This window comes from Typha angustifolia, chromosome 6 (genome assembly GCF_048772165.1).
Source record: "Typha angustifolia cultivar Huaian chromosome 6, ASM4877216v1, whole genome shotgun sequence".
Taxonomy (NCBI): domain Eukaryota; kingdom Viridiplantae; phylum Streptophyta; class Magnoliopsida; order Poales; family Typhaceae; genus Typha; species Typha angustifolia.
This window is the reverse complement of record NC_133244.1, coordinates 5,657,266-5,790,026: the sequence shown is the minus strand read 5'-3', so window position 1 is coordinate 5,790,026 and position 132,761 is coordinate 5,657,266. Positions and strand designations below refer to the sequence as shown.

Genomic DNA, 132,761 nt, shown 5'->3' with positions numbered 1-132,761 from the left:
TACCAAAAGTGCCCGTCATAATTTACTAATATCTGTCGTGGGTCATCCCTAATTTTTCACTGGGTCTCCATGGGTCTCTCTTTAGAGCAAGGGAGTGAGTTAGGGAAGAAAGATTGGGGGAGAAAACTTTCTCTTCAAGAGTGCTAGATAAATTTTAAGATTAGAAGAGAAAGAGAGATTGGGAAAGGAAGATCAGAAGAGAGATCGAGGAAATGAGGTTTTGGATGAAAATGATAAGATTTTCAGATGAGAGATTAGATAAATATGTGGTGTCGAGTTTACTGACGGGTATGGATATGAATATCCAAGAGAATGCTAGTTTATTTGAGCATTGTAGGTTAGTTTAACGTGAAGTCCAATCGGCCTCCGTGAAGATAGTTAACGATAGGGGATTTAATAGATAGTAAATATAAAAAGCAAGAGTCAATTTAAGCATGCATAAAAAGAAGGGATCCAAATAAAATTTTCCCTAACTAATAACATATTAGTGGGAATTATTATTATTATTTTCCCAATAGCAGTAGTTTGTTAAAATCCCAATAAATAGACAACCAAGTAGGGATAAATTATATACAATAATAAGTTAGAGAGAGAGAGACAGAGAGAGAGAGAGAGACAGAGGGGGTCTATCTGAGATCGAGAGGACATTAATATTCAATTGAGAGTTGGTATATCGATTTAGGAGATCCACAAACTACTCTAGTGATAAGAGATCTAAACATGTAGACCAAGAGAAAGGACTTGTATGTAAAAAAAATATTACACTAAAAACCCCCCCAAATTTTAAAGAATATTAAGTGAGTCAAATAAAGGGTATTTTAAGGATGTTGGATCCAACAATCAAGGTTTAAAAGGCAAACTTGCCATACAATAATAGGAAATCGGACACAACTACTCCCTGAGATCCATATGCGTCACTGAGATTTCTAATAGATCTCTGACTTGTTGACCCCTTCAATTAATTATTGCTGGTGGGAGAGAGAGAGAGAGAGAGAGAGAGAGAGGTCCAATGAGATGTTTAATCAAATCAAACATGTTTTACATCATGATTTAGAATATCATTGATGATTAGGATCGTGTTGAATATTAGATCGGCGGACCACAGAGAAAATTCAAGCCCATAATATTCTTCTGTCATAATGAGCTGATAAGATTCGACCGTTGAGCTAAGTGACAATCTCATAGAAACACAGGATAACATAATTGTATCCTAACTTATTATATACATTACGTGAAGAATGTTTTGTTATAACTAAGAGAAATTTTTTAATGATATTTTATAATTAAGACAAGGAATAGTGACACACGGAGTAATTTTAACCCTAGATTTTTGCAGAGAAGTTAATATTAATACGCCCTAATAGAATATTCCTATTTGACACTTTTGTTTGATAGAGTTTAATTATAGAAGAACTCCTCAAAAAAAGGATGCCAATCACAAAATTGTAAAGCTACAGGGTGTTATTTGAAAATTTCCTTTTACCAATATACATTTACTCTTTTGCCCTTTGGATTCTTGGCCGCACGTGTTTATTCCGGAAATGAGAGGCTTATCATCTATCGACGTACACGGAAAGCCGAAACTTTAAAAATAGTAATATATGCTATTGTTTTACGTACAACACCCTATATTTGTCCTTATTACAAACAAACCCTTATCCATTCAAGTTGCAAAGTCCCAACGATTCATTTGTGGGGATATTAATTAAGGCTATATTAATGGGATTAATCATATCTAAACCCTTCATATTCACCTATAAATGTTCAATATATAAATGATCTCTCTCGATTTTAGAAAAATAATCCTATATTTATAACAAGAAAAGGCTTTTTGTGCAATAAGTTTATAGTGCAGGGGGCGAAAAGAAAAATGTACAAGACTTAAATTGTATCAGAGATCCAGAATGCATTAATGGCTTACAACAAACAACGAGGAAGAGAGAGAGAGAGAGAGTAATAATAAAAACTAACAACGAGGAAGAGAGAGAATAATACGATTAAATTAATTAATTTTCTTTTATAAATCACACTTTATATTTTATCTATTTTATTTTATAATTAAAATCAAGCCAAGGCTATAAAGCTTAAACCAAATTTAAATCAAAATTGAATTGAATAAACTTTATTGCAAGCATTAAACATTTAAATATTAATTATTTTTTAGATTTTAATTTAGTAACTCTAAATTGTATATATATTTGTTTGAAATAGCCTACCTATAATTTGGCTCGATGTAAAATTTAAATTCAAACCTAAATTAATAAATTAAGAGCCAAGCTTGATTGAGTCTTATCAATCGAGCTCAAGCTGACATGCTTGACTTGACTTAAAGTAAGCTCTAAAACCTACTAGAATACACACAATACATATATAGGGAGGAATCTAAGAAGGTAATATTAGAGAAAAGAAGAGGAAAGATTTCTTTATTGAATCTCTAACACTATGATAACCACATACTAGAATATAAATATTATTCATCAAAATTATATCTTATATTATTCACTAACTTAATTTACTAATTTATTTTTATTATATATATCTCATCAACATACTTCGTATTAAAATAAAAAAGTATTTTTTTGAAATATAAGTTAACACAAGAATAGTTATTCTTAAAATAAAAAATATATATCTATACTAAAATAAACGATGCCTAATATCGCGCTGCTTAGTTCCCTTAGTATGTGAAACAAAAATTAATTAGTAACCCTATTGGCATCTACTTAAATATTCTTAGCCTCCCAAGTAAAAAGTGACCAAGTGGTCAATAAATTCAAACATTTATTTTGTAATACAAAATCCAAATAATTCAAAAGCTACCCATTTTAAGGTAAATTTAAGAAAATATATTTCATTTACAGGAAAAGAAGAAGAAGAGAAGATAAAACCCTAATTGTGAAGAGTTGAGTCTTGATATTGTTACATTAATGGGTAAGTGACCAAATTCATGCCATATGTTTGTCTCTTAGTAAGTTAAGTCAAAAGTTCAATGAAGGATGGTGGAAACTTAAAGTTTGGCCAACTTATTCACCAATTAACTAAACTTAGTTATCATAGTTTTAACAACCAAGTAAGACTAACTTTGTTAGAGTTGGTAGTATAGTTATGAGAACCAGATCGGACATTAACTTGGTTAGCGGTTGGGTCACTGGGTTATTAGTTCAACCAGTGGTTTACCTAGTCGAATTGCTAGTTTTTTTAAAAAAATTTTAAAAAATATATAAATAGATCTAAATAATGTTAAAAATAAATAAAAATAGTATAATTATATGTATATCCCTCAAAATAAATGTTATTTATATAGATATCCTCGGGGTTATTTTTATTTAATATATAAAGATAATAATACTATTAACTAAGAGAAATATTTGAAAACAAGAATAAGGATATGTTTATCTTTTTATATTTAAATTATTTAAATTTTAATGGTAGTTGATTCAAAGTAATATTCACGCACAAGGTAAGAATTTTAAAAGGTGTACGTAAAAAAATATGTATTTTGAGAGATATACATGTAATAAAACTTTACATATACATATAAGCAAATAAGGGAATTTTCAAGAGTATATGTGCAAATTTTTTTTTTAAAAAATAACATATATGTTATAAACTAAATATTATTAAAATTTTAAGACTAATATACCATTAGGATATAGAATAGAATAATTATATATTAAGAATAAATTATATAATTTTGCAAAAATAGTTGACCCAGCCGATTCGCAACAAACCAGCTGATTGCACAGTTCACCGATTCAACCTCTGGATCAGTCGATTTTTATCGGGTTGATTGCTTATTCGGTTTAATACAAAACCAAATCGGTTTGGTGGTAAGTTCATCGATTATCAAGGAGTTCGCTGGGTCAACTCTAAACCTAAAAAATTATTATAGAGAAAATTATTTAGTAGTTTGGTGGCTTAACTTAATAACTCGATTGATGGCTCAATAGTGCGATAATTTAAAAGAACATCTTAGGTGTTTAGAATGATGTTTCAGTGGTGTTTAGTTTTAAATAACAGTCTGGCAAAGCACATGATCTAAAAATCATGCAATTTAATATGTTGATTAAAGTTTGGTGGAGCCTTGCATCTTTTATATAAGCCCGTAAATCAAATCCGCAAATTGAACACACTAAGAGTAATTAAGCCCGCAAATCCAATTTGCAAAATTAGAACATGTCTTGCGATTAAACCCGTAAACACGAAATTATTCTCTCTCCATTTTACTTGCAGAGAGAGATAGAGAGAGGAGAGAGAAGAGAGGACAATGATGATGAGATTAGACATTATTTGATAAGTCTTCGTACGAAATTCTTCTTCTTATTTGTAGACTTCACATTCTAAGCTAGCAAATAATCCGACTAAGCCCCCAAATATATAACATATAAGTCTACAAATGTTAGAGTAGTGACTCATCACGATTTTTTAATTTTTTAAAATAAACATTATGTAATATTTATTACACAATCGTTGGATGTGTACATTTAATTTATAATAGCAATTTTCTTCCATACACCTACAATTTTATTTTTAAGCTCGTAAAACAATATTTGCTGATTTAGTCAACCTTAATCTCGCAAATTTATTTTAAGCCTACAAAACAATGGTTTTACACACTTTTTAACAACCAACGGGTTACTTTTATTTTATATAATGTTTATTAAACCTATATTAAAAGATATTTTTAGTAAAAATATTTTAAAAATAATTATATTTCATATGGTCAAATTATTTACAATATTTTTCTGTAATTTTTATTTCATTTCTAGGGTTCTCATTACACGAGAACGTAATATTTTATTTTGAGAAAGAAGAGATAAGACAAAAGAGATAAAGAGATAAGATTGACAAGACATTCTACCTACGCAAATCACGTCCGGTATAAAATTAGAATCAAATTAAAAAAATAATAAAATTTATTTATTATTATTTAATTATTTATTGAGGACTAAACTTGATTAAGAAAAATAAAATTATTCTTTTGTCTTCTTGAATTCAAAACTCAGCCTTTTTGAATGGAAAAAGAAGAAGAAAATACACCCTAAGAGGTCATTCTAGAGACAAGGAGGTTGTCGTTTTAGGCATAAGATAAGATGGGTAACATTCTACCCATCAATCATAGTACTTTTCAATCCTTAGCAAGTTTGGAGTTAGTGATGGCAACTCTTTCTGTCTCTTAAAAAAATATCTAAAATGTTGGAGAGTAGCAGTTGTTGACTTGTTCTTAATGTTGCCATCTTTGACTGTGATTCTCTTGGAAGCATGCAACTTAATACAAAGAAATATAGCATCAAAAGTAGATTAGTTTCAAACTTATTTACTTGAGTTGGTGAATATTTGATCAAAGTAAGTAAAATGTGACAATCTAAATAGTGGTTGCAATCAAGGTGAGATGCCGACAAGCCGAGCGATTCTTGATACTCATATACGGCGATCTTTTTTGCATGAACCGCTAATTTGTCTAGCGTAGGATGTGAAGCCCTAAATATTTTCCGAAGTCTACTCTATAAATTACTAACTCTATTAGCGATTTATATGGACATATTTAATTCGCATCTGATGTTACTCACACAGTAAATAAATTTACTAAATTTCAAACCATGATTTATTAGTTCTTTCTCGGAGTCCGACAGGAATGGACTTTTATGGATAGTTGCTTTCAAATTATTATTATTTGATGTTCAATTCCACTTTTGCATGAGAATAATTAGTCCATTCTAAGCTTAGAAAAAGTGGAAAAATAAAACGTAGGCCTTTGTTTTGTTTCCACAATGGATGGTCATCTAAGTTGATGATCTGGAAGTAAAGTTTTGATCACTATCAACCATTTATTGTTTAATTCCAAGATTAATAGTCGATCAAATTTCAGATAACAAAAATATGATAAACATATGTTTATTTTTTTTATCGTATCTTATTATTTATAATTTTAAAATGACATAGTAAACTTAAAAGTAATTATAAAAATAATAGAACTTAAACTTGTCCGAAGAGAACTAACATTCTTTCTTTGATCAACTGTTTTTGAGTATTAATAATAATATATGCCGTCATTGTTGGTGTGGCAATTCAAAAGAAAGACACCCAGAATTCTCAAACGTCTATTTTGCTGCTCTCCCCCCTTAGCATCATCTCTTTCACCATGGCGTCACTTGTGACGATTTTGGCATCCAAGACTTGGGGAAATGATGATAGATTATTGATTGTAGTGTGTGGTCAAACTACTTAACTTATTAATAAGAAGGTTCGAAACTTTTTTATTTATTTTGTTTGTAAATTGATCCCTCACTTCTTTTTCAATCATTAAGAGTGTTGTTGTTGTTGTTTGCTGGTCGATTCTCCCATAATTAATTAGAAGATAAGGCATGATCATTAGGTTCGATCCGTCCAAACTCGCTCGATTTTAATTGGGCTAAGTCTCGGCCCAAGCTCGATTTAGGCTCGGCCTGACCCGAGCCCAAGATGATAGTAAGTGTCGTGGGCTAAGCTCTTGTCGGATCCAGTATTCTCGTTTATGGCCCGACTCATAAGGCCATAATGCATACCTATTTCTATAGTTTTTTAAGTCATATATTAGATATTTAGTAAATTATATATCAATATATAAATATGTTCTCATGAAAGATAACTAAAATATCTTTATATAAGCTTGTTAAACTTAGTTCAATAAGATATAATATTTTTTATATTTAACCTATTATGTTAGACCCATTATATTCAACCCAAACCCTATATCTAATGGGTTAGTGGGCAGTAAGAGACTAGAATATTCTAGCTCGGCTCAATCTGGCTCGGCCCACTTGATGATCACGTCCAAAGATAAGAAAAAGAAAAAGAATGGATTTAGTTAGGGGTGTAAATGATCCTAGCCTGACTCAGTCGGCTCTAACTCGGACTAGACTCGAAATTAATTTCGAGCCTTTTTTTTTGTCTTTTTAAACTCGGCTCGAGCAATCGAGTGAGTTTGAATTGAGTCTCTTTTTTTAAGCAGAACTCAAGCGAATCTAAACTTAAAACTATACTATTTCCAAGCCAAACCTATTGAGCCTATCTTTGAATTAAAGATCCAGTGGTTGCAAATATTTATGTCTCTTATGGGACAGTTTGAAAAATGGATTGCAATGTATTCTTGGATTCATATTTAGTTATTATAGTCATCAAAATGTGACTGTTTCCTTAATATAACTATCAAATCTTTTGATTTTTTATTTTCAGAGAAGTGTGGACTTTTACCCCCTTCCCCTTGTTGGAATATTTCTAAGAAATTAGATAGATTATACCAATGTAGATGCACTTTATAATTGCCCAAGATGAAAAGGTGTTGAAAAATCAAAATAACTAGGCTAGGATATATATATAACTTTCACATCAAATTATTTTAGAGATGCATAGCTAGGAAATATAATGTCTACCACAATTGGTACTTCTTGTTTTTGCCAAAGGTATATATATATATATATATATATCTTATCCACTCTACAATATATGGCAAGACAAATGCCTACCAACTATTAATGCACAGAAACTATTTATTTCTCACATGGTTAGTAGCAAAGAGATGGCAAAAACTTGATCCGATGATCCGAGACAGCAATCCATTTTTTAAATGAGTTTGAGTTTAGTCTAATCAAATTCGGATCGTAAACAAGTCAACCTATCTAACCCAATTATTAAATGGTTCATATTTATGCCTATTACCCTATGATTAATCCACTTATGATACAACTAGCCACCCGGTTTATGACCTTATTATTGTTTATAACACGATAACTTATTTATGATCTGATTAGTTCGTTATAATGCAAAAGAAGTTTAATGAGGGTTATTTAAGTATTTTATTTTGTTTTGTTTTGCTTTCAAAGTAACAAAGTATTCTCTATCTATTTTATTAATGGTTGTTAGTGTAAAACTAACTATTAGTATTTTTGAGTCATTTTAAGTAAAATATAGGAATCACACGATAAATATTTGGAATGTGAATGATAATATGATTGATAAATTTCCCCAAAAGATATTTATGTTAAGATATATCGGGTTGAGTTAGGCCAGTGGCCTATGCTCGACTCTGATTATACTTAGCTCGGTCGAATAAGTACAAAGATGGGAAGTATAATAAGTGAAAATCAATCGGATACGGAGTGGATAATACTCAACTCCTATCCGGATCTATACTTTTAGTCCGAATACGGATTCAAATACGGATGATATTGGACGAATAACAAAATTTAAAACCATATCCTAACTAAACGGAAACGAATAATTTTTAAATAGATGATCAAATCTTAAACAGATGTTTATCAAATTTTAATATTTTATTTAGACATAATTAATAAAAAAATATTAAAAGTTTCACAAAAAATAAATTTTTTGTATGTCAAATACATATAAAATTAGAAAAATAATAATCTCTACAAATAATATATAACACATCATTAGTAACAATATCAATATTCACTATTTAAATAAACAAATTAAAAATTAAAAATTAATAAAAAAATATATGAGTAAATGGATATCCGATAATCTTTTCCGAATCCGAAAATTATAACAGACCCATATCAATTCTATAAAGTATCCAAATCGGATCCGAAAACGGGTCGGAGTTAATCCAATCACCGTTAGAGGCGGTTCGATGGCTTCATAAAACTCCTATTATACCCTTCTACAACGTTTGGAAGGGTAAGGAAATAAGAGCTTCTAGGGCTTCATCTCTTCTGCCGTGGTTTAGAGCGAGAGCGAGCGAGAGAGAGAGAGGGATATATCGATTACGATGGCGGCGGCGCCGGCGAAGATCCTGTGGGGTGAGCTGGAAGAGGACGATGGTGGCGACTTGGACTTCCTCCTGCCGCCACGTGTTGTGATCGGGCCGGACGAGAACGGGGTGAAGAAGACGATCGAGTACCGCTTCGACGAGGATGGGAACAAGGTCAAGGTCACGACCACCACCCGCGTCCGCAAGCTCGCGCGGGCACGGCTTTCCAAGCGAGCCATGGAGCGCCGCTCCTGGCCCAAGTTCGGGGACGCCGTGCACGAGGACGTCGGGGCTCGGCTCACCATGGTCTCCACTGAGGAGATCCTACTTGAGCGGCCGCGTGCCCCAGGTGATATACTCGATCCCCTTCTTGTTAGTGTTTGAATTCGATTTGATCTGTTATTATTAGTTGGATTTCGGTATACATTTGTCTTCTTTCAAACTGGAATGATGTTTAATGTCTAGATTTCATCTGTTTGATATCTGTTGAACTTGACTTTAATTAAAGATCTAAAAGGTATAAATTTGCATAGAAAATTCTGCAAGCAGCTTTTAAGGCTAGAAGATGGAATTGATCAATTTTAGAATAAGTCTTGTCACTTGGAATCACCTATTGCTGTAGTGCTTTTGATAGTTGAGTATAAATGGAAGGGGTGGTCTTGACATCCCTTATAGAGTGCAATTTCTTTTATTCTCTACAGATCTATTCACAATAATGTTAGATCATAGTGTTGGATTTGCGTAGATCAATCATGGGTTGATCGGGAATTTGTGACCTTTCTGATAGAGTATGACTTGATTTTTTTTACCTATTCTATGTTTTGAAAAAGGAATGTGGAGAGATTATAGATGCTGCATCATAGTATGCAAGATTGTTTAAAATCAATTATGGAATTGTTCCTACATTTATCTTTTACTCTCTATCCTTGATCTGTGATTGCTTCAAAATTGTTTCAGAGGCCTTCTGCCGTCCTTAACTTCATTACTGCAAAAATTGCCACTTTGACCTCAGCCTTTAGTATACTTTTTATTTATATCCTAGCCTATTGGCTGATCCTATAAAATTGCCTTTTCAATGAAACGGTGGCCTCTGAATGTATCTCAGCTTTATGCAGGTGATTGTGCTTTATATGGGAGATGCAATAAAGTCTTCACTATTGTTTATCTTGCAATTGCTGGACTCTAGCAAGATTTCTTTTCTTCGTCAAGTAATTTGACTTTTATTATATATTGGTATTGGCATGCAGGGTCCAAAATACTTTTAGAGTAGATAGAGCATATTACAGTGCTTTGCATAAATCGATGCTCAGTAAGCTTTGAATGTTGTAAAGTTGCTCAAAGAAAAAGCTACATGGAGATTAGTAAGGCTAAACTCAAACTTATGATGATTTCTATCGCGAGTTGGTTACACATAAAGATGTTGTGTGGACTTGCAGAGGTTATGAAACAAGACCTTGGATCAGAAACTTAGTGCACAGAAATGGAGGTTGTAAATATTCAAATGCAAGAAAAGGGGTAAATAAAGTTGCATATGAAGCGAGTATAACTGAAAGTTGGTTTGCCATTATTCTAGGTAGATCACCTTAGATTTATGTTCTTGCCATGACAAATAATGGAAAGTGTAGTCAGAAGAAAAGAAATAAGAGAGTGTATTGATTCTTTTAAAATAAAAGCTAACAGTAAGATTTTGAGATTTTTTTCCTTTGAATAGAAGATTTCTCTGACTGTTCTGATAGAATATCAGTTAATTTTTGTTGCTACAGTGTTAAGAGTTTGATTATGTTTGCATCCATGAGGAACAAGCTTATCAGGAATGTGTCAAGTGAGGTTGGTTGAGCAAAAAAATTTCCCTAACCACTTGATAGTAGATCACAAACTTGGGATAATCTTTATGCGAGAACTGTGCAGAAAAAAAAAAATAAATCTTAATAATGTATAATAAATCAAACTGCGGAACCTGCTTTTTGGAGGTATAATCTACTGACAAGTAATTTAATGGTGCCAAAAGCAAACTACAGATGATCTCTATTAAAAGTTGAGGATTTTAACAGTGCTTTGTACAAAATAGGCTTATCAGCTACCAAGGGACAGTCAATATGATTGCCTTGAGATTGTTGTATGATACATCCATAGGCAGAGCTAGATTTTATCTCAAATCAAGATTCATAAAGCAACCTTGAATAGTTGTAACTGAAAGGGTCTGTTTTTGTTTGTTTTTATCTTTGTTCTGTATATTTTTCCAATCCTGAAACAAATCTATCATAATTCCTAATACTAGTTTTTAAAACTGAATGTAGGGAGCAAAGCAGAAGAAACAGGTATGGCAGGGGATGCCTTGGCTGCTGCTGGCAAGGCAGGTGCCGTTCTCATGGTATGCAGGACCTGTGGTAAGAAGGGTGACCACTGGACGTCAAAATGTCCCTACAAGGATCTCGCTCCGCAGACCGACAGTTTCGTTGACAGGCCCCCTGCAGCAGAAACGGGAGCTGCGGCAGCTGGTGCTACTAAGGGAACTTATGTGCCTCCAGGCATGAGAGCAGGTGGAGAGAGGACTGGAACTGAGATGAGGCGCAGGAATGATGAGAACTCGGTCCGTGTCACCAATCTTTCCGAGGACACTCGTGAGCCTGACCTCCTTGAGCTCTTCCGCACCTTTGGCCCTGTGAGCCGTGTCTATGTTGCTGTTGATCAGAAGACTGGAAACAGTAGGGGCTTTGGTTTTGTCAATTTTGTTCACAAGGAGGATGCAGAGAAGGCTATCAACAAGCTCAATGGATATGGATATGACAATCTCATCCTCAGAGTGGAGTGGGCTACTCCAAGGCCGAACTGAAGTCAGTCAGGGCTTGAACAAATGCTCAACAGAGTTTCTAAGAAGTGCCTTTTCTACTGCCCCTTATTTCCTTGATTTTGATTAGACTTGTTATAAGATGCACTGTGTATTGCTTTTCAGAACAATTTTGTTGTTAGTTTTACTATTATTATGCTGGCTTCTATTGTTATCTATGATCCCCCCCCCCCCCCACTACAAAAAAAAAGCCCTAATTTTGCTTCTATTCTAGAAATCCGATATCTCATGGCTATTCATTGTTTTCTGGTATAGTTTCTGTTTGTGTTAGTCTCGCAATAAGTTTTTCCAGCATGTATATGGTGTTCTATTTCTGAAGTACTTTGTTCATAACGATTAGCTTTATGATCTATCCACTAACAGATGCTTGTACTCCTTTATTATACGGTCTGTTTTTCTTCGAAGATCTTCACATCTAGTAAGACATCATAACGCAAACTCTGAAGGTTGTTGATCTTAATTTAGTGCATCAGGTAGTAAACTAAGTAGCCCACAACCAAGTAACAACAAATTCATCTTCAGGATAATAGAATTTACATCTAATCTGGTGTCCGCCTATTGATCCAACACCTATCAATCTTAAATTATTCAAGAACAAATATAATCTCAAGAAAGAACCGGCTCTGTAACGCGTGCTGAAGCGGACCTTTTGGATGTAAAATAATTCCACCAAGAAACATCCTCTTCTGCATATTTCCAGCCACAACCTTAGCAGCTTCCTCACTAGCCTCAAAAATGAACTATTTATCACAGGGCTGGTAACCATTGGTACTGGAATTTATGAGATGTAAAACGTGTAGCTCTCAATATTGTTTTTAATCCTAGAAGGAGATAAAGCTCGTAATCTATGTAGTTTTAATGTGTAGCTCTCTTGCATGCTATCACTGTTGATGCAGTTCCAAATGAACTATACAAAATTAGGAATGTGGATTCAGTGAGGTCCAAGATTTTTTTATCATCATCTATGTCGTCAGGCTCTTTAGTACTTCTGCAAATGATCCCTAGGTTTTCTAATTATGAAGGGAGAAAAAGAATGGAATTTTATTCAAAGATAGAGGTACTCGTAGAAATCTACTTCTAAACTCGTATTCGGCTTGAAAATTTGTTCGAGAATAACTCACTAGCTTAATAAGTAAGTCGAGCTAAGATTTGAGCTCAAATCACTCGTACGCAAGACTTGGCTTGCTCTTGTTTGACTATATATATGATAAATTAGATCGACATTAAATGATTAAATCTTTAGTTCCACAAGTTTATTAATTAAACCACAACCTGTTGAGCTGAACAAGCTCAACGTAGCTTGCCAAGCCAAATGAGCTGAGAACAAGATGGCTTCAACTCTTTTCAGGCCTAAGATTTCAGCTCCATTGTTCAACTGCCGAACACGAGCAGGATACAACTTGTTAACACCACTAAACAAGAGGAAATGCATGTCAGAGGGAGGTTTTCCACAAGAAAATAATATAAGAGAATCCAAAAGGAAAAGAAAACATATCAGGGTAACTTCCAAGATTCGTTCATAGACGAAAGTTAATAGAAACTTTCGACAACATTATCGAATAGAATTTCCTGCAACCTAATAATATATAATGGCAGTGTTTTTACAAACTACTCAAAAATAATAGTCAAAAAAATCTAGAACAAACATCATGTGCCATGGTTTAATAAAACTTATCATCTTAAGAAATAAGATACAGACTAGCCAACCGTACAGTGATCTAGCAAACCCAAAAATGATGTGTGTTGCACATCAGAAACCCATTTCAACAAAATTCAAAGGACAACACACCACAACACTTCTGGAAGAGGGGGAAAAGGCCTAAAAGACAAATTTTCTCAAGAACTGCATCTCATTAGTGATTTCTATGACCCTAATAAACACTCCTGTCGATGAAACACAAACTTCAAATACACCACCTCCATCAGGTAAAAACACCAGAAGCAGCAGATAAGTCTTATTCTGGAATCATCTGTTCATTGTCTGCATCTCCCTCTTCTTCTATCTTAGGCTTTGGTGTTTGGCCAGCCCCAGGAGCCTGCTTCTTCTTGATGCCACTGACAATATCATCAATCCTCAGAAGCATGCCGGCAGCCTCAATAGCTGTCTTAAATGTTTGTGCCTTCACATTGTAAGAATCCCAGATCTGAAGCAAGAAGACAGATTTAGATGGACAGACATGGATGCGCGCGTGCATGCGCGCGCGTGTGTGTGTGTGTGTGAGAGAGAGAGAGAGAGAGAGAGAGAGATGATACCTGTCGCTCTTTCATATCCACAATCTTACCAGTGCTCCCATCAATTCCAACCCATGCATTTTCACCATTAGCATGCTAAGAACACCAACAGAACCATTAAGAGAGGATTACAATGGATTACGCAAGAACTTGAGAAAAAATTATGTATATTGAGCACAACTGGCAGCTTTGTTAACACTAATGTGGAAGGACAATTAAAAACGTGAAATTAGTCAATGAGTTTATCGAAACTTCAAAAGAGAGATGTTCAGCACTATATCCTACCTTCCCTTGGAGCTGAGTCATTGTTCTAATAACGTTCAGACCACAATTTTGAGCCAAAGTTCGTGGAATAGCTTCAAAAGCTACAGCAGCAGCTTCATATGGCCACTGCAAAAAAATCAAACAGAAAAGCAGATAATGTTGAGGACCAAAGCAGCATTGGCGTTCTGTGAATCAAACAGCAAAAGATGCTTGAAACAACTCAACTCTGTATATGCATACAAAACAAGTGCATGTAACTATTGAAGAAACAAACTTCTCACCTTTTACCTGAAAAAAAACAAACTTATTACCTTTTCAATGCCTTCAATGGAAGAACTCTTCTGTTTCAATGTTGCAGAAACTGTTAACTCAGTGGCTCCGCCCCCCGGAAGAAGCTTCGGGTTCTTTAGTATGTTACGTGCAACAGACATGGCATCCTGTAAAGGCAAGTTAGTATAGACAGCTTTATTGCAAAATAACAGATAATTTTGCAGCAGATTAGTGTACCTGCAAGTTTCTTTCCACCTCATTCAAGATATCCTTACTTGCTCCTCTCAAAAGAACAGTGCATGCTTTTGGATCTTTGCAGTCAACAATATAAGCAAAAAATTCATCGCCAAATTTCTTGATCTCAAAGAGTCCAGCTCCTGTTCCAACATCAGATTCTTGCAGTTCTTCTGGCCTATTGACAACTACTGCTCCACAAGCCTTAGCAATCCTGTTATTGTCAGTCTTCCTCAATCTCCTAATAGCACTAACTCCAGCCTTGCTAAAATAATGGCATGCAAGATCACTGAGCCCTTTTTCTGTTATAACCAAGTCAGGCTTGAATTTTAGTATCTGCATACAGAGATTTTGTATATATTCCTCCTCCAGCTTCAGCAGAACTTCCCTGCAAACAGGGCACAGATATGTTTGCTTAATCTACATAACTCCACAGACTAACTGGGACAACAGACAGTTTCACGGATTAAGATGCTCATACCACTATGCAGGTGACAGTTCAGAACTTCAGATATCAAAATTAAAGATGGATATACATAGTTCAGGTGACTAAGCCCTGACATCAAAACTATGCCTATATCTATGAAAGAGAACCAACTCATTGATAGAGTAGAAATACCTTATTAACATTTGCAAGGCAAGTACACAACAAGAGCGCTAGATTGTTCATGTAAAAGATTTGCAAAATAAAATTTATGAAGTTCTTACCAATCTTCCTCCCTCACCAACTCAGCATTAGTTTGATTTTCTCCTTTCTTATACTCAAGGGGACAGTCAAGGAGAATGATGCGTGGATTCAGTATCTTTCTCCTCATCTTTCCAGGGGCGACAACGTCCTTATTAATCATGACTCCTTTTAGAACTTTTGAGTCCTCCAATTGGCCACCAGGAATCTTCTCAACTTTAATATACTTCTTGATGTCAACTTCATGTACCCCTTGCCTGTCAACACCCACTATTGTGGTGGCATCAATGGCAAGATCCTGGAAACAGTAAAACAGGGATTGTTAGATAGTAACATCAGAAAACCAGAGTAAAGCATGCTTTTACATCAAAAGATATAAAGAATTAAATGGGATGACTTCAAGGCATAGCCAAGCAATTTCTTCACTTGTAAGATGCATCAACATGACAGTACTGTTACTGAAATAGCAGGAACATCAGATTTTACAGAATCTTATTTTAATTTCAAACATCTGAAAAATGTATATAGCATCATCATTATTGCAGAATAAAAGCTGACTGGGATGCAAAAGGAGCAAGAAAATTCTACTCGTATTGGTCATATCCACCTTTCATTGGAGATACAATCATCAAATGATCTAAAATTACTAAACCAGAGAATATAGCCAACTGTGGGATAATTGACCAAGCATAAATTGTGTAATTTTGTTAGTTGGGCAAGAACAAGTATTTTAAATAATTGTATGTACATCTTCATTGTGTATATGAGTCTACGTAGAGTTAAAATACATTAATCTGTAAACAACATTTGCCAGCACAAATAAGTGATGCATATTCATATTTCACTTTTCAATGAAATTTGTGAAAATTCTTCGATTCCCTTCATTTTTTGTTCCTTTTCATATAGAATTCTTTTGTTTCATTGTTTCATGACTAATCTAAACCAAGTGTCCAAATCTATAGCCAGCGGACCAAAAGACAAGGACCATTTAGTGCGTAGGTAGGCGTCTAGAAGTCCACACCAAATCCATCAATTGGATAACATCTACAATTAATTGAAAGATGTCTTACATAGGAAAGTTTTGCATAAAACAATACTCTCTAGAACTTTCCCTTGTCTTCCTACTTTTCTACCTTTTCATTGTTGCTGTTCACTTTCAAACATAATACTGAATCATCTATACCAAGTTACTAGGAAACCAAATTCAGTCTGCAGAGCACATATAACTTGTGCCACAGTTCAAGTGTCGCCTGGATCTTATAATGTTGACCAGCACACATTTTGCACCCCAAGTAGAGAACCACGACATTGCTGTAATTTAAAAGCGCGCGCAGGGAGTGAGGGGGGAAGTGCGGCATGGCAACAAAAGATGGCAGAGAATGACATGAAGGGACAGAGGAGAATGGAGATGGCAGCTAATGTCGGAGTGTAGGGCTGGATAGGTCGAATTGGGGAAGCAATATCTCGGGACAGACAGAGATGATAGCATTCATCTCCCTCCCCAATCTAGAGTGTTCTCCTCCACCACAAGCCGCCTCTTTTCCTTCCATCATTCCCGCTACCTCTCAAGACTGGAGATGGCAGCTGCCATTGGAGTCTAGGGTTGGATAGGTTGAAGTAGGGAAGAAATGTCTCAGGACAGACAGAATGGAGATGATAGCATCATCTACTTCCCCAGTCTAGAGTGCTCTCTTCTCCACCACAAGCCACCTCTTTTCCTTCTTTCACTCCCCCTAGCTCTCTATTCCTCATATCCCTTCACCACCCACCGATAGGGTTGTAATCAAGTTGAGCTATGTTTAAGCTTGGTTTGCAATTAATTTTGAGCCTAGTATACAAGCCGCAAAAGAACTATACAATTTTCTTGATGCTCGGAGGTTTTAACTTGAACTCAATCAAAAAAGGCAAAAGAAGCAAAAGAAAAGCAGATTAACAACATAAGCAGTGGCATACAAAGATGCATGAACAGCCAAAACAAGGAAAAGGAAGGAATGAAGCAGAAAAAATCAAGAGCAGCAGCAAAAGAAAGACTTCTCAGAGTAGAAAAGATAACAGGAAAACAGGGAAGTAAGAGGAGTGGGAGGAGACAAAAGGAGTCCACATCAATTTTGCCCCAACTGTTTCTCTTCTGGTCCTGTACTTAATATAATCATCTTGGATTAGAAAGGGAGCTATGAAGAAGAGCTGCATATGCATTCTCTGTATCCTATTTGTGCAGAGTGCACCTTACCTAGATGTGCTCTATTACATAAAGTTACATTGTACCTTGAGAAAGATGAGATGCATGGGTGCATCTTGATGTGCCTTGGACACACTACAAGCTTGCTATTTATCATGCATATGTAATGACTATAGAGGGAAAAATATAAATCACCATTTTAGCACCATTCTCTAGTAAAATGATCCTGGCCATTGTAAGTTGTCATATAGCTAATTACTTCTATGAGAAGTATCATTACTACATTTATTATAAGGCATATTCAATGTTTCAATTTCTATTCATGAACTTTCTTCACACTAACAATTTAATCTGCCAACTGGAAATGTTCATAAAAGAGAGATGTAGGAAAACCAATTGGAGTCTAAGTTATCAAATGGCAAAGAAAATCAAGGGTTTAGCTTTGGTTTCAGAGAAGGACCAGATGGAAATGGACCTGAAAATGAATAAGGCAAAATAGTAAAGAAGAAGAAAGATCGTATTATATTTGTAAGAAAATTAATATTAATAATAATGCAAAGTTCATTCGAAGTGACACAAAGATCAAAAGGAAGGGGAATCATTTCTTTTGTTGGGTCTACTCAGACGAGTTGTTCTTGATTTAAAACAGAGCAGACTGCAAGCCAAACACTCCAGAAAGGGCTTATTTTATGTTGGCTTCTGATATGGCGAGAAAGGCAATGAGCATGTTTTACATTTATAGGGTTAAGATACTGCAACGTGTAAGTCATGAAACTTAGGGATGCTTTCAGATCTGAAAGTGAATGATAGGGTAGTTTATGGGCACAAAATAGAATAAATTGTAATCTAAGGACAAAAATTCCAGGATAAAGAAAACACCAACCAGAAATTACATAAAGAAATAAAATGAGAACTATGAAAAAATTTCCTCTAAAAGCCTACAAAGATGCGTCACTAAAGAGAAAACATTCCGAGAGAGATCTTTTCCAACAAAATCTCAGTTCATAAGAAACATTCTCAAGAAGAAATTTGGATTCATAATTCCAAAGATGATATACTCACAGCAATCAGGTCACCAAATTGTCCAGTAAATTTTGTACCTATACAACTTTTGACCAAGCTCAGCATTGTGGAACCTGCAAAATAAAATTAATAATAAAATGATAAATTTGATTAAAAAGTTACGAGCCCAGTAAACAAAACTGAATTTGAGGTTCATTCTACACATCACAAAATAAAGAATGCAAGATCTGAATAAACATAAAAAATGAGAACATTTTAAATAAGCATGAATTGGGATATAAGAGAGTTGTCTTAGAGATTTAAAATCTCTAGATCTAGGACTTACGATCATTCACATCAATTGGCATTGCAATCTTGTCAAGAACAGCAATAGCATCCTCAAGAGCTTTATTATATGCTGAGAAGGCATAATAAACATTCTTAAAATGGATAAAATAATGCATTAGAGCACAGAAAGAGACTGCTCCTTTCAGTGGGTAAACAGAAATTACCTCGACAGATTACTGTAGGATGGTAGTTCTTGTCAATGAATGCTTCCGCAACATGAAGCATCTCACCAGCTTCAAGAAAATTCATACCAAAAAAAAATTCAAAATTATGTCTATTAAAATCTACTCTAACATTCAGTTTTCACCAGATGGTGAGCGAACATTTAAAGAAGAGTAGCCGAAGAAGAAAGAAAATATAAATTAACTACATATTCTGAACTCAGAACCATAAAGAAATAAGGGAACATCTAAATTTAAAGATATATATAACATTTTGCACAGTCCCACAAATTAGTAACCCCAACCATGATCTATATTGATCAATGATCATAAACAATTAAACATCTGCTGCGCATATATAATGGCTGGTTTAAAAGAGAACATACATAAAGCACAGTGTTGCACTAAAATAATGTGTCTAACAATTTATAGTATATACATTAATACAAAAACCATTAAGTTATTAGTACAATGCTTCATCGCAACAAGATATGTGTCGGAAAAAATTACATACCAAGAACGATAACAGAAGTTGTGCCATCCCCGACCTCTTCATCCTGTGTGCGGCTGAGTTCAATCATAGACTGAAAGATCACATGCAAAAGTAAGGTGTCAACACAAGAAGATTCAGAAAAGTTTACTACAACACTGGTGCAAGATTTCAATGGTAGAGAATTTCATATTGCTAGTTAAAGCAAGCAGCACTTAACCTCACATCCATGACAAGAATCAAATAATGCAAAACTCTACACATAACATACCTTAGCAGCAGGATGAGCAAGATCCAACTCACGTAGTATAGCATTTCCATCATTAGTGACAACAATACCTGTTGGACCAACAAAATTATTTGAGGCAAACAAGGGCAGAGTAAGAAAAATTAATGTGAAACAAAACATAGTCCAGTAATATTATATTAATTGTACATTCTCTTTCCATCTATCCTTTAGATACTGAAAACAAAAGCAGAAACATGTGCCAAGTCAGCCAAATTAAATGTCCACATTATAGATGAATATGTATGAAAGTTGGAAAGCTTCTGCTGTCTAATAGGCAACCCACACTTTCCCCCAAATAATTCACTCCACTTGAGTAATTCATATCAGTTATGATCTGCTACTGATTGCATGGTATGTTTTCTATTCATGTTACCGTGATCAGTCATTTCTCTCATATTCTGAGTTTCTAAAAGAGAGGAAAGTAGGGGGTTCTCGAGGGGACGACCAAAATCCAGAAGTAAGAATATTGGACCAAGATGTAGCTCCCTTAGAAAAAGGCAAAGCAGCAAACTATTGCATACATCATTGGCACGACAAGAAAAAACAAATGGTGGATAGGAGATGGAGCACTCTTGCAGCTTGTTTGCCGAGGTAATAGTATAAAATGCAATTGAAACATTTCTAATAGTGTCTCAGGATATTAATTTAAAGCACCATTAACTCATGAAGAAAGCAATATAAGCAAATGCAAGATTGAAGCTAATTTTTCAATGCCATTACTATGGTTGTACAACACTATAACGACACCAAATTATACAAATATAAGGACAATGAGAGGTCTAATATGCACCTCCTGCAGCATCCAGCAGCATCTTCAACATAGATCGAGGACCCAAAGTAGTACGTATGATGTCAGCCACTGCCTGTAACCAATACGTACGATAAGCAAGGTTAATTACAAATGCCATCTTGCAACGACAAAAGCCATTCAAGGTGTCTAAAGCTCAAATTCATGAAAACAAGATTTACCGATGAATATATTCAGTTTAAAATGCATTAGCATCAAAGGGTATGAAGATAAAGCTAAGAAATTTTGAGTGAAGAGGAGAACAATCTGGGTGCATATGCATTCAATATTCCACAGTACTTAAATTGGTAAGTATACAAAGTGCAAGTTGGAAATCAAAGAAATAAAAAATCTTGAAGCGGAATATTGTAAACAGACAATTCTCTCTATACAAGGACTCTCTCTGTATGTTTAGCAATAGCTTTGTTTAGAAAAATTGTAAATACTTGGATCCAATGTCCCATGCAGGTAAGCCCATGTGTGGTGGAGTCACAGCCATATGTGTCCGCCCATGCAGGCCACTTTAAAAAGAGTGCGACTTTTAGTGTAGGTTAGAAGTTTCAGAGACCTTTTATCCAGATTTCTCCGATGATGATCAGTCTAGAGGGAGACTTTGAGTAGCACTCTATGTAGAGATAAGCACTAAGTCTGATCTAACAATTATATTGTTTTGATCTATTTTAATCTTCTATCTTGCTGTTTTGCAAGGTAGCATGTGACCTGCAATATTCATAAATGGATCAAATTTGACGTACAAATTTCTGCATCCCTTCAACATGATTCTGGCCTATATTTTAAGGAACCCCTGCCCTCATTCATTGCATACACATAAAAAGAAGACAATGAAAAATATTATTGTGTTTAATTTGTACACTATAGCCTTTTTTTTATTTGTCCTCTATATACTGTCTTTTCTTCCCTTCAAAACCTTGCATTTTTACATGACGGTTAAAACTTAAAAGACAGCATAACTTCAACCGCAGATGAGAATCTACAAAGAGAAAATTTTGTTTAAAGCTTAAATCATAGTTATATCTGCTGTTATCAGCAAAAGGTCTCCCCACTGATTGAAAAAACAAGATCCCATAAATGCTATATCAGATGAAAAAAGGGGCGCGGCGCAAACCTTAGCAGCTTGGATGTTGGCATGATGCACCTTACTGCCAGATTCTCGCTTCAAAGAATCCTCTGCTCAAGAGAAACAGCAAAGACATTAGAGCAAGCCATTGATACTCGACGAATCTTTAATGAACTTGGATGAGACAAAACAACCACAGATGCTTCTAGCGACAGATCCCATGTGATCTTTCTACTCCGGAGACTCAAAAAGTATTAGGTATTTGTAAAGCCCCCCCGATCGGGAGACGAAACCATATAGCAATCGTTGCAAAGCAAAATACGTCGAGATTTAGAGACAAAACCCTAGTCTCCGGAGATGGCGAGCGTCCCAATGCCTCACCGCCGAACCGGGACTACGGAAACCCTAGCTAGATCTAATGCATGAGTTGCTAAGGAGAGGAAGGCCAGAGGATCTTACTGAGAACGAGGACTGGGGACTGCATCGTTGCGGCCGGCTCTAGAAAGAGAGAGAGAGAGAGAGGAGAGGAGAGGCGCCGCAATGGAGTTTCTCACGGTTCGTTTGCAGGGGTTTTGCGAAACGAGACTTCTCGAGAGTTGTATATGGCACGTGATTCGCACGAGGATGGGTATAGGGGATTACAGGTGGCAATTTGTTTTTCTTTTTTTAATTTTTTTAAAATTTTTGAGAGTTTTTTAATTAATATAAAATAAAAAGAGAGAGAGAGAAATAAAAAATTAGGTCTAGTAGAAATAGTAATATTCATATTTGTTTTTCTAAGCTTATCTAACCTTAAATCAATATGTTTAGTTAAACGGGTCCAACTGTGGCAATTCATTTATAACTTAATTACATTATTAATGATATGATTAATTAACCCAAGTAAACCATTTAAATCTAACTCATTCTAACTTAATTACATTTTTTTAACCCCCTCTAATAATTCATCATTCCTAAATCAAAATTGAAAGAGTTAATTAGACAAATAAAAATATTATTGCCATATTAAAATATTTCATAAAATTCTTTTACCCTCAAATATCTCTTGCCCAAGCCATTACTTGAGACAAAAATGAGTCGATACAAAGAAAACTTTAATTCGCCATGTAATTATCAACTCCCTCTGCTAATTAAGACTAAAACTTAATTACTGAACTATAATTTTAGTTTTGATTTTGGTATTTTGAACTAGTCTAAGAACGGTAAACTAAACTAATTTATAATCATTTTTTATATAATATATATATATATATATTAATTTGAAGAAAAATAAATAATATACAAAATTAATTGACTAAAATGTCTTTTGACTTTAATGACAAAAGTGGTAGATTTAAATCATGCAAATAGTAGAATTGGAATCAATTTAAATTTATATTATAGTTTTTTTATTTGTTGAAGAATAACTTGGTTAATGATAAAAAGAAGATAAAAAATTGTTTGTTATGAGTTGATATTATTGGATTAAATGCAATGGCAATTTGTTACGAATCGACCTAATTCGATCCGTAACGATTCTGGACTCGATAAAGCACTTAACTTCCAAGAGATTCTGCGAACAATCTAACAATAAGATCCTTCTGGATTTTGAATATGTTGTTGCTCTTGAAGAGAGCTTTCTAACGGATCCAAGATCACAAGATTTGACGGTTAGATTTCAAGATATCTACCAAATAGTGGTCGAATGTTAATTAGATCCTAGCTTGATAGCCCTCCAATGGCTAGATGGATGCTAGGTTTAGTTCTTGGTGTGGAGGGGGAGAAGTTGTTGTGGAATAAAGTGGTTAGAAACTAATTCCAATATCATCATAAGACTCAATTAGGATTTCCTCCATATTTATATAAAAGCTCACCCTAAGAACTCTTTACTAGGTTAAACAACTCCAAACAACCATAACAATTCTTAACAAAAACCCACACTTTCACCACGGTTCGAATGCGAAATTTTCGTTCTTTGCTGATGCAAACGTTGTGCAAGCGTTCGAACGGTTCAATTTCGTTCGAACGCGCCATTTGCGTTCTCTGTTTGTGCAAGCGTTCGAATGCAGTCCTTGCATTCGAACGCGCCCTGGCAAAAATAATTTTATTGCTTCTAACAAACTCAACTAGATAAATAGACTCATTCCAATGAATCCAATATTACGCGTGGAGCCAACATGGATCGAATCGTATTACAATTTAACGTTGGATTAGATATTATTGGTACACAATTATATCATAGATCTTCTGAGCAATACTCTATTTATGCAAAAACCCTCTTCCTATTTTTCATAACAGTCCTCTCAATTTCTAATATTTCTCATCCGAGATAAGTTTAATAAAAAAAATATTATTTTACTCTTGTATTCTTTTCCTCTTTCTTTTATTCAAAATAAAGATAAATAATCCGTAGAGGATTTATAATTCATCACCTGAAAGTCCTGTGATATTCTTTTAATAGAAAATTTTGATGGATAATTAACAAAATAAGTATATGTTTCATGAAATATAACAATTAGTGCTATTTAAAAATATATTGATTTTTTACGAGTGAGACTGATTTGATACTATTTTGTCAAGATTCATTTTCAATATTCAATAATGATCCCAAAATCAAATCATTAAACATCAATAAACATCCAGGGAATGATTTGCAAATTAATTCTACTGTATAACAACATTAGCAAACATGGATCAACAAACATATTACTTGGAGATATAATTTATGTACTACAACCATATGTTAATTAAAAACATATATATATTTTTAAATTTTATCATTCTAAGAACCTCAAAACTAATTATAAGTTGGATAAAAAACTAATCCCGTGACACAAATGCAATTTAGATTTACGAAGCCATTCAGTTTAAGCTCCTAGTTATTACATTGCTGAGTCATTGCTTTGAGCTAAACGCTGTCAAACTATCGCTCTGAGATAAGCCAAATAGAAAATGCGCATTGCATACAAAACGAATGCATTACACAAACAAAATACACCTTGCTTTGCATAAATAGTATACACTTCTTACAAAAAAAATAATAATAATACAAATTAGACGTAAAATATGTGCATTGCTTATATAAACAAACAAAATTCATACACATATTGCACACTTATTTTACTTATGCTTGCTCCGTAAATATCAATTCCTAATAATTAAACACCAATTTATAGCGGAATGAACAATATGCTAACTTGAAAACCTAAACTACAACCAACTTTTATTTTTAAAGGAGCTAATCCTCGATGCTATATAAATTAGAACAACTGAGACAACTTTCTAAGAAATAAATTACAATAAGCTTAAATAACGTACATATAACGCATCGATAGAAGAATTCATCAAATATCAATCTCAACATCAACGGAGAAATTGAACTTACGACCTTTCTCATAAGAAGCTGATAGGATCCAACCACCGAACCACAAAACTAGCACGGTATCCTGCAACCGACCAACTTGAGAAAACCCTAACCCTAGCTAGATATTTTTCAGTAGCTTTTACAAAAATAGGAAAGAACAAAATAAGATATCATCTTAACCAAACCCTTATCTGACCTCACCCATACCTTTCACGAGGCCAATCGTGTGGTTCTCCTTTAATCTCCATTTTACCCCTCCCCTCTCTCTCTAATCCCCCCATTCCATTCCCCCTCCTTATCTCCAGTCTTCCGGATAGGACTATATTACTAGTAGCCTAACTCAATCGGAATAAAGATAACCCAAACTCTCTTCTCTTCTCTTCTCTTCTCCTCTCCTCTCTCCTTATCCGCATCATCCCCCGCCTCGTTTCTCTTCTCGAGGCCGGCAAGGGACGAGGAGTTCCTATTCCTATTCCCCGTTCCAAACTCCCGCGAAGAACGCTTCTTTTGACGCTCCATGCCGACCGACCAAGCCACCGGCAGCGAGGAGAAGGAGGTGCTGGAGGTCGTGGCTGCCGAGGGCGGAGATGGCCCTGGGAGCTCGAAAGGGGATTTGGGTCAAGAACCAATTGTGGAAAAGAGCTCGAAAGATGGGGTTTTGGGGGCTGAGGAGAATGGAGCGATAGAGAATTCGGTTCCGGGGAAAGATAGTGAGGAGAGCCCTGTTAAGGGCGAAGTTGTTGTTGATGGAGATATGGAGAAGGCGGATGGTGGAGAGGGGGTTGAGACCTCGAAAGGGGTTTTGGGTGAGAACCCGATCCCTGAGGAGAGCTCTAGAGATGGAATTTTGGGGGTGGAGGAGAACGGAGCTGTTGAGAATTCGGTTAAGGAATACGATGTCGAGGAGAAGCCAGTTGGCGATGATGCTGTCGATTCTTCGAGTCCCGTGGTTGGAGCTGGTAATGGGAAATCTAACGGGGTTTTGGTCGAAGAACCAATTCGAGAAGGGAGCTCTAAAGAAGGGGACTTGGGGATTCAGGAGAATGGTGCCGTGGGGGATTCAGTTCCTGGAGGTGGCGCTGAGGAGAAGCCAGTAAAGGATGAGGTTTTTGTTGATGCGGCTGAACATATCAATTCTTTGGACTCCCAGGTCGGAGCCGCGGATGTGGTCGAGAAAGAAGACGACATCCTTGACGCTGGAGATGAGAAAGATGAGAAGTTGGTTAGTGGATTGGAACGAGAAGCAACCCCTGCTAGTGAGAAAGTAGTGGGCTCCAATTTTGTCGAGGCTGAACCAGCTGTTGGCGCTGATGCTGCTGAGAAAGAGGAAGATGGTGCCACTGGTGACGCCAATTCAGACGAAAAAGATGAAGAGCCGGAGATTTTTAAGCCTGTGGATGCTGGAGCTGATGTCGCTGAAGAGGTGAAGACTGATTCGGAGTCAAACCTCGTATCTGTAAGTACTCTTTCTTTTGAAACTGTAGAAATAAATGTGTCTTCTGAATCAAATGTTAGTAATAGTGAGGTCTATGCTATTTGGGGATCTAATACTGATGCAAATTCCATTTAAAAGATTGGTAGTGTAAATGGTGTTGCGCCTACTGCTGATGCTGGGAAGTCTGAAAAAGATGAGGCTTTGGAGGAAAGTTCTGAATTTGTGGGTCGGGAAATGGCTGAGGGTTCTCCAGACAATCTTGGTTCTTTGAATTTGGGAGAGGATGCTGATGGAAGTATTGTCCAAAAGGAGGAACTTGAGGGTGAGGTAGAAAGAAAAGAATCGAACAATGATGCAGGTGATGGTGAGGTGGACTCAACCCGAGAGGAGGTATCTTTACCTCCCCAGGGTGAGGAGCCCACGAAAGTTGAGACAAAAAGTGAGCCTGTGGAAGACTTAGCTGTGTCGGGAGGTGGAGGTGGCCAAGAAAAAACTGCAGATAGCTCATCAGGCACTTCCTTTGTCGAACAGGAAGAACAACATGGTGTTGATGTCTCTCTTGAGGGTTATGATGATGAAGACACCGGTGATACTGATGCAGATGAAGATGATGAAGATTTAATTTCTGACAGACCAGCAAGAGTCGCAATTTTGGAGAGCTCTGAAGCTGCAAAACAGATCATGAAAGAATTGGAGGAAGGCTCTTCCAGTGCAAGCACTCGCTCAGGTTTGGATAGCTCAAGGGATTACTCACAAATAGATGGGCAAATTGTGATGGATTCAGATGAAGAGTTGGATGACAATGAGGATGGTGATGAGAAGGAAGTGTTCGACTCTGCTGCATTGGCTGCGCTACTAAAAGCAGCAACCGGGTCGTCATCTGATGGGGGTATTACTCTTACTTCTCAAGATGGTTCTAGGATTTTCTCCGTCAACCGTCCAGCTGGTCTTGGTTCTTCAGGCCCATCTCTAAGGCCCGCTCCTCACCGGCCCGTGCAGCCAAACCTCTTTGCTCCTTCTGAATTGGCAGTACTGTCTGATTCTGCAAATGACATGACTGATGAAGAGAAGAAGTTGCATGAGAAGGTTGAACAGATAAGAGTGAAGTTCCTGCGCCTTGTCTACAGGTTGGGGCATTCTCCTGAAGACACTGTGGCAGCACAAGTACTTTACCGTTTGAGTCTTGCTGAAGGCATCCGACGGGGAAGGCAAATGAATCGAGCTTTCAGTCTTGAGAATGCTAGGAAGAAGGCCGTGCAGCTTGAATCAGAGGGGAAAGAGGATTTGAACTTCGCCTGTAACATATTGGTGCTGGGGAAGACTGGAGTTGGCAAGAGCGCTACAATAAATTCTGTCTTTGGTGAGGAGAAATCACAAACCAATGCTTTCGAACCAGCCACGGCTTCTGTAAGAGAGATTGTTGGGAATGTAGATGGTGTTAAGATCCGTATTATTGACACTCCAGGCCTTAGGGCGTCTGTGATGGACCAAGCATCAAATAGGAGGATCCTATCGACTGTGAAGAAGTATACCAAGAGATGTCCTCCTGATATTGTTCTGTATGTGGATCGCATGGATACCCAGACTCGCGATCTTAATGATTTGCCTCTGTTGAGAACCATTACCAGTACTTTGGGTTCGTCCATATGGTTCAATGCAATTGTTGCTCTGACACATGCTGCTTCTGCTCCTCCAGATGGACCAAATGGTTCTCCTCTCAGTTATGAGGTTTTTGTAGCGCAAAGGTCTCATGTTGTTCAGCAGGCTATTCGACAAGCTGCTGGCGATATGCGCCTGATGAATCCAGTGGCTCTCGTTGAGAATCATCCTTCTTGTAGAAGGAACAGAGAAGGTCAAAGAGTGCTTCCCAATGGCCTAAGTTGGAGACATCAGATGCTGCTCTTATGCTACTCTTCAAAGATACTATCTGAAGCCAATTCTCTCTTAAAGCTTCAAGATCCTGCTCCTGGAAAGCTATTTGGATTCCGTTTCCGTTCTCCGCCACTTCCCTTCTTGCTGTCTTCTCTTTTGCAGTCGAGAGCACACCCTAAACTTTCTACTGATCAGGGTGGTGAGAATGGAGATTCTGATATTGACCTTGATGACTTTTCTGATGCTGATCAAGAGGAAGAAGAAGATGAATATGATCAACTTCCACCTTTTAAGCCCCTGAAGAAATCTCAGATTGCCAAGCTAACGAAGGAGCAAAAGAGGGCCTATCTTGATGAATATGATTACCGAGTCAAGCTTCTTCAGAAGAAACAATGGAAAGAAGAACTTAAAAGACTAAGGGAGATGAAGAAGAGGGGGAAGACTAACCAAGATGCTTTTGGATATGGTGATATGGCTGAAGAGTATGATCAGGACAACGCTCCTGCAGCTGTACCAGTTCCCTTGCCTGATATGGTATTGCCTCCTTCATTTGACTGCGATGCTCCCACTTATCGATATCGTTTTCTGGAACCAACTTCTCAACTTCTGGCTCGGCCTGTTCTGGATACACATGGATGGGATCATGACTGTGGTTATGACGGTGTCAGCCTTGAAGAGAGCCTTGCAGTGGCTGGTCAATTTCCTGCTGCTGTAACAGTTCAAGTCACCAAGGATAAGAAGGAATTCAGCATACATTTGGAATCGTCAGTTTCAGCTAAGCATGGTGAAAATGGTTCCTCACTTGCTGGTTTTGACATCCAAACTGTTGGGAAGCAGCTTGCTTACATACTCCGAGGTGAGACCAAATTCAAGAACTTGAAGAAGAATAGGACTACAGGAGGTGTCTCTGTAACCTTCTTGGGGGACATCATGGCAACTGGAATGAAGCTTGAGGACCAAGTAAATGTTGGTAAAAGGATGACACTGGTAGCAAGCACTGGTGCTATTCGAGCTCAAGGAGATACTGCATATGGAGCCAACTTGGAGGCGCGCTTGAAGGACAAGGATTTTCCGATTGGCCAAGCGCTTTCAACATTAGGGTTGTCTTTGATGAGTTGGCGTGGGGATCTTGCTCTGGGAGCAAATCTGCAGTCTCAATTCTCCATTGGAAGGAGTTCAAAAATGGCGGTTCGTGTTGGGCTGAATAACAAGCTCAGTGGACAGATAACTGTTAGGACAAGCACCTCAGAACAGATCCAACTGGCGTTATTGGGTATCCTTCCAATTGCTATCTCGATGTTCAAAAGTGTGCTTCCTAGTGGTGAGTCTTTTGCTTATTAGTTATTCTTGAAGAGCAGAAAATTCTGAGTTTCCTAAAGGTTGAGTGTTGCCCATTAGTGGTATTTCAGATTATATAGAGGGAATAGAATCTCTGAATTTTAGTTTGAACTTCTGTATTTCCTGCAGTTAGTTTCGTATAATTTTCTGATCAAGAGAGTTGTGAAAGTGAGTCAGAACCATAGCGGCAGTATTTGTATTAGATTTGGTTCAGATTCTATGTAGTTGCTATGCTATCTCTTTCAAATAAAACTAATGCCTTCTATTCTATTATGTTTTCTGACTGCTGATGGCAGTGGTTTGTGATTGTTATTCTATCAGAATAGTATTACCTTCAAAGTGATAATTTCTCTTTGATATAAGTGATCATACAATTATAGTAGTTGGATTTCTTTAGTTCGGCGAGAAACAATCTTGAAAAGTCACTTGTTAGCTTTGATCAACTGTTAAGAATATTAGTTTATGGGCTCATATAGATTTTCAATAACATAAATTACATATTGACAGAATATAAATTTTTTTTTCATCCCTGCAATGCATGATGTCCTATCAACAGTGAAGTTATTCTCCAACATCAGATAGCTGAGTCTCTTGGTTCAGACTATTCCAACATATGGTTGGTTCAAACATAACAAATGCTAATCACAACTCAAGGAACAATTATATTCTGTCATTTCTTCTGTAGAATAATCATTTTGATACTTCTTGAAGGATACTAAGAATTATAAAATCCATTCGGTTGCCATTATTAAAGTACATTGTCCTACATTGAGAACTATATTCCTTAGTTACCCCAAGAATCTCTCTTATCTAGACTACCAAGAGCTATCTCCTTGGTCACACTTTTTACTTCTTTTACCATTCCCCTTGTTACTTATTTGTTGATTCTGTCCCCGGTTCTTCTTATGTTCTTGTAAAGGCATGCTGTCTATGTTGGAATAAAAGTTCCTCAATGTTAGCTTCACATCTCTGAACAAAATGATCCCAGGTTTCTTCTTTCATCCAACTGAAGAATCATGGGTTTGATCAAATTCACTTAATAGTTTGTTTGATCTCTGATAGGAACAGAAGGTAGGCTCCTCATATGTATGGACACTTTAGAACCTATTAAAGCTCATCTATTTCTTTTGAGCCTTAAACTGCTTCTAAAAACAGTTGGGCTGTTCACTTTGTTGGATAATTCTTATATCAGTTTAGCTATGCTCATTTTTTAAACTTACATAAGAATATATAAAAATACCAATATAATGTATTATGGTGTTTAGTTATAAACTAGTATAGTGGTATAATTAATGTAGAGATATTTTGACAAATAAGAGTGTAGAGAGAAGAGCAAAATGAAAGAGGAAAAAGAGATTAAAATTATAATTGATTGAAGTGATATATGCTTAAGGATAAATATAGTAATTAAGAAATATAAAACTATTAGATGAAAGAGGAGAGGAGAGAGAAGCATATATTAGTAAATTAGTATTCAGATAAGTGATTGTTTGCTTATTATTCTGGTATAAAAAGATGAATACGAGAATAACTTTTTTTTCTTATTCTACAAGTGAACTAGCCCGTTAGGATTACAACAACAAGAACAAGAACAAGAACAATAACAATAACGACAGTGATGCCAAAGGCCACAATTCGGATTCGGTTTAATCTCCTCTATATGCTGCTGTGCATGATTTACTCGTCAAATTCTTTTTACTTATCTAGATCTAAATGCCAGGAGAACCATGAATACCATCTGGCATGATGTATTAATCTACAAAAGGGCAGTTGTTTAGAGAATATTTATGTCCAAAACTCACCAAACTTGAAAGGGGAAAGGATGAACCTTGAAGTATGGAACTTTGACATAAATTATTATTTCTCAGCTGCAGTAAATGTAGTTTTCATGTCAGAAAACATGTAATCATATATGACTTTGGAATTGTATGTAATTAATTATTTTTCTGATTTCAAGCTCTGTGCTCTGGAAATCAACCAAATATATCATTTTGATTTTATTATCGTTTATATCCTATTTTATGAAAATTTATCATTTTAATCCTGCATTTTAGGTTTAATTATAAAAAATATATCCTAAAGCTAGTTTTTTTTTTAATTTATTTTTAATACTGAAGTTTTTCATATACGTTAATTAATTTAATTGTAGGCGTAGTCTAACCAAAATTTCCTCCCTGCTAAGTCAAACAAAAAGGGGCACTCCAGTTATTTTTTTTATCAGGGGTAATCTAGGTGTTTAAATTTTTAATTTTGAAGTTAATATAATAATTTTCTTTTCGTTAGGTACTGTTAAAATTAACTCACTATGTTTTTTGAGGATCAAACACATAATACAGAGATCGAATGATAAATATTAATAAGATAAAACATAAAGAAAATTTTGTCTACCTTGCTTTATATATAATTATGATTTATACGTTATATTTTTATTATTTATAAATCAAGCTATTTGATTCAGCGAATATATACAGATATCATCTTAGTTTAAAGATATTTTATTTTTAAGACGACTAGTATGACTTGGTTTATTTTCATAAATTTTCTAGTATAACTAACTTAACTTAGAGATTTGGTTAAGTTTAACTTAACTGATCTGACAGAATATTTTCTGTACATATTCGCTAAATATAGAGATTGATTTGGATAAAGCACAATTTTATTAAAAGATAGAATGTTATGGGGGCATATTTTTGATCAATTTTCTGAAAATAAAAATTGAGATGCCATAGATTTCAAACCAGAAAGATGGTTAATTGTTACTGTTCTTCCTGCATGGCCAAATAAATCGATTCAAAGTTTAAGCTTTCTTATCAGGATTAGTTTCTGCAGTAACCTTTTGTGAAAGAGAGTGAGTAATTTCCCTGGTGTGCTTTCATTCCTTCTGTTCACTAAATGGGAGAAGCACTGATGTACAACTATGGACTCCTGGAAGCCTATGAGAGTTGCATCAGAGTGGAAATTACTTATAAACTAGTTGTGAATGATGCTTTGTTGAACTCCTCAGTAGAGATTAGCCATCTGAATTCCAGAGTATCTGAATAAGTTCTTTTAAATAAGCTTTGATTTTTTTCCCAATAAATAATAAGTCTATGACTTGGGTTTCTTTCATTTGGAGGAATTCATGGAGTCCAAGTTGTAAACTCAGAAGACTAATCACTGACCAAGCAAATAGAATGTCTTTTTATTTTTTGATATATGAATTAAATAACTGAATCAATGTCACAAGAGAGATATGTCAAATATTTTAATAAAAATTCAGTAAATATCAGGATGATTTATTATAGCAAAACCATACCACTGCTACTCCACAACACAAGGTTAGAAAATTAATAACAATCATAGGAAATAAGGAAGCAATATTAAGGGAGAATATATGTTTTATATACATAAAAGACACTTATTAAATCCAGCATTTGTATGCCCATTCCAATATATGTTATGTTTCCACATACATTATCCAAAAGATTTTAACGTACGTAACAACACGCATTCATAAGCAGCACGACATAGGAGAGGTTTAATTATTCTTCGAGATGAGAGTGAGAGAGGGGGAGAGAGAGAGAGAGAGAGAGGTTTTAACCGGTGAAAGATGTCTCTCTCATTGCGCCGAGATGGGCTCCATCTCCATCGCTGAGGGAACAATATCCTCGTCGGTTTCCTCGGCGAACACCTCGGCGATCCTCTCCATGGGGACGAGGGGGAGGTAGCTGGCCACGGCGTATCCCTTCTCCGCGGAGAAGCAGACCGCGCGATTGTAACGCTCCGAGAGGTGGGCGGCGGTGGGGACGACCACCTGGGCCACCTGGGGGAAGAGGGGGAGCTGGTTGAGAGAGCGCCACGTGGACACCGCGGCCCGCTCGGCGACCGGCTCGTACTTGGTGTAGAGGCCCTTGGCGACCGGCTCGTACCGGGAGATGGCGGACCGGGCCAGGCCGGACGCGGCGCCGACCAGGCCGGTCCGGTGGACCTCGCCGGCCACGGAACGGGCGAGGGTGGGGGCGTCCTTCACGAGGGACGGCACGTGGCGATCGATCTCCTGGACCGACTCGCCGACCTGTCACGTGTAACAAACACGTGCGTCAGCTTCTCTATTCTTACGCCCTTAAATAAAATAAACAAATATAACACAAAGGTGCGCCGGAGTTATACGACGCGGTCACCGCTAACGTGGGCCGCACGGAAAACCCGGATGGCCTGCTAACGTGCGCCACATCGCTAGATCGAGGGATTGCCAAAGAAAGAAGTACCTTGCGATCGACGAACTTGAGGAGGTCGAGGGGGACGCCTTGGAAGCGCTCGTAGACGGGACCGACGACGGTCTTGACGGTGCCCTCGACGGTCTCCACCCCCGGCTTGAGCGGTCCGGCGCTCTCCTTCGCGTACGCGTACAGCGCCGCCGCGCAAACCACCGCCTGCACCGCCGCCGCCTGCACGAACTCCAGGTACCTCAGCCTCTCCTCCTCCCCCTTCGCCACCACACGCACACACAAACAACCGTTAGCAGCCAACAAAACCCTAACCCTAACATAAAACTTCGACCCAATTGAATCGATCGAGAAATAGGGCAGAAATTGCTTACCATCGGATCGGACGGGACGTTGTTCGATTCAGCCATCCTTTGATTCGATTGCGTGAAAACTAGACCAATTGATCGATCGCGAGAACGAGTAAATGACTTCGAGAAGTAGCTTTGGGGTTTGGAATGGAAAGGGGGAAGAAGAGGGCATGACCTTTATAAGCGAGGCTTCTTCTCGGCCGTAGATGCGACACGCGATCGAACGGCTGTCGTTGGACGGTGGATCGTGTACCGTTGACGACTTAGCGACGAAGGCTCGTAATACGTCGACGGGGGCGAAACGTCCGCATGCGATTCTACCGCATAATTTGGGCACGTGACGACCGTTTGATTCTATTTTGACGGACGGATATGCGAACGAGTGTTATTTCAGAATGGCGTGGAACCTAATTTGTACGTGGGAAAAGGAAATAACATTTCTAGAAGGTGACACGTGCCGGCTGATGAGGGCTGCAGTGCCTAAGATTTGTGCGAAATCCGCATTGGGAAACGGTGGGCAAAATTGAAAGGTGTTGGATCATCTGCATCTTCGAATGCAGGAATTATTCAATTAAGAGTACTTGCTGGTATTTGATTGGTTGAACATATAGAAAATTTTCTGCAGCCGTGGGCAGCATGAAAGAAGCTTCCAATGTGAACGGGAACGAGAACCAAATTGATGATATGTTGCATCATACAAGGGATAACCTATGAGGATGTTGACATTAATAAATCTAGGATAACATAGAGATATATATAACTAAAGATATACATCAGGGAAAGTTTACCCAATTTGTGTTATAAATTAGTATATTTTGTAGCAAAAATTATATTTTACCCCCATGATTAGATTTAAATTTAGATCACCCTACCACTTTATCTCTTTTGTGATTAAAAGTAAATTTATTTATGATATGCTTACTCTTCTCGTCACCGCATAGAAAGTATAATTAGGGTTTTTAAAAAATTTGAGCTTCTTATCACTAAATTAGGGACTATGGTCGTTAAAAAAGTAAAAATTTTCTAATATTTTCCACAATATTTAAGACATCAGACCGAATTGAGATCAAATCGAATAGGAATTTCATCAGCATCGTTGAGTAAGTAGTTATAATTGAGTAAATTTTTTGTTTGTTCTGGGTCCATATTAATGATAATCAAAGGTTGCTAATTTGCAAGAAGAAGGAAGCTCGTAGCATAAATAATATTGGATCGGAATCTAAAAGAGAACAATTCCCATGAGCTACCAAATTGGCAATAAATAAGCATGAGTCTGGTGTTCCTCCTCTTTAACATTTTAAGTAAGGCAAGATTAGGGAGACGCGGTGGGAGAGACCACAACTCCGTTTCTCGCGGCCGTACTCTCCTTTCCGCTCTTAACGGTCAAAAAAAATCCCCCCTTTACCCGCCAAATCTAGCCAACCAAAACCAACGAACTTCTCCCGCCAAATGAGCGTACCCGCCCATTTCCCTCCCTCAAACTCCTCTATAACAATCCCTCTCCTCTCCTCCTCTCCCCCCCAGTCTTCGCCTTCCTCCCCTTAATACCTGCCTTGGGGCCCTCCAAGGCGGTCTCATCCACCCCCAGTCATGGAGGCCTTCGGCCGCTCTCTCTTCCTTCTCATCTTCTTCTTCTTCTCTTCTTTCATGGCGGTCTCGGCTTTGTCGGATGCTGAGGCGGCCTCGATCGCTCGCCGCCAGCTCCTCAGCCTCCGCCAGACCGACGGCGACCTCTCCCCCGACTTTCGGTTCGACATCAAGATTGACATTAGATTCGCCAACCCCCGCCTCCGTCGCGCCTACATCGCCCTCCAGGCGTGGCGCGCCGCGATCTACTCTGACCCCCACAACATCACCGGAAACTGGGTCGGCCCCGACGTGTGCTCCTACGGGGGGGTGTTCTGCTCCCAGGCCCTCGATGATCCCTCCGTCACCGTCGTCGCTGGCGTCGACCTCAACGGGGCTGACGTCGCCGGGTACCTCCCCATGGAGCTCGGCCTCCTCACTGACATCGCGCTCTTCCATATCAACTCCAACCGCTTCTGCGGCATCATCCCGAAGAGCTTCTCGCGGCTGGAGCTCCTCGACGAGCTCGACGTCAGCAACAACCGCTTTGTCGGGCCGTTCCCGAAGGTGGTCATTGGGCTGAAGGCGTTGAAGTACCTCGACCTTCGGTTCAACGACTTCGAGGGACCGGTGCCGCCGGAGCTGTTCGACAAAGAGCTTGACGCCATCTTCCTCAACAACAACCGCTTCACGTCGAACATCCCGGCAAACTTCGGCAACTCCAACGCCTCCGTCGTCGTCCTCGCGAACAACAAGCTCGGCGGCTGCATCCCGATGACCATCGGACGCATGGCTTCTACACTCAACGAGCTCGTTCTTTTGAACAACGGCTTCACTGGCTGCCTCCCGCTCGAGGTGGGGCAGCTCGCGAGCATCTCTGTCTTCGATGTGAGCGGCAACAGCCTCACCGGCGTTATCCCGCAGAGTCTTTCGGGGCTGGCGAAGGTTAAGGAGTTGGATCTTTCGAACAATTTGCTCACCGGCGTCGTGCCAAGGAGTGTATGTGCACTGCCGAAGTTGGAAAACTTTACGTTCTCTTATAACTACTTCAAGGGCGAGGCCGTTGAGTGCATGCCGTCGTTGTCGAGGTCCGGCGTCGTGTTCGACGATAGGAGCAATTGTTTTGGGAGTTTGAGGCCGGAGCAGAAGGCGGCGAAGGAGTGCACGTCGATCGTGAGCCGACCGGTGGATTGTAGCCGGTCGAAATGCGGTTATCCTTCGACTCCGGCGCCGAAGCCATCGTACTCGCCGCCCACACCGAAACGATCGGCGCCACCTACGATGCCGGTCTATTCACCGCCGCCGCCGCCACGCGACATGGTAGAACCAGTGACACCTGTGCACTCACCACCCCCGCCAATTTATTCCTCTCCACCTCCTCCAGTTTATTCACCACCACCTCCAGTGTACTCACCGCCACCCCCGGTCATCCACTCCCCACCTCCTCCGGTTTACTCACCACCTCCAGTGTACTCACCGCCACCACCGGTAGTCCACTCCCCACCTCCACCGGTTTACTCACCACCACCACCACCTCCGGCGCAATCACCGCCGCCACCAGTAGTCCACTCCCCACCTCCTCCGGTTTACTCACCGCCACCTCCAGCGCAATCACCACCGCCACCAGTAGTCCACTCTCCACCTCCTCCCGTGTACTCACCACCTCCTCCGGGGTACTCACCACCACCTCCAATTCAATCACCGCCACCACCTCCTCCTGTGTATTCACCGCCACCACCAGTGCAGTCACCGCCACCCCCAATAGTATACTCACCACCTCCTCCAGTGCACTCACCGCCGCCTCTGGTGTCCTCGCCACCACCTCCAGTGCAGTCACCGCCACCACCACCTCCAGTGCACTCACCCCCACCACCAGTAGTCTACTCTCCGCCTCCTCCCGTGTCCTTACCTCCACCACCAGTTGTCTACTCTCCGCCTCCTCCCGTGTCCTCACCGCCACCACCAGTAGTCCATCACTCTCCACCTCCACCCGTGCACTCACCACCGCCTCCAGTCGCCTCTCCACCACCACCGGCCCCAGTCTCGTCTCCTCCTCCTCCTCCCCCGGATACTCTGATCCTCCCGCCGATATTTGGGTCGAGTTACGCCTCGCCGCCGCCGCCCATCTTCCAAGGCTACTAACTGAGTTGAGCTAAAACTTGCAACCAGGTTTATGCCCACCATTCATGGCCCATCTGCTTCTGCTAGCCGAGTAGAAATTTGGACTTTCTTGTCTCACAGGAGGCTGCAACATGTAATATAATGCTTAACCACATATAAACAAGTACCATATCATTATGTTTTCAATTTTTTTTTTAAATTTTTAGTGGAGGGATTTATCTTTAAAGCGCCATTTCTAGATATTAATTTGATGTATTTAACCCTTATATAATTTCTAATTATGCTATAGATTTTAGTAGTACCACATTACTATATTGTCGGATAAATCTGGTATATGTTGTAGAAATCTGGCAATAAATAATTAAGAAATTATTAGACGAGCGTCTCAGAATCTATCTAATTCCTTTTATTTTTTTTCCTCCCTTTTACATTGTGAATTAAATCCCTAACTAAGGATCTCTTTGTTCTCATGTCTTTGATCTCATACATACTTTCCAAACAAGTAGTAACACATTAACATCACAACCTTTTATATTAAAGAGAGAAAAGGAACAACAACTAGTACGTATAAAACGATCCATAAGGAGGAAAATTACATACCCAAAAAGAAAGAAAAGAAAAGAAAAGAGTCAAAGCTATATATATATATATATATAGGTTATCACAATTCACAGAAGCTTATAATTGAACACGGCGAGAAACGAAGCCCAAGCCAGGCAAGGTTTGACCAGATCGGCGGCAATTGGGTTGAGCCCATGGAAGCATTGGGAGCAGGCGAAGAGCGCCGCGAAGAGGCCGACGGAATCCGCCAGGCCCAACCTCGTCGCCCCGAGCCCGAACACTAACGGGCCCCAAGATAGGCCCAATAAGAGTTGGGCCATGAAGAGGCCCAAGATGGTCGGCCGACGGTGGAAGCCGCCGTCGGCCCACACCAGCCAGCCAGCGAGGCCCATTAGGGCGGCGGTCGAGAGGGAGGCCAAGTGGAAGACCCACACCGGCGGGCGCCAGAACGGTCTCGCCGCGCCGCTGTACGCCGCGGACACGCTGGTCGCGTAGGCTACGATGGCGGCGAGGCCGACGGGGATGGCGACGGCGACCGCGAGCGAACGGAGGCCCCGCTTGGCCATCGCCAGCTTCTGGGCCTTCCTGTTTTTAGTAGCAGTGGTGCCGGTGGTGCTGCCGGCGGCGGCGGCGGAGGTGGTGGTGGGTTCTTCTTTGCCCCGGTGTTTCAGACCTTCAGATGCCATTGTGATAATCTTCTTTTACTTTGCTTAGAGAGAGAGAGAGAGAGAGAGGTTTAGGTTAATATAGTAGCTTGTTGCACTCCTGAAGTGACACGTGGGAGTGGGAATGTAGGGGGAGGTGGCACGTGTCAGGGTGTTTGCCAGGTAAGCATGTGTGGATTTGGTCTAAAGTCAGAGGAAGAGAGGATGAGATTGTGGTGGTGTTATGTGACTAGAAGGTGCTAATTAGATCTAAAATTTACTATTATAATTATCATGCTAATCTCCTAGAGATTTACATTCATTTAATCCAAACTTAGCCCCCAATGCCTTTATATTAACTGATTAATTGGTTGATAATGATCTAAGCTTGATTAAGTTGATGGCTTAGAATTAGCATACATAAGTACAACTAAAAGTATATTCTTCTATTTAAAAGTATTTAAATTTAAATTCTTTTTTTATTCAAAATTTTACTAGTTTAATAAACATTTTTACATGAGTGTGGCCAATGAGATTATATGCATATTATCTTTGACAAACTGGCTGTAGTTTTTGTCTCAGTTGAAACTTAATTAGTGACACAAATACATAATCAATCATCTAATCTCCCAGAAGGAGTGAATACAACCTGTAATAACAATTGACCCCAAAGGCCTTACAAACAACAGAGTTGGAATAACCAAAATAACCATTCTTCCTACCAAAACATCCATACTAAGTTCATGCTAATACCATATAAGTATCGACCTGCTACCCAACCAAACTAATACCAGTTACACAAGCAACAGAGAGCAATTCATATCAATTACACAGCTTTTCAAGGTATTTGAAGAGAATAGAATAAACTCCACAGCATCAGCATTAGTATCAGCCTTCCTTCAACTCTACCACCTCATTTAGCAAGTAAACATTCATTAGTCGACAAGCTCGTTTCACTACCTCCTCTCCTTGAATATTTGCTTAGCAGATGAACAAGGAGGTCACCCTATGTTGGAAAGCTTCATAGGATGTGGCATAGTTACTAAATTTTTTATTGTTTCTTTCTAACCACATAGCCTAAATCATTATACTTAACCATATATACCACCATTTTTTTCCCTCTCTTCCCAGCTTTAAATTGGTTATTTGAAACCAATCTTTCACATATTTCACCTCGCTTGGAATTCCCTAATACTTCATCATCTGCCACAGCAACTTACCACCAAATTTATATCTCAAAAAAAGGTGATCCACTAACTTATCTTTTTAATAAAAAAACATAGGAAGAACTGCTAGTCCAGCCTTTCTTAAGCAACTTATCCCTAGTCAACATTCTGTTATTGCATACCAACTACAAAAATGGTCTAACTTTCAGAGGTATCTTCAGCTTCCAAATTATTGGCAAGCTTTTAGAGATAACACTCCTATGATTAAGGAATCTATATAGAGATTTAACAGTGAAAATACCATTACTTTCCTATCTCTATCTGATTCGATCATAACCCGTATCTCTCCGAGTACAATGGGTGTTCACATAATTGATCATTTGTTGTCCTTCCAATAGTAGATTTTCAGTTAACATTCTTCTATACTTGAGCCTCCATTCACCTCTTTCAGTCCAAACCTCATACACAGTTGCCTATTCGTCCTTGGTTATACTAAACAACTGAGGATATCTGATTGTAAAAGAATAGTCCTCAAAAAAGGAGAGAGCCAACTGGAATTAACCGGTTTGAATTAATTGACCTTAACTTTCTTGTAATATCTCTGCATAATTATCGAGGCCCACAGCTGATGTTCCGAATTTAAAAGCCTCCACCACCACTTAGCCAATACAGATTTATTCAGATCATGAAGATTAATAATCCCCATTCCTTCAAATTCCTTTTTTCCTACACACTTTGTCCCAACTAGCCAGAGCAATCCTTTTTTATTCTCCACTGTCCTGTGCCAAAGAAAATTCCTTCTCAATTTATTTCATTTCTGCACCCATATCAACATATTAAAGAAAGAAAGAGAGAAAGTATAATGGAACAATACTTAGAACAGAATTTATGAGGATAATATGACCCCCCCAAGGACAATAGTTTACCATTCCACCCAGCTATTTTTTTCCCACATTTTCCATCACAAACATCCAATCATTCTTCCTAAGCTTGCTATCATGTAAAGGAAGCCCCAAATATTTAATTGGCATATCTTCCATCTAACAATTCATCGTAGTAGCAAACTTCTTTCTTCTTATTATTCCTCAAATATATTAGAAAACTCTTCTCAAAGTTAATTTTTAAACCCGACGTGTCTCAAACCCATAAAGCAAGAATTTTAGCATCACATCTTTTTTATTTGCCCGCAACAAGATGTCATCAATATATTGCAAGTTAATAATACCATTTTCACAAATATCAATACTCAGTGAGATAAGTCCACATTGTTTAGCTCTATGTAACATCTTGTTCAAGCTATTAGCAATAAGAACAAAAAGATAAAACGATAACGAATCTTCTTGTCTCAATCCTTTCTTGCATTTAAAATATTATGTGCATATTGTTAAAAGAAAGAAACTCATATTATTTAAATCATCTCAGAAATAGTATAAACTACCACAATTATATATATTAGACATATAACTAGCATCTATAATTGTCTTTAGAAACAAAAATAAATATAGATACGATCTTGCCATCCCTCCACTAGCATATTAATTATGAATTTATGAACATGCTATCTTATTAGTGACTGCAACGTTTGAGATCTATAGGACCTCTATAAATGATGCCAAGGGCACTAGCCTTACAAGTTACCTCTTGGAAAGGGCACTTCTTTCACATATAGCATCAAAAGAAATTAATGACATCCAAAAGCAATAGGACCACCTACCTAATTGTTACATAACATAAGGACTGTAATTGCACTAGATTACGCTTTCAACCCTATGTAACAATGGTCCGATATCAAAAAAGAAGGAAGACAAAAGAAGGGATATCTTTGGATCTTCTAATTTTAGCCAAATTTATCGATAAAAATGTTGCTTTTTTAGGATCGGTGTGTAGTATTTTTGATTAAATTTAAGACTAATACAACAATTGTAGTTTGATAAATAGAATGAGAGGGAGAGTAGGGCGGTGGCCTTTTGACATAAGTTTTATACTTGGTTATAGTGGATAATACTATAGAGAGATTAAGGTATTAAGCCAAAGGGCTTAGAAAATATATAGTAGATAAAGCGTAACATAAACAGAGTCACAGTCACAAAGGCCTTAAGTTATCATGCAGCTCCATCATTAGGCTAGAGATGGCGAGTAAATCTTTGCCCAAATCCACAACATAGTGCGCACACGTCCTACCTCCTTTATTGCCACCTACCAACTCTACTACGACCACCGGTAGCTGAGACACAAGATGAGGAAGGTGACAACAATGCTGAAGTTGATGATGCCAACAATGAGGATAGTAGTAGTGGCGGCAGCAACAACGGTAGCAATCGGCTTGGGAGGAGAGAAAAGGAAAGCTAGGAAGAGAAAAGAGAGAAGATAAAAGAAAAGAGATTGGATGAGAGGAAAAAGAGGGGAAGAAGAAGAAAGAAAGAGACGAAGATGAAACATGGATGGGGAAGAAGAATGAAGCGAAAGAGAGGAGATGAGAGGAATAAGAAAGGCTTCCTATGAAATAGGAGGAAAAACTTCTTGTCGAAGTGGCTATGAGAGGGGAGGAGGAGGAGGAGAAGTGGAGGAGGCCATCGACCACGACCGAAAGGCTCACTTAGTAGAAGAGACGGAAAAGAAGAGAAACCTTAGCAGAGAGTAAAAATTGATGCTCTTCAGTTTGTTGATAAAAAGTGGTAGAAAAAAGAGTGGTGAAATGTTCTTGTAAATTCATTCTTAGTAAGTTATCATGATTTATTAATATTTAATAAAAATAAGTCATTGTGATAATTAATAATGACATGGCGTATATAAGAAGTGTCACTCTCTCACTTTCAAAGAACTAGAAAAAGTTAGGTAATTTTAGGGAAGCAATGGACTTAAAAGAAAAAAATCCGACCTCCACATCAACTAAACACAGTCCAAATGTAAAGAAAGTGGATAAATTGGTTCTAACGAAATGGATTCAATTTTCTCTTGGGAAGGATCCGAATCCGACTTCACTTGCCCTTAATTAATCAATCAATTAATTAATTAATTAAAATAAATCACACAGCATTAATAAGTAACCTGCAGCTTGTGAGCTTAACGGCGTCCAACCAATCTCCAGCTTGCTGCAGCTGGCAGCGCGTACAAGGCTGGGGGCCACCCAATAGAAAACTTGGTTAGCAAATTTACAAACCAGACCCCGCATTTCGAATTTATTACCGTTCCTACCCTACTCTTCTGGATATTACCGTTCGAGCCCTTCTGGTTCCGACCTCTGAGTGGATTCGAGAAATGTGCCCAAATAATAATACACACAAAATGGCGGGTGCGATCTGTAAATTTGTCTGCAGTCCGACAAATATCCAGAGATTAGAAAGAAGAAAAAGGAAAAGAAAGGGTTGACAGCCAATCATGACCTGCCAAGCCATCACTTTAGCAGGGGAAAAAAAATAATATATTTTATTTTAATACAGAAAAGAATATATATTTTGAAATGAGACAAATCCCTTTTTTTTTTTTTCCTTCTCACCAATCATTCCATGAATGCTTTCTGGTTCATTTATATCTACTGTTCATTGTTTGCCATCCAACATATTGTCTCCATATGACAAGACCTTCTTCCATTTCAAATGCTCAAAATGATACCAAGTATTCATATAATTCAGTATTAAGAAGTAAAAATCAAACAAGGAGAGAGCTTATCATAAACTGTTTGATCCTCCCACTTCACTTTGATTTTTGATTTTGAAAGAAAAAAGAGATTGTTTTAATCTAAGAACCATGGCTAAAAATTCATTCAAAACTCAGATAAATAATTTATATTAGCAAGTCCATCAGCAGCTCAGTTGACTTTCCAGCAGTATACACAAAGAGGATTTTACACTTCAAAAACAACTCTTATCTCTGAATTCTTTTACATGTCTGAAGTTTGAACCATCTGAATCAATTTTTCCTAGGTTTGAGTTACATCCTTAGAAAGACTGCTATCTTTGAGAACTTTTATGGTACTTGATGCATGACCAACCTAGATAAGAGAGATGAAGTCATGAAGATAACAAGATCACCAATATTTTACTAGTCCATAAACTTCATATATTCCATCCATCTCTCTCTCCCTATTCATTTTTTTGCAAATTTCTATCTCTCTACTTTAATTCCACCTATACACAACTCATGTGCACTTAACTTCCCAAATAAATATTCAACTGTACCACCAAACCAAAGCCATTAGTTTAAAGCATTTGGAGATATGCCCCACAACATGCTGGATGATCACATATACTCGAGTAATTTACTATTCTAAATCTGCACAACAAATAATGTACCCCTTTTGAGTTCACCAACTTATTTATAAAATGCTTCTAATATACTAAAATGCCATCTAAGATAATTTGAACACATATACAAAGAAGTTAATAATTTTATTTAACAAAGATTGCTTTCTCCATGAACAATTTTGGGTATGTGTAGATAGGAAAGCATAACTATATAAAAATTGCTGAATGGATCAGTGAATTCAATAGCAGTCCTTTAATTTTCTATAGGTATCAAAACTAGAGTTAGCAACTTCTATTGAACAAAATGAACAAAATGAACAAAATGAACAAAATAATTGGTGAAGTAGATTTTTAACTCACCTATCTGGGCACAATGATTGGTGTGCTTAAAGCTATGTCTATGGGGATTAGGAGCCACCTAGTCTCCTAAATAGATTTGTAACTCAGGCATAATGCTTAATGTGCAGATTTAGAATGGTTAAAAACTCCATTTACTCTCCCATTCCTTCTTGTTTTTCTTTTCTTCTTTTTTAATCTTTCCACAAGCTGTAATTTCCTTTCTCCTCTAACCTTTTACTTTGGCGTATGAATGAAGACTCTAACCAAACCATCTCTTAGATCTTGACCCAACCTAAATAACTCAAGTCTACTAACCCCACCAAACTTATTATAGCTTACAATAATTAAAGCATTCACTGCTCCCACGTTAGACACCATAAAAATTCATAAATGGAATAAAAGAATCCTCAAGCCAAACAAATCCAACACTCTATGATTAAAAATAACCATATTTCCTGCATAAAATCAGAAATCAAAAGATACCCATGGAAAAATAATCCTAAGAAAATTAAGCTCACAAAGAATTTGTCAAAATTAACTCAGACCCATCACAAAAATAATCCAACTAATTAACATAGTAAGCATGAGTCTGTCCCAAATTTATACAACATTAAATTTTACCACCAGTTGTTATAGATTTGGCACAGACCAACAAATGGAACCTCTTTTCTACCTCTAGGGCAGAAATGTAGACAAAAGAAGAGATGCCCAGGTGGGGAAAGAGGGCGAACAGAGAGAGAGAGAGAGCACAAGCTAAACTCAGATGCATCACAAAAATCCAATCTTTTTAACATAATAATCATAGATTTGTCTCAAATTTATACAACAACAACAAAGAACACCATCAGTTCTTATTAATTTTAACAAAGACCAACAATAACATCATCGCATACACAATAAATCTTAATCTTAATCTTAATATTTCTCTTTCTAAAGTAAAAAAAGGAACATTTTTTTTCCCTTCCTCTAAGATCCAGATAGGAATGAAAGAGGAGATACCGACGTCGCGAGATCTCAGCGCCGGCACCTGGTGATAGAGGAGCAGCCACGGGAGTAGGGGTTTGCTTGGCCTCCAGGGCGGCAGTTGTAGTACGAGGCGCCACGCCGCGAGCACGGGACGCTGTCGCGGCGGAGCGCCGCGTAGCTGATGTACCCCGACGAGGCCAGGATACGGCGGCTCACCTCCGAGCTCAGGTCGAACTCCTCCCCTGCGAGGCACTCGGCGATTGAACCGCGGCAGGCCGACCTCTCCGGGATCCAGCTCAGCTCTCCGCCGCCAACGCCTGCCCGGGCGCCGGAGACGAAGAGGAGGAGGAGGGCGAAGGCTGCGGCTACTACTCTCCCCATTTGGTTAGGTTTCTCTTCTCTTTGCAGCCAAGGTGTTTGCCTTTATATCTCACTGGCCTTTTTCCCCTTCTCTCTCTATCTCTAATCTCTCTCACTAGTTTCTGTGGCTGTTTAATTAAGAAAGAGGGAGGAGATTATAAGAAGAGAGAGGAGAAGGGGAGAAAGAATTGGGGTTGGAGTTGGGAATAAATTACGAGAAGACCATTTGACTTGCAGAAGAGAGAGTGGGGTTCATTACAATTCCCCGTAAATTGCGGTGTAATAGATAAAAATATCATCTTCTTGGGAAATTTAACAAAAAACATCCTATATTTTATTTTATTATTATTTACACCTTATCATATAAATATTTAGCATTTAACCCCTCATTTTACTTTTAATGCTATAAAAATATCCTGCTATTAGTTTCTTTCTACTGTATTAAATTAACTATATATAAAAAATAACCATAATATTCTTGAGTTATTTTTTAGATAAAGGTAAAATAAAAGGAAACCAAAATTTAAGGCCTAACGAGGAGGTATTTTCGTTTTTAAAAATAATTAATTATTCTCTAATAATAATTACACTGCCATAAATTTTAAAACTTAAAAAGACCAAAATACCCCTATAAGAAGGTAGGGGTGTTTTAGTAAATTAATTTTATCTTTTTTTTAAATATAAGGATAAATAAATTATCGCTCGATTTACGAAATAAGTATTTAAAATATTTTTAATAGTTCAAAGGATTTTATATATCACCTAAAAAGATTGTTCGGGAGAAAGTACGATAAAAATAATAATAATTTAAAGAATCTAAATATAATTAACCCAATAATAAAACAATAAATATTAACTTGATTTATGGGATTAATTTGGATGATTAACTTAATCATATATATATAGATGCATGCATTAAAATTTACAGTAGTGGGTAAGTATATATGTACCACTAAAACTCCACTCATAATTGAGTAGTCTTAGTTCATTATTTATATGAGTATTGCACTGTCTCTTGTTGTCAAACAAATAGTCAAATTGTTCCAGAAAAATTAATGTTCAAAAAGAGGACAAAATAAGTTTGACCATAAATTAGGGCCAATAAGACTAGTATTTATTATGAAAGGAAAATTTAAATTATATCCTGCTAGGATTATTCATGGATGGCACGAATTTTGGCGTCCACCCAATAATTAGGATCACTAAAATAAAATTATTTGATAAGTATTTTTAATAATAAAAATCCAACATATTAAGATCTCATAGAGCAAATAAATGCATGCAGTCTTTCCTTGTTGATGAAGATAGGATTAGTTCCATTCTTCCCTTGCTAATTAAGATAGGATTTATTCTTTTATTAATCTATCTACTTCCATAGAAATTCTCTTTGTTAATTAAGATAGGATTAGTTCCACTATACTAACTTGCTAATTATAATTTTATCTTTTATATTCTGAAAATATTAATTAGAAACTATTTTTTTTTTCTATTAGGAATTAAAACCCAAACTAGTTAACCACATCAGAGTATTTGACCAATCTAGCCCTCTAAATATTTATTTTATGTGTCTATGTGTAATATATTTTAAAGCTTCGGAAACTACCGATTAAGTTAGTAATTTTTAAATATAAGTCGTTAATATAAGAAAATTTTAAATCTTCTAAAAAAATTATTCCGTGAGAGAGAAATTTTCATATAATTTCATATTTAAGTTTCAAAATAAATTATATGCATAAAAAAATTAGGGGTAATTTGTATGAAAAATTATCGATTAAAATTAAAATTAAAAGCATACATTTTGTATATTTGAATAATTTACATAACTCTTTGTATAGTCTTTGGGTATAATTTTAGGAGGCGATAATAATTTTTTACTTTATTAGCGTTAAATGAGTTAAATGATTCTTAATATTCCAAAACTAAAAAATTAATAGTAAAAAAATAGAAAAAAAAAAAACTCCAACGTATCAATCAAAAGTCTAACCCCATCTAATAAAATAATCCATTACGTCGCCGACTTCTGGGTCCCATTAAAGGGTACGGTTGTAAGAAGTCGGTGGCGTTTCCGCGTCCTTGGTATTCTCCCTACACTCCTCCTAGCTGTCCTTCATTACCCCACGGAGTACACCTTCCAGCTTTTAATTCCTTTCTTCCAACCCAACAAAGAAGAAGAAGGAAGAAGGAAGAAGCCGCCATCGTTTAAACTCCTCTAACCCTCATGCGAAATGACGGATATGCCCCTCATCCACTTCTCTGTCGTCTACCCACCAAACAAACCATACTTGGGGACCAAACTACCTTGCCTTGATAATGGCAGCAAGGTGTCAAAGTGCTAACAAGTCCCTGTCCTCTGTCCTCAGGTGGCATCTCACATTTTCTTTTTTCTTAAAAAAAGAAAATTAAATATCATTCAAAAAATTAGAATCGTTGTCTCAGATAGTGATTTTACTAGAAGAAATTGCTCTATGAGAAAATGACTTGAGTTAGCTTAAAAAGATCAAATTTAAAATAAAATACACTTTCAATCTTCTCCTATCTTAGATCAGGAGTCTCAAATTGAAGACTAACAAAATTCAAACAACAATGAGTTAGGTGACCCACAGAACAATTTGATGGAAATATGCAATCTTCCATTACATAGTAGAGATCAGGAGAAGAGTAATAATAATAAATCTGTGGATAAGAAGCCAATGTTGAACTGCTGATGCACTGCAGTTCCCATTACCAATTGTACCCACTAATTGTGAGCCAGAAAAAAACCACATAGTGAAAGTTGCAATATGGAAACATGATCCTTTGCAATGTTCTTGAATTCATTTGTATTGGATATTTTACTTTGAGAACTTTGCAAAATGTGTTTGCAAAGCATTAGTAGCAAGAACAACAATCATATATGTAGCTGAAACCCTTCCTTCTGAAGTACAAACTTTCTACAGATGAGGAAAATTGAATTATATGGTTCCCCTGCAGAGTGATGAAAAACTATTAAAAGGGAACAAGATGACACAACTTGGGAATTCATCTTGTGGTTCTCAAGTGTGTACAACTCATCTCTCTAATTTGCTAAGGAGAGCTTCCAATGGTGGCAACTCTTTGACAATCTGGCTCCAATCAGGCATACCCTGCACAAAGGAAAAGGTAGAGTTTCCCATTCATTTTATTCTTATATTCCTTTTCTCTTCCTGGCACCACCCATTAATATTTAACAAAGCATTAGAGCATCAAGCCTTAAAGATAACATGCATATAGATAGATGGACAATTTCAACTGCGGGCTATTAGTTATTACACCTTAGTTCTCTTGTTCTTAGTTCGTCGAAGATTGCAAGATTCATTTTAAACCACAGGGTTGCAAATTTTGAAGGATAAAGAAAAGAGATCCTTCACTTGGACCAGTCAGGTTCATGGAAGTAGCTCTTTCTTACATTCTTATATAAAGAAAATAGTCAAAAGAGATTATCAGAATCTAGAACAAAATGCATGTTTTGTACCAAGGACTCTTTTAGTTTCCTAAACAACACAGTGCCTACTATCATTGGTTGGCACTTTCAATAACTTAGGATGAATAATAATTCATAGTTCATGTTAAGTAATCAACTATTCTGTTCTCTGACAGCGCCAGAACACTATGTATTTTAACTTCTGAAGGTGTCAAAAGACCAAAACCTAGGCCAACCCTGACACTCCTGGCTCCCACTCTCGATGGAATTCACTTGTCTCATCATAATTACTTTCAAGTTTCTCATTGCCTTTTTGTATCTTAGTTACCTGAAGATGTTCCCTTTTAATCATCTGCAAAGTAATGCATTAACTGATAAGAAACATCTGCAGCATTGGTTGTCCTAAAACATTGATAAACGAAAAAGATTAGAAGATATCCAAGCTTCAAATCAGGCACAGTAAAGTGGGTCAACAACCTCTTCCATTCCATTCTCTGGCTTACCATCTTTATTTTTTCAACATTACACATCCTACCCCATTCTTTTTTGCTCCAAACTTCTACTATCATTATATGAACAAAATATTTATAACCAAGAATCCAGAAGATATTATTCGTGATAAAACCGGCAATTCATGCTCACTGGCATTAATTTTAGCAATCAATTTGCATATAGAAAAACTGAAGGTGATTTAGAAGTCCAGATAATCAAATAGAGCAGATCAAAATAAATACTGTAGAGCAAAAGTACCTTTCCTGATCTTCTGACACGTCCATCTAGACGCAGAATTATGTATACGTCCTCACCAGGATTAACCCCTTCAGACTTCTGTTGATCATATATCCACCTGAAGAATCAGGAAAAGGTAAAGACAAATATTTAGTTGTTTTAACAAGTAATAACAACCACAAAAATGACAATAACAAGAATGACAGAGCATCTTAAGAAGTAAACTAAGCAAAGAAGTCCATAAATATGTCAAATGATAGAAAGGTTACATTGTCACTTAGTTAGCAAATTGATCCATGTAAAGGAAAAATGATCAGTGTAGTTTTGGTACAGTGTAGACTCTGGTCCTCAAAAACCAGATAATGCAACATTAGTTACAAGATTTTAGACTGCACAGACTATAAGTGCAATTCTATTATCCCATTATTAGTTTCCTTGGTAAAAGTGCATCAAATGGATTTTTGAGCCATTGGACACAAAGAAAGGCACAAAGATACCACTGGTGAATGGTGTTTAATATCTACACAGTCTTGCCACAAGTCTTGTATGCCAAAATCAATCAATCGAACAATAGCAATGGCAATATCAGTGAATAATGTATATCAATTCAATCTGCTAAAAGGAAAAAGAATAACCACACCTCAAGATACCAATTGCCAACTTGTTGCTGCTATAGTTCCATGACAAATAAAATTTTAAGGTTTATGGTGTGCTTGAAAAGTAAATTCAGCTACAGAGGTTTTAAATGGCCAATTGGAGACCTTGTTTTCATGATCATGGACATCAAAACCTGTAATACATGCTTTAATTTGCATCTTTTATCTACAGAATTAGATGGGATTGATGTGTGGTTGTGATTCAATCAGAATCCAGTCAATAAGGATCTTTTTTTCTAGTTATTTGCTAATTTAGTGATAACTCACATCTTAAATATTTGAGTCAAAAGGGCCCTCTTTTAATGAAGATAAAGAAGAAAACAAAGAATATAAGCGCTGTCACTTTTCAATTTTCAGATGCATTTCTGGGGACAGTCTGCAAATTGTCTCTACAGTCAATTGTCTGCAATTTGAATTTGAGACTGAAGAAAATATATAGGAGTTTCTCTTCTTATTATAAGTTCACTCTTCCCTCTCTATTCTCTTTCCATCTCCCTCTTTTTCCTATTTCCTTATCTTTTCTCCATATTCTACTACACTACATCGATGCCATTCTCTTATTCATAGTTGCAAATGGGAGATTGCCATTATTTCAGAAAAAGCATTGCTGTAGGTTGCATCAATTCCTTCAATAGTCAATCGGCAATTTGTTCTTCTGTAATTACACAAACTCTGTGTGCTCAATCGATTTAATTTTCTTTCTAAAGAAATCTCGCATGTCAGGGGAAGAAGCGTAGGATCCAAAGCTGTTAGTATCTGCCCAAAAGCATCTTAAATGGTAAACAAACTTATTAATTTGTATGAACCATATGTAATTGATCAGGCACTGGATGAAAGCTATCAAGAATAAGGGAGCATACTGAAAAGAAGATAACCCCTTATTATGTAAAGATGTAAACCATCTTGATATAACCACATATGAAATAAGAAACAACTCGAAACAAAAGATTCAAGAACACCACCTTTCCCATTCATCAGGAGAAATAATCTCAGCTCTGAACCGAACCTCAGCTTTCAAGCGTGATTTTGCTGTGACAGACTGTGCTCGCTGCTCGAAATCCTCCTATTTAGAGCAAAAAAAGTACATGATAGCATCAGAAGGCTTAAAATTTCTTGATAAGTCCCATCAGTACTACAAAGCAGGAAATCTCTATGCAGGGCTTGTAGCCAATAAAGTCCGATCTGTATTGAAGTTAGAGGACCATAAAAACATATATTTTTTTGAAGGGTCAATATCTCAATTGAAAATTCAAACATAAACCACTTTTAGATGAAGCATAATTTTGAAGTAAGCAATAGCAGTTTCAAGAAACTCACAACTATGTAGACTTGTAGAGAAATGGAAGTATCTGCATACAAGGAAACTAGGAAAGCAAGAAATGTTTTAATAAATCTTAAAGGTCATCCCAGGGCCAGGAAAGACATTATCATAAGCATCATGAAAGATGAACAGAAAGAGGATTGCAGATAGTGAAGACAGAACTGAAGTCTAAAAAGTTAAAGAGGGGAAAAGAGATGAGAAATGGTTGGAATAAGCTAGTAGGTTTCATGCATCCAATGCATGAGCTCCACATGAGAAAGGGGATGAGGAGTCACAGCAGTCTCAATTATAAGATCCTGTAGCACTGACATTGCTCAGAGAAAATGTAAAACATAGAATAGGTACATAATAGATATTGAACATCCCTAAAGATTGGATTCATAGGAAAAACATCTTTGTATGTGAGAGAATAAAAAAATTATCATTTTCCATTTCCAAATAAAGATGAGAAATGTCAGTTTGAATTAAAAAAAACACATTGGCATTTTCTTCTTGACCCACTCCTTTTGGTAAGGAACTGAAAAGATTACATAGTCTTATGACTAAAGGCAATTAATGGTTTGAAGTTTCACCCGAGATGGAAAAGTCATAGTCGAAACTCAATAAAAGCTAAAGCCAAAACTATGAAGATTTCTGAATGACATTTATTTTGGACCACAATAAACTAAAACCGTTATATTCGGCCAAAAATATTCATTTTTTCTAGAAGTGAAAAATCAAAAACCAACTGAAACCAAAACTTCGAACCAATTAAAGCATGCCACCAAAACCAAAATTTTGAACCAATTTAAAGCATGCCACAAAAAAGAAGTGAGAACTAGATAGTATTTTGTTACCCTTGTATGAAACTTGAAATATTAATATAGTCTCCTTTAGTTCGAATGCATATGACATCCAGTGTGTGAAAACAAATGAATAGTTTAAGTAGGGGATAGGTGACACCATCACTGCTATTTCAGGGCTCAAAAGATTCATAATTCAAGATACCTTGTATTAGTAAGCATGTACAAAAGATCTAGCATAAACTAAATGAGAAGAGCAGTATAACAGTAATATAGTGGATCAGAGCATGGAACTTCATGGACAAAAAAATACCAAATGTCACAAATAAACTCATTTCAAGACATTGAACACTTTGTATTGATGAACCTAAAAGCAAAATTTTTTTTTTTTGTTCTAATAGCAAAATAAAAAATTATTAATAAAAACAAAATAAGTGAAGTTATAGATTATAGCTAACTGCCCTCCTGTCCTATAGTTAGCACCATGATCAATAGATTTAAGCTGGAAACATTATCACATATATTTCATCTGAAGCAAATGGTCTTGATCAATCCTCTTCTCAGAAGACAAGCTGCTGACTACTAATTTGACCATGCCAATATTCAAAAACAACTCTCTACTGAAAAACATAATTTTCTTCAATTTATGCTCTAGAAGATATGAGTTGATCAATGCTATCCTCAGAAGACAAGCTGCTGACTACTAATTTGATCAGATTAATTTTCAAAACAGCTCTCTACTATAAAAGACAATTTCCTTCAATATATGCACTAGAAGATACGAGTCCAACCCCAATAGAAGGAAGAGATGCAGCAGCTTTTGCAGGAAGACCAAAACCCTTTTTCTCAATAGAAGCTTTTCTGTTGGCACCAAATATAACAGGAATCAGAAGAACACCTCGTTTAACAAGCTCAGTGCGGAATCTCTCAGCCTTTTCAATTGCTCTAGTCACTGTTTCCTTGGTCCCTGCCAGAATAACCTAAAATATTGCTCAAAACAGAACTCGTACATGGAAATTTAATAAATCTTAGCAAAAGATTATAAGAACCAATACCATTATATATACTATAACTGCTAACATGATTGAAAAACTAAACAGCAAAGTCTGGAAAATGAATATATCTAACTTGTTTCAAGTCTAATAAGCAGATAACTATATAAATGGAAAAATAGAAATGATACTAACTGGTCTAGCAGTATCTCGCAGTTGCACGAGTTCAACAACTCGATTGGTTGAAAGGCGCAAAGGCAATCTTGAAAGAGTTTCATTACGTAAAATCTGGGCAAGCTGCTCTTCTTCTTTCTTATTGTCCCAGATAAACAATGCCACAAGAACAATGATGCCTGCAGAGTGCTGATTCAAAATCTTAATCAATTAGAGAAATTTATATGCAGTACTAGATGAGCTTACAATAAAAAAATTGACGTCTCAAAAAGAATTTCATCTCAAGGATCTGTAAATAGTGACTTAATCGTATATTATCTGTAATAGATAAAGCTATAATCATGTAACATAACTGAAGCATCTTCTGGAATGGCAGGCAAAGAAAGAATACATGATTGATAGATTGTATATGTAATGCATGCCAGCTTAACATTTTTAGAGTACAGTTCCAAACAACACCAAAAATGGTAAAACAATTTCAGGTGACTACTATATTCATATTGATACCAAATATTTTCTACATCATAAAAACCTAAATAGCTCCACTTTAGAACATGGCTTTTGCATTTTCTTAATAATTGTGAGCTTTAGTCTGCAAAAACAGGATAATGCATAGCATGTATCAGCAGCAAAGGAGGCATCTGACTTGTTAACGCAACTAAGTTTAAAAAATTGAGGTCACCAAAGAAAACTAGAAAAGCATGATGAAACAATTAAATAAGTGATATTCTGTCAAAATTTCTATTGCCAATGTGTGAGGATATCATAGAACAACAAAACCATGAAGCAATTACAAAATAATTATCCTGTCAAGATTATTACTGCCAGTTCATGAAGATATTTTAAAACAGTTACCTACATAACTAAATATACCAATTAGTTATTCCAATAGCAAAAATATCTTTTACCTCCAATGTTGATGGCAGCATTACTGGCAGTCTCCCTTATACCAGGAGCACCGTCACCACCTTCAATTGCACGTATAAGTCTGGGAACAGTAAAGAATGTTGAAATTCCTGCTGCAGCAGAAAATGCCACGTAAAAGAATCTTCTAACACCACGAAATGGTGCTTGAACTTCACTTATGAGTTTGAGATCTCTCCGAAAACCATAGCCTATATCTTCACCACCTATTCTAGCCTGCAAATCAGAAATATTTACATTGAACTTTACACTAAGGCCAGAATTAATCTCAACTAAGGATGGATAGAGACTCCAAAAGCTGAACTGTAAACTGACCAGAATGTGACAGTACTGACCTCTTCTTGCAATTCCTTAAATTCTGGCAAAGCTCTGAATGAGGCTAAGTCAGGATCATTCAGTATGGTACTGAATTTGAGATTGTATTCTCGCAAAGCTGTTCGCAAACATTCAGCAACTTTCTTTCCTTCCCCTCTGCCTCAAGAAGATATAATAGAATACGAACTCTCAAAGTGTAACAGAAGAGCATTTAATAGTTATAGACATAAAAGCTATGCAAGCCACCAGTAATACAATATAAAGAACTATCTTCCCTTCAATAAAGAGAAAGGAAATAATAATGAAAGTAATTCTACACTACTACATTCTTCAATAGTAAATCAATCCACATTAAGAAGCTAACCTCCAGTAAACAACAGTCTACTTCTAAACCAACCATCTAAGCCCTCATGTCATGCTACTTTGGGCTTCTATATATAAAAACCCAATCTAAGTGTTATGAGAACAGAAATTAAAGAAGTTTGAGATTTAATATTTCGTTCTTCTACCTCCATCTCTTAGTTTTGAAGCTTCATAGTTCTCTTGTCTAGTTCTTTTCTTCTATTCCTTCTTCTTTTGCTTTCTAATTTTGATATATGCTAGGGGAAAATAAATCCTCTTTTTTTCACATTGTAGCATCCCAAATGCATCAACTCTTGATTTACGGTCTCTGTTTCCGTCAAACTCTCCGTTGTTAACCTGATTCAGTTATAAAATCATATGAAATATTGAGAGGGAAAGGATTATGCATTGATTTTAACACCTTGGGAGGTTCATATAGACAATTTAAGCAGTGATACAGATATTAGATGTACATGACATAGAAATCAGCCAATGTGTGATGCACACTTTTCTGGACCCATCTCGCAGAGTTCTCTGTTACCGCTGTAATATGGAACTAAAGGGCCATAGTAAATCTCTTGGTTAGCTTTTTGGGGACAAGCAAGATAGAAAGAGAAACAAGGACACATAAGTGAGGGTCAATGTGTCTCAAAATCAGCATAAACTTGTCCATTGGCATCTACTTCCTTTCTCTTATTCTGACTCCTAAAGGCTGCTTAGAGAAGATTATGCCTAGTAGGTTTCTTCTGCATATAGGTAGAGTGACAGTACTTGGAGAGCTCAAACTTGATATTGCTTTAGTTCTTCCATCTGTATTTTGGTCTTCAATAATCTTGTTTTCTTCCTCTTCTCTATTTGTTTCTCTCTCATCTCTCACCACTTTGTAAGTCTGTAGTTTTAGTTGTATACAAATAAAAGCACTGTTTCTCTCTATCTGTACCATTCAATATGCCAAATCAATCAAATCTTGATTTACAATCTCCTTAAACTCAGATGGTCTCCAAAGTTAATCAACTTTGAATCTCAACATATTACCAGTATACCTCATCATAGTCACCGAAAACTTACTAATCTAACTGCCATTTGCAACTCAAGAGGAACTTGACTTGTGAGATTCAAGCATCTTATAATACATCAGACTCCAAAGGCATTCTCACCTGTATGCATGGCAGCAAGCTTTGTTATACAGTGCGGCCTGTGCTTCCACAGGATTTGGATTCAAAGAAAGCGCATGTTCAAACTGCACGAGAGCATCCTTCACCTATCAAATATGCAAACAACGACAATGTCAATTGTAGAAATAGTTCATGAACTTTATATTTGTCTATGCATGCTCTCATCCATATTATCATACATGAGTTTAATATATGCAAGGGATGTTTGTTAAAAAAAATGAAAGTCAGCAAAAGAAATTGAATGTGCAAATCTAAAAAAAAAAAAAAAAAAAAACTATATCAAGGTTCTCTTATGTTATTTGCATCCATCACAAAAATTTCTAAGCTTGCACTTATGGAACAAGATACTCTCCCATAAGGCTATAAACCTTTCACTGTTCTTCCAGCTTGTGCCTATTGTTTGTCCCAATACTTCTCTGTTTTCTCAAACTGTTATTTATTCCACAATCACTTTAATGGACTTAAGCTAACACAGTTGAATCTTTAATTGATGTCTTTGCATTTACTGTTGTAAACATTTTTTTGGACGACAATTTATTCAAAATTATCACTTGATTGCAGACATCATTGTTCATCTCCTACATCAGATTTCTAATTAAGTTCCCCATAAAATTTAGTTATGTCAATGAGATTGAAGCTTCATTATTCTAAATGAATAATTCTTTTTTAAATTTGTCAACACTTATTCTTCTTATTCAACACGAAAACAACATTCTTCATAATTATAAATTACTGTTCTGTCCTCTTAAAAGCTATTGGACCACAAGTACACAAATTCTAACATCAACATGAGTTGCCCCCATGAATAGGCTCATCTATGTATTGCAAGCCACCCACACTTGCCTTGCTTCTCTCAATTAGTTGCTACAAGAAATTCGTGGAGGTATTTTCTACCCTCCAAAGGATTGAAAACAAATCATAACCTCTCTTTGAGATGACACATCTTCTGTCAATAATTATTTTTCATTAATTTGAACTCCACAAAACAAGCATTGACTAAATCACTAAATGTTACTACACCTATCCAAATAAGAGAAGAGAAATTCAGGCAAGTAGTTGACACTCAGTTCTTTTTCAAATCAAAGAAAGAAATCTTATACCAAGTTTAAGTTCCTTCAGTAAAGGTCAATAAACTTTCTATTTTATCAGAATATGTTCTCAAAGAATATCATGAGATGCTCTCCAGCTATGAGCCATTCGGAGTGTTCCTCCTTTTGTGTGGAAGTAACTCAGACTATAAAGTGTGAGTTGTGTAATAAAACTATCCTTGAATATACAACATACTCATACTTACAATAACAACTACTTAATTCGAACAATAACATTCAATTTGGCTCCATTTAGTATCATAATATCATCATGGACTAACATTTCAACTTATTATCTTATCACAACCAACAATATAATTATATAAATGTTATACCAACTTCCAGTCATCTAATGGACAATGTCTTACAAAACAGAAGAACTAGAGTCGATTTCCATTTAGAATAATAAAATTAACATCTCAACCTATCATATCATCATAACTAACACCATAAACCTTATCATCAAATTTGCATCTCACTGTTTATTCGTGAAAGAGCTAATCTTTCTCAAAGCTCTGAACCAAATGAGGCGTGGGATCTTACCCTTCCCTTGGAGAAGAGGGAGAGGCCCAAGTTAACGCAAGATTCAGCGGTTTTCAGGGCGTCCTCCGATGAGGGAGACGGGGATGGAGATGGTGGAGGGGAAGAAGAGGAAGAAGAAGAGGAGACCACGAAGACGAAGCGACCCCTTTGGGGACTGAGATGGGTTTTGCAAGAAGACCATATCCTAGGGTTTGGACTACACGGGAAATGGAGCTGGAGAGCGAGAGACGCCATGACCAGAGAGAGAGAGAGATACAAGCTAACACGAAGATAGCGGGAGGCGCTTATCTCTTCTGTTATCCGGAACAATTGAGCAAAGAGGGGCTTTTGACCAAACTAGCCCTCTCTCAAACTTTATTTATCAAAATTAACCAATTTGGGTGTGGTTAATTTTCAAGATTAAATGCTCATATTTTCAGTTAAATTATTTTAATTTTTTTTTATTATTATCACATATGAAACATAGATCAGCGACCTTATACCAGAACAATATGCTTAGTGCTTTATTTTCTAGATAAAATATTAGTAAATATTTAATATTTTACCGACTGTTACAGAGAAATAAATTATTTTTAGTATTTTAGTAAATAATATTTAGGAGAGGGATAGTTTAGTCAAAGGAAAAATCAAGCAAGGAGTACATACGCACGCACTGGAGCAGTGGAGCCGAAACCACGAAGCCGCCCGAAATCCATATCCATGGCTAAGATCATCGACGGGAAAGCCATCGCCCAAACCATAAGGAACGAGATCGCCGATGAGGTCCGCTCCCTCTCCGACAGCTACAACAAGGTTCGGCGCCGAGGACCCACCTCCCATCCATTCCCAATTCCTTCAGCTGATCGATTCTTCCATGTGATTATGGTCGGTTTCTCTAATGGGTATTTGGTTAATCCAGGTCCCAGGTCTCGCGGTGGTGATCGTGGGGACGCGGAAGGACTCCCAGAGCTACGTGAGGATGAAGCGCAAGGCCTGCGCTGAGGTGGGTATCCGGTCGTTCGATGTGGATCTCCCTGAGGACATCTCGGAGAACGAGCTCATCGACCAAGTTCATAAATTGAATGCGGATCTTGATGTCCATGGTTTGTACTTACGCCCTTCCCTGTGATTTCGTTTGTTTGGATGTTGTTAGTTAGCTTATGATGTTGGAAAAGATGAATTGCGATCTTTTTTGTGGTCAGAGAAGTTTAGATGAGATGAAAGGTGGCATCTTGCTAGATCTTTATGTGCTTTCTTGCTTGTTTACTCCTGTTGGTTTAAATTTGGTTGCGGAAGATAGCAGTTTTAATTGTCGAGAGGCATTTGGAAAAGAAGTTGATTTACAGTTGGTAATAGTAAGCTTCCATCTTTGTGTTCATTACGGGAATCCATTAAGATGTGAAATGCTAATTTGCTGCTGATCTAGATTCCTTTTCATTTCTTAGTCTCCAGGCACGTGTGAAGTATACCATATTAAGAGGGTACTTTCTTTGGGAGCTCTGGTAGTTTACATCTTAGTTTCTTCAGTTTCTAGGCATTAAGTGAGAGATGGTACTTATATATACACCTGTGAAGCCAATGATGATTAAGGACAGTAACAAGAAGATTTTAAAATGAGACCTAATGGATATACCATCTTAGGGTTCCTGTGATTAATCGAAGTCTGCAGTTTATTTGGCATGTACTTGTTTCTTCTGGGGTTAGGCTCTTGTCTGATGTGTCAATTTATGATGAAATACTTCATTGGTATTAATCAATCTTCACTTCCACTATGTTTGTTGTTTGTGAAAATTAGATAGTTGATTTCGTAAGATGTTACACATGTTTTTGTTCATATCTCTGGTTTTTATAATCCAGATTTTGTGATGTTCCACATTAGTAAGTGGTTTCTTTTGGGTCTAAGTGGACAGGTTTAGTTAGCAGGGCCTGAACCAAATGTATTCATATTTTTGGGTGTTATGCTAGTGCTTCTTTCAGAAAATATTGCTTGAGTTAAATGGCTCCATGCCATCTGTGAATCGCTTATGAGCATGAGGCTGCCCTCTATTTTCAATAATTACTTCGAATTGGTTCCTTCAAGGGATTGAAACTCGTCAACATTGGCAAACTTGATTTACAGTTCATGTACTTGTTTGGAGAATCAATATAATATACGCCATATGCTATGGCACGCTGTATACCTGCTTGTTGTTGGCAAAATAGCATGCTATAGCAAGGAATTCCAGGAGCAGCTATTCCAATTTCATTATTTAAATTTATTGTAATTTGTGGTTCTTCATTTTGTAAGTTTGAGTTCAACGATGGGTAGCTTCATTTCTGTAGGTTCTATAGTTGTAGGTTCCGAGATTTACAGGAAAACTTTATTCATCAAAAGGTCCTACTACCAAGCTCGCTCAAGATTGAAATCTTAATAAATTTGTTCTTTCTTATTCACCAGTTCCTTTATTGTATTAAAAGCATGGAGCTTTCTTTCTTGTTCTCTTGGAGTGTATGAAGTCAGGAAACTTGGATTTTCACAAAATGAGCTTAATCTAAGAGGAAAAGAACTCTCGTAAAGAAAACACCTTAAAAGGCAACTTGAGAAAACAATAGAAATGAAAAAGAGGATATTACCTAGAACAATTATGGTCATATGGTTTGCCATCAGGGTCTAGAAAAGAAAGTAATGCTAGATTTATATCGTAAGCAAATTATCAAGGAGCCACAACCAGCTTTCTTTAGGAACGAGAGGTTTATGCTTCATCTCACTGAGATTCAGGCTAAAGTAAAGATTCCAGTGCTACCTCTAGCTGCAAATATGATGGATCGATTTGCAAATAGAAAAAAAGAACCAAATATTGCCATAATGTAGGTTAATACAAACCTCCCTCTAATAAAAGCTAATTGTAACCACTACTTGGACATCCATAGACTGCCGGAGCCAATGCTGGTTCTTGTAACATTTTTGTATATCATAGATTTAATCATCTAATACTTTTTCTTCCTTGTTTTCCCCTCTGGTTACTATTGTCTAATTTTCCTTAGCTAATCCAATCTGCAGAGAAGATTATATAACCTGAAAGATTTCCTTGTTTGTGCTGCTGGATAAAATGTTGTTGACTGAAAAGAATAATGTGCTTCAATATCAGGTATACTGGTTCAACTTCCCTTACCGAAACATATAAATGAAGAGAAAGTCTTAAGTGAGATCAGCATTGATAAAGATGTTGATGGATTTCATCCGCTGAATATAGGCAAGCTTGCAATGAAAGGCAGAGAACCGCTGTTCCTGCCCTGCACACCAAAGGTATACTGTTAAAGGAGAAACCTTTCTTTCCATTTATAAAGCTTTTCAAATCTAACTGAATATAGAGCTTGGATTTAATGCTTTCAACTCATATTTGGGTTCAATACGAGTGTATCCTTACAGGGATGTCTTGAACTCCTTTCACGAAGTGGAATAAGTGTAAAAGGAAAAAGGGCAGTTGTGGTTGGCCGCAGCAATATCGTTGGGTTACCAGTGGCCTTGCTTCTTCTGAAAGCAGATGCAACTGTAACAATTGTTCATTCCCATACTCAAGACTCTGAAAGCATTATTAGGGAAGCTGACATAGTCATTGCTGCAGCTGGACAAGCAATGATGGTATGTAATTTTGTTAATTTAGACTTATGCGGGTAGTAATTTTATTATGATCTTGATATCGGGTTATGTACTGGGTACATTTTGTACATTTTAAGTGCATTGATGATGGTTTTCTTTGGCAGTTTCTATTTCTGAAGCTGAGTTAGCATTAGAAGTTTGCCAACATTCCTTTTTTCTGAAACCCAGGTGGGTGATTCTCTTTTGGTGTTAATATTAATATGATCCTCATGCCCTTTTCAGATCAAGGGAGACTGGATTAAACCAGGTGCAGCAGTTATTGATGTGGGGACAAATTCTGTTGATGATCCAAGTAAGAAAGTAGGTTATAGACTTGTTGGGGATGTGGATTTTGAAGAAGCAAGCAAGGTGGCTGGATGGCTGACCCCAGTTCCTGGAGGTGTCGGTCCAATGACTGTTGCAATGCTACTCAAAAACACCCTGGATGCTGCTAAACGAAAAATACCACAGTGAAAGACATGTTCTGCTTCCATCAAGCTGCACTGTTGTTGTATTTTGGTAGGGAATAACAAGTCTTATTTACTCAGAGAGTGATGCTTCTGAAATTCTTATCTCTCTACCATCAATTTATGTTTTACTTGAGATGTACACTGTTTTAGATCTGAACAATAAAAGGTTATTGCCTTGTTTTATCCAATACAAGTCTGTTTTAACATTTTCATAGTTCTCAGCGCAAACTTACTTTCGGACTCAGGTGCAGAAGTTCTGTGTACAAGGACAACCTTTTTATATTTCCCACCCGGAGGCGGAAGTTACCGTCAAAATGGCATGCCACATGGTGATGTTGAGAGAGTGAAATTTTCTTTCTCCTGAATGAGAAGTTTCAGAGCAAAGAAGCAAATACAACTTCAGCTTTAGTGTGTGTGTGTGTTTGATAATACTACGTTCACATGCATTGCAGAATAACTATTTGGTGTATAGGTCCAATAAATTGTCTCAAAATGTCAATTAAGAGCTATATGCTGTATTTTAACATCCAGTTACATTGAGTGGACGTCAAAACACAGTTTTTAAATCTTCTATAAGGGAAGAGTGTTTATGCTTTTGTTACTGTAATTTGGAGAAAATATTGATGAGTATTTTCCTGCTGCTGTTGATTTCATATTATATGTTGCCTCTACAAATATAACATCTTGAAATACATCAATCCAAAAAAAGCCCATTTGTAGTTGATTCTTATCACCAACACATCCAAGGCTTTTTACACTGTTATTTTGAACCATTATGGATTTTATAACAGACGTAGCAATTCCTTCAATTATGTACCATTCTTTTGCTCCTCTGAGTTTCTGTTCTTATCTACCTTTTGCTAATGTCAGAATTCAACACTTAATTTATTCTTAACCAAGCACTTGTCTTGATTGCCTGTGCTTTTCATTTCATCATTCCAATCCTACTACTGAATTAGGGGGGATTACTCTGGCGATAAACTGGCGATCTAAAAACATGGTATGTGTTATACCACAAAAGGAACAGATAGATGAAGAGGTCGGTACTGCTACTCCCAAGGCAAATCTGTGATTCAACAACCTGAAATGAAGTTTGGATAAGACTCAGGCTTGTTACAGATTTGATAGCACATCAAAAACTTCTGTTTCTCTCAAATTTACAAGAATGTCTCATTTTCATCATAAAGAGAGTCCAAAGAAGGCCTCTATCAAATTGATTTCAAGAAAGATAAAATGTGAGCACACTGGAAAAGAGTAGGGAAGAAGAGAAGCCACAACAGTTGCCCGTGTTTGCAAATTCCTACAGCTTCCATCGGGATGTTACAAAGTTTTAAAAGAAGCATCTTAGAGAAGAAAAAAAATATAATGTTGAAGTCCTTTAGTTGCGCAACCGTATGAAAGATGAGCAACCGTATGAAAGATGAGCATTTTACGGCTTCTATAGAAAGCAACTGAGCCATCTCACAAATGAGACTCGATAATGTGAAATCATTCCGTAGGAAATAGCGAATAAAAAGGTAGAAGAACCCAAATTCCTGGCAGGTATCAGTTTCTCTTAAAACAAAGATTGCTATAACAAATTTCAAAGAGCAGAAGGATACATCATGAAGTGGCGGCTGTAGCAGCAGCCAAGCGCTTCCTGGCCTCCTCGATGATGCTAAGCTTGATACCCTTGCCTTTTGGAAGAGATACCCAAGGTTTCGTCCCCTTGCCAATGGTGAAGACATTGCCAAGTCGGGTTGCAAACTCATGACCAGTGGAATCCTGAACGTGAATGGTCTCAAAACTTCCCTTATGCTTTTCTCTGTTCTTGATTATACCTACACGACCAGTGTTCCTTCCACCAGTTACCATGACAACATTACCAACATCAAACTTGATGAAGTCCACAATCTTGTTGGTCTCTAAATCAATCTTGATGGTATCATTTGCTTTGATAAGAGGGTCCGGGTAGCGAATTGTACGACCGTCATAGGTATTTAGGTAAGGAATACCCTTCTGACCAAACTGGACAGACCGGACCTTGCAGAGCTTAAACTGCAGAAAAGCATAATAGAATTCAAAAAAAAAAAAAATGCAAACCCAGCTTCAGAAGGATTAACTTGATGAGATGATGCCTTTCTATACAAACATGCCCCATTTGCTGCAATTGTACATAATGGAAAAAAGAACATGATATACGTTTGCAAACACTGGTATTCATACAGACCAAACACACCATTCCTTCCTTCTGGCCTATTTCACTTCTAAGAAATAAAGTTAGAAAGAAAATTGAAGAACAATGAAAACTAAGGCTCTTGGGATCAGCTAATATTCTTTCATTAAAAATAGGGGAATTTATCTGAACTCAATTATGACAATCGGAAGTATATTCTGATGGAGATCAACAAGGGAACATGATAAACCTGACAAGCAGAAGTCTTTACAATGCTCAACAGAAAGTTATATTATACCTTTGCTTCTTCATCCCTTACAGAATGCAGTCGGAAGCGACCCTTAGTGTCGTAGAGGAGTCGGAAGTTCTCATTTGTTTTGGGTATTGAAACAACATCTGCATAATAGAATATAAAATATTAAAAACATGGTTAAGAAAGTTTGTGAGTTAAAAATACCATTTAAGGCATAGTGAAAGAAAGGATTTCTCATTTCACAATGAACTTTGTGTATTCATTGTTACACAACTTCATGTATTCATTGTTACACCATGCCTCTTCACTATTTTTAATTTGACAACTGTAATTTCTTATTATATCTCCAAAGAAAACCATTATAGGGTGTTCTTTGACATTTAATACAAAAATGCAGGCACAAGCTTAGAGCATTTTCTGTTATTTGCTGAAAAACACAATGGTCAAATTAAGGATGATGAAAAGGCAGTGTAAACTGCAATAAGCACAGATAGCAACGTGCAAAACGAAAAAGCCCAAGAAAAGCACGTGTACCTTCAGATGTTTATACCAACTTTTGGACCAAGAATAAGTAAGCATATATACAAGCATGAAAAACATACCCATAAAGCCAGCTGGATAGGTCTTATCAGTTCTGACTTTGCCATCAACCATTACATGGCGTTGCATCAAAATTGCAATGACCTCACGGTATGTAAGAGCATACTTCAATTTATTCCTCAATATAAGAATCAAAGGCAAGCATTCTCTGGCCTTATGGGGACCAGAAGATGGCTTGGGAGCCTATGAGATAGCAAGTTTCACAGATTTAGATGACAGAACGAGAAAAAGAACTGAGGTAAAAAAGAAATTATAGCCACTACAGTAGATGTTTGAACTCACAAAGGCGCCACCAAGTTTGTCTAACATCCAATGCTTTGGAGCATTGAGCCTCTTTAGATGCTTCTTCAATCCCCTTGCCTAAGTTAAAGGATCAAAAGATATCAAACTATATGATATTTATTTCTTCCCCATATACAAGAAGAACTAACGATAAGGTTGGACTGCCAAAGCCACAAAGAAACTGCATGCATGAAGATCTTGTAGATAGCTAAGTTATGCAAAGTTATGGACCAATCCATCAATATACAAAACGCACAGGAAGGACAAGCTGATGCATTTGTGCCCTTAAATACATAAATAATACCTAAAAGAACAGTTCAAGAAAAAAGAAAAAGTAGTACTTGAATTGCAAAATTAGCTCCTTGAGAGTTGACTGGAGGTGAAAACTACACACATATGCACGATAAACAAGAAGGCTTATTCCTCTATTCTATTTACCCAGAATTAGTTTCCAGCCATGCATAATATTATACTTTTCACCAGTATTATGTTAGTTACAAAGAAAAAAAAAGTGCTTCTCCATATGCATCTAGTCAATGTGCTGAGAAATGACAATCAATTCCATCCGTTGGCAAAGTCCACACTAGGGACTACTGAAGCGTACCAAAACATCCATCTTCCAAGAAGACAACAAATTTTCAGAGTTGATAAATCACGGTTTTTCTATTTACAAGTTTTAAAACCTATAACAGTTCACAGAATGTACTGGCTGTCACTTGAGGTATAGAATTAGCCTCACAGAAATCTAGATTAATAAATGGTTTCCTTGGAGTCCTTTGAATTTGCAATTGATGAAGCAGATATGTTGATATAGTGTAAGACTTTCATTCAGAAATTTGTCAACAAAATTAACTACAGACAAGTAGTTAATATCTGATTCCTTGGGAAAGACAAAATGTTGTTGATGAATTGGATCAAGTCTAACTAAAGAAGGAATCTTAGATCCAGTAGATGAGATCGAAATGGAGAGGGACTTGCAAACTTGTTTCATTTCCACACGGCTTTGCAATCACTTCATAATTAAGTGGCCATATAATAAGTTGTGTCAAAAGAATTGGATATTGAAAAAGATGCAAGATTTTTCAGTGAAGAGAATTGATATGATGTCCTTGTGCTTACCAATAGGCATCAAGAAAGTTCAAAAACCAACGATTCTTATTTCTTATAGGACCAATGTATTTTATTATTGATCGTTTTAATCTTCTAAAGAAGCTCCCCATGATCCATAATAAGATCAACTAAGATATCCAATTTCATCCGCTGTATTAATGGAATATGATCCCAATCTTGCAAACAAGCCAACAATATACACAAAATGTCATACAATAATAAACCTTGACCAGAAAACATCAAAGAATGAACTAAATGAAACTTGGAACTATCATGAAGATATGTGAAGAATTATATTGCTATACAAGACAAAATTATTGATCCCAGTGAGGTTTATGCTCAGCAAGAGTATATTTCTTGACAAAAATCTCCAGCTGCTTATACTGAGCTTTCTAGATAAAGCCAGCACCATTTCAAACCAAACAACAATTCAGTAGTTCCAATATATTGCCTCCAAATATTTCAACATTTATTAATTTTTGTCCAAAGGATAAACAGTAAAGTGGCTGCACATTAACATACTTCTGCAAGAATGTAACCTTTTTGTCACATTACATGTCACCAAACAAGAGAAATCCAATCTCAAGGTTGTTGAATTGTCTGCACACGGTGCTAGACACCTAAAATGGCACCAAATTGCTTGGATGATAATTAGAGCCACACCAAGAAAATATTGTAAGTAGTAATCTCCACTATATTTAAGCAAAAGAAAGGTACATGGAGTTTGTTCTCACCATAGCTAGCAGAATTAAAAGAAAGTTTGGTTTGATAACCATAAAATCTATTCAAAAAAACAGAAAGTTTGGTTTGATAAGCACGTCCATGTGAGCGCATATGCATACCCTACGCCGTCCTACATGAGATTAACCCACATAGAACCTGCATACGACTTAACGGAGCCTTAGTATTATTTAGCTACATATACTGATAAACAAACACCAAAAAGTCCGTTTTACCACCTATCTTCCATATTTCTTCTCAAGATCTTTTATTTCTCTTTTTTTTTTTTTCCATACAAGCAACCATTTGAGCAGATGCACCAAAGAGATGAATCATACGCATCGGCCACAACTACGAGATCGAAATCTTTAGAGAAAATCCATGAATGCAAACTTCGGACAAAAGAGTGTCATGCTAATGAGCAAATGCTCCGACCCGAGAAGGAAGAAGGATCATAGGAAACGTTGCTACGAAATCATCATTGAGAAAGGAGTTGCGAATGCACCATTGCTGCAGATCGCGGCCTTCGGCTCTCCTCCTCCTCCGCCGCTCAATTCTCCACTTCGAGCCGCCGAGGAGAAGAGCGGGTAAGGATTCCGAGTTGCATATAAAGAAGTGGAGTCAGGGTTTTTGCTATTCAGGTAGCCAATTACCGTTTTAGCCCCGTAGCTTTGGGATCTATTGCACTTCTTTTTCATTTTAGTTTTTTTTAGAAACTTTAAGAATCACACTCTATATTTTATCTATTCTATATTTTATCTATTTTATGATTGACACCGGGCTCCAAATTTGGAGCCAGCTACATCGGAGCTCCAAATTTGGAGCACCATCTAAAAATTTGGAGCCCCGCTCCAATACTATTTAACTTTTGGAAATACTAATTTTGCCCTACAAAAGCTTCATTTAAAATTTTAAATTCCATCTGTATCCTTTATGAAATAATCTAATTAATTAAATTAAATATATAATTAATTTTGCTAATCAATTTTTAACAAAAATAGTACCATTAGAATGCTCTCATCAAGATCTTTAAAATAAGTCTAATATTAAATTATTTAAGTTGTTTTAAATATTTTATTTTTATTTTATGTAATATAATTTTAATGTTTTTAATTAAAAAAATAGTAATTTAAAATTATTTGTGAAACTATTGAATATTAGTCTTATTATAAAGATATCGATGAGAGTTTTATAAACATATAATTTTTATTAAAAAATAATAATATTAAGAGGTCTTATTAAGTAATTTAGCATATATATATATAATATTATATTAATTAAATAATAAATATGGAGCCCGGTGCGTTGGAGTGCACCTCCAAATATAGAGCCCTCGCTTGGAGATGCTCTAACCTACATCTACTTCTTTTTTTATAATTCTTATTTAACATCCTCTGTTAATTTAAATAATACTATGTTATAATATAAAATAATTTATAAAACTTAAATTACTCGTGTTTTCTTGAAAGGAGGGACAGAGAGGGAAAAAAAAGGTGGTGAGAGTAGTTTAGTAATTTGATTTACAAAATTGTCAAAAACAATATATATATTATAAAATAGGTAAAATATAAAGTATGATTTGTTAATTATCATTTTCTTTTAAAGCAAGATATATATTATTTTTAATTGTAAGTTAGGCTTTTTGCTCTTCTACCTCTTAAGTACCTTATTATATATATATATATATCGTGCTTTTTTATATGATTCTTCTTTCATTCCTCATTTCTTTTCCGTTTTCGGCTGAAATAGTTCTATAAAAATATCTCCAGTACTCGCTTGAAATAATTCATATATATTTTTTTCTTATACACATATACTAGTGTTAGCTACGAGTAGAAGTAGGAAGTAGAAATCAAAAGTCAGTATATAAGTTTCGTATTTGCGCATAGCAACATTTAGTAAGAATTCAAACCTAGGAAAAACAAAATGTGTATTGTTTTTTAACCAACGCAAGCTTGATTTATGTTCTATTCAATACGTCTCTACTATAATTATGTATTTGGGATATTTTATAAAACTTTACAATCCACTCTCCTACTTCTTTTTGTTCTTTTTTTTATTGTTAATGTTTATCTGTCCAATTGAAGTATGAAATATGTTATTTAGGTAGTAATACATTGTAATTGAACTAATAGATGTACCCTTATTGAAACACCCAAACCTCCAAATACACGTGTAAACCGCGTGGATAAATCCTCCCACGCGGTACATCACATGACCTGTCAGTACGAGGATTTCACAAGGCACACAACCACACAAATTCACCATAAATAACCCAACTAAAGGAGTCCGGATACAAATTCCACAGGCCACAACAAGCCTTCCAAATATACATCCAAAATATAATGATAAAGTCTAAAAAGATACAACGTCATCATCATACCCTCGCAGGGGCTTAATACAACTAACATACGTACTAAAAAGAAAGAAAGCGGCTACTCCTCGCTACCCGCACCTGCGTCCCCTAGCTCTGAAATAATACGCCACGAGGGGTGAGCTTACAGCCCAACGAGTAGGATCCATACAATCTAAAATAATGACATCACCGGTGTATATCCAATGTATGCCTAAATTTGCTAACGATAACGACATGCTTATTAAAATGACTTACCACAATTTACTAAGTTAATGCAGTTGATAAAGATTACCAATCACTATCTTGGAATATGCTAGTTTACCAAACATATTATGATCAGTTCACACAGATATAAAGTTTGAGACAATCTCTTATTTGTACACATCTCAATCATAGGTTTACATGTTATGCATAGCAATAAAATAGCAGTTCAGTCATCTCATGTTTGCCAAAACAATAATCATACTTATCATCGCTCACCGAGCTATTCACCACACAGGGTAAATACTCTTACGAAACAATCATCCATCATCACATACATCGAGGGGGGGGGGGGATATATACACATCTAGCGGTAATGTCACCTACACGTGTATGGCGACACTACATGTGACCGGTTGTCTGTGGCCATCAGACTCAGGACCCCGGTCGTAAGCCCATATCTCACTCTCTCTAAATCATCACCGCCCTCGGCGGGAGAATCAGGAGCCCTCGGCTCATCAATAGACGCCCTAACCCTGCGTCGTCGGGTACCGCTAGAGTTATATCCCCGCCTCACAATCATGTTCTTCTATCATCATAATCTAGTCCTAACTATACAGTATAACTACCTGAATGCCACACAGGCTTCCCGACCTCAGGTGTAGGCCGCTAATAGTATAGACATATATGATACACCCTGCCCTTAACCCTAGGCTGAGTGAGTAGGGGTACTGCCTAGTCAGAATTCGACTACTAATGATAGGTGGAAGTGGTGCAGTGTTTATGCGTGTATAAAGCATGTTATAGTCATCATGATCATTACAGTCAATATTCACAGCAATCATATATCTATGCAACGGTATATCATGCAGGACACATGTAAAACATTATCATACACATTAACATTCTCATGATACTATGATGAACAGGTTATAAATAACTACATATGCAAAAGATATAACAGGGAGTACCGACTGCATGCATTAATACTGACATTTCCTACTGTATCATGTTATTCTAGATTTGTATAACTCTACTCGCCTGGGGGGTCTCCACGGTATGGTAAAACTCGTCAGCTAGTCCGGAATCCCAAAATCTTCTTCACGCGGTGTCAATCCTATTAATTCACGCAAGTAAAGTCATTAGCGAACTAATAAAATTAATTATCTTATTAGCACATTTATGTTTGGTACGAGTCAAGGGCATCATAGGAATCTTGTATTATCCCAAAATTAAGAATCAGGCTAATCAAATTAGGTGAAAATGGTAAACGGAGTTATAGGGTCCAAATGGCCACAAATGGGCTAGGCTAGAGGTAATGGGTAGGCCCAAACCCAACCCACAAAGCAAAAGGGCCTTGGTGGGCTGGGGGCCCAGCCACAGCCCACCAAGGTTGGGGATAGTGGGCTGCAGACTGCAGCCCACTCAACAACGGGCTAATGGGCTGCGGCCTGCAGCCCACCCAGACCGAGCTGGTGGGCTGCGGTCTGCAGCCCACCCGAGTCTAGGTGGGCTGCGGCCTGCAGCCCACCCAGACCGAACTGGTGGGCTGCGGTCTGCAGCCCACCCCAACACTAGATTAGTGGGCTGCAGTGGTCTGCAGCCCACTAAGGAGGAAATGGGTGGGGGCTTTAACCCCCACCCCTCCACCCCATCTCCTTCCGATGGAAGGAGGTCGAGGCGGAGAGAGAGGTCCACGGGGTTGCGGGGCTGCGGTGGCGCGGCACGAGGCCGGCAGCGCAGCGCGAGGCCGACGACACGGCCACGAAGCCGGCAGCGCAGCACGAGGCCGGCGGTGGCCACGAGACCGACGGGTAAGCGAAAGGGGAAACGGGAAAGAGAAAGGGGAAGGAGGTGGACCCGCCGGCGCCGGTCGCGCTCCATGGCCGGCGGCCATGGGGAGTCCGTCCTCGCCCCATCACCAAGGGCCCGAAGCCCAGAGATGGCTTCTCCACCTCCACCGGGGGCTTCTCGGATCGGCGGCTAGACGCGAGGTCGTTGGCCGCCGAGGGCTCCGACGACGGCGAGGGAGGGAGGGTTTTACACTATCAAGACTAAAGGCGGGGGGAAAGGCTTACCGAGGTTTGGTCGACGGGCTCGGCAACACTCGGTCCGGCTTCGGCAGCAACGGTACTTCGTCGCCTCCGGCTCCGGCAATCCGCGAGAGAGGGAGAGAGGCAATGCGGTGGAGGAGGAATGGGGGAAAATCTAGGTGTCTGCGGCGATGGGAAGGGGATAAGAAGGTCAGAGATGGCGTGCACGGCAAGGGAAGGGGAAGAAGAAGAGGAGGAGGAGGGGGCAGAGTGGCAGGGCTGACGCACGTGCTTGGCACGTGCGTCAGTCAGAGGAATTTTTTTTTTTTTTTTTTTTTTTATATATTGGGGTGTTACACTTATGTAGATTGAACAATTATTTGTCAAAGAGAAACAAGTTAAGTGATTGGTGCCCCTCTATAGAGAGATTCTTTCAGGATAAGCTCCAAAATATCTAATAATACAAAAGATATTTCAGCATCTTACAAGAGTGTTAGATTCTAATATGTGACAAAAGATTTTGATTCTATAAATTAGAAATAAAAAATGATTTGATGTATAAAGATCATCTAAATATTATCAAGGGAATTTTTATTTATATTGTTGACAAAAATTGCCTCATGCTATTTTATTAACTGATATTAGTTTGATGCTCACCCAGATATTAAATATCTCAAATCTTCGACATGTTTGATTTGTGTTTTCTGTATTTCAAATTCATACGAGTAGAATTTTATCTAATGAATTATTATTATTACAATCATATATAACAAGATGTATACAAAATAAAAGAGTTTTCATTTTCAATGTCCTTTAAAATTTGATTATATTTGATTTATGATTATCCCTCAATCATATGCAATTGCTCAGCCACCATGTGCCATCTCCCCCCGTCTATCATTCCTTTGATTATCCTTTTCCTATTTTACTTGTGTGTTTTGTTAGTTGTAATACCAGACTTTTGTTGGTTGGTTGTCTTTTGGATGAGTTTGTCTTATTTTGCTCTTGTTTATTGCTTTGACTTAACTCTCGGGTCCTCTTTTTATTTTATCTTATTTGTTTGTTTGTTTTTATATTTAATGCTACACAATGTGGTGTTGGGTCACTTATGATTATGATATAGAATATAAGACACCAACTTTCTTCCTCATGTTTTTTATCCAAATCTCTCATTACTATGCTTATCTATCGTGATACCTTTGATGACCAAAATGAGGGTCATTTTTAGGGCTATTGCACAATCTCCTCTATTTTTTTTTATTTGTTTGAGTATTTATAACTTTGTTTTCATTTGATACTTTGCTTTGTAGTTGTTTTGTCTATCTTCAGTCAAATATGATCTTACCTTTAGGACTATTAGCCTATCTCTCTTTTTTTTTTTGTGTATCATGTCGTATTGAATCTTCACGAATTATTAGTGTATAGACTTTTATAGAAAAATATATAATAAGCTTACTAAAAATTCACTTCATGTGAAAAATAGAATTAAATGTTCATTTGAAGTTGAGTATGATTGGTCAAGCTATTAAAGGATTTTTTTAATGGAAAGAAATTCATAATAAATCATGACGTAAAAGACACCGTATACCACATATTAAATAACATGCACATATAGTTTTTTTAAAAATTGTCTGGTGTTTGAAAAAATTTTCTATATAAGTTGTTGATTCAGTTAACAACTTATATTTAAAAGTTACTAAACTAGAAAGCTATTTATATAAAAAAAAAGTTCTATAAAACTTAACAAATTTGAAAGTCTTTACTTATTAGGTAAGTAGTTTTCAAGCATACTTAATCTCATATTTAAGTTTTAAATTAAATTAGATGTATACAAAAATTAGAAGCATATTTAAAATAGCCAAAAAAAACTCCTCATATGAGATCATATAAATTGTGGATGTCAAGTACTTCAAGGGTAACTTTAAAAACTTTTGTTGAATATGTAATGGAAATTGAAATAAGATGATCAGAGTATTAAAATTTATGTAGTTTCACTTAACAAACGTCATATTAAACTATCGTAATATATCATATGCTAATCATATTTGATATAAAAATAGATTATTGGTGAGTAATACTTTCTCAATTGAAATGGTTTAACATATAAATGTGACTTTTGAAAATAAGCTAGGATTAGATGCAAGTTGACCCTAGTTTGTTAGGGTGCACTAACACATCGATATCATATATATGGTCGACGATAAACTAAGATTGTAAGAATATAAAAAGTCGTATAATCTTAAAAAAAAATATGATAAGAATAGTTAGATGCGTATAATAATATGTCACAAACCTACATTCTCATAATCTATTTTGTTTATAAAATATGTGTGCACTTTAGCATTAGTTTGATCAATATTTAGTTAAGAGTTTTATAATTTCTAAATGCGCTATTTATATAATTAAAAATAATTTAATAACACCGTAATTGCCACTGTATTTTTCTTAAAAATATAAGAGTTATAGTTGAAACCATTAAGCTCTATAAAAAAAATTCATTTTGTTGGTTAAATACACCTAACCACATTAAACTTTAATTGACATAGAGGAAATAAATGTAACTTTATCCTTATATAAAATATCTGAGGAAATGTAACTTTATCCTTATATAAAATATCTAATGTTATCAGATATTATAATACAAGTAGATTTGGAAATATCTAACAAACTGTTTGCAAGTTCTTGACTTTCTTGACTTCTTATGGTTATAAATTTATATATTTCTTTTCTTGCAAATGAGTACATAACTAATTATATTTTTTTATATTATATAATTATATATCATGAGTTAGTATTCTGGTCACATGTCATTCTCTATATCATCTTATCAATATATTTAAGTTTGAAGTAAAATAGCCTTCATAAACAAGAAATTTTGTCAGCATATTATATACATTTCATCTTCTTGTTCTCTGTCCACTTTAAACCATAAAAGAGAATTTTTCTCACCAACATAAAATATTTTGAAAGATATCCTTTTTTTTTTTATAGATATGAAGACTTAAGAGGTGGATTTGACAAGCATACCTTAGGATCAAAGAATTCAGAAAATATGCCAGGATTCTGATCAAATTGCATTGTTTACTCTGAATTTTCTTTGATCTTAAGCAATGTAATTCTTTGCCAAATAAATATTGTTGACTTGCATTATTAATGGGAAGTGTTCAATTGGTTAAAATGCCCATGTTGTAGGAGTAGTTTTATGTTGGAATCTCAATGACATTAGTTGAACTTTAAATTTTCTTCCTTCTCTCTCAAAAAAATATATTGATTTGCATTAATCATACATTGAATACTCAAAAGAGATCAAGAAATATCATTTCATGTTCTCTTAAACATTAGATAGAATTATATAAAATAGCGATGGTTACTTTCACAGATAATTTTAGCTTTTCCATCTACGACATTAGCGAGTGAAATATTTTCAATAGTTCAAAAAAATGTACGTAAAAAAATGTGATAATTCAGGATGTCTAAATATAATTAACCCATAATATAATAGAAGCAAGATGAAAATATCTTAAACTAAGAGAAATGACTGAAAATTAATTAGAAAAAAAGAGATACTATTTTTAAAATTTTAACTATAATTAACTCAAAAGGTTACTCATACATAAAAAAAAAAGAATTAAAAAAAATATACATATAAAAACCGCATATTTATAGGGGTATACCTATAAATATCACTATTAGAAAGATATATATATTAGATATTTTTTAGAGGGTATACATATACAAATAGTAAAATTAAGCAAGGGTAGGAGGAGTCAACGAAACAAACCATGCATATATACTAAGAATTGAAACAAGTACAACATAAGATAGATAAATAGATATAGATAGATCTAACACAAGCTAGGAACAAACCAACTCTGCGAAGCTTTCTCTACACCCTTGAATTTGTTGAAGGAAACCAAGAGCCGGATAAGATTGTCGGCCAAGTGGTACACCTTGACGACATGCTGACTATCGTAAAAGTCAACGAAGTAGATGCAGTTGGCCTTCACGTTTACGCAGGAGGAAGCCTTCGTGTCGACCGAGTAGGAGTTGTCGTCTCCCACGAACAGAGCTCGATCCTCCAACCCCTCCACCTTGCTCACCGCCGCTTCTTCGTCCAAGAGACACTCGACCTTGTAGACTTCAAAACCTTCGGTCCGTACGTTGGGATAATAGTAGTTCTGGAGTAGGATCCTATTGACTATCAGAAGCTCGTCGTCCGACTCGACCAAGTAGCGTTTGGATTCTCTACTGGTGGAGAAGGATTGATCAGGAGGACCGCCGCCGATCAATGTCAACGTTGCGGTTGGATAACTCGTAGGCCGGTCCCAAACCATTAGCAGTGGAGGAGAGGTATTTAACGCGTAGAGTTGTTGTTTGTGATAAGTAATGTCGCAGATTTGACCGTCCGTCTCACGGACGGGAACCCACGCCGTGTACCCAGGCCTCCAGAAGAGCATCGCCCCGGAGATCGTGGCGGCGGCGACGAAGAAGCGGTGGCCGCGCTGCGGAGTGGGAAGGGCGGAAGAGATGATTTTGGAGATGGTTTGGGGTAAGGATGGGAGGGTCATGATCTTGGATCGAGTGACGGGGTTAAAGAGGGCGACGAGATGGCGGGCTTTGTCGTGGAGAGCGAGGAGGCCATGGGAGGAGGCGCGGCAGTTGCTGTCCATGACCTCCCAGAGGAGGGGGATGTTATCGACGCGGCGGTTTGTTTCGGGGCCGAAGACGCGCGCGGCCTCGAGGATGAGGAGGGGGAGCTGCGCAGGGAGGCCGGGGCGCGGCCGCCGCGGGGCGGCGCGGCGCCACGGGGAGCAGACGGCGCGGAACCGGATGTAGTCGGAGTTCTTCGTGAAGAAGGTGGTGATGAGGGTGAGCAGCTCCGGGGGAAGGTCCGACCAATCCATCCTCCTGCAATTGAGAGAGATCGGGAGAGAGAGAGAGAGAGAGAGAGAGAGAGAGAGAGAGAGAGAGGTTTTTATATATTTTGCGAAGGGTTAGGGTTTGGCTTTGAAGGATTTTTGTTTCAAGGGAAAGTTTCAAATCAGAACCCCAGATTTCTATTAATTATTTTTAATTAATAACCCCTCTTGATGGTTTATCTTGATTTAAGTAACTCTAACCATTTTCAAGGGCTTGTATTAGAATTTTTTTAAGAATATTTTAGTTATTAAATTAGTAGAGTTATATAGATTATAAATCTGGGTTTAATGTTGCATTAAAATTATTGAGAAAAAAAATAGTCTTCTTACAAAATTTTCAAAGACAGAGGGCGCTAATTAGAACATTATAATAAAGATAGATTGCAGATGGTATGCATTAGTTCTTCGCAATCTCTAAACAGGTATTTAATGACGCACGCGGTGTTGTTAACATATAATCTCATCCCTAAAATACAGTTAATTTTATTCATAAAACATGTGGATTGCCCGATAAACATAGTTAGTCCATGTTAATTAATGTAATTGTAGAGTTAGATTTTATAATTTTAAATGTGATATTACCATAATTACAAAATAAATGAATTATTTGAAAATATCATAATTATCACCATATTTTTCTTAAATATAGTAATTACAATTGAAAAATAATTTGGCTCTTCAAAATTACCATTTTGTTGGTTAAAACTTAACTGAGATAGTGAAAATATAATTTTATATATATATATATATATATATATCAAAAGAATAATTAAGCAGTTATTAATTGCACAACAACTGGATTTAGAATTATCCAACTCTTATTGAGCTTTGACTTTGATTACTTCTTGGTTGTCTAATGTCACTAGAGTTGACAGGGGAACATAGATTTATATATCTCTTTTCTTGCGTGTAAGTAATTATGTTTCTCTTCATTTATCTTACGATGGTATTAAGTCATTAGGGTTGTTGATAAGATTGAATTTGTCACAATTATATTTCTCTTAATTATGATATAATTAAGATATATATATCAATCTAAAGTAGTTGTATTAGGGATATTTACATTTAGATCCCTGAACTGCTGCATATTTTTTTCATGATAAATTTGATCGGTTTAATTGCAGAAAATCTTTGAAATAACCCATTTTTGTTGGTTATCTATTACATCTTTTTAATTAAATAATAATAATATGTGAGTATCAAGTGATTAATTCTAGACTCGTTGTAGAATATGTGATCTAAAAAAAGATGAGGGGTATATATGGGTGAAAACGGATCGAATAGTGCTCAACCATATCCGTATTATTGATTAAAATTTAAAATCATATCCTAACTAAACGGATATGAATTATTTTCGGATAAAGAATCGGATCTTAAACGGATATTGATTAAAATTAAAATAATTATAATATTTTATTTAAATATAATTAACACAAAATTATTAAGAGTTTTACAACAAATAATTTTTTTGTATGTCAAATATATAAAATTAGAGAAATTAATCTCTATAAATAATATATAATGTATTATTAGTAATAATATTAATACTTACTATTTAAATAAGCAAACTAAAAACTGTAAATCATTTAAAAAAATATACGGGTAAACGGATATCCGATATCCGTATTCGAATCCGAAAAATTTATCCGACCCGTATCCGAATCCGTATCCGAATTTTTTTCAAAAGTTCTATCCATATCCGAATCTGAATCCGATCCGAGTCGGGTCGGATAGGGTAACTCCGACCCGTTTTCACCCGTAGGGGTATATGTGAAAATATAGAATAATTGTAGGGCTTTAGTGTAATTATCGATCATGTGCTTAGTTTAGGCTGGGTTTCAACTCACATCCATACTTGATAATCTAGCATAATATTAGTTTATTATTTAATATCTTTTTGCCACTTATTCTACCAAAAACAGCGTAACCTCTTTTTTTAGTGTTTATTTGCTTAAAAAATAAGGAAAAAAGTACTTAGTATTTAGAATCTCTCTATTCTTAATGTTTGGTTGCAATAAATAAATTAAAAAAATAATTTTCTCTTGGACTTCCTTTCTTAAGATAAGAGAGTTATTTTATTTGGTCGTATTATATACTTAGAAGGATAAAAAAGACTTTTGAATATAACGAAAATAAGCTGCTTAAAACACATATTATAGCTTAAAATATGAAACTTAAATTATATATTCTACATATTTTGTAATTCAGACTCCCGTCTTTGAGGATTTTGTATCATAATTTTTTATTTTTTTTGTATCATAATTTTTTATTTTTTTCCTATAATATTCCTCCCTATTACAAAAATTATACCGTATGTCGGATAAGCCTCTGTATTTGGGTCCGGCACACTCAGGCCTTCCGAGCTCAGAGATGTGGTGTATTTAATACTGGGTTAATTTAGAGGATACTAGAAAAAATATTATGTTATAGATAATTAAAATATTATGTTATTGTGGGAATATTTTAGTAACTTGGTCGACGTTAGTTAGGTGATTTATTTAAGGGTGATATACACATGATATACTACTTGTAACTTATTACCTTCCATGGCTTACCAACTTAAAGAAACTAAAACGGAAGAGTTGTATCAAACTACACATGATCTATGTGTGACTCCATGGCCCTAAGAACATCACTCTTCCCGATAGGATCTTCGAGGCTAGAGATCCGGTGAGACTCGCCGGAATCCGAGAAGCCACGCCTGCTTTGCCGAGGAGGAAACCATAGAGACATTTAATGGCTTCTTCAGCTTATCACCAATTTTTTGCTTCATCTCCTGAGCCCATGAGCTATCCCCAGGTAGATCATGAGATGGTTTCATCTCTTCAAATCTTTCAACCCATGAACCTATCTCATGCATGCATGATGTATCTTTAAAACATTGGAGAAGAGGAGTATATATTTCTATACATGATAATAGAACGTAGTGGAGGACCCATCATGGATGCAGCTTGCCATGCATGCAGATATATATACGTTTCGACTTTGATTCCAAGTCACAGTTGCAGTAGATATTACTCTCTCTCTCTCTCTCTCTATATATATATACACATAGATATCCCTAAACTTGTCATCGAAGTAGTAGGATATGAACCACGTACAAAAATTAATTCTGGAAGAATAGGGTTCTTGCTATGCATGGCAGAATTAAAGGTGGGTCAGGAATAAGATCTGGATTATTCTATGTACTTTGATAAGATTATAATCAAGATTGCATGGATATCTCAAATTTATACTACTCCTAAGAATCCCAATAAACGATTAGTATTAGATACGTTATATATACGCATGTAGACATAAATATATACATAAATATTAAAACCAATACCTATCTAAAACTTTTACGAATAATTACGTGTTATTAAAAATGTGGCAAGATTAATTTTTGAAGATCTGAGAACCCTTTTTTACTCTTATTTAGAGGAAAAGAAAGAGGGAGAAGTTGAGCAATGGAATTTTAATTTTAAACATTTTCTTTCCACACCATCAGGGGTGAGAGATTGAGAAATAAACAATAGTTCAAATGAGTCAACTGTGTTTAGCTCTTATTTTATGCTTCTAATAATCTTAGATTGAGGCTTTTCATTTGTGAATTGGCTCCAAAGTTTATTAACTCAATGTGCATTGATTGGATCTAATCAAGAGAAGTCATGGGCTCACTAAAAAGCTCTTGATGGGCTTCTTAGTTGATGAAAGCATTAAAATGGGCCCTTTTAGGAAGTTAGATCTCTCTACTTCTTGAGATGTTTGATATATAACTAGACAATTGCCATTTCACTAGATAGATATATTGGACTTTATATGAATAATTACAACCTAAAGTCAAAAGATTCAAATCCACTATCATACATCAATTTTTTTTCTCATTACATGTGACTATGTGAGACTAAATAACAATAACCTATAAATGGAGTTTGTTAGTTTGGAAGCTACATAGTTAATATGAAACTTGATCTTTAATACCAACTCCTAATTCCACTGGAATTCAAATAAGCTTTTAGATAATGAAAAAAAAAAAAATTCGCCGTTCGACCTTAGTTCAACCCCTTCGGATCTATCTATTGTTTAAAATATAAATTCTCTAGAAATTTTCGTCGAAGTTCATCTTTTAGGCTCATTAAAATGTTTTAAGCCCAGAAGTAAGGAGGAGGGTGTTCGAACGCGAAACATAAAATCATCGTTCTCTAAAAACATTAACTTTGATGTTGTTCTTTTTCCTCTCTCTCTTTCTCTCTCTCTCTCTCTTTCTGAGAAGCAAGTTTGATAGTCAATTGATCTACTAAGCTCCATCTCTTAACATCTAAGTAATCCTTCTGCAAATCTCACCTGGCTAGTCCTTCCAGTTAGCATTCAAACTCCCATCTCAGATTCCTAACTTTTCACAAAAGACACCAACATGTACCACTCTACTGGGCCTCTGAGCCAATCATGAACAAGGTGAGATGATCATGGCCATGGATGGGAGACAGAAAGCTACTGCTATTTTTTCCTTTTATAATCAAGGTGTACTCAGAGAGCAGCCAAGTGGTCCCATATGATATCAAATAATGCAATGGCATATCTCAGATGATACCATTGGCATTGTCCTTGAGATGGTATAGAATTGAGGGGAATACATAGCCAATTGGCCATTGTAGAAAGTGGATCCTTTTCTCTCTTTTCTTGTTAGTGGAGGTGATGCTACAACTGCATACCAATGACAGATTGGTGGTGGGAATAGCATTATACCCAGCATTCTAACACTCCATCTTTATATCCTTCCCACTTTCTAGAGAGTGCTAGAGAGATCCTGATATCATTTAGTGTTTTATTTGACAAGGAAAGAAGGTTCCTATCTGACCCCAGATCAACAGTGAGACAGGGGAGACAAAGTCCAAGGCATTTCTTGCCATCTTGGAAGTGTATGTATAGAAAGGAAAGGAATAGACATGTACACAGTGGCATTGAGGATTTGAGGTATATATATAAGTCATCAAAATATCCTTCTGTGGCTAGCTTTTCAGGGATGATTAACCCCATTACTCAATCCAAATATGAACTCTTAAGTGCCTCCTATATCAAAGATGGCTTTCACTCATCCCAACTCTTTAATATATATACACTAAAAGAAAATCACCCCTACGTAAGTTCTTCGGCGACTAGTTATTTAATATAGTATCAAACCAAAAAATATTTAAAAGTCACAGTTTTAAAACACATTAGCCCACTTTTAAGTAGGCCACATATTATATTATCTATCATCTGTCTACGTATGGTATCACAGGCTACGTACATGTGATTAAGCATGTGTGTGTATGTATATAATCTTTCTACTTGGTCTACTATACCTATCAAAGGCAGAGGAATTTTACTTTTACATGGAAGCAGCCTAGAAGGTAGTCTCTTTTTGTTAGTGTAATGACATCCTAAACTTGTGTAGCATAATAAATTAAGATATGATGCTATGCAGGTTCCCACCAACTGGAATATGCATCTAATCTATCTAGCCTTTTCTGTTAATATATGTGGGTCAGGATTCTATTCTCAAAACTAGAATAAAAGATAGGTAGGTAGAGTTATTATCAGACAACTTGCTTGTTGGTTGCATATCCCAATGCAGCCATCAATGTACTGTGTCATTTTTGTACAACAATTTTGTCAGTTTTCTTTTGCCTTCTTCCCCCCTTTTTTCCAGTATCATGTGAGAAAAAGTGAGACATGCTTGAACAATCTTGTAGTTAGAGGTTGAAAGGAGGAATGAGTACAGTCTGATTCCTTTTAATTAGTTTCCTTTAGTCACTTATTTATTGTTTTAATATGCTAATTTGTAATCTTTAGCCCTATTTATTATTATGGTGATATCAAGTGAGCACTAGGGTTAGCATTTTTTTGGTGGGGGATTTGAAAATGGTAGAGCATTCCCCTAGAACCAGTAATGAGACCCAACCACAAGTGGCATTCAAAGGAATCACTATGAATGCCACTGAACAGAGCCAACTTTCCTCTCCAAGTCTCTTTGCATTATATACACTAAATGAAAAAAAAAGGAAGAATTTACTTTTAACTATTTAGTTTTGTGGCAGAAAAGTACACTCTCTAATGCTCTATAATATATAGGATAATCTTTTGAAAGAAGTGAGAACTTAACGATATCCCAGTTAAACTAGTGTCATTAAAATTCGAACATAAAAAAAATACTCAGCCTCTTTAACCATCTAAGCATGATCCTTTGAGCTAAAAGATATTGAACAATGTTTATATAGAAACATACAAGTATCATGCCTTAATGGTCATTAAAGCCGCCATGATAATATCATTTCCAAATAATTTCTCAAAGAGAGTAGATGCCAACACCCTTTGGTAAGAGATATTTTTGCAATGTCTCTGTCACAAGAATCTTCTAATGCCATAAAAACCTTCCTCAAACTCAATCCTCTACTTCCTTCCATGGAGTTTAATATAGTAAGTCAGTTTCAGTCAAACAGTCATCCTGGGCATTTTATTTCAGACAGCTCTCTGTCCTTTCTATAAGCTGTGAAGCAAAACTAAAAATAAACAAATAGTGGGACTGCAGTGGCATTAAAAGGTCACCCTCCTACATAACTCTAAGTATGCAAGACATACAGTAAACTAAAAGCCCACTACACTCGAGACAATCAAAAAGTTATAGTGCTTGTCTTCATTATTAGCACAGGGATAAAATTTAAACTACTGCATCTTGATAGTTGAGTCCTATGAAGATAAATTTTAGAGGACCTGCAAGATGTTTCTTTGATTTGTAGCTTTGAAGCGCGTTAAATTAAGTTTTAAAGCTCTAGATGATTCAAACTAGGATAGAGGTACAAGGAGAAAATATCAAAAATAGATCCTCAAGCAGGGATTGTTTCATATAGTTCACAAAGGCCAAGCTTATGTACAGTGCATTCAAGTACTATATATGCAGTACATTTTCACATGTTTGAATGCTTATGAACAGGTTAGGAGTGTGTGAATGTTGTCATTATCAAATTAAAGATAAAAACTGAAGAATGTAGAAATGACATGCAGGTGAAACTAGCAGTATGAGATTATTTTGTAGAATGCATGTAGGCAAATTAGGAGAGACATTTTGCTCTCTTTTCATCTACATGTTCTTCATCACTGGAAGAAAAGAAAATATTTACCATAATTCTTTTAGAATTCGAGTAATTTGCTCATTATCGTTCATCGAACTTCTTGAGAACCACTTAAACAGAAATGCTTGTGAGGAAGTAATGAACTTTCATTTTAATGCCTAGTAGTTTAAGATTAGAAACACTTTCACTTTCCTATGTGATATCTGAGTTTGTCCAAGTGGACATTAGTTTAATCCCTTCAAGGTATATTGGGGTTATTGCCACTTTGCCAGTGCAATTATGAAAATTGAGCTTGATAAAGTTCAATCAGTTTGGAGAGATTTAATTCAAATTTTTTTACTAGTCGATTTAGGTTTACTCGTGCGATTTTAAGTCATATTTGTTAGGGAAAATGGATTAAAAGCATGTGATTTGTTCAGCTTGAGGAGCTTTAGATGATTATTTAGCTAGACCTAATGAGATTTACTTAATATTCTAGTCACAGAGAAGAGTTTAAAACAGAACAGCTAGTTGCCATCTTGGGCAGTTCACAGAGCAGCTCTACAAGGAAAAGCAACCTTTGACTTTGTAATTTGTCTACGCTGTTTAATATATTAGCAGTCTGACATTCTTGGAGGAAGAAGAGTTAGAATATTTTTCCCACCTAAGAACAGAATTTTGAGCACTCTTCTAGTCTCCTTTGCTTCTGGAGCCCTTAATAGGCAAAAAAATCATAGACCCATTTGAGATCTTTTATCACAAATCCAATTATCCTACAAAGATAACTAAACATACCCAATTAAAGCTCTAATTAAGATGGAGTTAAACTAGCAAAAAAGAAAGAGAGAGAGAGAAACTAACAGTTTAAGAGCAACTTGCATTTAAAGTTGTTCACTAAGAATTGAAGTTAGAAACGGTTGCAAGTTTCCACTTCTTAACTCCACCATATACACATCCAAAGCTACAAAGTTTATATCCAAAAGACTCACATTCCACCACAACATAGCAGAGTATCAGCTGACACATACCATGCATTCATATCATACTTGTAGTCTACTACCAAACAAGGTTAGGAAAAAACTACACTATTTATATAGCATGAAACAAAGGAGATGAGAGAAGAACAAGGAAAGAAACCTGCATGGCATCCTCTAATGGTGACTCTGATTCCTCACATGATCTTGCAAGCATTGGCATTCTCTTCGCTGAAAAGGTAATAGGAGCCCGGCGAGGCCGACACCGGCGGCACTGTTGAATAGTAGTAGCTGCTCTGCTGCACCGGCGTCGGGTGGTAGGCGCCGCCGTAGCTCATGCTCGGCTGCACAGCGCTGTAGCTCACAACGTAGGATGGAATCTGGATATTGGAGTACGAAGGATAGTTGAATGCTGGGAAGTTAGTAGCGGCGGCGCCGCCGCCGACTCCCATAGGTTTAATGCCCATTTCATCTGGGGCTAGTTCGACTCCGCCTCCGTTACCATTAGTGCCGTTTTCCTTGTTGCCTTTCTTCCCCTTCTTCTTACCGCCGCCGCCGCCGCCTGCGGCTGCGGCGGCGGGTTTGTCTCCGCCTTCAGGCTTCGCTTGCGGGGGAGGCGAGCTGCCGTTGCTGTTGCTGTTGCCGTTGCCGTTGCCATCTTTTTTGTTGGGCTTAGGAGACTGTGACTCTTTGCCGCCGTTCTTGGGAGGTTCTTCGCCACCGGGCTTTTCGGATTCGTCTGCGGATTCGTCGCCGCCGCAGGAGCTGGATTGGTGGTTGTCGGGGTTCTCCGGCGGCGCCTCGTTGGGATTGCCGCCGCCGCCGCCGGCGGTGTCGCTCTTGTTCTTGTTCTTACTCTTGCTCTTCTTCTTCTTCCCTCCACCACCACCGCCGCCGCCGCCGCTGGGATTAGCCTCCGGCCAGAGCTCGGCGTGCTTCCCGGTCTTGAGGAGCTTCTTGACGAGGGCGTCGCCCTCGACGTTGCCGGTGACGACCACCTTCTGCTGCTGGAGGTCGATGGTGATCTTATACACCCCTTCCATGATTGGGCCAAGATCAGATTTTGATGCAAAAAGAAAAAGAAAAAATCGAAAGATTACTAAGAGAAACAGAGGAGACCCAAGTGAAAAATATCTGGCATCTTTGGGCTTTCTAAGCTACCTTCTATGCTATGGAGGACCTTCTTCACCTTCTTCTTGCAGCCTTCGCAATGGATGGAAACCTTCAAAACCCAAGTCTGGACAAAGAACCAAGAAGACCCAAATCCCATTAACCATCAATCTATTACTCAAACAGTCCTTAGAGTAGTAGTTCAGTAGTAATAGTACTACCTGGTATTTTAGTGGTTCTGGTCCTTCTTCAGGAGATGCCATTAGACTGTGTGTGTGTGTGAGAGAGAGAGAGAGAGAGAGAGAGAGAGAGAATAGAAAGGTAGGGAGGAGATAAAAAAAAAACTAATAGAGTGAGGGAGAAGGAGGAGAAGGGGAGAGAATGTGTCTGGGGGTTTTGTTTTGGTGGGTTTGTGAGGGAAGTGAGCAAAGAAATTGCAGCACACGCTTGAGTGAATGATGAAAATTTGATAATGGAAAGGTGGTGAGAGAGAATCTACCCTCTGAGATATGTTGGATGAATCTTAGCCATCCATCTGGCATTCTGAGTGTATAAAAATATTAGGAGCATCAGATTGAGGGAATGAACTATCTTTTCTTCCCTTTCTGGCTTTCCTTTCTGCATTGCACTATTAGTGATACTGTTTTTATTTTAATAAAAATTTAATAATTAGGCTTAAATTTACTTTACTTTCTATTTTCTATAATTTTATTCATAGCACTCTACCCTTATATTGTTATATTCAAACTAAACAATTACTTTTTTAATTATTATATTTTATCAATCTACAAATCGAATTTAAAGATACCCATTAGCGATAAATTTGTAGTTAATTTAATAAGCACTTTAACGCATTTAAATTAATATCAATTAGATTTCAGATAAAACAGATACGATATATATTTAATATGTTAGTTGTATCTTTGTCATCTAAAATTTGATTAGTATTATTTTAGAATCTAATTATCTATAATTTTATCTTTAATAAGTATCTTTAAATTCGACTTGTACATTAGTTAAGTGTGATAAAAAGAGTAACGATTTCAATTTGAATATAACTCTATAAGAGAATAAAGTTTACACAATTAAAATATAAAGTAAAATAAATTTAGGTATAACCATAAAGGGAGGTTCAAATATAGTTTTTTTTTTAATTTAAAGATTTATATAGCGTAGTCCGAATAATAATAGGGTAAATGAGTAAAAGCAACTTAATGAGTATAAGCTTTTTTCACTACTTTTTTTGTCCTAGTGAGTTTATTTTTGCAAAGATAGCAAAGGGGAGAGCATAATAAGGGTATATTAGTTTAAGTAAAAAATAAAATAATAATAATAATAATAACCTAGTGGGAGATGCTTTGTTAGACTTACACTAGAATAGAAAAGGAGGAATTTTGCAAATGTGTCAAATGAGAAAGAAAGGTGATAGTTAACAAAGGAGTGGGTCATTCCAAGTGACCAACTTATCTCATGCAACAGTCAATGAGATTCTTGGTCATCTAAAGTAGGGTGGGGAATAAGTTTAGTTACAACTTAAATAAGTCAATAATTTCTTTCCTGGCACTGGTCCTAGTCTCTCTGCTAGGGTTTTAGGTTCTATTCGAGAAAATGATATCTCTGCTAGGGTTTTAGGTTCTATTCGAGAAAATGATGTCTTTTCTTGCTACCGTCGACGGTATTCTCCTCTCCCCTCTCCTAGTCGGAAAGGAAATAAGGAGTCTTTCTTCCCTCTAAAATGAGAGATCATTTCTCTCCTCTCTTTTTTTTTTTCTTTCGCTTCTCCTCCTTTGTTCTCTTTTTCCCTCCTAGCCGCGGCTCATCTCTTACTTATTCTCCTCATTTAGCTCCCATTTTGCATAATTTTCTTTCTCTTATGCTTTGTTACCTTCTTCTCCCCGTCACTCGACCATTGCTGGTTGTCAAATTTTTTTTAAAAATTTTTCTTGTTTTTCTTTTCTTCCTTTCTTTCTCATTGTTTGTTGTAGTCCAATGCTTGCTATATTTTTCTACACTCTTTAGACTTGATACAATGTGTTATCGTACCGTGGTATTAATATTCGCCAAGTAGTGGGGTTTGTTCAAACTATCTCATTTTTCTGTCTCAAACTTGTAATCATTTGTTTGAAATAAATAAAATCACTTTTTCTCTTTTTGGGGGTTAGACAAAGCGAAGTATTTAATAGAGTTCTCAATATGGTTCAAAATTTTGGTTTCAGTTGATTTTGGTTTCGACATAGCCAAAAAAAAAAAATAGTGATTCGAATAGTGTCAAAATTAGAAATTAGCAATCCTGTTAATGTTGATCTTAATTTTCAAGTTTCAAATGATGGTGTTTATTCCATCTTGGATTAACACTTTATTTGGACGGAGAGAATATGATAGAAATAAAGAGAAGAGAAAATAAGAAAAAAAAACTCAATCTCATTTTATTTTGATGTAATTGAGTAAAGGAAAGAAAAAAAAGTTTATTATATTTGGTTTAAGGAAAAAAGAAGTTTACTATTATACCTTTTATATAATGTATAAACGAGCACAAATTATAATATCCAAAAGCTATAATATTCAACACAAACTATCTAATATTTAATTATTCTCTTTTAAATTTGTAAATAGTTAAACATTAAGTAAATAATATATTAGACATGCAAAAGAGCTCCATAATTAGAGTAAATAAAGAACACTCATTAAGTATTAATATTACTCATCTCCGTTATCGAGCTCTCCTAAACATTTTTTTTACAGGTCGAATACACTTTAAAACTTAAATATAAAACTATGTATATCTTATCATGCGGAATCATTTTTTTTATATAACTTACTTTTCGGTTCAGTAATTTATATATAAAAGTTGTTAACTGAAAAATAAGTTATATGAAAAATTTTCTCTTAAAAACTTAGTAAATTGTTTAGTAATTCTTAAATCTTTATATAAGTTGCTATCAGAAAAATTACCATCTCATCTTAGTAGTTTTATAATTTTTCTAGTATTATATTTAAGTTTTCAGATAAATTAAACAGATAACAAAAGAAAAATATTAAAAGCTAACTTAGTAAAAGTTAAAAATAGGGAATTGTTGAGGAGAATAACTTACATCAAACTTTAGAACAAGGAAGGAAGGACAAGGTAAGTGAGGGATACAATAAATCCTCTGTTTTTTTTTAGTGGAAGGGGAAAATAAAATGATGAATAGTATGTGTGATTTCCCATGATCACATTCACCATTATTGCCAAACTATTCATGACCCAGATTGTACTTTCTTTTCTCTTTGATGAGGAGGAGGAGGAGGAGGAGGAGGAGAACCAATTCCATCATGGATGATGTTAAGTTGCAGATAGGAACCCACAAGTGCCCAATTATTACCCAACCTCTGTTAACATTTAAGATGGAGAAGGAACCCTCTGTAAAAGTTTTCATTTTTAAGTCTGCATCTCTCTCTCTCTCTCTCTCTCTCTCTCTCTCTCTCTCTCTCTCACTCACTTGTAGCTAAATTGAAGCACTCTCTTCCTAGAGGTGAATGCAATCTGGGAAAGCCTGGGTAAATGTGATGGCAGAGCAGAGTATGTGGTTTATTAATTGACTAGCTTTAGAACAGTGGGTGAATAAATGATATTTTATTAACATTTTATTAATCCCCTAAATTGTAATTAAAATGTCAGATTGTTATTCCATTTATATTTTAAATTTGTACCATTGGTCTTCTCTTAAAATATCTCATGCATAGAGATGCTTGGAAGGCTGTTAGGATATAAACTAATATATGAATTATGATTAGTGTTATCCTCACTAATTTTTTTTATCCATGTCATTTATGCCTTTTAATGTTTGGTTCCAATGCTAGAATAGAGGGTATAATTATAACCATGAATAAAGAGTGGGATTGATACTTTTAGAGAAGTGTTAGTATTTGCTTTTTAAAGGTATTTTGATAATTATCTATGTTAAGAGAAAACAAGGTTAAAGCTCCAACTCTCTAATTCCAACTCCAAGATGGAATATCAAAACATAAATAAAAGATCATGTGAGTAATGGTAACCATATTTTGAGTCATATAAAATTTAGGTAGTATTTGCTATAAACTATAAATAAGTGGATCCATAATATATGAGTCTTTTATTCTTTGACAAACACGGAGAGTAATTAGCGAGTTAATACTATGAAAACCCTAGTCTCCGTTCACTTACGGAATAAACCTCCTTATATTGAAATAATAACTAAATACCACTTAGACTTATATTAATTTTTAATTTTCTCGCCTCTAAATTTATACCACTAGATTATTATTAATAATAAATTATATATTTGCTCTCGAGAAGACAACACTTAAATCAACTATCACTTGAGTTTTTAACCAAAGTATATAAAATACATTCAAACTATATCCCAAACTAATAGTGAATTTGCTGACTTATACTATGATGATTTTTAGTGGATTAATTAATTATCAAATATACTGAAAAACTATTAGAAAAATTGTTGTATTAGACAACGAATTTTCAACATTATTTTTGTATAAACCGACTTCAAAGAAAATGATTTATAAACTATAATATAACAAATTTGAGATTAGAAATTTTGAGGAGTTATGGTCTCTATTTTGCAATTATGTGGGCAGTTAGTTGAGGGGAATTACTATATCATTCCATCCTATAAATATTTTCTATATCTTTACAATAATATATTTTATAATCAAAACGGATAAATCGACGCAAAGTTATAATAATCTAAGTTTTTTATTTATATTTTAGCCTATTAAGAAATTGATTTTATTTACAATAAGTTATTGTTTGAAATGATGATTTTAATGTTATACTAGTTTGAAAAATAGTTGGAATATTATTCTAATTGGTAAAAAATTTTACTATAGCAGGCCAAAAACTCCTATCACTCCACTCTCTCTGTCTCTCTCGGTTCATATCAAGTGTATTCTTCTCTCTCAAAATTCAAGATATTGTATTATTTCTCTTAAAATCATACAAAGTAAATTTAGATCTTGAAGGAATCGTTTCGTAACCTATCATTAGTATTAGAGCCAGGCGAACCTCAAACCTCCATTAATGGTGGAAACAAGAAAGATGGCATCAACAAGGAGATAACCCTAACATCCATTCCATCCGTCACCACCACCATTATCTGCACTATATTATATTTTAGTCCTAGTTGCAGTTCGAATTTACGAAGGGCATAAATACAAAAAACGTAAATCAGGGAGTTACGGATCGATTCCACTTAGTTTCATAATTTTATGATTACGGAAGAATATTTGGTAAATATTTTCTCTTGGTTGCGCGTACTGTTTCCTATAATAAATTTAGATCGTAAAAGAATCGTTCCGTAACCTATCAGCGTACTCTCTTCTATCTCTCAAAATTCATGGCATTTGTACTCTCCTCTCTATTTTCTTTGTATTTTATTTTAGTTTTTTTAGGAAAAAAAGATTTTATAAAAACTAATTTTTTCAAATATAAAAGATCAAAAATTATAAAAGATTTACAGAGTAGAACCATATCTAATGGTTCTATTATAATTAGCAAGTCAATCAGCAACACTATTAGCCTCTCTAAATAATATATTTTATAATTTTAATAATTATAAGTAATTAATTTGATGTCTTCATCTATAGTCAACTTTTTATTTTTTTTGTTCTCATTGTAAAAAAAAAATGTCCATATAAATATACTCATAACTTTATCCTCATAGATATGCATGAAAAAATTTCCCTAGTCTAAGAAAAATGTTGGCATTGCATGGCAAAATACCTGCACTACCTATATAAGCCTACATTATATTTAAATATACATACTTATTTATTTGCAATGCATAGTAAAAAGCCCTTACTACTTATATAAGTCTGCATTATACTTAAATATGCAAGAAAATTTATCTACAATGCAAGAAAATATGTTCTAAGTGCATGGCAAAATAGTTCGCACTGCTAATATAAGTTTGCATTACATTTAAATATGTTATTTAATCTGCAATATAAGAAAATATATCCACATTATATGGTAAGAAGTCTGCACTTTAATTTCTCATAAAAATTACACAAGTAAAGATTTATTTTTAATTTTTTAAAAAATAAACTTAAATAAAATAATAATAATAATAATAATAATAATAATAATAATAATAATAATAAGATATTTTGTTTTCGAACCGGGTTATGGGTGTTTAAACTAGTTCAGAGTCTCTGTAAACTCGAAGCAAATAAGGCCTAATAAATAAATGAGAGGAGACAATCTCAAATGACTTAAATACAACCATGAAAGAATGAATCACCACTGAAATTTTTTCACCAATGGATCTTTGCTTTGTTTTGCTGTTAGATAACTTAAAGGCACGCATAGAGTTACTACCTTCAAAAATTAATGAGCATTACCAACACCTCTCCCACCCACCCTGTCACTCTATTATTAATCACTGGAGTCTGGAGGTGCAACAAAAGGAACAATGGAACAATATCCATAGACTTAACCTTTGAGCTCTGTTGTCATATCAAACAAGTACCCCTTAAATAGTAGAGTTGGTTTTTGGAGAGCTTTCCTTTCACTCACTCACTCACTCACTCACTCACTTAACTCTTTTCAGCTTTTCTTAAGGCCAGCCAATGGAAGAACAAGAGGTGACTCCACACCCCTCACTCTCTTTAGCTTTAAAGTGGTAAAATTTTATTAGAGCAGTGAGAGAGATGAGCATCACTAGGATGATCTTGGAGAGTTTGGTACATGGGTATGAATATATATGTTGATCTGGTGGAATGACATCCCCTTCTCATCCCTTGATCTGATGGTGGTCCCTCTATGATCTGTCTCTGTCAGTCTTATGGGTCCTTTGTTTGCATTATGAACAAAGTTTGGTGGTGTAATTAATAAGAAGGTGATCTCATGGTGAAGATAATAGTGGGGTTCAGAAGGTAGCTTCTATGTCTCATTAATGAGGAAGAGAGAAGAATTAGATAAAAATACATATCACATTAGCATGCTTTGGGGGATCAAAGACACAGAAGAAAGGAGCAAATAAAAGTTAAAGGAGCCATGCAACATCATCTGGCCACAAGACACCCTTTGTTTAGCTTTGGAACTTACTTTAATGAAGGATCAAAAAAAGAGAATAGTTTTTGCTATGTCCAATGAAAAAAAGATTGTCTTTTCTCCATCAAATGCAAATTACCAAGCCATGAAAGTTGGCAGCCAAAGAAAGAATCTGAGTGGTGTCCACCATGCAATTTTGTAGGTTATATAGAATGCTGGGGATATAGATTGGTTTGATTCATTTATAAGCATAGGGACTGGATTAGATGCATGTAATGGTGCAGCCAAAGCAAAGTAGGTCCACATAGTACTACTACACTTGCCCTATACCTCAGTAAGTCATAAGAGTAAATTTCTTATGTCATATATAAGTTAATGTATAAGAACCTATTACAGATTTTTTTTTTTGGTACTATCATATGTCTGTACTAAACTAGTAACTGTGGAGATTATATATAAAAAAACAAGCAAGTCCTATATCCACTTGTCTATCTTCATTCTTATCTAATCAAGGATGGAAAGCACTTAAGAGGGCCCATTCTGATGCAAATGGCTGCAGTGACCTTACAAAAATCTACCTGCATAAGCTAATCTAAGAGCAAAGAACAGAGGACTTCACCATCACCATTCTTCAAGTTGAGTTCTGAGCTAAGAGCACTACTTCACTGGCTTTTCCTAGATAACATAAATAAAGAGTGTACCAGAAGCAATTAAGGAGATAGACATGCATGGACCAAGGAGTAAAGCACAAGAAGCCAAGATCAGTACACAGTATAGAGAAACAAAAGCAGCCACCTTTGAACCACTGGTTCAGAAAGTTAGGTTAGGGAAAGAAAGGTGTAGGCCACTATTTTCCAGAAAAAGGGATGGGCTTCCAATGTCAGGGGATCTCTAAGTATCAATCCTTGCAAGTAAACCAAGTATCTCAGTGGAAGTAGCACTTGGCAAGTCAATGTCCCTGTCTGTAAATCTTATGAGCCTTCAGAAACTGGTTGCTTTTTTTTGGATAAAGCACTTATAGTGCATTAGTTAGCTCATGTTGCCTTTCAATTTTGGTTGTAGTCACTACCCATGATAAATTGTTCCCAAACATATGCAGTTATATTTTATATCCCATTATTTTGCCAATGTGGTGATGTTATCCACAGATGCATCAACTTTGTCAGTCACATTTGTCCTCCAAAGAATGTAGTTACCTGTCGAAAAACAAACACACAGTCATTGATCACCTATATAGCTTATATTTTTGGTATAAGAACATTGTTCATGATAATATGAAACATCTACTCATACAGTAAATGCAATAGCAGCATTAAATGTTGCTTAGAGTGAGTGACCAGTATTAGTGGAACTTATAGTGTTGTGCATCAACATATGCCTATGGTACCATGGTTAAGCATACAGCATCACAGTTCAAGGTAAGATGGAATGCATCACTTTTTTATTTCTGAAGCCTCTGGCAACCTAATCAAGACACTGTGATTACCTGAAGCCTCTAAAGATAGACTCAGACAGCCCCATTCAGTCAATATGATGAAATTTAAAAGTTTAAAGTGCATGCCACTGTCCTGCTTTTCAGCATCACGTTGCTCGATCAATTCAGAAACAAGGAAACACAACAGCATTAGGCTAACACAAGTAGAATGATTTGCCAGTGAAGCAAATAAGGCTTCAAATACAATTCTGGCGTAGAAGGTTGTAACAAAGTTTGACTATTTGCTGCACTAACAGTTTAAACTTGAAAGTCCACCCAAGGCATTTTTACAGGTCAACATTATTGGGAGAGAGAATATAAGCGTGCAACAAACATCTACATGCATACAGTTTTGGCATTAAAATTTAACAAGATACAAGGTAATAGTTCATTGACAATGCACTACTAGAAGAAACTGGCACACTAAATCCAGTATAATGATGCTGCTTGCATCACTAAATCCAGTATCATGCATGTGCAACATTATGAAGAAGACTCCACACCAGAACCATCTGAAGGTGTTTTCGCCTTTCCATTGTCAGAAGGCCCTCTTGCTTCTTCCTCACCATCCTCTTTTTCGTCACCTTTGCTTTTCTCAGTATTTTCAGGAATATCCTGCATCTGAAAGTGACAGAAAATCTTATGTTCAAGCTAAAACTATGGAAGATCTCTAAGAGTTATATTAATCATAAATGCACCCTTGATGACTTGAACACATGCCTCATGTATAGTATGATTTGACATAGCAGCAGGACTTTATTAATTATACGGACAATACTGTCAATCGAGTATGGAGCAGAATTACAGCTTTCCTGCAATTTAAAATATTTTCGGTATATGCCAACTCCGTCTACAACATTATAAACAACTCATCATGTTACTATCTATTAACACAACTACTCAATTCTAATTCCAGATACAGTTTCAGGGGTAAAGCATTAAGTGCCATCTGATACTATCTAAAAATAATATAAACACCTTGCTTTTGCCAATGTTAATTCCTCATGATGAGGAAAGAGGCGTTATCCTCCACCTTCTTAACTCTGTTTTCTGGAGTGCATCATACATTCACCTATCTTACACAAAAAATATTGGCATAGGGAATGCAGGACTAATGAAGTTATGATATCACAAAAATATTCAAATGGTTCTTTGAGTATTCCATTTTTGTTGACTTTATTTATTCAAGGTAAGTTGTCATTATCTGGATAACTTGAATAGCATCAACTGATCAAAAGAAACCTAACATAAAAGCACAGATCAAGGTGGAAAGAGCATGCATTATTATTATTTTTTTTTTAAAAAAGAAGGATTTTATAAACTAACTTCCACGGTTATAAAAAACTCTGTTAGAATCGGAGGCCAATAACTATAGAAGATCAAAAGAAAAACCTCCATCCCAGGTATAATCATAGCCACTGATTCTACTAAAATTAGCAAGCCAATCAGCAGGACGATTAGCTTCTCTAAAAATATAATTAACTTTATATTTTTTATAATTACAAGTTAGGAATTTGATGTCAAACACAATAGCCTCCACTGACCACGTAGGCTTAGTTGCATCATTCAAAATGTTGACTAGAAGAAGAGAGTCTAATTCGATGATAACTCTTTGACAGTCTTTACCCCTTAGGAATAGAAAGCATTATTGTCATTTCAAATGTTGTGGTAGGAACAATTACCATCTATTGCTTAACATTCTATGGAAGATATTATAAAAATAAGGGCAACTTCTACATTACGCTTATGTGGTTTCACTCGATTTTAGCTTACCTTTTTGTACTTCAATTCTTCAAACCTATTATAATTTTATCTTAAACTAATAATATTTCATTGACAACAATATTTCCTGCCATAAATAAACTACAATTGACCAAACTACCCCTGATATCTTCAAATTAGACTATTTTTGTGGGGGTAAGTACTTTTACATCCCAGTTAACGGGACCACTGGGGGTTTAAGTATTTAAGTTTGAAGTACATGGGGATAAATTAAAATTAGGCTAAACCATAGAGGGGTTAAATTATAGTATCCAGTACAAATAAATTTAACTCTCATTCTACATCATTATATCACCACAAATCACTGGATATACTGTTACAGAGACGATTAAAAGAAAGGGCATGATAAATTACCCCTAGGCTTTTCAGACTTGTTGTGACATCCCCTTGTTGCTTTTGAAGGGTAGTCCTCAGTTCTCCAAAGTCCTAAAGCAAGATGCGACCAAATTCAATGATATAGATACAAAAGAAAAAAGACGGAATATTTTGCAAGTCTTACCAATCTCAGTTGTTCCAGTTCAGCATTGAGTGTCTTCTTTAGATCTGTTAGTTCCTGTATGTAAAAGAGAAAAGTACTGATAAATTAGTGAATAACATAAATGCATATAATCAGTGTACACTCATTGGATAAAGAAGTTGGCATAGAAATTTCTTTTTTTTTCTTTTGGGTGCTTGGTTGGAAAAAGGAGAATAAGTGTTGAATAAAAATATAGGATAAGAATGATGTTTGATTGTGATAACTGGGATAAAGGATAAGGATGATTAAATTGCTCTTATTGCCTTTTCCTAGTTTTATGTAAATAAATATTTCCTTTTTCTGGAGAAAGATAGAAAATAGGTTTAAAATTATATACAAATTATAATTTTATTTTATAACTATTATATTATAAATTTATAATCTCATAGTTACTTGTATTATACTTAGCAAAAAAAAAAAACTTAATTCCTGTAATTTACACAATATATGAATACCATCACAAATAGACATCTTATATCAAAATATTTTCACTACAAACATATTCTAATATATTACTAAGTATAAAGTAGTCAAATTACAAATTTACAATGTGGGTACCTAAATCTAAATTTCAAATGTTGCACAATATGGAGAGTTTAGTAATAGGTATCATGGGCAAATTGGTCAATTTTCTTTTAAGATAAAAGAGCGTGATAACTCATTTTTTCTACCCCAACCAAAACACAGGATAAAAATAACTGAAAAAACAAGGTTTATCCGGGTTTCTATCCCAAGATTCCCAACATTTTAGCACTTGTTTGGCAGCCAATTTCCAAGATAAAAGACACATTTATCACAAATAGACCCCCTTATCCCAAGTTGTCAAATGGGGTCCAAAACTCCGACATATTTCATATTTTTTGGAGAGCAAAGCCCAAACTACAAACTTGGTTGAATGTAACAATAATTTCTAATAAATATTTTCTAGTAATATCTTAGTAAAACCATTAATGTTTTAGCTTTAGTCTGACCAGCATAATCATACAAGGCATCAAAATGACTTCAATTGTGGCCACCTTGCTCTAGATATTTGATTTCCATCTCTTAGATCAAATGGCCAAAGAGAAAGGAAAGATTCACTTCATCTTACCTCTTCACCATCACTCGCAACTTCTCTTCTCCAGGTAGTCAATCTTCAATGTACTTAATCTACAACTTGCTCTAGATATTTGCCTTCATGGTTCTTAGTTAAGAATTCTTTTCCGATTTTAATGTCACCACTTAAAAAATAATATCGGCAGGAATAAGCACTGCCACACCTCATTTTGGGCATGCCTACTAAATTACTTGATAATATAAGATAAAACTAACCTCCAGTGTAACCTATCACGAAATAAGGACTCAGTTGATACCGTTAACCTACCAGAAAATAGTTTCCTCTATAAAAGATTATAATTACAGAATTTACAACACACATACCTTAAACAACACTTTCAGTTTTAAGAATTTGTGACAATGCGCAACAATTTCACCGATAATTTGTACAAACAAAGTAAGACTACAACACCTAAAACTTATCAATGAGGTGTGCTTCCTCTCCTGTGACTACTGATAACATGACGGTAACTAACATCAAAATGCCAAAGAAAACATCAAGCTTGATTGATACTGACAGAGCAACAGAATTAGTTAACATAAATTTTAGGTACTACACAAAACCATTGACAATATTAGAAGAAAACGACCATTGGGAAAAAGAAAATTTGTATAAAATGATAGCTAATGATACTCACATCTTGGTATGTCTTAACTTGAGTGTCCAACTTTGACCTCCAGCCCTGCAAATCCTGTCACAACACACAACAATCTATCATAGAAGCTCTCTTTTTCTCCCACGTTTGCAACTCTACAGTTAAAGTGCAAAAGACAAAAGAATAAACAAAAATAGCCAGATTTACTTGCTTCAGCCCTCGAATCCTAGTCAATAACTCCGCCTGCGATTCATGCAGCTCCTAACCAAAACGCTAAATCAATAAGAAAAAAAAGATCTTTTTATTTAAAAGAAAACTCTAAATCTCTTCTGTTTTGCTTCTGTAACACACCGCAATATTTTCTCCCACTGGTTGCAGATCCTCCTTCTTCTTCTGTCGTCAGAAAAAGGGCACCAAAATATTATTTTTTACTTTACAGAAAACAAGAGATGAGGAGAGCACAGGCGATATAATCAGGAGATTACAGCCGGAGAGGAGATAGCTACGGCTGCGGCGGCAGAAGTGGTGGCAGGTGATGAAGGCGCAGCTTGATCAGAATCCGCCATGAGATCTCGATCTCGATCTCGACCTCTAGTCTTAGGGTTAGGACTTAGTGCGATCCGGAGTGGAACCGTGGGAGTGGAGAGGGGGTTACAGAGAAAATTTTGAAATGAGACGAGAATTGATGGGAAATGAGCGGCGAGCTAAACAAAATCTCGTATTTTGCGGGTTAACGGGCTCCCATGGCATCCGCAACCGATCCGTTAAGACAGTAGGCAGATCAAGTAATTTATATTCAATTGGATGCCTAATAATTGAATCAAAATTATGTTTAAAGAGTGTTTTTGCCTTCACCATACCTTCTTCTTTTCAATAAACAAGATTAAGTCACAAATACTTTATTAAAAAAATAAAATTACTTTAATCAAGGCTGAATAGAATCATGAATGCCTTAAATGCAACTTATCGGCTTTTATTAAAAATAAAAATATTTCATTCAGTCGATCCATTTCCACTGATTCGATACCGGAGTATATCAACCTCTAAATATTATTTCGAACCATCCGGGGAATCTCAATGTTCCTTTTAACCTTAAATATTCATGATAAAAAATTTTATAATATATATATATATATTTAAATTTAACCTTATTTGTATTCTTCTCTATTGCCTTAAAGGAAAAAAATAATGTTTGGTTATTGAAGGGGTCACCTAAATTCGGCCCAATATCATTCCATTCTAGGTTACCTATTAAAAGAATTTATTTTTCGAAAGGCAACTCATTCAGGTATTTAATAAGGGGAGAGCTTAGTAGGTTATTGGGTCTACAGACACCCTTAGCCCGAATCCGGTTCTCGCTTCACTCTAATCCCTCCTTTATTCTAATTTCTAAACCCAAGATGAGAGAAGAGCGCTCCGACTCGGGCTCCGACTCCTCGCTCGCAAATCCCCGCCCGTGTCTCTAGGGTACGACGATGCTTCTCATAATTTCTCTCCCTTGGAAATAGGTTCTTCGGTCGAAAAATACAATGCGATTTTTATCTTGGAATTTGGTATCTGTTTTCCGTCTTTGCAAATCTTGATTTCGACGAGATTGTGTTAAAGATAGCTATAGGATGAGACGAAAGGTTTTACTTCGAGGAAATTTATTCTGGAATACATCGGATTGACCTTTGAGTGTGATGTATGAGAGATTCGTTGCTAGTTTGCATAATCTGATTTATAATGTACAGAAAAAGCCGGTCTTTTGCATAATAATTCTTTAAACCATCTGAATTCTATGCATATGTTGTGACAAGAACTATCAGCTTGAATTCCAATGCGCTTCGAGCTGTCTGTTATTTTTTGTCGAGCTATTACCAGTCCAGTAATTTATGAATAATGCAGCCTGATAATTATAGGTAGTGAAGTATTCTCTACAAATATAATAGCCTCTTTGAACCTGGTAAGTGGCATAAGATGACTCTTTCTGGCTGAAACTTCCAAGGATCTGAAAGGAAGCTCATGTTGGGGACGCAAGGAATATTAACTTAAAAGTAAGGACATCTCGTCGATGTTTGTTTTGGGCAATGTCTTCTCAAATCTTTAGTCACCTCAAAGACAATAGTTCCAAGATTTGATGTTGTTGACCTCATTAATGTAGTGAAAACCAATGTTTCTTTCATTCTCACAAGCATATTTCTGTTGGTTTATGCTATACAACTAGCAATTGCTAGCAGCTCACAAACTGAATTTAGTTTAGGATGAGACAAGATTCTGAAACTCGTTATCAGGATTGAGATCGGCCGTCCTTCTCAAATTGGACTATTTTTTATTATTTAAAATGATAAATATAATTTAAAAATGCAAAAAAACTTTTAAAATTTAAAATAAAAGAAAAATAAGAAAATAAAAATTAGTCATATATGAAACCTAAATACTCATTGAAAAACTATAATTAATTTTGATTTAAATTTGATAAATTTTTATACTCGTAAATTACTACCGTAGAACAATAGTGAAGACAAATTTCTGTCTTCACTGTTGTTCTGTAACAATAAGAAAAAAGAAATTAAAATGGGTGAGAAAGAGAGAAGAGAAATTAGAAAAAAAATACTTATCTTAAAAGAATTTAGTTTCGGCGAGTTTCAACCGATTCAGTCTAAACGGATCGACTGATGTTAGACCGAAACCCTCAGTAGACTGATTTCGACTCTTGATAGGGATCAGTTATAATGATCCCGATCCAGATCGGTCGATCTGACTAGGAATCAATGATTTTGGGAACCATGGGGTGAGACACTAGACATTTTTTTAATTACACCACATGCTATGCTTCTTCTTTAGTCTTAGCACTAAATTGTACTCAGTTACACACAATATTTGCTTGCTTCATTCATGAACAATTTAAGGTGATAGATGTAAAAAGGTATGAAACTGTTTGACTGGATCTTATGATGCTTTTTTCCTTAGTTGAACAACAAATGCACTTTTACGCTTTTGTTTGGATACTAAACTAATGCCCAGTTTAATACATTCGTTATCTTGGCAGGCAACTATTTCTGTTCTTCCTGGATTATTTTCTCCTGGGAATGAGGAATTATATTAGAGAGTAAACACTTGCCTAACATCTACTCAGAAAGTTGTGATGCTGCACGACTGTAGGCTTGTTTCAGAAACATTATCAACAATCTGATTAAGGGAGACAGCAGGATGGAGAATGATGTATCTGCTGACCACATCATTGCTGAATTGCTTGATATGGGTTTTGAGTTCAGTGAAGTTATGAAAGCTATTGGAGCTGTAGGTTCCCACCGTGATGATGTGCTCGAGTGTTTGTTAAATGGTTCTTGTGATATTAATACCTATCAATATGGAAGGGTCTCAAGTAATTCTACTTGTTCCACTAGTCAAGAGCACTCTTTAAATGATGGCCTCATATTATCTTATTCTCCAAAAAAGTTGAAGCAGTCAAGCATAACACACCGTACTCCATCATTTCGTAGGACTAGAAGGAACATTTCTAATATTTCTAATTCTTCATTATCTCACATACAGAGATTAAGGCCCGCAGATCTATGTGGACCAACAGTCTCTAATAATAACCCTAGGCAATTGTCTCAGTCTTCTCAGCAGGGTTCAGAAAGTTTTAGGCATTTTTCAGAGCTGAAGTTGTTATCACAAGAAAATGAGAGCTCCCTGTGTCAAGACTCTTCAGATTTTTGTAGTTTTGAGAATCAAGAAGTTGTATCAGACTGGGAGATCAAAGTTTCTAGTCTTTTACAAAAGCATTTTGCATTTTCATCTTTGAAAGGTTTCCAGAAGGAAGCTTTGGATGCTTGGTTAGCCCACAAGGACTGCCTTGTCCTTGCGGCAACAGGATCTGGTATGTACATTTTACTCTTCTTTTTCTGTAATCTATGTTTGAGCATTGTTTCTTTTTTTTCTTTGATTTGTATATATCTCAAAATCATCTCTATTGCATTACCTTGAACCTGAATTACTAAATGTTTACGCAGGCAAATCTCTTTGCTTTCAGATACCAGCATTATTTACTAGGAAAGTCGTGGTTGTTATTTCACCCTTGATAAGTTTGATGCATGACCAGTGTTTAAAGTTAGCAAATCATGGGATATCAGCTTGCTTCCTTGGATCAGGGCAACCTGACAGTAGTGTCGAGCAGAAAGCCATGAATGGTTTGTTCAAGATAGTTTATGTTTGTCCTGAAACACTACTAAGGTAGAAACTTTGTCCCTTCCTGATGCATGATCTTTATGTGATTATGTCTGGTACCTGATTACTTTTCTGTTTGCAGACTTATGGAGGCGCTTAAAAAACTGGCAGAAAGTCCTGGTATTGCACTGTTTGCCATTGATGAAGTTCATTGTGTCTCCAAGTGGGGTCATGATTTTCGACCTGACTATAGGTCTTCTATCTACTTAATAGCTTCTATTTCAACCCACTATTTTCTAACATTGTTCCGAGCCATGTCATAGACTTTAAATGTAAAATTAGTTAGGAATAAGCCTTTGTTTCATTGGATATCATCTTTTTTCCTTCCTGTCTAGACATAGAAGTTAAATTATTCTTCTTATTTGTTCAAAGGCGATTGTCTGTGCTGAGAGAGAATTTCAATACGTCTAAATTGAAGTTTTTGAAGTTTGATATACCACTGATGGCATTGACTGCTACTGCAACAATTCCTGTTCGGCAAGACATCGTCAAGTCCTTGCACATGTCCAAGGAAATGAAAATCATATTGACTTCCTTTTTCCGGCCAAATCTCCAATTTACTGTGAGTTTGAAAGTTCACTTTCTGGATAAATAATAATTAGTTCTTCTCTTTGTTTGAGATGGAAGGATGGCAATACCTGATTTTTTGTATATCAGCATTACTGGACTTCTTATACTGAGTTCAAAAGGAACTGTTATTTTATTAGAGAATTCTTATGTACCATAATTTGGTTGTTCCTCTTTTTTTCCATAACTTTTGCATGTATGCTTTGCAAAAGATGGAAAAGCAAATGTACTCCTGCAAAGGTTATTTCCAAGTATAAAGTATTTAGCTTCATTGTCTTCTTGGCTTATATGTGTCTCATTGGTGAAGGCAAATCTTGAGGGTAGAAGTTGTCCATCCTCTTACTTCATGTAGACTATTCCCAAGTCTAGAGGAACTCTAGGAGGTTCTCTTCTAAGAACCTGTGAACCTAAACTGCAATGACCAAGGTAAATAACAGATGAAAAGGAGTCTTTTGAGAAGTTCGAGGTTAAGATGATGTGCTATATTTACAATTATAGGACTTTTGGATTTTGGAAATCACCTATTCCCCCCCCCCCCCCCCCCCCCCTCTCTCTCTCTCTCTCTCTTTCTTATATGGATGTCTCTATCTTTGACTTGAGATGAGATATCTAGAAATTATCTCTTTCTCTTCACCTGTTGCTAGATTGACTCTTGCAGATTTATGCCCTAGAATTCCCTCAAAACTTGGAGTGTGGAGGTTAACTAATGCCTTTTGAGTTCTTCTTTGATTTCTTTCTTCACCATATGAGTTGATTTGGACATCTTTTTCTTAAGAACATCCAACCATATCTTTCTTTCCTTTGGACTACTTAGGACCAATACAAAACACTAGCTTGATTGGCAAGTTACTGCTGTACTAGGCATTTATATTGTCTATGTTTCCGTTATTAGGAAGAAAGGACTGGTTATTATTCTCCATGATAATTGTTCAGTTAAGGTAACCTAAATCATTTTCCACTTTATGAAAAATATAAACCTGTTAACAGCGAAAAAAAAGTAAAAAACCTATCCCCAATCAAATCTAGCTTAGCTTAATGACATCCTTTTTCTAATGATTCAGCTTCTATGGCAAGTATAATATCAATTAGAGTGAAATAAAGTCTATTTCTATTAAGATGCTTGTCATCTTGAACTTAAATTTTTCTAGAATTTTCTTGCTTACATTACATTTTCATAGATCAATCGTTAAATTGGTACGACTTATAGATTATTCTGTGTTCTTACTATTACTGATTTATCTCGATATCAATTTATAGGTAAAGCATAGCAAAACAACTTCTGTCTCATCATATGAAAAGGACTTCCATGAACTGATAGAAACATACACTGCAGCAAGAGTATCTAGTGGGAAAAGCTTGAAGTATAACAATAATATGGAAGATAACTCAGATAGCTCCTCTGAGTCTATAAGCGATGGCATATCTGATGAAGAGGAGCCAAAAGTATGTGGTTCAAATCTTTACGAGGATAGTCATTTTTTTCAGAACTGTGATGCATTTTTTATGTAACAGTTTTGTTGTTTCTTTATAGGAAAATCTGGAAGATGAACTAGATTTCCATCACGAAGTGGATGATATGGATGGTAATGTTTCCACCATTTGGTGGGTATCTTCTCTTAGATTATATACTGACACGCTTTCAGCAACTTATGGTTGTTATTTTGGATGAAAATGAATCAGACTAACAGAGGTATTTGGTAGCCAATACTAGATTTTCTTCATCTGAAGTGTAGCTCATAAGTTGCAGGTTTCATGTGTCCTAGGTTTATCTTTATGTACTTTTAGTTACCCACATTACTATGTTTTGTTGTTTAACTTCACCAATTTCCTGGATTATATCATTGCAGTAATCTTCTTGGGAAGGAAATGTTTAACTTTTGCTAGTTAGCTCATTTTCATGATAAAGTTTGTATATGTAAACTGAATATCAGCCCTGATTATATCAAAATAATATATTAAGTATTATAACTTGTTATGGAGATAAACTGTTGGACAACAACGCGGCAAGACGAAAATACATGAAATGCCAAATAATTGATGAAAATAGAAAGGTGCAACACAAATTAAATTTAACCCCAAATTGATTTGACTTAATACAAGCACCAAAGACCAACTATTGACTCTCTAATCTGGAATACGTCATTGGCCTTTATGCTTATTGAGAATCACATTCATCTGATAATGTTCTTGTAATTATCTGAAAGTTTAATGATACCATTTGTTAGAGGGTTTAATTCTTCTAGAGGGCCTTTAAACAAGACTGACTAGTAATTCCAAAAATGCAAAGTACCAAATAACCAAAAGTACTTGTTGAAACGCCCACCGGATCCCATCTAAGTGACATTGCAATAACCGACTAATCATTGATAAGATCAGATAATAGCACAAACGCTACACTTTTTCAAGTTACATTACTATATTCAACAATCATGAATAAATCATCATCCCTGAGTTTGATCATTGTGCATGAGTTTGTTTTCCCGCTAGTATGTTATTTGACTGAAATATCAAATTGTTCAAAGTTCAAACACATATCTTGCAGTTTCATGTGGTGAGTTCCTTGAACCTCCAGCTGGGAGCTCAGAGTATTCTGCAGCTTCTGAGATATCTGTTTCACCAGGATCTTTGGAACTAGGTCCTACAATTGTATATGTGCCTACCAGAAAAGAAACTCTGGTATTAGCTGAGTATCTTTCCAAATCTGGTGTCAGAGCTGCAGCATATCATGCAAAGGTACTTCTTCCTTATTAGTGAGTCTGTTAGGAATTCTCCATAAGTAATTCTTTCCAATGAAATACAGGTATCAAGTTTTGACATTTTCAATTTGAGTTAAATGGTCTGATAAATATATGTCTCATATGCTAAATGATTTGGCTATCATGTTCATATGGCTGATCATGTCAACTGTCATTGCTGGACATTGATGTCTCAATGCACAAGACTGCCTAACCAGCTACACTTAAAGTTGGCAGTCTGAAATAGACTGGTATGAGTATCTTAACCAAGAGAAAAGCCGAGTTGTTTTCTTTTTCATGAGCTAAAGTTATAATGAATGATAAAGAAAACAAAATGATCTCATCTCAAATTAAGTCATTTGTCTGGTCTTTTATTTGATTGAAAAAAAACTCTTTGTAAAGCTAGACTTGTGATAGAAGTCAGCTCCTTTGGTCGAAAACAGGGAAAGTAGTCACTTATTCAGCATTAGATAATGAGTTCAGATGTACACTGCAAGATTCGAAGTCCATGCTATATTGCTATGTATCTACGTTTTGATGCTTATGATTTATTTCATCACAAATCACTATGGCTCTTGTTTCTTGGTAGGTCTGTATGTTATTTTGTTGCACTGTATTAGATGAGATTGCTGCGAATTACAGTCATTATCTGTGACAACTTTTCTCAAGATTCTTACTACTATCATAGTACGATCACAAAATGTTAGTTCATTGTGAGCTGATCTGTGCTCTTCTGATTCTTCCTTTACATCTTAGCTGCCTATAAAGAAAATGAGTTCATTCAGTTTGTTAATTTAAGCGGTGAGAGAATTCTCTCATTTATTTTTTATGCTAGAACATGATAAAGCTGATTGAACTTCTCTGTTATCCATGCAAATTGTATAGTTTGTTACTTCCTTACTTCACTGAATGAACAGAAGTAGCTTGCGTTATTTATTGGGGAAGTGTTGATGTAGAAGTGCATCCATCTGGATAAGAAGTTAGGAAGTCTTTATTTCAAATGAAAATAACTGATTCAATTTAAAATAGTCTGCTATTATGATCTTATAATATTGGTAGAATATGCTTTTGTAGTGGTCACCGATTGTTCATAGTACTCACCTACTTGCTAAGTAGTTTTCTCAAGAGGTTGCATATGCATGTTCTAATTCTATTTGTGGGTCATACCTCAAAGGCTTAAACCCTCTGAGGGGCGGAATATTTTGAGATATACTGTTTATGGTATTCTACAGTTGTATTTGAACTGATTAATTGGTTATTCATGCTACATCTCAAGTAACTGGAAACAAAGTAACTTGTTAATAGCTTTATTTTCACTTTTTAACTTACATGTTTTTTAACAAACTTATTTTGGCATCTTTAATATTCATGCACACACATACTTTTGCCAAGCATTGCTTGGTGGAGAGCATGCCAGTTTTCTTACACTTGTAAATAACTAGAATTTAGAACAAATTTTGCATTCCAATACATATAGTCCTTAACTCTTTATTTAGATTTGGCATATATGTCACTTCTTTTGAACTACCTTGTTGATATGACTCATATGATACTTCAAGGTTTTGATTGCTTTTTTAGTCCATAAGCCCATAACTAATTTATCATTACTTGCAGTTGCCAAAAGCACTTTTAAGGCGCGTCCATGAAGAGTTCCACCACAATGATTTAGAGGTAATTGAATTAGGGTCAAAATATGAATGTTTAACATGAAAATTTGCAGTAACTGAGTCGTCGGAGTAGCCTCTCTAGCAATGGGGTCAAGGGCAGTTACATGTTACTCTCTTTACACTTCGAATTGGCAGGAACCTCATGCATAGGAAATCTCACCCCTCCCCCCAACCCTCCATGTATTGCTGGTCAAAATCTTGGAGACTCTTAGCCTGTGTTTGGTTTGAGTTCAGAGGAGTCCTGAACTCGGTCAAAGGAGTTCAGTAATTAAATACTATTTTATCTCCAACCAAGTTCACTCCTCAATAAAGAGAGAATAAAAAAAAAATCTAATTTATATTCAAATAGATTTCAAATTTACTCGTGAAATCATATATATCTATCATTTTCATATTTTGTTAATGTTCTCTCTCCTCTCTGTTTGCATTCATTCTCCTCTCTTCCAAAAAATGCATTTTATTAGTATAAAAGAGCTCATCTTTCACTATGGCAGGCAAAAAAAAAGAATTAACCCTGGAAAAAAATATTCGTACACTTTGGTGGAAAACTTAAAAAGTTATTATTTAATGTAATTTACTAATATGTTTAATATGGCTGACTTGCATGTATATTTTACAAATTTACTGATAATATTTTGGTACTATTTTCATGTATCTTTAATGTTCTTGTTCCTCTCTCCTTCACCTCTCTCTTCCTATAAATGCATGTTTTTGTAGCTCCTCTTTCACTATGGCTAACCAAAAAAAAAAAAAAAAAGAATGATCCTTGGAAAAAATATTTGTATACATTAATGGAAAAATTAGTTTATTATTTAATATAATTTATCGTAATATGGGTCTAAAATGGCTGACTTGCATTTATATTCTTCAAATTAAATAATAATATTTTGGTACTATGTAACATGAAGTAAATATTTTTCGCTTCATGTCACATCAAAATAATTATAATTATACCCTTATTCCGAACCCTCTCTCATATATCTTCAATTTTCCTCCAAAATAAATATATTTCTCTTCAAAAAAATTTTTAAAACTTACTAAGTCTGCCATAAATTATAGAATGGTTGTAGGCTTGTGACCTTTCAAAGAGGTTCTAAGCTTGCAATAATTTTTTTTTTAATAAATTTGCAATACTAAGAACTTAAAAAAATATTATAAAAAATAATGTAGCCTTATCATTGGCTTATAACCAAAAACAAAAGAAAAGGAAAAATATTATACTTATGTTATTATTTAAAAAAACGACAGTAACCTTTCGTTATTTTAGAAAAAATAAAATAGAAAGAATATGCAAGCTTGATTGCGGGCTTAATACATGCTTGGAAGTCTGCAAGTTTGTAATTAAAAACTCTTTATTGTTTAAAAAAATAATATTTTTAAATTTTATCATCAAAGTCAAAGGTTATTTTAATCCATTAATTTTATATATCATCTATTTCTCTATAAAACCCATACATTTTTTATTTTCTCACATCATATCAAAGGTGATAATTACAATTTAGCCTAGTTCACATCTCAACACCATATTTTTTTAATCATTTTTAAGGTATCTATATATGAACAAAAATTGGGATCAATTAGCTATGTTCATGACTTAGACCCGAACCAAACAGACCCTTATTTCCCGCTCATGCAAGCAATTTTTTGGGTTCCAGGTTGTGGTTGCCACAGTAGCTTTTGGAATGGGGATTGACAAGTCAAATGTTCGAAGAATTATTCACTATGGTTGGCCGCAGGTATGCTTTGTACCCTTTTACTATTTCATTATGTGTGTGCATTTCCTATTGTATATTTCTGTTTATTGTGAATTTGTTCTCATGGGTGGGCGAATTATGCGCATATGTTCTAAGTTCTTGGTTGTTGTTATAGTCTGTTTGAAGCCTTTTATTTATGTAACTTAACCAAATTGAAATCTTTGTACTTTTTTAGATATCAGTTTCACCTAGAAAGTATTTGTACAAATGAATAAAGCTATTTGTATAGGATATTGTTGATATTCCTGTGAATCAACCCATATTTGTTAAGGGACAACAACAAGAACAATAAATCCTTGTGTCCACATTTAGTTGGAATCAGCATAATGAATTTCTTGATGCTCTTTGGAAATAATAGTCATTCTATTTTCTCTCCTAATGAGCTTTTTTGGTTCCTCCATAGTTTCTCTAGTCTCTCCTTAGGGTGTGTTCAATATTGAATTTACTTCACTAGTTGGTGCCTAAGGCCTCTCTTGGACATGTTTGAACCATCTTTAACTATTTTTCAACATATTATCCTCAGTAAGTGCTACTTGTGACACACTGAATAGATAGTTATTACCAAGGATTTAATGCATATATTATCTGGACATGCAACACAAGACATGCCAGTAGGTGCTCAGTCCATACATGAATAAGTATATATATAGTATCTATGTTGTATGTTAAGCTATCTATTACCTCAATTCTCAACCAATATTCCTTTCTTCTGCCTTGCACATTCTATTCAGCATTCCAACATATCAATTTATTTCACAAGAAATTTGAATTTTCCTTCAAAAGAATCATCAAATCATGACCTGCTATATGCCTTACCAGTTACCACTGCCTTTTCTAGGTAATTTTTGTAGTAATAAGAATAAAATGTAAGGCCTCTTCACAGTTTAGAATCTTCTTCTTCAGGTCTGGTTTGTTAATCACTAACACTTTTCCTCATTGTTCCGTGAGTTTCATAGGATGAAATAGTATGGAGTGTTCCTTGTGCTATATTCAACTATTACCTAATTTTATGTTCTTGGGAAATTACTAATTACAGAGCATTATGGGCTGTTTTGTTAAACCATAAGACTAGGAGGAGTTAACATGTCATCCTGGCTTATTGAAAATTTAGAAGTGATTGTGTTTGGTTAGGAGGGATAGATAAGAGAATAATACATATTACAATGGAAACCATTGAGATATTCTTTTTTAAACTTTGAGAAACTGGTATATATTTAATGGAAAGATTTGCATGGTCATTGGTTGAAAGAATAGGGCAGCGCACTTAATATAATTTGCACATTATTCTCAAACCAGAGAGCTAGTAATGTTTTTGTCTACTTGATTAATTCTTTCATTATTTCCTCATCTTGGATACGTACATATTTGCTTCATATCATCTTTGTTTCACACCTATTGTTGTGATCTTGATTTGACTGCAGAGTCTGGAAGCATATTATCAGGAAGCTGGTCGTGCTGGTAGAGATGGAAAATTATCAAATTGCAGTGAGTCCATACATATGACGAAATCTTTACTTAGTGATCTCTTTATCAAGGAAGGTCGTCCGGATAATGGCACAATACTTGACATGAGGTATGCCAGTGGCACACCCTTATGCTAAGCCGTACCGACCGACATGGGTCGCATGATGTCTGAAACATATGAAGCACAGACACCTTCTGGGAGAGGTGTTTGTATCAAACATGTGTCGGACACGGACACACATTAGACATGCGTGGGACATGTGTCTAACACGGATTAGAAGTACCCATAATTAAAAATAAAAGAATTAAAGAACACACAGGTGGGACGTGATGCGGACATGGGCGAGCGCGAAATTGTGTCAAATGGGTTAGGGTTGAGTTGTTTTTTGTTAACCCGGATCCAAATCCAAAACTGCCCTAATACCTAAAACCTTTGAGGAAAACCTAAATCCACTCTCACCTCACACTTCTCGGTCCTAGATCTCTCTTAGCATAAAATGATAGTGCGGCGATGGCGAGCAGCTAAGCACGGTGAGCACCGCAAATGGCTGAGCAAATCGAGGGCGACAGACAAATAGTTGGAGCTTCTTTAAGACCAAGCAGCGACGTTATCTCTCTCTCCCTTTCTCCCTCCCTCCCTACAAGCAGCTTTTTTGAGACCTCTCTTTATGTGCAGCAATTCTTTTTTCATTTCTTCTGATCTTTGCTGGAATTTCTTCTTTGAGACCTCTCTCTCTCTCTCTCCCCTTTAAAGGTTTTTGGTTTTTTTTCTTTTCTCTTGATGCCAATAGGGCTTCAATTTAAAATTTTATTGTTTATATTAATTCTAATTAGTGTGATAAACAAATAATGTGATAACGTGATGTTCTTTTTTGACAAAAGATACTGCGACGTTTGAATAAAATAAATACTACGAATATATATTGCTTTAATGATTAATCTGATATTGTGATCTTTGATACTATGATATGAAAAACTCTGTTAATCTTCTAATTGAAGGAAATGTCACTAATAGATATTTATCTACTACTGTAGTTTTATTGCAGTTGTAGAAAAATGAATACCAAAAATACAAAGTATAGTCAAAATATTGCATCTTCTATGACTATAGGATGATAATGCTCATTTGTGGAAGGATGTTAATAAGATGGAGAAATTGAGAGAATGTGGAAGAAATCATAATTTTAGATACAGTTATTATCAACAAGTCTACAAAGGATCATATTATAGAGTAAATGCTCATTCGTTGAAAATTAGTGGGTATGGAATTAGAGGTTGTCCAAAAATGAGCAATGAATATATCATGGAAATAAAAAAGGTTGTTGATACAGCAGAGTTGAGAATAAAAATTGATGCCTAAACAAATTTCTTTGCCAAAATTTGGGTAAGCTACGTCTTCTAGTAGCTCAATTAGAGTTAGAGATGTAGATCTTGATATAGGAGGGACATCAAGAAAAAAAAAAGAGCAATATGAATGACACCTATTAAGAAGTCATTTAATTTCGGTATTCGTAGCCAATTATATTGTGAGATTGTAAGAATATTCTATTCAGTTGGGTTGTCTTTTCATCTGGCAATGAACCCATACTATGTTAAAGCCTTTTAATTTACAGCAAATAATAAGATTTATGGATTTGTGCCCTCTGGTTACAATATGTTAAGAACTACACTACTTCAATAGAAAAAGAGTAAATATTGAAATGTTGCTAAACCCTATTAGAAGTAAGGGCGTAGTCGAGCCAAAATGAGCCTGAACCTAAAAATTGAACATATTTTCAAGTTGAACTTAAGCCAAGCCTGACTGAGTCGAGCCTAAGCTTGAAACTAGGCTATTTTCAAGCCGAGCGTATCTTTAGATCAAAGATCTAATGGTTAGGATATACTTATGAAGGGCATAAAAGGGTGAGCATTGCATATGATGATTGGACTGGCGCACAAAGGAAACCACTTATAAATTTTTTAGCGGTGACTGGGAATGTTCTTAAGGGTTGTGAATTGTGAAGGAGAATATAAATATAAATTTGTTATCTTAAATTTGATCATTGAAAAAATTGAGCCTCATAATATAGTTTAAATGGTTATAGATAATGCACATATTTGTAAGGTAGCAAGGATGCTTCTTGAGGCAAGATTTTCTCACATTTTTTGAACTCCATGTGTAGTTCATATTCTCAACCTAGCTTTGAAGAACATGTGCGCAACAAAAAGCACTAAGGCAAATGAGATTGTGTTTGATGAGTATAGTTGGATTTTAGTAATTATATGGGATATAATGTGTATAAAAAATTTTATCATGCAACACTCGACAAGGTTAGTTATCTTTAATGAATTTGTCAACTTAAAATTATTTGCCATTACGGAGACTCGCTTTACTTTGGTGCTTATAATGTTGGAAAGATTCAGATAGATCAAGAACAACCTTCAATCAATGGTAATCGCTAATAAATGGAGTTCTTATAAGGAGGGTGATATTAGCAAAGCATAATTTGTTAAAGATAAAGTTCTCGATGACCTTTTGGTGCGATAAAATTGAATATATATGCTTGCCTTTATAGAACCTATATATAATATACTATGGGTTGCTAACACAGATAAACCATGTTTACATTTGATATATAAAATGTAGAATGAAGTTTGTCATATTTATGCATGAAAATAAGAAAGAAGGCAAGAAATCTCTTTTTTATTCAGTGGTGGACAAGATTTTTTTTTTATGATTAAATGTTTTATTGTTTCTTTCATTAGTATGTATTGTTTACTAATTTGATGATCATGTTAATAGGTATTACAGCTCATTATGAATTCAAAAAGATCCAAGTTTATCATTGCATAAGGATTTAGAAATTTCTAATATGAGAAATAAATGCTTAAAAATGTTATTTTCATATGTAGAAGAATGAAAAATGGTATATCAAAGATTATACTAGTTTCTCCACATCAACTAAAAGTTTTGTTAATTATGATTCTAAATAGAAATGATTTTGATCCAACCATATGGTGGGTTGCTCGTGGTACTTCTGCTTCTATTATTCAAAATTTAGTACTTAGGTTACTTGGGCAAACTTGCTCTTCTTCAAATTATGAGTGGAATTAGAGCATCTATTCTTGCATCCATTCTTTGAAAAGAATAAGACAACACAAAAAGCTGAAGATTTAGTATATCCGCATACTAATCTTCGCCTTCTATCAAGGTCTTCAGATTATTTGAAAGAGGAGACCAAGATGGACATTGGAGGAGATTCTTATGATTTCTTTGATGATGTAGGAATATTAGAGTTTACTGATCTCTCAATTAATGAACTGGATTTAGAGACTATAATGTTTATTGATGAAGGCAATGTGGATCCACCACTAACTGAAGATAAATGATCTACCTTATGTTGTTTTTTTATTTTATAATTATGGTTAGTTTTTAAACTTCTATGGAACTCCATTAGTAGACATGTATTGCACTTTTGTGGCTTATAATGATATATTCGATGGCTTTTTAGAATTTTGTACACTTTTGATCAAGGTTCGAAAATCTGGATTGGGATCCACTGTATCCGTCACTCGGATTATATAATACTTTTTTTAATTACGTAAAATTCTAAATATTACTTAAAAATACAGGAAAAATTTTTTTAAAAAAGAAAAGAAAATGATAATTATTCATATATGAACCCTAAAAATTAGAAAAAAAAAAGTACTTTTTGTCTTGCTAGAAATTCATATTACATAAAGTCATATTAGTTTGTAGCTAATAATCATATATCTGGTTTTCTACTTCCTTGATATAATTTATTGAGAACCACATTACTTCTACAAGAAATGGCAAACATTAAAAGATTATTAGATCCATCAAAAGCAGATGGATGAAAAAAGGTATTACCTTTTTGTGTGACAGTTGAACAGATACATGGAGGAGACCTCTTATTAATTTTTTTGCTATCACTAGAAGTGGTCTTATGTTTTTGATAGCCGTTAACTGTGAAGAGGAAATTAATAATAGGTACTTTATATCTAAATTGATCATTAATGTAATTGAAAAGATTACATCGCAACATATTGTGTAAGTGATTACTAATAATACTCCTGTTTGTAAACCTGCATGAATGATTGTTGAGAGTAATTATAGTCATATTTTTGGACGCCATGCATTGTGCATACTCTCAAATATATGTGCAGCGAAGAACTCTATGCAAATGAGATAGTTTTTTATTAGTGCAGTTAGATATCTATGTTGGCTGCTATGTACATAAAGACTTTCATCATGCAACATTCCATGTTACTTGCTATTTTTAATAAATTTGTGAATTTGAAGATGCTTGCTATTGTAGAAATACGTTTTGCCTCAGTCATTGTGATACTTAGAAGATTCAAATCCATTAAATGGAGACTTCAATCCATGACAATATATATCCAACTGCACTCATCAAAGACTGTCTCATTTGCATTAGAGTTTTTTACTGCACATATATTTTAGAGCAATATTGAGAGTATTCATAACACAATGACGTCCAAAAAATATAGTTTTATTTACTCTTAACAATCATCCCTGCAGATTTACAAATATGGGCATTATTAGTAATCACTTGCACAACATGTTGCGAGCAACCTCTTCAATTACATTGATGATCAATTTAGATATAAATAATCTATCTTTAATTTTTCCTTCATAGTTAACAGCTCTAAAAACATATAACTACTTTTAGTGACTGCCAAAAGCTTAATAAAAGGCCTCCTCCATGCATTCGTCAAACCATCACACAATGGTAATACCTTTTTTTATCCATGTGCTTTTGATAGGATTTAACAATCTTTCAATATTTGCCATCTCTTGTAGAAATAATGTGGTTCTCAATAAATTGTATCTAAGAGGCGAAAAATTAGATATATGATTGTTATCTGCAAACTGATATGACCTTATGTAATATAGATTTCTAATAAGATGAAAAGGTAATCTGCTTAAATAAAACATTTTGGCATTTTCGTAATGTAATTGAAAGACTTCTCCAAAGACGTGTTTCTAGTAGCCATCTTCTTTCTATATTCAAAAATCTCTCCCAAAGAGGATGAGGGTGGTCGAGTTGATAATGGTAAAGGTACCGGTCCAACCATAGAATTTTTTATTTTCAACTCGGTCACTTCCATGACTCGTTTCATCTCATTAAGATGCTGACTATTAACCTTAGGGCAAGATTTGATTTCACACCCTAGGGTTCTCAACAAATGTGCATTCACCCTAAAATAAGAACAATTGCATATTTGCATACAATATTACATTGAAATCTAGTATTCCCTCAATTTTTCCCCCATCTTCTCCAACTTGGTCATACTTTCAAAGATGACAATTATCATCTACAACTTTGTCGGTGGAACTCATACTTTCAGCGGATGCACTAGCACTAGCCATTTTTATTGATAACTGAGGTGAAATTTTTTTTAATACAATACCAAAAAAAAATGATCACAGGGATTATACTGATCATTAATACAACATGCTTTAGTCAGAGAAAATAAAAATTAATTTCTGAAACATGGCAGTGAGGTAGTGAGCATAAACACTCAAATAGCATCCTAAATTAGTCATTTAGCATCAATTATGATCATAGTGAGCTAATGTGTTATTCTATATTCTTTCAGAACAATATGAAAAAAAAAAACCCCTAAATTCTCATATCAAAACAGATTGAAACCCCAAATTCTAAAAGAAAAAGAAACCCCCAAAATTAGTCATTTAGCACTTAGCAACAATTATGATCAGCTTACTATAATCAAAACCCCAGTTTTTAATATCACAGATAGAGGGGGAGGGAGGATGGTGCGTGAGAGAGGGAGATGAAGTAGGGTACCTCAGTCACTAGAAGGATTCACCGTCGCGTGAGGGAATCTTCGTCCAATAAGGGAATCCTTGTGCGCAGGGGAAGGAAGCTTTCGTCGTCGGTGTGAGGGAGGGAGGAAGGCCTTCATTGAAGGAAGGGTTTTCGTCGTTGGCACGTAAGGGAGAGAAGGCTTTCGATGTTTTCGTCACTAGCTTGATCACGTGAGGAAGAGGAATGGGAGAGAGTGTGGTGCACACAGTTTTGATGTTTTTAGTTAAGGATTAACGGATTGGTTAGTATATTAATGGGTTTTGAACTAGTTTTATTTGCAGACCGACCCGTTTAACTTAAATAACTTAAAATGTATCCTGGTGTATTCCCGTCGTATCCCACATTAAAATTAATTTTTTTAAATCGGATAGTTCTTTAGTTGTATCGGGGCCATATCGACATCCAATACAGATTCGATATCAGTATGGAAGCCTAAATGAAGTATCTGTGCTTCATAGACCCAAACCCGCCAATCCCAATTCGGATCGGGATCGACCGATCCTACTAACCATGCTTTTGATTGTCTTTCAAATTTTTTTCTTATCTAGATTAATACATTCTCAAGAATATTTCTTAGATCTTATAGCTTGATGTATGTGTATTTTACACTATTAGATTGAAAATTTCTACTTTAGATGTATCAATAATTATGTATATTTTATTTACTTATTTATTTATTCTGTCGTGTCCTATGCTATGTTCGTGTCCTATTTTTATAAATTTTGTTGTGTTGCCGTGTCCATGTCCGTGTCCTGTGTACGTGCTTCATTGTCTGGCACGGGTTTTATTGATCCGAAATGGATCCATTAGAGCCGTAAACCTAAAATATTTTGTGGGACTCTTTTATAATCATATGACAAACATGATATATCATGTAAACCTCCCAACCTTAAAAAGCTTGTTGTTCACATCTTATCCTTGACGACCTCATACAGTGGATTTGAGTGTAATTGGTCAACTTTTGCATTGATTCATATCAAAACTAGAAATCATCTTTCATATGCACACTTGGATAAATTAGTATATATCTACTACAATATGATTTTATGTCTACAACACATAAATGAGGATAGAGAGATGAGGGAGATTTTGGTCTCCTGGTTTTTTTTTAATTATGAGGAGAGTCCTATAATGGAGTGGATACAGACTGTTGAGGACTCATTGCTTGATGAGGAGGGAGATCCCCTCAACCTTTAGGTGAATCCTGCTTCTCTTAAATTGTTTTACTCTTGTCCTTCCCAAGAGAGAAGCATCCTGAACTATTCTCCTTCATATGAATGTTTTGAAGACCTTCCATTGTCGTGTCCTCTTGATTTTCACCCAATTCCTTTTCTTTGGTGGTGCTTGTAACATTAACACAAACACCCAGAGGGTTATAAAATTTTCCCCCTCCCTTCGTCTCCTTTGAATCTTCACCAAGACATCAACCTTAGGCTAGCTCCCTATTGTCTGTTACCACATTATTCAGATTTCAATGGAATTCCTTTTCCTATCCAATCATATGGTTTATCCTCTTCCTGAGTAACATTTCCCCTTCTATCTCCACCTCAACATCATAAATCAGCCCCTCTACTACCACAACAAACCTTAGAGGGACATCTGCAGCATTCTTCACCCAACACTTTCAATCTAGTTGCCTTCAAGGCTGACTTCCTATTTGTACTTCTTTCATCAACCACCAGTAGAACCACAAAAGGTTCCACCATCCTCACATATTGTTTTATACTTAACAGCCAATAAATGGGTGGAAACCAAATGCACACTATCTATTCTTATTGTAAATATTCAAGAACTTTATTGCAACTTAATTCCCATTACCTGCATTCTACTACTGATTCTGTTTTGGCTTTAACTTGCAGCTTTATATGCGAACTTATTAAGAATTCCAACACTGCTTCCTAGTCAAAGAAGTGAAGAGCAGACAAAACAAGCATATAAAATGCTATCTGACTGCTTCCGGTATGCTTTTTGAATCTTCAATCTTGAATGTCAGATTAGCTTAATCATGAGTGAGAGTTGAGTATATTATATCTATTTTGCAGTTATGCTATGAGTACTGCAACCTGCCGAGCCAAAACTCTAGTGAAGTACTTTGGGGAAGAGTTCGGTCCTGAAGGATGTCATTTGTGTGTTTTCTCCCCTCTCTCAATTCCTTTTCTTTTTATGAAGATCATTATGGTTTATACATTCAGTTTGCTTGTTCTGGTGTGATGAGCAATAAGCTTCAAGTTTTTATCCTAATAATGCAACTTTATTAAAGAGGAGAAAGTTTGCAGGAGGTTCTGGTTAATTCAAAATGTTACCTGATTTTGTATTTGATATGAATGATTGTAGCAATTTTAAGGAAACAAGATGAAGCATGCTTTAGTAGGCATTAGTACTCTTTAACTCTTAAGCTAAATAGCTTCTCAAACTAATTTCAGCAACGTTGTGATTGTGTGCATTTAAGGCATGACTTGTGTCTCGGCAAATGTTGAAATAAAAGAAGATTTAAGTACATTATGAAGAAATCTGAGATTAAATTTTGGATCCAAGATACTAGTCATTTATGTGACCTATATTCATTGGACTGATTGAACATTACATAAGAATCTAGGACACTGTAAAGCAGTGAAGAATTAGAAGCCTCAAATATGCTTCAAGTTTATCTGATTGCTTGTGCAATATAAACAGATAGAAGCTATAACTATTGCTTTTAAATTTCTCTTTACAAATGTAGAAATGTATAATAATGGCCAACACAAATCTATAGGTACTCATGACTGTGTCAAAGAAATGGAGATGTAAATTGTTGGCCTTTGTTGCTTAAGTTAATCAGGATTGTGATATAAAACTATAAAAGGAAGAACAAGCTGTTGGTAGGGCATGTAGTCTCTGATTTTACTCTTGTTCCTTTGGGTTCTTGGGTTTAAGAACCCAAAGGCCCACTCTTAATTTTAGTTTATCTAAACACTCCATTTTTGTGGCTAGGGCTTCCACTACCTGGGCTCTTGATCTTTTATCACCTCTCCTCTTTGACCATGATTTAGTAATTGAAGTTTAATGATCTCTACTCTTCATTTGGCACGAAAAGAAGTCCTATATGCAAGAATTTCATAGAGAAAAGGAGATAAAAGAGGAGAAACAGATAAGCTACATAGTGCAGCATAGAGAGACTTTGCATGTTTGATGAAGGGAAGTGAGAGAGGCCATCAAAACCCTAAAGTTTTGTTAGTCACTATGATTTGCTGGGGTCATTGGGTATAATAGAGATGCAAATCATTACTTATTATTGGCGATCTTCAGTTAAACCTGATTGAAATGGGTTTTCTTGAATCCTACTTTGCTGATATAAGACAAACATGAAAGGGGCACTGAGTTTTTGACTAAATTAACTCTCCTAAATATTTATTTTACGTGTCTAATATACTTCAAAACTTAAATATGAGATTATGTGTATTTACAAACTGCTGACTTAGTCAGTGATTTCCAAATATAAGGCGCTGACTAGATCAGTGACCTATATGAAAATTTCAAAAATTTTAAAAATGGACAAATATGAGGGAGAAATTTCTATATAAATCAATTTTCCAGTCCAGCAACTTTTAATTATAATTCGTTGACTGGATCAGTGATTTATATAGAAAATTCTCTCTAAAACTTGGCAAATTTTTTAGAGGTTTAAAATTTTCAAACGACTTCAAAAATTGAAGTCACTGACTAGATCTGCAGTTTTCACATATGTCTAATCTCGTATATAAGTTTCAAATGAATTAGATGTGTAAAAAATATTAGTGGTAGATTTAAAATAATCAAAAACTCAAGAAAGCCTGCCCCTTTCTCATTTTGATGATGGCATGGGCTCCCATCAGTAATTCCTTGAATTTTTGGCTACGATGATGAAGAAATGGTGGCTACAATAGGTGATGGGTTTGGTTTCTCTCTCTTCCCTCCTTCCACACAGAATACCTACTTCATGGGTCCTATGCTGGCAGAACAAAACTTAGCACCAAACATGTCCCGTGCCACTTGGCCAGCGAAATACTGTCTCAGCAGCATGTTAATTCTTGGTTATAAGAATATCATAGTTTTTGTTGGATAAATGTGCACAATTATTCTTTAGAATGAAGATTAATGGCCTGGCATTTATAATAGTATAGTACTTATGCAGGTGTGACATTTGCGTTAATGGACCTCCTAAAATTCAAAATCTGAAGGAGGAGGTAGACATTATTATGGGGGTTCTTAAAGCTGAATGTGTGAGTGTCTATCGCGTTTGCATATACTGACTAATATCTGCTATTTCATTATCATTGCCCTTTTCAATGCTTGTTGAGCTTCTTTTTTTTTTTTGGATGATTTATTAAACTTCATATCAAATTAGTTCATTTACCATCTTTTTTTAATTTAATTTTAATTGTCATAAAGTCCGTTTCCTCTTTAGGTGTGGAAAGGTGCTCCGCTGATTCTGAAGCACTTCCTGCACAAAGCTAGAACTAATTTAGATGTTGCATCCCTTAATTCTTTTAGAAGAGGGATTCAAACAAATAGGTGCTATCTTATGATTTAGAAAGAAAGGGCATTTTATCTAGAAGTTGTCCCAAACTAAATCATTTCAGTAGACATATATATCTTCAGTTTACTTAGTTGACTTGTTTGAAAGATTCTCTTGTAACCATGTATAATAGCAACAATGAACAATGGTTACAACTTGCAACTAATTTTCATTTACTGATGTTTACTTCTTTAGATGTAAATGCTTGGATCTGATTTTAACAATGAGAAAGTTTCTTCTCAAAAATTCTGGATGTTTAAAGTAATAGTTGTTTATGAAGTTCAGAATTAGTGTCACTGTGAGGATTCCTTCTTCATTGTTTGTAGCTTACACTTGGGTGAGAATGGAAGAGTTCACTGTTTGTACTTTACCATAGTTGCTTACGTCCTATCACAGCCTCAACTAGAAAAGCATTGGTATGTAGGAATGTCATATAAAATTATTAACCTTGGTTCTTCAGCATGGTCCCTGTTATTTGGGCTATCCTGTCGTTTGAGCAATTCTCGAGAGGCATTTATACCCAACATTGTCCAAGCTCAAGGCTGCGATGCAAGTCCAAACCAAACTCAACTTTTTCAGAAGATGTCATTTTATGTGGTAAGGTCTGTTCCCTTGCACTGTGGTGCAGTGGGTTCAACTCATGGAAACAACCTCTTGATAAATTAGGGATAAGGTTGTGTTCTTCTTGGCCTTCACTGGCATATTCCTTACAACAAGTGGATGTCCTATTTATCCTGGAATCTTGAGCTCCTAGTAATCATACTTGTCAGCTTGAGCAGGGCTGCAGTTCTGCTTCTCTGAATTCTCACTGAAATCTAACATCAAGATTCGCTTCTGTGCCCAGGTACCTAATTGTGTAGCTTAGGTCTGCACCCTGTAAAATGAAGCATTTGATACCCAATGTCCTATCTCATTCCTTGATCTAGCTTCTGTGCCCAGCTCTTCATGTGTCCAGTCCCAAAACAAATATTTAATCTCGCTCTATTTACACAACTTTTTGTTGCAATTACTTTTATTGTATGTAGTTGTTTTATATCTTCATTTGAATATCCTCTTTATGAGAAAGAAGTTGCTTCTTGTGAAATCTGTACAACTTTTTTGCCAGATTGCACGTAAAATCAGAACATTAATAGAAAGAAACTATTTAGGGAAATGTTAAAGTAGCTTAACCAAGCTCACATGCTATCTGAAGTCTTCAAGATGTTGACAATTACTTCTCATGTAGCTTTTTATTAAATTTCAGGGCCACACTTCACAAGCTAGTATTCATGGTGGCACTGTGTATGGTGGATCGGCCAGGAGGAATCTCAGAGACCGGCCTAACTTTAGGATGGTGATCAGTAGAATGAGGGAAAAGGTCTGTTTCCAGAGTATTTACTGAAAATAATCTCCAAATAGCTTTTCAAAGCATTTTAAGAGATTATTGAAGGATTCTGCAATAATATGTGATCCACCTTATGGATGTGAGACTTCACTACTTCAAGCACATTTTATGCACTTATATATGAACAATTGGTAGTAGTGTAGTCTTTTTAGTCAATCTGTTGATCAAGTTTTGTATGTCATTCATAACAAGAGCTACTTAATACATCCTGAGTCTTCATTCTCCACAGCTCAGTCTTTTGATATCAATCTACTTGATTCATTTTCTGTTTAGCGGAAGTTAAGATGTACCATGCATCTTTTATTTGGAAATGATATCCAGTATGCTGTTTCACTAGGATAATAAAGACAACAAAAAATGAAAGTGAAGAAAGGGACAACAAAAATATCACTTAGAATGTCATGACCTGAAACTAGAATCATGACTGACCATGTACTTTAATACGCTTAGATATACGGAGTCTTATTAATACTTTTTAAGTACACGATAATAAGAATAAATAAAAGAAAAGAATTTGATTTATATAATTTAAGCCAACCGTAATGAAAATAACCAATGTCATCACTAATGTGTTTTTAAATGAATTGAATTAACAAATAGTTTAAAACATAAGACCGAAGAAACGGAAAGGTAAATGAGTAGGTCCTAAGTGGAGATAGGGTCTTGGTGCATCTCGTTCAGTCGCCATACTGACCATTATTTGAAATATTAGAAGAGAAAAAGTTATGAGTTAACAACTATAGCTCAGTGAATGGAATCCACTCAAAAATCAAATAAATCTAAAATTTATGGCATTAAATAAAATTCAAATTCAGTGATATAAAATGATAATTTCTACTAAGCATATTCCTAAAGTAACAATAATAATAATAATAGAAAGTCATTCGTAACATGTTCAGTTTCAACATACTAATTTTTTTCCCAATAATAATGATGTCATTTATCTCAATTTGGTTTATACCCTATGAATCTACATCAACTAGAAGTCACCTCGAGATAATGCTCGGATTTTTTTTCCATAGCTGATCCGATTAGGGCTATCAGGAGGTGTCACCATATGAGAAACGCACCTGTCTCGTCTACTAATCATTGAGAGAGATTGGAGTCACCTTAAGAAGTCTTTCAATCTATCATAGAACTGTTCCTTAATCTAACCAAAGTCACTTAAAGAAAGTCTCCGCAGTGATCTGAAATATGATTTTTCCTTAAACTTTCAGTTAAGCTTGAGTCACTACAGAAAGTCGCAAACGATCTATACCGAGACTGTTCTTTTAGTCATACCAAATACCGGTCATATTTTTCTGGCTAAAATTTATAGTTTGCACGAAGTATAGCGATGCACTGAATTATATATTCTGTGCACAAAATTATAAAAATTTAAATTGCACACAGAAAATATAATAAATAATTTGCATACAGAAAAATATGTAGTCTGATAAAAGGTATGAAATTCAATATGAATAAATATATGAGTGAACTCACTCACCTAAGTCTAGGTAAGATAATTGAAATTTCTAGTCTCTTAGTCCACGTGCTAAAAATCACCACCTTTAAATAATAAAGAAATAACATAAATTTTAATTTATCCCTAATAAAATTTTTGAATTTTAAAAACTAATTTCAATGGCTAAAATGAGTTGATTAAAACCTATTAGATTGGGCTAGGCTGGGCTGCAGCTGGCCCGCAACCCATCTTCTCTTCTCTTCCTAATCGGATTGGGCTAAGGCCCAACCCAAGACCAACGAAGAACTGGGCTACAGGTCAGCCTGCAACCCACAACTTACTATTAAAAGGTCGGGTCGAGTCTGCAACCTAGACTTGAACCCGAGAGAAGAAAAGGTTGGTACGGGTTGACCCCAATGAGATCGATGAGGGAGAAAGAAGAGGGGAAGAAAGGGAAAGGAAAGAGGGAAAATCGCTGGTAGTCTGCCGACCTCGCCAAAGCCCTCCTCGCGACCACGCCGACTACACGAGGTGGAGGAGAAGCCACCGGCGACAACCGACAGCCTTATTCCTTGGTTAGTGGCGATCCTAGCCATGAGAGCTCTCCTTGAAGGCAACCATGGCATGGGGCCAACAACGTGAAGCTCTTGTGCACAAGCGGCAGTGACCCGAAGCCATTGGTCGACCTAATTAGCCGAGAAAGTTGTGATCCTCTAAATTAGTTATTTGTACTTTAACCTATTAAACTTAAATTAAATTTGAGGGGTGAGAAAGGGCTTACCGAGGAGTCACGTGGTGATCTCCGATTGCTCCGGCGACGCTCCGATAGTCTCATTCCACGATGACGACTCCGACAGTAAAGAAGAAGAAAATAAGAAAGAAGGGGGCTGGGGTGGGCCAATAAGATAGGATTAAAGCTTTTATTTACAGGTTAGGTTTTAATCCTAATCCTTAATTAAATTTTGATTCGGAGTGGCCAGAAATCCCACAACCACTCCCATTGTGTGATTGAGAAGGATGGGGTGTTGCACGTACACCCTTTTCTCTCAAAATTTGTTTTTTTGGTTCTTACATAGAATCCATAAATCGCAACTATTTGGGGATGGCTAACGTTAGAAAAGAGAGAATAAACATACACAGTATCTGCAGAATTATCAAGTTTGGCAGGTATCACTTGTATTTGGCACAACGATGGTTGTGCCGACTTGCAGGGGGCATGTCGGTCGGTATTTATCGTGCTAGCGGCATACTAGCACGTGGCACTCGTCCTAGTAGCTTTGTTGCTCACCACCGTCCTTGTCGTCAAGGTTGTTGTCGTCGCTCAAGGGGTGTCAAGCGACACCGGCGACAACAAGCAGGTGAGAGCTGTGACAAGCAATGAGCGGTGATGGCAAGTAGCGAAGGTGAAGGTGAGTAGTCTCTCTTATCTTTTTCTCTCCCTCTTTTGCGGCATGTGCCATGCCGTGTCGTACAGTACCGATTGATGGTCGGCATGGTCTATGCCTGTGGCACACCATCCTTGAATTTTGGCATTATAATCTACCAGTAAAAGAAAGAAGACTAAGTAAATTTATTAAGCGATTGATTAAATATGGTTGTCAAACGTGGTTTTGACTGTGTAACGTAGGAGTTCATGTTAAGAAGAAAGACAATCTAAATTTTTTTGATGTGCTTCTCTAATGTTACAGGAGCAAAAGAGTGGATGACAAAGATATGATGGGAATTTTGTTATATTAAATTTAGGACTTATATTCCCCAAACTAAGTTCTGTGAGGAGTTAGGGCAGTTCCAGCTTGGCAGATATAATTCAGATGGAAGTGCTCACAGTAGGGCTGCCCTTTTACACTTTTTATAATATTGTTTTCCTATTTTTGTAATTTTTCATAAGGGGCTGGGTTATCTTGAAAGTACCAACTTGCATTGCTCCTATTTCTCTCAATGATATATCTTCAATGTGGAGGATTTCCTGCAAAATAATGAAATAAGGCGAACCCTGTTGTGCAAATAATGATAACATGAGTCATTTTCAGGAATTAGGAAAAAGTTATGTTGCTAAATTATCAGTCATTCCTTGCTTTTAATCATCAGCTTTCTTGTTCTTTTTTTTTTAATGGTATATAAGTTTCTAAACTGATATGTTGAATTTTTTTGGCCTCTTTTACAGTTCCCAAAATTTGCTGCAAGCGATCGACTATGGTGGCAAGGTCTTGCAAGGATACTAGAAAGCATGGGATACATCAGAGAAGGAGATGAACTAGTAAGCAATTCAAATTGCAACTTCTATTAGTTAACAATTCAGATTGCAACAGAAGTCCAATTATCATCTCCGTACTACATATGTAAATCAAAAAGTTCCTATTTTCTTGTGTGGCAAACAAAATAACAAATAATAATGTCTTTTCTATTTTCTTGTGTTACAAAAAGTAATAATGATGTCTTGGTATGATGTCCATTTAACTTACAAGAAATTTTTTTTTGTTAAAAAGATACTTATTGTAAAATGATAGACAAGCTGTTGGTTTACCCCTTTTTAATGGCTTGCCTTTAAAACGTTGAATCTCCAAGAGTTTGTCACCTATCATTTTATGAACCTTAGACCCTCAGGTGGAGTAGATAGAGAAATAAAGGCTCAATAAAATGCCTAAAAGTATATTGTGTAAGCATCCTTTTCTAGCAAATCACTTTATCTGACTGTTGCTATTTTGGCGATTACCGATGATAATGTGAGTTATGCTTGATGGATTTATTTGCATAGACTGCAAAAGTTGGAAGCAATTACATATAAGTTGTAAGATTAGAATATCTCAGTTGAGACCCTAAAATTGGGCCTTACACAAATTAGATCTATCCTGTAGGAATCTCTTTGAACTCAATTGTTTTCAAGATTTTGGTGAATGGAAGTTGATCTAGCTAATATTCAAGCAATCCTCAACATGTCAGCTTAAAAGATATTCAAGGAAGTCCAAAGTCTTGAAGAAGAAGCCTTGCATCCATATGCACGACTGAGGAACAACATGATAGTGAACTTGGTATCAAGCAATCATCAGCATAACCTTTTGAAATCCCTTCCCCTCAACCTCAAAAGGCATGCTGTTACTCATTGTTTCATCCTAGTTCCATGCTCAGTTGGGATATGCATGATTCTCACTATTTTGGGAATTACTTTTTACAAATTTGCTATGATACTATATGAACTTTCTAACTAATGATATAAGGCAGTCTATTAAGCTTCTCTTTAAGCTGGAGAAAAGGCTTGCTTGCTCTTTTTCTTTTCTATGATATTTATATCTTCACCATTTATATTTTTGTATCTCAAAATGTACCGTGTAGAGAGTATCATGCACTATGTCCCTTGAAATAGTGATTTTGACCGCTGTCACAGCAGGTGTGTAGTAGTATAGTTAACCTGAAACCCCACATTTTATATTGATTGGTTGATTTAGCACCATATTTGAGTTTGATTCAAGTTCAGAGCCCCTTTTTAATGATTCCCTTTGTGGTTTCAACTGATGATTGATTCTTTGCAGCCTCGTGTATCAATACGCTACCCGGAGCTAACTGATGCTGGATTGAAATTTTTAACCTCCGAATCAGAAGAACCTTTGTATGCATACCCTGAGGCAGACATGTTGCTGTCAGAGAAGACTGACAAACCTTACTCTACTTTCTCCGAGTGGGGACAAGGTTGGGCTGATCCTGAGATACGCCGCCAAAGGCTTGAAGGCAAAAGAAGCAGGAGGAAGAAAAAGAAGAGACATTCTCGAAAGGATTGTCATGCCTCGAGCACAGTCAGGGGGCGGTTAGCAGTGAAACTGTCCAAACGCAAAAAAAGCTGACTGCAAAGAATTGTCGGAAGGTTCAAGACATCTTCTTCTTACATTGACCGTCGAAGGGGTCTGCGAGATTATAATGACAAGAATGAAGATCAAGTAGGTCATATCAAATATATATGTATGCTTGCTGGTCCATCAAAAGATTTGTGCATTCTTAACCCCAACACATGCCAATTCTGGGAATAAAACCCTGCCTGTGATTGGCATGAGAGTGTGCTACTAATTTCTGGGGATATAAGACAACCCTTTCTTTGATTCTAATGCCTCAAGCAGCAGTTAATTTATGCAATTTCTTAATTATTATTATCATTCCTTTTGATACATTTCCTTTTTTTTTTTTTGTTGAGAAATTATATCTCCATTTGTTCTACAAAGGTGTTATCTGGCTTTCGCCTTCTCTGATTGAGTCTCGTTCTGAAATGGTATATGGATGAGTTATTGGTAGGTATAAGAATGGATCCCATACTCCATTGTAGTCAATCTATATTCCGATATAAAATTATATCTGGACTATATTGATATGAATATAAATCAAATGTGGATATAAAACTATATAGCGAAGAAGAAGACTTTTGATGCCTTCCACTCTTCCCTTTCCTCTTCCACTCCCACTCCCACTCCCACTCCCTTCCTCCTCTTCCCACCTCTCTTCCATCGCCCGCCGCATCCTCCATGGCATCAACACCACCACCTCCCCTTCCCACCTCCCCCCTCTCCTCTCCCTCCTCCTCCGCCGCCACCTCCTCTCCGACACTACCATCTCCTCCTCCTTCCTCCGCGCCGCCCTCATCCTCCGCCGCCTCCCCCTCGCCTTCTCCCCCTTCTCCCTCCTCCCTCGCCCCCACGTCTTCCTCTACAACTCCTTTCTCCGCTTCCTCCCCCGCCCGTCTTCCTTCCCTCCTCTCCTCCTCTTCTCCCACATGCTCTCCGCCTCCGTCTCCCCCAATAGGTACACCTTCCCGCTCCTTCTCAATTCCATCTCCGACCCCTTCCATGGCGGAGTTCTCCATGCCCACATCGTTCGTTCCGGCTTTAGCTCCGACCTCTACGTCCGCAACTCGCTTTTGCAGCACTACTCCGCTGTTTGCGGCGATATCAATGGTGCCCAGAGAGTGTTCGACGAAATGCCGATGAGAGAAGTCGTCGCGTGGACGACACTGATTAAGGCGTATAACAATTGTGGAAGAAGCAGTGACGCCATAGCAGCGTTCCGGACAATGCAGTTTTCAGGCGTTGCACCGAATCGTGTCACCATGGTTAACGCGCTTGACGCCTGTGCTGCACACGGCGCGCTCGATATGGGTGTTTGGATTCATGATTATCTTAGGAAGAGTGGATGGGAACTTGATGTAGTTTTGGGGACTACTTTGATAGACATGTATGGGAAGTGCGGGAGGATTGATGTGGGTATGAGTGTCTTCCTTAGCATGAGGGAGAAGAATGTTTATACATGGAATTCTGTTATTGGAGGGCTTGCATTGGCCAAGAGTGGCAATGAGGCATTGCGGTGGTTTTATCGGATGGAGCTTGAGGGGTTCAGGCCTGACTCTGTTACACTTATTGGAATATTATGCGCTTGTAGCCACTCAGGGTTGGTTGATGTAGGTAGGCAAATTTTTGAATCGATTTTAAGTGGGAGATATGGATTTGGTCCCGGGATCAAACACTATGGATGTGCAGTTGATATCCTTGGTCGGGCTGGCCTTTTGGATGCGGCACTTGACTTCATAGAAAAAATGCCATTCAAACCTAATGCAGTGATCTGGGGATCGCTTTTGGCTGGTTGTAGAGCTCGTGGGAACTCAAGGCTGAGCGAGATTGCAGCGAGAAGGCTGGTGGAGTTGGAACCTAGGAATATTGTGCATTATGTGGTGTTGTCTAATTTATATGCAGAGATGGGAAGATGGAGAGAGGCTGAGGAGCTGAGGAGGTGGATGAAGGAGAGGGGATTGAGGAAGAATGCTGGTCTGAGCCTTGCAGAGAGTCTTTAATCAAATGAGAGCAACGAGAAGTTTGACATGAATGCACAAATCTGTTGTTAGAGAGACATGAGCTTCTTTTGGTTTCTGAAGGCTCCTGCCAATGTAGTTGAGGAAGGATATTAATCAGAGTCTCACATAATGTTCGATCAAATGACACCAATGAGGAATTGGCATGAATACTTGGAAAGTATGGATGTACAGATTCTGAAAATGACAGCAATTAATTTTGGCAGAGGCTTATCTAAAACTTCTATGGAGTCCCTCACCACTTATCAGTGGTATCGGAAGGATGAGAATATTTACACGGTCTTACCTCTCTGTTTTGGTGACTCCAACTTGCACTGGGTACGTGCTGGTAAGCTTTAACATGACACCCTATCATGAATTATTTAGATTATGAGTGCATAATAAGATTTCCATATAAGATAGCTAAATTAGTGGCCGATATCTATTGAACTTGACAAAATTAAAGTCTTCTCTCTTTATGAGTAGCTGGAAGATGTAGAAAAGAAAGAAGATCAGTTCTGCTGTCTAGTTTATCTTTCATTTTGTCCATTGGTTATGCAACCTATATTATTATTATTATTTAGGAGGGGTCTTTGCAATTTAATTGCATTTGATTTGTTTGATTTGCAATAATAGATTTTAATGCGTATATTATTTGTAAATTGTGTGCACTCTATTATAATATAAATGAGCATCAACCGTAGAAAATACATGCACTTAGTTTACATACTAAATTGAAAAATCAAATATAATTAATTGCAAAAGGTCCTTTATCTAGGATAACACATAAATCTCCTGATTTTGAGAAAAGAAATACCATCTGTGAGGGCATTTTGGCAAGAAAACAACATGCTGGAAATATATTTTACAAGCTGATGGTTATTGACTCCTAAACAAGAACTAATCAGCTGTTGTTTTTGTGGCCATACTTGTAAAGAGAGGACTTAATATGCAAATATCCATTTGAAATTCTTTTTTTACTAGTAAAGCAACAAGATTCCTGAGAAGCGGCTGAGCTCTTGGAGAAACATTCCTGACTTATTGTGCAGCTTCTTTATGTGACAGACTTAATATGATTTATTCTGAATTGCTTTATAGCTGTTGAGGTTAGCCTTATGCCAAAGCAAGGAATCCATACCATTCTCTTTTCCCTTCTACATCTCTCTTTCTCTCACTTCCTCCATGGGTCTTGTTCACATCCTTTCCTTTTTCACAGGGCTTTCTTCCTTGGTGTTGCTCAGCGTGCCTGAGCTGAAAAGATGGCAAAGGCGCCACAACATCACGGAGATGCTCCGGCTCGTGACGGAGGCTCTGGAGCAAGCAGAGGAGAGGGTATTGAGGTTCCAAGACAGGCATGACAAGATCCTCTTTCAGCTCAATTCACACTATATAAGCAACAGAGAGATGGGAGAAGCACTGGCCACTGCTCGAACAGCGATGGACGATGCCATCAGGTTTGCCGTCAGCTTACGTCATATGCAACTGAAGATTTTAGCTCTATATCCTTATGGTCGTCATGATTCATTTGCAACAAATAGCGAGGATAATTCTATACAGTGAAGGATATTTCTATCAATGCTCTCGAAGAAGTAAGACCACTATGAAGATGAAGATTAAAAAGTTGTCAACCGACTTAAACTATTTGGAATTGGCATTGTAGATCTTTTACATTATTGATTTCTTCTATTATTGTCACAAACTCTTTTAAGATCTGAGAGTGAACAAGCTTCCAATGTTCTTTTTTTCTTTTTGTTGATCAAAGTGTATGAGGCTCCTTAGGTTCACAGAGGCAAATATTTGTGATGTTATTCACTTGTTATCAGAGAGATTGTTTCCACATAATGATTGCTTGTAAGTTATAATGCAATTAGGAACGTATGCTTGCCACAATACCATAACAAAATAAATACAAATAGAGCACGCAACATTCACAGATATATGCACAACAATTAGAGAACAACAATAGAGGAACATCCATACCACCATAGTACAATATTTATATGGTTTACCTAAATTCAGGAACAAAATCTACTATCAATTTAGAGTGCTTAGACAATTGATTAGGGCTTCGAGTTGGTGCCTAAGAGAGCGTATTTATTTTCCGGAGAAAATTTTAAATAACACCCTATATTTTTTTACGTAGATTTTGTAGTTAGACTCATCAATTTTTTCTTATAATTTTAATATAACATACTACTGTTATTTTACTAACCGCCATTAATCCTAGTCTATCTACTAATTATATAGTTTTTCAGCTCATGGACTAATTATAGTTTAGAGGAAAAAAAAAATTAATCCTCTCCCACAAAAAATTGGTTAATATGTAGGCCAAATTCTCCTCAGTCATCCCACACATAGAATGGGCTT

At 36.1% G+C, this 132,761-nt stretch overlaps 15 protein-coding genes and 1 long non-coding RNA gene across 20 annotated transcripts; 6 read left to right on the top strand and 10 right to left on the bottom strand.

The window, feature by feature from the left end:
* Positions 1 to 8,679: 8,679 nt before the first annotated feature.
* On the top strand, positions 8,680 to 11,756 carry LOC140761624 (uncharacterized). Its single transcript, XM_073099043.1, has 2 exons — positions 8,680 to 9,101; positions 11,050 to 11,756. Exons 1-2 carry the CDS (start codon positions 8,771 to 8,773, stop codon positions 11,583 to 11,585), a joined length of 867 nt encoding a protein of 288 aa, XP_072955144.1. The 5' UTR covers positions 8,680 to 8,770; the 3' UTR covers positions 11,586 to 11,756.
* Positions 11,757 to 13,149: 1,393 nt separating this feature from the next.
* Positions 13,150 to 22,218, bottom strand: LOC140761388 (T-complex protein 1 subunit gamma). Its single transcript, XM_073098691.1, has 14 exons — positions 22,079 to 22,218; positions 21,668 to 21,729; positions 20,545 to 20,617; positions 19,737 to 19,804; positions 19,490 to 19,559; positions 18,979 to 19,047; positions 18,813 to 18,884; positions 18,527 to 18,600; positions 15,309 to 15,583; positions 14,604 to 14,988; positions 14,408 to 14,533; positions 14,118 to 14,222; positions 13,854 to 13,928; positions 13,150 to 13,744 (listed from the first exon to the last, which is right to left on the bottom strand). The coding sequence occupies exons 1-14, from the start codon at positions 22,101 to 22,103 to the stop codon at positions 13,556 to 13,558; spliced, it is 1,668 nt and encodes a 555-aa protein (XP_072954792.1). The 5' UTR covers positions 22,104 to 22,218; the 3' UTR covers positions 13,150 to 13,555.
* A 3,076-nt stretch (positions 22,219 to 25,294) lies between these two features.
* On the top strand, positions 25,295 to 29,875 carry LOC140760733 (translocase of chloroplast 101, chloroplastic-like). Its single transcript, XM_073097713.1, has 2 exons — positions 25,295 to 26,418; positions 26,536 to 29,875. Exons 1-2 carry the CDS (start codon positions 25,480 to 25,482, stop codon positions 29,608 to 29,610), a joined length of 4,014 nt encoding a protein of 1,337 aa, XP_072953814.1. The 5' UTR covers positions 25,295 to 25,479; the 3' UTR covers positions 29,611 to 29,875.
* Positions 29,876 to 33,004: 3,129 nt separating this feature from the next.
* Positions 33,005 to 34,343, bottom strand: LOC140761708 (REF/SRPP-like protein OsI_017815). Its single transcript, XM_073099143.1, has 3 exons — positions 34,187 to 34,343; positions 33,855 to 34,073; positions 33,005 to 33,661 (listed from the first exon to the last, which is right to left on the bottom strand). Exons 1-3 carry the CDS (start codon positions 34,220 to 34,222, stop codon positions 33,206 to 33,208), a joined length of 711 nt encoding a protein of 236 aa, XP_072955244.1. The 5' UTR covers positions 34,223 to 34,343; the 3' UTR covers positions 33,005 to 33,205.
* Positions 34,344 to 36,023: 1,680 nt separating this feature from the next.
* On the top strand, positions 36,024 to 37,945 carry LOC140761707 (leucine-rich repeat extensin-like protein 1). The gene has a single exon (XM_073099142.1). It carries the CDS (start codon positions 36,149 to 36,151, stop codon positions 37,868 to 37,870), a length of 1,722 nt encoding a protein of 573 aa, XP_072955243.1. The 5' UTR covers positions 36,024 to 36,148; the 3' UTR covers positions 37,871 to 37,945.
* A 437-nt stretch (positions 37,946 to 38,382) lies between these two features.
* On the bottom strand, positions 38,383 to 39,182 carry LOC140761587 (translocator protein homolog). The gene has a single exon (XM_073098983.1). It carries the CDS (start codon positions 39,094 to 39,096, stop codon positions 38,518 to 38,520), a length of 579 nt encoding a protein of 192 aa, XP_072955084.1. The 5' UTR covers positions 39,097 to 39,182; the 3' UTR covers positions 38,383 to 38,517.
* Positions 39,183 to 45,587: 6,405 nt separating this feature from the next.
* LOC140761163 (rapid alkalinization factor-like) lies at positions 45,588 to 46,259 on the bottom strand. The gene has a single exon (XM_073098376.1). The coding sequence runs from the start codon at positions 46,148 to 46,150 to the stop codon at positions 45,818 to 45,820; it is 333 nt and encodes a 110-aa protein (XP_072954477.1). The 5' UTR covers positions 46,151 to 46,259; the 3' UTR covers positions 45,588 to 45,817.
* Positions 46,260 to 48,703: 2,444 nt separating this feature from the next.
* LOC140761187 (protein LOW PSII ACCUMULATION 1, chloroplastic) lies at positions 48,704 to 58,890 on the bottom strand. Its single transcript, XM_073098407.1, has 10 exons — positions 58,610 to 58,890; positions 56,961 to 57,064; positions 55,482 to 55,617; positions 55,131 to 55,362; positions 54,244 to 54,401; positions 53,848 to 54,036; positions 51,916 to 52,016; positions 50,319 to 50,415; positions 49,174 to 49,251; positions 48,704 to 49,093 (listed from the first exon to the last, which is right to left on the bottom strand). The coding sequence occupies exons 1-9, from the start codon at positions 58,841 to 58,843 to the stop codon at positions 49,177 to 49,179; spliced, it is 1,326 nt and encodes a 441-aa protein (XP_072954508.1). The 5' UTR covers positions 58,844 to 58,890; the 3' UTR covers positions 48,704 to 49,093; positions 49,174 to 49,176.
* A 352-nt stretch (positions 58,891 to 59,242) lies between these two features.
* LOC140761715 (bifunctional protein FolD 2) lies at positions 59,243 to 63,330 on the top strand. Of its 3 annotated transcripts, none has more exons than XM_073099157.1 (6): positions 59,243 to 59,401; positions 59,508 to 59,691; positions 61,717 to 61,874; positions 61,998 to 62,210; positions 62,451 to 62,726; positions 62,929 to 63,330. In XM_073099157.1, the coding sequence occupies exons 1-5, from the start codon at positions 59,309 to 59,311 to the stop codon at positions 62,679 to 62,681; spliced, it is 879 nt and encodes a 292-aa protein (XP_072955258.1). In that variant the 5' UTR covers positions 59,243 to 59,308; the 3' UTR covers positions 62,682 to 62,726; positions 62,929 to 63,330. The 3 variants fall into 3 exon arrangements, with proteins under 3 accessions (XP_072955258.1, XP_072955257.1, XP_072955256.1); XM_073099156.1 differs by having other exon boundaries at positions 62,923 to 63,330; XM_073099155.1 differs by lacking the exon at positions 62,929 to 63,330 and having other exon boundaries at positions 62,451 to 62,883.
* A 761-nt stretch (positions 63,331 to 64,091) lies between these two features.
* On the bottom strand, positions 64,092 to 68,439 carry LOC140761654 (small ribosomal subunit protein eS4x). The gene is made up of 5 exons (XM_073099078.1): positions 68,303 to 68,439; positions 65,968 to 66,045; positions 65,688 to 65,868; positions 65,131 to 65,228; positions 64,092 to 64,714 (listed from the first exon to the last, which is right to left on the bottom strand). The coding sequence occupies exons 1-5, from the start codon at positions 68,303 to 68,305 to the stop codon at positions 64,280 to 64,282; spliced, it is 795 nt and encodes a 264-aa protein (XP_072955179.1). The 5' UTR covers positions 68,306 to 68,439; the 3' UTR covers positions 64,092 to 64,279.
* A 1,521-nt stretch (positions 68,440 to 69,960) lies between these two features.
* On the bottom strand, positions 69,961 to 72,704 carry LOC140761448 (uncharacterized). The gene is made up of 3 exons (XR_012104572.1): positions 72,433 to 72,704; positions 71,396 to 71,471; positions 69,961 to 70,267 (listed from the first exon to the last, which is right to left on the bottom strand). It is a non-coding gene; the product is annotated as an uncharacterized lncRNA (long non-coding RNA).
* A 3,435-nt stretch (positions 72,705 to 76,139) lies between these two features.
* LOC140761531 (F-box protein At2g26160-like) lies at positions 76,140 to 77,300 on the bottom strand. The gene has a single exon (XM_073098894.1). The coding sequence runs from the start codon at positions 77,289 to 77,291 to the stop codon at positions 76,233 to 76,235; it is 1,059 nt and encodes a 352-aa protein (XP_072954995.1). The 5' UTR covers positions 77,292 to 77,300; the 3' UTR covers positions 76,140 to 76,232.
* An 8,097-nt stretch (positions 77,301 to 85,397) lies between these two features.
* LOC140761067 (uncharacterized) lies at positions 85,398 to 86,905 on the bottom strand. Its single transcript, XM_073098245.1, has 3 exons — positions 86,685 to 86,905; positions 86,515 to 86,590; positions 85,398 to 86,389 (listed from the first exon to the last, which is right to left on the bottom strand). The coding sequence occupies exons 1-3, from the start codon at positions 86,724 to 86,726 to the stop codon at positions 85,551 to 85,553; spliced, it is 957 nt and encodes a 318-aa protein (XP_072954346.1). The 5' UTR covers positions 86,727 to 86,905; the 3' UTR covers positions 85,398 to 85,550.
* An 8,234-nt stretch (positions 86,906 to 95,139) lies between these two features.
* On the bottom strand, positions 95,140 to 99,634 carry LOC140761176 (uncharacterized). The gene is made up of 7 exons (XM_073098395.1): positions 99,443 to 99,634; positions 99,309 to 99,350; positions 99,165 to 99,218; positions 99,000 to 99,053; positions 97,249 to 97,302; positions 97,104 to 97,175; positions 95,140 to 95,588 (listed from the first exon to the last, which is right to left on the bottom strand). The coding sequence occupies exons 1-7, from the start codon at positions 99,521 to 99,523 to the stop codon at positions 95,451 to 95,453; spliced, it is 495 nt and encodes a 164-aa protein (XP_072954496.1). The 5' UTR covers positions 99,524 to 99,634; the 3' UTR covers positions 95,140 to 95,450.
* Positions 99,635 to 100,343: 709 nt separating this feature from the next.
* On the top strand, positions 100,344 to 128,708 carry LOC140761798 (ATP-dependent DNA helicase Q-like SIM). Of its 2 annotated transcripts, XM_073099295.1 has the most exons (17): positions 100,344 to 100,424; positions 101,989 to 102,822; positions 102,956 to 103,175; positions 103,252 to 103,362; positions 103,542 to 103,731; positions 104,994 to 105,179; positions 105,268 to 105,319; positions 106,279 to 106,469; positions 108,086 to 108,142; positions 109,794 to 109,874; positions 111,314 to 111,377; positions 119,071 to 119,170; positions 119,254 to 119,337; positions 121,362 to 121,449; positions 122,989 to 123,102; positions 126,738 to 126,830; positions 128,101 to 128,708. In XM_073099295.1, exons 2-17 carry the CDS (start codon positions 102,150 to 102,152, stop codon positions 128,407 to 128,409), a joined length of 2,613 nt encoding a protein of 870 aa, XP_072955396.1. In that variant the 5' UTR covers positions 100,344 to 100,424; positions 101,989 to 102,149; the 3' UTR covers positions 128,410 to 128,708. The 2 variants fall into 2 exon arrangements, 1 of the variants encoding a protein (XP_072955396.1); XR_012104620.1 differs by lacking the exon at positions 121,362 to 121,449 and having other exon boundaries at positions 128,101 to 128,146.
* A 227-nt stretch (positions 128,709 to 128,935) lies between these two features.
* Positions 128,936 to 132,226, top strand: LOC140761693 (pentatricopeptide repeat-containing protein At5g66520-like). 2 transcript variants are annotated; one of them, XM_073099124.1, is made up of 2 exons: positions 128,936 to 130,733; positions 131,611 to 132,226. In XM_073099124.1, exon 1 carries the CDS (start codon positions 128,982 to 128,984, stop codon positions 130,395 to 130,397), a length of 1,416 nt encoding a protein of 471 aa, XP_072955225.1. In that variant the 5' UTR covers positions 128,936 to 128,981; the 3' UTR covers positions 130,398 to 130,733; positions 131,611 to 132,226. The 2 variants fall into 2 exon arrangements, with proteins under 2 accessions (XP_072955225.1, XP_072955224.1); XM_073099123.1 differs by having other exon boundaries at positions 128,936 to 130,743.
* The last annotated feature ends 535 nt before the right edge of the window (positions 132,227 to 132,761 follow it).

Coding starts and splice junctions, on each gene's coding strand:
- LOC140761624 (XM_073099043.1), top strand. CDS start 8,771: ATGGCGGCGGCGCCGGCGAAGATCCTGTGGGGTGAGCTGGAAGAGGAC. Junction 9,102..11,049: donor TGAGCGGCCGCGTGCCCCAG/GTGATATACTCG, acceptor AACTGAATGTAG/GGAGCAAAGCAGAAGAAACA.
- LOC140761388 (XM_073098691.1), bottom strand. CDS start 22,103: ATGCAGTCCCCAGTCCTCGTTCTCA. Junction 20,618..21,667: donor CCAACATCCAAGCTGCTAAG/GTTTGCGCCGCG, acceptor TATTGGTTACAG/GCAGTGGCTGACATCATACG. Junction 18,885..18,978: donor TCCTACAGTAATCTGTCGAG/GTAATTTCTGTT, acceptor ATGCCTTCTCAG/CATATAATAAAGCTCTTGAG.
- LOC140760733 (XM_073097713.1), top strand. CDS start 25,480: ATGCCGACCGACCAAGCCACCGGCAGCGAGGAGAAGGAGGTGCTGGAG. Junction 26,419..26,535: donor CGGAGTCAAACCTCGTATCT/GTAAGTACTCTT, acceptor TCCATTTAAAAG/ATTGGTAGTGTAAATGGTGT.
- LOC140761708 (XM_073099143.1), bottom strand. CDS start 34,222: ATGGCTGAATCGAACAACGTCCCGTCCGATCCGATG. Junction 34,074..34,186: donor ACGTCCCGTCCGATCCGATG/GTAAGCAATTTC, acceptor GTGGTGGCGAAG/GGGGAGGAGGAGAGGCTGAG. Junction 33,662..33,854: donor TCAAGTTCGTCGATCGCAAG/GTACTTCTTTCT, acceptor TACACGTGACAG/GTCGGCGAGTCGGTCCAGGA.
- LOC140761707 (XM_073099142.1), top strand. CDS start 36,149: ATGGAGCTCGGCCTCCTCACTGACATCGCGCTCTTCCATATCAACTCC.
- LOC140761587 (XM_073098983.1), bottom strand. CDS start 39,096: ATGGCATCTGAAGGTCTGAAACACCGGGGCAAAGAAGAACCCACCACC.
- LOC140761163 (XM_073098376.1), bottom strand. CDS start 46,150: ATGGGGAGAGTAGTAGCCGCAGCCTTCGCCCTCCTCCTCCTCTTCGTC.
- LOC140761187 (XM_073098407.1), bottom strand. CDS start 58,843: ATGGCGTCTCTCGCTCTCCAGCTCCATTTCCCGTGTAGTCCAAACCCT. Junction 57,065..58,609: donor CCCTCTTCTCCAAGGGAAGG/GTAAGATCCCAC, acceptor CATATTTGATAG/GTGAAGGATGCTCTCGTGCA. Junction 54,402..55,130: donor TGCTGCCATCAACATTGGAG/GTAAAAGATATT, acceptor AGCACTCTGCAG/GCATCATTGTTCTTGTGGCA.
- LOC140761715 (XM_073099157.1), top strand. CDS start 59,309: ATGGCTAAGATCATCGACGGGAAAGCCATCGCCCAAACCATAAGGAAC. Junction 61,875..61,997: donor TCCTGCCCTGCACACCAAAG/GTATACTGTTAA, acceptor GTATCCTTACAG/GGATGTCTTGAACTCCTTTC. Junction 62,211..62,450: donor CAGCTGGACAAGCAATGATG/GTATGTAATTTT, acceptor TGCCCTTTTCAG/ATCAAGGGAGACTGGATTAA.
- LOC140761654 (XM_073099078.1), bottom strand. Junction 65,229..65,687: donor CTATCCAGCTGGCTTTATGG/GTATGTTTTTCA, acceptor TCTATTATGCAG/ATGTTGTTTCAATACCCAAA. Junction 64,715..65,130: donor TAAGGGATGAAGAAGCAAAG/GTATAATATAAC, acceptor GCTTTTCTGCAG/TTTAAGCTCTGCAAGGTCCG.
- LOC140761531 (XM_073098894.1), bottom strand. CDS start 77,291: ATGGATTGGTCGGACCTTCCCCCGGAGCTGCTCACCCTCATCACCACC.
- LOC140761067 (XM_073098245.1), bottom strand. CDS start 86,726: ATGGCATCTCCTGAAGAAGGACCAGAACCACTAAAATACCAG. Junction 86,591..86,684: donor CAGAACCACTAAAATACCAG/GTAGTACTATTA, acceptor TTCTTTGTCCAG/ACTTGGGTTTTGAAGGTTTC. Junction 86,390..86,514: donor GGTCCTCCATAGCATAGAAG/GTAGCTTAGAAA, acceptor CAATCATGGAAG/GGGTGTATAAGATCACCATC.
- LOC140761176 (XM_073098395.1), bottom strand. CDS start 99,523: ATGGCGGATTCTGATCAAGCTGCGCCTTCATCACCTGCCACCACTTCT. Junction 99,219..99,308: donor CAGTGGGAGAAAATATTGCG/GTGTGTTACAGA, acceptor CGTTTTGGTTAG/GAGCTGCATGAATCGCAGGC. Junction 95,589..97,103: donor CAAGTCTGAAAAGCCTAGGG/GTAATTTATCAT, acceptor TGTCACTTTCAG/ATGCAGGATATTCCTGAAAA.
- LOC140761798 (XM_073099295.1), top strand. CDS start 102,150: ATGGAGAATGATGTATCTGCTGACCACATCATTGCTGAATTGCTTGAT. Junction 103,732..104,993: donor GGCCAAATCTCCAATTTACT/GTGAGTTTGAAA, acceptor ATCAATTTATAG/GTAAAGCATAGCAAAACAAC. Junction 105,320..106,278: donor CGAAGTGGATGATATGGATG/GTAATGTTTCCA, acceptor CATATCTTGCAG/TTTCATGTGGTGAGTTCCTT.
- LOC140761693 (XM_073099124.1), top strand. CDS start 128,982: ATGCCTTCCACTCTTCCCTTTCCTCTTCCACTCCCACTCCCACTCCCA.